At 36.9% G+C, this 144179-nt stretch overlaps 2 protein-coding genes across 2 annotated transcripts; one reads left to right on the forward strand and one right to left on the reverse strand.

Moving 5' to 3' along the window:
• Positions 1-1274: 1274 nt before the first annotated feature.
• On the reverse strand, positions 1275-61896 carry pdzd8 (PDZ domain containing 8). The gene is made up of 5 exons (XM_088917192.1): positions 60891-61896; positions 41584-41709; positions 35294-35396; positions 5765-5927; positions 1275-4934 (listed from the first exon to the last, which is right to left on the reverse strand). The coding sequence occupies exons 1-5, from the start codon at positions 61760-61762 to the stop codon at positions 2788-2790; spliced, it is 3411 nt and encodes a 1136-aa protein (XP_088773318.1). The 5' UTR covers positions 61763-61896; the 3' UTR covers positions 1275-2787.
• A 26608-nt stretch (positions 61897-88504) lies between these two features.
• Positions 88505-94465, forward strand: emx2 (empty spiracles homeobox 2). Its single transcript, XM_088916457.1, has 3 exons — positions 88505-89161; positions 91113-91297; positions 93302-94465. The coding sequence occupies exons 1-3, from the start codon at positions 88771-88773 to the stop codon at positions 93467-93469; spliced, it is 744 nt and encodes a 247-aa protein (XP_088772583.1). The 5' UTR covers positions 88505-88770; the 3' UTR covers positions 93470-94465.
• Positions 94466-144179: the final 49714 nt, after the last annotated feature.

Here is a 144179-nt window from a genome sequence, read left to right on the forward strand (position 1 = left end):
TTTCAAAGGATAAGTGTTAACGATCACTCCTCCGCGCAATTGCCCCTTATTTTCTGGACATCTTCCCCAAACAAAATGAAACTATTTTCCAAGAACCCTGAATAACTGTACACCAGTGACTTAATACACAGATTTATACAATATGCACGTATATATATACAGTATACAGTATATATGCATGTACTGTATACACACATATTGTATATACAGAAATATTCCTAAGTCCCCAGTAAGAGTAGAATGGTCAACATTTTTCCACAGTACATTCATTCTTGTTGTATAAACACTAACCTTCTAGTTGATAATTTCACTGAGATACCGATGTCTTTGTATTTGTTATATTTTTATACCTGACATTTTGAAATGGTGTCATTATCTTTATTGTACAGCTTAATTTCATTTCAATATTGTACCATTTTATGAACAGACTTGTGGCTGCTCCCCATTCCCCAACACCATTGTGCATCATGTCTTAATATGCTTTGCTGAAACAACTGAAGAAAAATAATATTTGTGGAGTTACAAGTAGATTGCTTATACTTATTATTGGCAATTTATTCAAAATAGTTTCAGATTAGTTGTGCCAATGCTTTTGATTGCATATCCTGAATACTCTCTAACCTTTTTTGTGTCTGTTTTTGTCTGTTCAATAGCAATGATCTCCCAGACCAAATTCATGTTGACTGGACTCTTTCTCAAGGGCCTGCCAAGAGTATCCTTCAGTACAACATTTAAATATGGTTAAGGGTCAGGTAAGACCATGGAACAACGCTGTACATCTGCGCTTTTTTTTCTTCTTTTTACTTAATAAAGGGTCCAGTGCCGCTATGTTCTTCAAGTGAAAAATACGCCTCAGTCAAGAACTGCCTTCTGAGCCGTGTCTAAATACACATCTAAAAACAGCTTCTATTTTCACAGCAGCGTATACAGTATTTGCACACCAGCAAAACCCTAAACCTTCACTTCACCGCCTCTACTTTTTACTGTAGGTACAACAAAGTATGTGAGATAAGAGAGGGGGAAGCTTGACACAGAACTAAGAAATCAGCATAAATCTGCTCAGGGAAGTGAGAAGCACTGAACATGTCAAACTAAATGGTGAGATACTATATGTGCAACAACAATGAAAAATATCAAATTTAAATCAAATTTATGCCAAATCTTATCTTAAGTATGTCATCCTTAAACAGTGAATATACAACATGCATGTATATCTACTGTCCTACTTGGGAAAAACAGCAGATACAAGGGTTTTTGCTTTATTTCTTTTAAATGAAAATTAATACTGTCTAGCATTCGTGCTTCCCATCTTAGCCCCAAAAGTTAAAAAAGTATCCTCTTACAACAAAAGCAATCACTAAAGCGAGAACAACAAGATATACATATTTTGACTAAATAATAGTAACTGACAATTATTTAAGCCAGTGTTTCTGCTTCAGTGGTAAAATTTAGACAAAAAAAATAATACAGTCTTTCCAATCCAGGTCTCAAAACAGGTTTTGTTTCTTTCCAGTAATTTTGCTTATGCAGTGCTCTCACAGTACAACATTGGTCATTGCCAAACTACCCAGAAACAGATTTCAGAAAAAAAACCCAACCTAAAACCACCTGATTAGTTAGAGAATTAAATTCAAAAGCATTGCCATAAAAAGACCTCACTGTCATTTACAGATGTAACCGCATGAGTTTAAAATACACTGCTTAAACAAAGAGAATGAATGTACATTGAGAACAATCATTTTATTCTTTTCAAAGGTCTAAGATTTCTGATGTCTGGGACACGAGGCTTGTAACTTACAGTACCAGCTAAATAAATGGGGACTGCAGTAGGGAAAACAATTATCCTGTGACACATTTAAGATTCTGATTTCAGCTTAATGAAGACATTTCAGTGAAAGACAGGATGTGAAAGTCCATCCTTTTTTAAGAGTTCTGGAGAATTAAAACTACTGTCACTGCTGAATACTTGAGCATATTGAGTAAGTGTGGAGTGTATGTTTCCCATAGTGCCTTTTAGATTAGAATCTGCTGTCCCCTGAGATGACATGTTTTTAGCTAAAATCAAAGAGACCCTGTGATACTAAAAGGATAGAATTCCAGCCGTTATGCTCTTGTATAAATAAAGTGCAACAAACCGATTTACTCCGACCATTAAATTGACATTTCCCAGGAATTAAAAAAAACATTTTAAACTAAACACTAAACATAAAAAATTCTCTCTTTGTGCCCCTCTGTTGTTTAAGTGTACAGTCATCACACCTGGAGGAATGTTAAAATCAAAGTCTATTCAGGACAGATGCATTTGGGAATTTCACTGATCAATCCCCAAGAGAACAACGTGAATGACATAATTTCTCTCCTGATGCCAAATACAGGTTGTTCCCGGCTGGCTTTATGCTTCTGTCATATGCCTTGCAGGGCAGAGCATTCTCCATGGGTATGTATGAGGTGTCCATAGGTATGAAAACTAAAGTTATATACTAGATAGGTTTGCTGAGCTGTGCCAGGACTTTTGGAGAGTGCTGAACCTTTCCTTTTTGAATAATAAAGAAAAACTGTCTATTACGGAAATTTTCTTTTTTCTCGTTTTTTTTTGTGTTTAACAAAACCTGAAGATGCTTCTGTATTCCATTAACAAAGGAATGGAGATCTATCCAGCCCCCTAGAAAATGTTCATTGACCAGCTGCACCGAGAAATCTTCAACTTATCTTGTTAGAGGTTGAAACAGGATTAAATTAGAAAGTCAGATGTAAGTTACAAGCCTCTAGTGCTTATTGAAAGGGTCCTCAGGGCATAGCTTCGGCACAGATCTGCTCTTCTGTAATATCATCTAGCATCTGAGCTTCCACAGGGCTGCACATCTCATTTTCAAAGACTTCTGCATTCACCATTGTGTCCTCAGTACCTTTTGTCTTGACCTGCTGCTCAGATGGGGAGGTGCTTTCAATTGACTCCAGATCCTCGATGCCTGCTCTGTAATGAATCATAAGCAGAGTGAGCGCCTGTAGTCTCTCCCCAGACTTAGACAAGGCAGTGGCTATCAACGCCTTTTTTCGAGCATCTGACGTCTCCTTCTCCTCATTCACCAGGGAGTTGTTGTGCTCCAGCTCCTGGTCGATCTCATGCTGGAGCTTATCCAGCATAAATTCCAGCTTCTGGAAGCGTTCATCAGTAGGCAATCCGCGGTATAGGTCCCGGCCGATTTCCTTGACGGCAATGAAAACGCTGTCATCCAGGCCTCCTTCCTTTCGGACCAGCTTATTCCCCGAGGTGACAGGCCGCTTAGAGGGGCTACCTCCCATGTAGGTCTCAGTGTCGCTGCTCTCATTGTCTGAGGTGTTTGGAGTGTGTTTAGGGGAGGGCTCCACCATGTCTCCTCCCTGCTCAGTCAGACGTGCCTTGGGGACCTGTCGTAAATTAAGCAAACGGGAACTGGTGTTGATGATATGTCTAGTTAATCCTGTGGCTCTGTTCATGGTTGATTTCGCCTCCAAGTCCACCCTCCTGTCAGCTGCAATACAGAAAGGATGCTCACTGAGACACTTCTCCTGGCATTTCTTATGGCACACATAGGTACAGATCATACACTGGGAAGCGGCTTTGGTCCATACTTTTTTCTTGCAGTAGTCGCACCATGTGGGGTTTTGGAACTGTGTATCTTGGAAGTTGTGCTTCACCTCTGAATTCTGCATAGCAGAGAGGCCAACGTCCTCCTTAGGAAGCAGGAGCTCCTCCTCCTGAACACCGCATTCCCCTTCCCTTTCCACTAGGCCACTTGAGTGCTCAGATTCTCCTTCACTCAGGTAGCTGAAGTTTAAGGTGATGTCGCCATAGCACAGTTTCTCGTTAAATCCCTTATGGGTGCTGAGATTTCGGAGAGCAGTTCTACTCACATTTGCTTTTGGTTCCGGTGCGTTTAACCTGAAAGTGGTTTGAAATTCCATAGACAATGTGGACAGACATTCCAAAGCAATGTGTTCAAGTTTCAGACTGACATGTCCTAAGCAAAGGAGGCTGCCAATTTTAAAAGGGTCTTTGCACCAAACTGCTATGTTAAGGTACTTATGGTGACTCTCCACCTCAAATACAGAGGAGGCCTTGTTCCATCTTGCTATCTGCTTCCGATATGTGGCTTCTGAGGACTCCCACACTGTGTTGTCTTCCACACTGTCCTTTGTACTGCAGGAGCTCTCGCAGACCTTGTCTTTGGTCAAGTCCTGTTTGTTTGAATTGGACGAACCCAGTTCTTCACTCTGCTCTGCTGGTTTGCCTCCCTGTTTCTCTGCAGGTTTGTCCCCATTGCTTAAAGGTGGTGGTGGCCTCTCTGGCTTCTCCTGGGGGGCATCCCCTGAATCCAGTAGGCACTGTGTTTCTGAAGCTAAGGTTAACTTTATGTGAGGTCTAGGAGGAACTGGGGGTCTGTTTGGGACTGTCTGTGGAGGCTTACTCTGCTGTTGTGGTGCCTCAGACACCTCAGAGCTTTTTGAGAGGGGAGGCTTACTCACCTCCTTTGGCTGTGGTTTCAGAGGAGACTGAAGGCTGGCCAAGTTTAGCTTGCGGTTAAGGATGGGTGATATTGTGCCCAGAGGTTTAGAAGCAAGATTGACCACTGTCCTTTTGGGGCTTTGGTTAACGGTGAGCAGAGATTCTTCCTTAGCCTCAGTGTTTGTGGATTTCATATCCGAAACAAGCTCCTCAAATTCAGAGTCCAAATCTTTGCTATCGGCGGGATCTAGCGTTGTAATAGTGGCCGGGTCCTCTTCATACACAGGCTGGGACAGATAGCTAGGTTCCTCGAACTGGCTGAACCCCTCTTGCAGCACCCCTACTGGTGGCATCTGGTGACGCACAGGCCTCTCGTATAACACGATCACCTTCTCTCCTGCCTGCTTCAGAAGCTTCGACACTTGAACCGAAGAGGTCACTTTAACACCTGTCAGCAAACAGAGAGGGAGTCAGCAAGTGTACACATTGCTCAGTAGAGTATATCTTCAAGAACCTTAATAGAATGTGATATTAGTTGCATTCAATTATTTATAAACATTATTAATACTTAAAAAATAATTTGATCTAAAGGTTTATTTTTTAATTTGTAAAGTGTTTTGGCTTTGTGTAGGTTTAACACCCTTGAAACAAAAAAAACAAAAAAACATTTTTTTTCAGTCTGTGTTGGTTGGGTGTTCCCGTCATTCCCTTTTCCCGTTTTTTCCTGCACTGCATTTACACTTCCCTTTGGCCAAATAGCACAAGATATGGAAATCTGTCATTTTCCATTTCTTCCTCAAAAGCTGACAAGTACATTTTCCCTAATCTATAAAGGTCAGAGAAGAATGTAATGAATTTCTCTTCTATTTGCTTAATAATGGAAGGAAGCTCACACTGTTCCTTCTGTAAATATCGGATGTGATTACTGATAAAAATCACCTATATTTTCCTGTCCAAATTACAGCTGAAAAAATAGATTTTTCCAAGCAGCAGCTGCTTTTGAACAACAATCAATGACTTTAAAGCAACACATTTCAATACTATGTCAAACACACTTTACATTAAAAACTGAAGTGTGTCTTTATATGTATTAATGTATATGGAAAACTTTCTCTGCATCTTTTAGTGTTCATAAGACATTGATTTTGGAACCCTCTATTCTTTTCTCTGGGGAAAAAAAAAAACTCCCACTCCAAACTCATCTCCCTGTCTCAACAAAGCCTAAATGTGATTCGGATACTTGGATGGATTGAACAGCAAATTGTGATGCGCTCTAACCTCCGATACCAATTAGGCGGTCTCCTTTCTGCAGGTCAGCCAGCGCAGCCGGGGAGTTGGGGACCACGGTCTCAATACTGACGTGAACAGCATCGCCCTCGTTGGCCGAAACCTGTCTGAAGGTCAGGCCCACACTCTGAGAGCTGCCCTTGACCAGCTCCGCCTGAAAGACAAACAACACAGACCTCACTGCGGCTGTTCTCCTTTGTCTCCATCCCTTATTCCTGTAGATGGGTGAAACAACCTTTCTTCCACACCTCTTTGACACTTCCTTATATAATAAGAGCGGTGTTAGAAAACAATTGGATGCCATACTGCAGTGTTTCAGAACGTCAACAAGTTTCCCCCGTGCCAAGCCCAGCTCTGCCTCTGCCCGGATCCAATCACAGTCACCCCTCGCTGCTGTCACTGCCAACAATGAGCGTCCATAGATGCTGGACAAGAAGGAAAACGAAGCGGAATATGGAAAACAACAATATGGAAGCACATGGACACAACCTAAGACCTAAGTCCATCACAGGGCAGACAAACACAGATACAGACATGCATTTATGCACTCAAAACAAGGCCAATTAATTAGTACATTATTGGACTGTGGGAGGAAATTGGAGCACGTAAACACGGGGAGAACATACAAACATGCAGATAAGACAGCACCCCAGGAACTGAACCCAGAGCTCCAGCAATGCTAATCAGTGCACCACTGTGCTGCCCCTCTTTACATAAGTCATTCCAAAGCAATGTATAATTTCCAGAAAGACTCCAGGAAATCTTTTCCCACTTAGACAGAGATAGCAACACCAGCTTAACACAGTCAACACAGCAACAGTGTAACGAAATGATACAATAACACAACAATAAAATACAATACAATCAGTACAGTCAGTACTGTTTCTTCTATACTGTTGTTTGCGATCCTGATCATAGAGGCTTGTGCTACTCGTTTACCTTCCATTTCTAGCCTGCAGCCATATCACCCTGCAACTCACAACATGTAACCCACTGAAGCTAAGCAGGTGTGAGCCTGGTTAGTACCTGGATGGGAGACCTCCTGGGGAAAAACTAAGATTGCTGCTGGAAGAGGTGTTAGTGGGGCCAGCAGGGGGTGCTCATCCTGCGGTCCATGTGGGTTCTAATGCCCCAGTATGGTGACGGGGACACTATACTGTAAACAGGCGCCGTCCTTCGGATGAGACGTAAAACCGAGGTCCTGACTCTCTGTGGTCATTAAAAATCCCAGGGCTCGAAAAGAGTAGAGGTGTAACCCCGGTGTCCTGGCCAAATTTCCCCCTGGCCCTTACCAATCATGGCCTCCTTATAATCCCCATCTATAAATTGGCTTCATTACTCTGCTCTCCTCCCCACTAATAGCTGATGTGTGGTGAGCGTTCTGGTGCACTATGGCTGCCGTTGCATCATCCAGGTGGGGCTGCACATTGGTGGTGGAGGGGAGTCCCCATTACCTGTAAAGCGCTTTGAGTCGAGTGTCCAGAAAAGCGCTATTTACTGTAAGTGTAAGCAATCATTATTATTATTTGAAGGTCTCAGTTACATAGATGGACCCTTAATGAACTAAATTATTGGATTAATTTGAAGTCTTTGTTTTGAATTATTAAACATTTTGGATTTAAGTAGCTGAAAACCTTCCATTTGTAAACAAAAATATGTAAATTCTCATGCGGAACAAAAAGCAGCAGGTGTGTGGGCCAGTCGGTATTAGTCTAGCCCTGTGGAAATGGCCGTAGTTACCTGTGGGGATACAGACAGTAACTGAATTTAAACTATTTGAGGGCACTTTTTAACAAAAATGTGATTTTTAGTAATAAAATGAACTCCCATTAGCACCATACCATCCCTTGACCCCTCCAACACTACAGTATCTTCAACGTGCAGATTTTAAAGTTTACTTCCTATTCATTTTCTTGTCCAATGTTAACACTTCTCTTTTATTTTACATAGCAACAGGCCTGAGAGTGAAAATAATTCAAACCCCTCAGCACAAAGATGTTGCCTTTCCTGTGTAATAGGGACATACAGACAAGTATTATAAAAAAAAACCTTCTGAAAAGAGTTGGGAACAAACACTGACTAAACAGCATTAGGAACATTAACATTAAACAACAGTAAATTAATTAATGCTGGTGTAAACCAGCTCTCCTATTCACATCACAGACCTCGATTTCGCATTCTACTAGAAACAGAGAATGAAGCCACTCTTGTCAGAGCAGAGATGGAGTGACCAGCTCCCTTCCAGGGAACCTGGGATTTCTTATAGCAGTTGAACACCTGTGACCAGACAGCGGGATGAAACTGGAGGATCCACAAACCCCACACAGACAGGCGTCCAAGGTAGAAATCAATCTCAGCTCTATGAGAAAGCGGTGCCAACACAACACACCTCCCTTCCATCTTATCTGTAGTAATACTTATAACTAAAATACAAATAAGTAAACAATAATTACCCAACAGCTAAATCACCCTGCAACTCACAACTGGCACTGAAGCTCAGCAGGTGTGAGCCTGGCCAGTACCTGGATGGGAGACCTCCTGGGAAAGCTAAGGTTGCTGCTGGAAGAGGTTTTAGTGGGGCCAGCAGGGGGCGTTCACCTTATGTGGGTCCATGCGGGTCCTAATGCCCCAGTATAGTGACGGGGACACTATACTGTAAACAGGCGCTGTCCTTCGGATGAGACGTAAAACCGAGGTCCTGACTCTCTGTGGTCATTAAAAATCCTAGGACATTTCTTGAAAAGGGTAGGGGTGTAACCCCGGCGTCCTGGCCAAATTTCTGCCTGGCCTTTATCAATTGTGACCTCTTAATAATGCTCATCTATGAATTGGCTTCATCGCTTTGTTCTTCTCTCCACTAATGGCTGATGTGTGGTGAGTGTACTGGTGCACTATGGCCGCCGTTATATCATCCCAGTAGGGGCTACACGTCGGTGGTGAAAGGGAATCCCCATTTCCTATAAAGTGCTTTGAGTGGAGTGTCCAGAAAAGTGCTATATAAGTGTAAGAATTATTTATTTAAATACAAAGCATTCCCAAAAAAATAGCATCATTTTATTTTCCCCAATACATCCATGTACAGTATATGTTTCATTTTGAAATACTGCCTGCATCTGGCTGTGAATCATGCACAAGATAAAGACAAAAACCACAAATGACTCTGTGTGTTTGGTGTTTTATAGCATTTATATTATCTGTCCATCTATGTATCAGTGATGATTTCAGCTGTCAATACAACGGGAAAGAGGTTTGCAGAACTCTTTAGAGGAGAGAAAAATAATGACTTATCCAAGGTCTGGATGACAATGAAATGCATGTTAATTGCTAAGTGAGAAGATGCCTGTAATTAGAGGTAATGATACCATCATGGTGACTGTCACTGTGTTGCCAGCTGTCTTAGTCACGGTTTCAGTCCTGGGTACTGAACTGAAGATTAGGATGACATTTCCAACTGTACACCTGGCCTCAGCTTTGTCACCTCTCTTCTCAACAGCTTATCACAATACAACATCAGTGTCTGCATTGAAGCACTGAAGTTATTAATGACATTTGAGTGTTGGAGACTGTGTGGGACTAATTACTTAACAAGTGTATGAAAATACCTTGGATTGGAAAATAAAAGCCAAGAAGCCATTTTTTCACCTTGTTGTCAGCTATACATTTTCTGTTAAAATACCTAAAATTACAATAGAGATTCCTATGCATGCCGTAATGATGGCAAAGGTAGCTTTCCTATCAATGCTTTCTTCGTGATTATGAGCAACAATGAAGACCGGTATAAAAATAGTTTTCTAACTGCTGAAGAAACAGCTTGAAATTTAGAAGCAAAGTGAATGTTTTATTTAAACAAAGGTTTGTAAACTTTGAGTGAAATTTTTGTCAAATAAAAAATTAAACATCTTTGGGGTGTGACTATTTTGGGAATTTGAAGTAGTTATGGATTGTGGTTTTGTCTATTACCCAAAGATATTCAAAACAAAACAAATGTATTCTGCCATCCATTGTGAAAGTACAATACACTTCAGGAAACTGAAAGTGGGATGACACTTAAACATGGCTCCAGCAGACTCAGACATTCTTACTTCAGTTTTATCTTTCACACAAATGTCTGTGTCAAATGATTACAAGCACAGAGTTGGAGACACTTTCTATTTTCTCCCTTTTTCCTAACATTAAAAAGTACACAACGTTTATGTAGTATATTGTATTCTTTGCTATATTATCAATGGCAAAAAAAACAAAGCAGTACATACGGAGCATCAGAAAAAAATCTGATCTGTTGCAATGAAAGAAGCTTAAAGAACAAAGATTGGACTGACAGCTGTATTTTACAGTTCAAAGGATATAAAACAAAGCGACAAAATGGAAAACAAATACTTCAATATGGAAACCACACACACACACAAAAACAAAATTCCACTAACAGACCTTTTCTGAAAACAAAATGTGAGTAAAACTGATCAATAGGATAATATGATACTGTATGTAGCTAGTTTTTAATGTTGCTTAAGAAATGACACCAAAGCTACAGTATAATTTTAAATGTACTTCAGTGTGATGTTGGTACAGAAGACGCCCAGGGAAAAAAAGGTGAGGCACCAAAGAGATTAATAATTGTAATGATACAGCTAATGTCATTTGTATCTAAAATTCTTGTAGAGGGCAATGTTGTGATTCTATTAAATGGCAAATGAAAAAGTAGCAGAGCTATGCAAAGTGGCAAGCTGTCTCACTTGATTTGTCTGGTGCTGTAGGCAGCACTTAAACTCAGCTGTGCACAAGACTTCCTGGACACTAAGAAGGCCAGATGCAGCACTGGCCTGATACTGTACTGATCATCTACAGATGTATCTGCCCAAAAAGCACAAAGAAAAACGAGAGAGCAAAATATACCCAGGGGACAAACACTGGGAAGTTCGGAAAGTACAATGTATTCCATTTAATGAGCAAGCTGTCATTTTGATTGATAGATATGTGCTGAAAACGCATTTGGATTGTGAATACTGAAAAATATTGAAAAGAGACATGACATTTGTTTCGATACAGACATAATTAATAATAATGATACAGACATAAATAATTTTACAACAGGACTAATTTTTCACACATTTCCAGGTGACAGCATCAAGATTCTAGAAATATTGAATTGGTTCTTATGGGTCCAAGAAAGCAAGGCACCACACTATTTGCAAAACTCAAAAGCAAAAAAAAACATTACAGCTGACTGAAGCAAGGGGCAGAATGGACATCCACCGAAGAATATTCTGAAAATAACATTTTATAAAAACCAGCACAAGATTTTTTAAATAAAATTACCACACTAGCAAAAAAGTCTAGGCTGTCTAAAAACAGCAAAAGAATACCTTCAACATTTAAAAAAAATCTTTCACACTCTTTACTTTTTGGTATATAGCTCTGTGCCATTGGCACATCGGTTTATATTATTCTGGTACTGTTAAGTACCATTCAGATGAAGACAAAGTAACATTTTACAATAGTGACTCATCAGGCCAGAATGTATGCTGGATTAAGCAGTGTTAAGAGTGAGTTCACATAACTCCCCTACTGAATGGGACACTGGTCCATCTCGGGGGTTACAACGGTCCCTAATGGGGGTAAAATACCTTTCTCAAGCGTACAACAGCAGCAGCTGTAGCTGGGACTTGAACCTACGACCAGTCAGTCATGAGTGCAGAAGCTTACGCACTATGCTACATCACCCCAACATTACTCGTAAAATGAGATACATTCGATCAGACCACTATGAAGATACCAGTTCTCAGTTCCCACCCATTTGCAATCAGCTCACTGGTGCAGCCCTGTTGGCAGCACAGGAGGGATGAAATCAATGAGCGAGTGTGCTCCGAAAAGGGCACCATCAGAACCGACTGCTTCTTCCTCACTCTGCAGAAAGACGGAGTGAGGGCAAAGGCAGCTCTCCCCACAATCATTCTGCAGCAAGCAAACCAGCAGAGCGTGGCACATCACAAGCCCCCACTTGAGACCCCCTGCTCACAGCTGGCTAATGATACTGTACAATCCACATTCTTAACTGGATCACCTGAAACATGGGCTAAAATCTGTGCTACTGCCTTTGCCTCTCTCACTGGAGAGAGGAATAAGCTCAGGGTTGCTGAAATCTTTATTAAATAGAAATTCCCCTCCAATGGGGAATTACACTCTGACCTTGTTGTGCCAGTGAGCCTACATATCCATCATGTTAATACCTAGAATTGTCACCACTCAAGAGAACAAGGGTCAGGCCAAACCGAACAAATCTGAGAACATGGACTGCCTGAATTCACATTTTTAAAACGACTGAGCTACATTCTGAAATGAGAAATGGTTGCCCAAGAAGAAAAATAAACTATTTTAGAAAGAGCCTGGCAATAAGCAAAAGAGTTTTAGAAAGATAGTTACATTTCTTTTTTTTAATCTAAACAAAATGATGGAACTGGGAAAGCAAGCCTGAATGTATGTATTGTTATGGAATAGAAGCAGATACAATTTTCATTTCATATGATACCAGGACACCTATCATTTATATGTATAGATCTATTTTTGTTTTGTTTTTTTTGGGGGGGGGGGGGGGGGGAGTTTCATGTTGTACTGCTAAATCTTTTATATAAAATCTCAACTAGCTTGACTGACTAATTGAAGGTTTGCATGAAATGCAATGACAATTTTGATGTATCATCTAGCATTCTAAAAAAGAAAAACAAAAAAAACTTTCACAGTATAATGGATTATGAAGATTAAGACAGAATGGACGTCCTTTCCGGTTTTGCTCAAATGCATGCCTATAATTGGCTTATTCAACTACATTTAGTGGTTTCAGCTTTAGAAAAAAAAATTCAAAAGCGCTGGTTAAAAAAATAATTCAATTCACATTTTAGTCACTTAAAATAAGTGCATTCATTTTTAAAAATCATAAAATATAATTTTTCATGCAATTCTGCAATAATTGAAGTGTCTCTAAATTAATTAAATTTATCCAACAGGATGGATGAGGCAAAATGGGTGCTGGTATCATACCAGACTTTCTTCTATATTCTAAGGAAAATGACAACATCCTTTCTGTTCTACAGGCTAAGGCCATAGATTTACACCGACAGACCAGGGACGCACTAATGTAGTGCCCATCCAGAAGAAGGGTGAGACGACTGAACCAGATAATTATAGATCAATAAGTCTGACTTCTATTACATGCAAGACTATGGAAAAAGTTATTAAAACTAAATTAGAGGATCATAAATGGCAATAAAGGCTTAGGGAACATTCAATATTAGAAGAGGTAGGCCTGGCCCAAAAAACGTATTTGATTTTTTTTAAACAAGCAACAACACTAATGCATATATACAGTATACAAAGGATATATGATACAATGAACTACTTATTATGGTACCTCTGTGTATTGAGAACTGACTAATAGAAAACAATATAGATATGGGGTGAATGCTCTGAATGAGGTGAATTTTTACTGGGATCACCGTTTCTTAATTTATATCAGTGATTAAGATTCTGGTATAGTTTGCAGGTTTAGCAGCTGACTTCTAAACTAACTGAAATCCAAAAAGATTCAGGTAAAATTCAAGACAGGGCAAAGACCAGGCAGACAACGTTTTGGAAAAAAATATAAATACAAAAATGGGTAACACTTAAGAAGAGGCTACTAATGGAAAAGACTGAGTAAGAATTAGTAAGGCCTCATTTAGAATATTATGTACTATTTTGGTCCCCTTGTTAGAAAAGATATTACTGGTCTGGAATCAGTCCAGAGACATTCCAGGGCTTAAGGGAATGTCCTTCCCTGACAGGCTGAAGGAACTAAAACTTTTTCATCTCAAAACAGGAATAATTACGCAGGGAGCCGATAGACGTACAGTATTCAAAATCCTCTAAGGCACTGACAAAGTCATCCCAGCTGATTAATCATGAATGAACAGTGAAACACAAACCAGAGGAAACAAGTGGAAACTACATTGATGTGCTTTTAACACAGAGAACAGGAGGCACTTCTTTACTCCAAGGGATGTGGGAGTATGCAACAAGCTGATGTTGAAGCTGATACTCTGGCTTCCTTCAAGAAATGGCGGCATGTGATCCTTGCATCAATTAAGTACTCACTGCCAAATAAGCTTAATGGGCTGAATAGTCTCTTCTCATTTGTGATATTTCTTATGTGCTTAATTAAGGAGAGCAGTGTTCATCTTTTTAAAGTCCTCCTGTCTTCCAATGTCATGCTAGCTAGGTTAGCTGGGGTCTCCAAATTGCCCCTGTGTGTACATGTGTCTGCCATATGATGGGCTGGCATCCCATCAAGGGTGTACCTTACTTCCAGTGTCTGCTGGTAGACTCTGTGTAAGTTAACATGCTGGACTGCATTTTGCAACTTAACAAATAAACCAGCCTACCAATTGTCAGCAACAGCTTGCTAATGTAAATAGCAGATCCTTTGGTTTTTTAATTTCCCAGTGCACTGGTGCTAACAGATACAGTTTCTTGGCATTTTTTTTAAAAGATCGCACACTGCAGAAGCCAACGAATGCCTTCTTTTGCCAGTTTTAGTTGCTACTGAGGAGTACAGATAATGTACATCTCAGGTTGCAACCAAAAATGTACACAAATATCTCTATATTGCAATGCAGTACATGATTAAACAAGATTTCTTTTTATTTGATCAAAATCCCTTTCAACATATGAACTGAATTTGTTTCACAGAAGTTAAACAGCAGCAATTATTTTAAAACTGCAGTATTTTACCACCTCTTGTATGTAAATTAATTGTAAATCTTTTCATCTGAGGAAAACTCATCAGAAAAGACCTACAACTGAGCCAGTTCGTTGTCACCTGACATTTTGTTTTGGTAAGCAAAGAATTCACAATGAAAATTTTAACAGGAGAACCCGACCTCATAACCTCCTCTTATGAAACAAGCATATACACAGAATAACACCATTTAAGGAGTAGCACAAACATATAGGGATATAACAAGACAATTAAGCAGCAATTATGACCTGTGCTGAAGAACATAGGGCCATTCGAAATGGCCACAATTATATGAAGCAATATCCTCTGTGCCAGGCTGACAAGCAGAAACACCATGATCTAATCATTACTTTCATCTGGGCTTCTGCTTTTAACAAGCATTTTGTAACACAGCTCCTCGCCTGAGCCCTTGATCAGATACCAGGCCTGGGTGGGAATTCAGATGTGGCTATGCTGCCACAAACTTCAATTCCAGGGAGCAATCTCAGTAATGTAGAGAAGTCGCACACACTCTGGGGATCATCCGCATGAGTGACAAAATAAAGTGCAAGGCATTTACAGGTCATGGCGGATATACAATACTGGGAGCAAGCTGATGGCTTGAGCACAAAGGAGGTTGGAAGCGATTATGGCAGAATGGCAGATTTGTGCAATGTTTACACTAGGTGAAAAAGAACCGTTTTCTTTCAACAAATACTTTTTAACATGTAGCTTTACTTATGGAATATCATCAACTGTGATTTTTTTCTCTTCTGTAAAGAGACTAAAGATTGACAAATGTGCAGTTTTCTTAAGTGCCACTGTAACAGTTTTCCACTGTTACACAGAAGAAGAATCCCATTGAACTTTACTTTCACAATACACTAATGCCTAAAATAAAATAATTGCACTGTTAAATCAGACCATCGTGTATACATTTTTTTGTCTTTTCGATATAATTTGTGGAGGTACTGTACATAAGCAATAAAATCATATTTTGCACTATGCACACAGCTAGTATCTGATTTTAGGCATTATAGTCTACACATGGGCAGCACAGTGGCACAGTGGTTAGCACTGTTGCCTCGCAAATCTGGGGCCTTGGGTTCAATTCCAGACTCGGGCTGTTATCTGTGTTGCATGTTCTCCCCACTGCACGTGGGTTTCCTCTGGGTGTTCCAGTTTCCTCCCACCATCCAAACACATACTGGTAGGTTATCTGGCTTCTGGGAGAAGTGGCACTAGGTGTCTGTGTGTCTGCCCTGCAATTGATTGGCATCCCATCCAGGGTGCACCCTGTCTTGCACCTGTTATTTGCTGGGACAGGCTCAGGATCCCCGGATATTCTACTATTATTGTACTTAAATAATGCCCAAGAGTTACCCAGAAAGCTAAGCCACATAACAAAACTTCCCACAGGAAATGGATAAACTGCTGGAGATTGGACTTCCCCTCTCCGTGTTGCAGTGATTTGCTATTCCTGCAGAGCCCCCCAAGAGTCATCAAAAACATCCTGACAGAAAGAAAGTGGCCAGTGACTTACTGGGCAGATCTTGGACCTCTTCTGTTTCCACTCAAGACAGGCTTGCTCCTGCTTCCCCTTTCCCATTAAAAAAAAAACAAGAGGAGGATTTCCTTGGAAAAATAAGTGCAGAGGGAAAGGGTTTAATTTTAGCAAGTCGGTGCAAAAATCTTCCCACTGCCAACCTCATTATAAAGCCCCAGCTGAGTAGAGCAAGAAAACAGCTCCGGAAATCTGCATCTTGCACAAAACTTTAATGGCACCACACGTGTGGCTATTGTCTTTGAGACGCAGGGGAAGACGGATTATCTGTGACATCTGCAAAAAGCAAAATTGAGCGGCAATTATGGCGAATTGCTAAGAGAAAACTGACTAAAGAGCAATTACAGAGACTGAGCAGGGACGCTGAGGACGTGTAGGGTGGCAGGCGCCTTGCATTTATGAGAGCCAATAATGTCAGGGGCAGGTAAACAGACGCTCTTTGTTAGTTCGTGTGGTTCTCCCCAGGACGACAATTTATGATCAGTGTTCATGTCGCTTTCATTCAATAGATCAGTACTGCAGACAGCCTCTCCCTCTCCATTAAAGCGAACTGCGCCTCGGCTCCCCAGAGCTGAGGAGAATATTCAAGGTATTGATTGGATTATCTCCCCTCCACTGTGTTTTTCCAACATTTCCCATCCCTAATTCACAAGCAAAAACACAGCCAAGTTGTCAAAGTGGTGGAATAACAAGTTTGTGTCAGAGCTTTTCAGTTCTAAGTGTCACCAAGAAAGGACACAGAGCATTTCACACGTATTGTACGTATGTATCGTATGTACAGTATGTCGCCTTGTGCCTGTTGTCTGCTGGGTACCACAACACTGTATTGGACCATAAATGTAAACATGAAAATATGTAAATCTACAAATGTCATTGAACATATTAATTAAAATGAACTGTAAAATAAAGTAAAAGTTCTTGCCTGGTGGATTTTGAAATATTCCCATACAATTTGGGCTATAAAATGGATGGTAATAATAAAATAAGACAAAGATGAATAAGGTTCAACTGCTGTTTGAGTAACTAATACTACAAGAAGAATTAAATCATGTATGCCATATTATATGAGATTTCCAGATTCCCATATTGGCCAAATGAAGGTTGACAACCCAGACAAAAACCATAGAAAAACACAGACTGGAAACAATATCCAGCATCAGACAGGCTACACAAGGATTCAGAGACACAATGATTGTATACAGCACTCCTTAAGACAGCATATGCAACATCTGCAACACTCTAAGAAGCTTCTACTACTAATATTATTAATCATTTTCCCCACTTCAAGGTGTGGGAAAGCAAAATGCTTTGCTTAAATCAATATACAGTATGTTTCTGATGTGTGATATTACCAGTAGCAGCCTTATTTTTTTTTATCTTAGGCATACTAATAAATGACAATGACAAAGAAATAGACTGATCCATGAAATTTCAGAATGTCTAAGTGCTATGCACCTCCGACCACAAAACACATCAACCTTTCTTTAGACTTCAATTGGAATACCTCTCTTTGCATGAGATTTTTTCCCCCAAAATTTAATGCGTGGAAGCATAATTATCCAGTAATATGCCTAAACAAATCATACAATAAAGAAAAGAAAAGCACATTGATAATGGTCATTTTCAATTATTCTTAGTTATATCACTTTTATTTGATTATGTTGTTTGGCAGAATTGTTTGTTATAATACATTCAAAAAGCAATGATTGTTACTAATTTATAATATCCACATGCTGAAACAATTAAACACGTTTATTATAGTGAGACAAGGCAGCTGGCCTTTAGTTCAGAGACCTTCATCAAAGAACTGAATTGTCAAACCATCCATTTACACTGCTTGACCCACTATCAGACATGCGTAATTAACCACCGAGACGGAATAATAACTTTCTCAATCCATAAAATCTCAGTGTAGTAACGGCATGATGTTGATTGCTAAAATGGCTGGCTTCTGGGTAATCTTAATCATTTCTACAATTTCTGCTCCTGTGTTAGTGAATCCTTTTAGCATGCAAACAGTTTTGCCTTCAGACAGGTATACTACTCCCCAAGAACAGCATACTGTATCAGATAATATCCTTTACAGCACATGTAATAATGTCTCTAATAGAATAGTCCTGACAGATAACAGATGACAAGAAAGCACTTCTAATTGTTTTGTTGAGTACAATTATCAGATTTATAATTCTCATCAGGTAGAGGACTTGTTTAAAGGTTGACTTTTCTTACCGATTTGCACAAACCAACCCACAGTATTAATGCAAGTTCCAACTATGTTTAAAAATAATTTAAGGAGCATCCTTAAACAACGTGGCTAAGGAGACTACAAGTGGTAAAAGATGCCAACATGCACTGGTTATATTTTTAATTTCTAGACAGCATGCATGTCATACAAAGATACATGTAACACTGCCTGAAACTGTACAAGCTACATTGTCTCTTGATTCAAAATGCATTTAAAAATCCATTTCCTCAGGCAAGCATTTCTTCATTTTTAATAAAGAATTCTTTTGCATTGCCTGACATGAAACTTTAAAAACTTGAAAATTTAAAGATGTGATTCTGGTGTATATGTTGTAATTTTGTAAGAGTTAGCCAAGATTTTAAGTACAAAGCCTTAATCAATCCACAAAAGAGAATATTGCCTTGTTACAAATGTATCCTTCATATGTAAGGCCTTTTTTACGGATTTTCCAAAGTATGGCACAGGCTGTGAATATCAACATCTTAAACTCTGCCTTACAGCGATATGGAACCTCTTATCAGTAATGTAGCTTCTGAGGAAGCCCAGATACCATGTTCAAACACTGACTAGCACATTGCAAATGAAAATGGCTGCCAGTGTTTCTCCCTGACAAAGACATTGTTTTATTGTTTCTTTTTGCCATGTATGCTCTACTAAACTAACATTTTGCCTTTGAAACCAATCCACAAAGAGACATCAAATTGTGCTCTGTAATTGAAAAGACTGCTGCCTGACAAGACTGGCTCTGTGAGAAATAAATTACCCATACTGCAGATGCTAAGAGAGTAAGTAAACATGCCAAGTGACATCAAAGGTTGACACACATGGCTGATTGAGCTTTGAGTTTCCTGCTTCAGGCCCGAGTGTGTTGACTGAACACCTTCAGGCCCATTGTGTGGATGGCAAAGCACCTAATATATATACCTGTTGCTACAGTAACATGGGAATCCTTAGAAACACAACAATTTGCATACCGTAGGCTTTAACACCACCAAAGTTTTAGAAGTGCAAATAGTCCATTGTGCTGCTCCTACTCCCACAAGTTAGTCACACAATCAAGTGGCACTGACTACTGTTGAAAACAGCCACTGCACAGAGCGAACAGCTGCAAGTAGAGTGCAATAATAACCACACGCAGGACAGGTACCAATGCAGAAATATATATTATTTGGCTGATGTTTTTCTCCAGAGTGAGCTACATTTGTATCCATTTTCACAGCTGGGTATTATTACTGCAGCAGTCTGAGGAAAGTGCCTTGCTCAAAGGTAAAAGAGCAGTGCTACCCATAATTTAAAAGCCCCAACCACTTCTCCATATTACTGCCTATAAATAAATACCATAGTGCATGGCTTTGTGATGGGATGACAGCATTAACAAAAGATGTGGCTAGCCTGTACACTTGGACCAGAGGATCCTCTAACCTCAGACAGAACTGCGAGGCAGATGTTCAACAAGTCATCCCCAGTTGCTACTTCAAAAGCACACTGCCATGTGCAAAGGGGTGCAGAACTTTCTCTTTACAAAAATATTCAGCAATTCTGGCCTAAACATGAGCAGAAGATCAGATCTTCAGATTTTTGTTTTCGCTGGTCCCTGGTCCAGCGCTATTAACTCAAGGCTGTCCACGCTGCAGCTGCATGTGCAAACGACAGAGTATTCTAAAGAATTCACAGTAACAATGATCTTGCATCTCACAATGCCAACAGGGAACCCCACTGCACCATTAATACGCATCATACAAATACACACGCTTACATATTTGCAGTACATACAATTTCATAAGAAAATAAACATTGCTTTTTCAAGATGTGTATTAAACATAACTAAAAGGCATGAGTTCATAAGAAAAAAAAGTGATTTAACTATTCTGCTGGAAGATTAGCAGTCTTGTTGATAAAAAGAGGCTCCTGTGGTTTGCCGGATACCCTGCAAGACTCGATTGGATGCTCAGATGTTCACTTCAGAAGAGCTTAGCTCCACTGATCCACACTCTTTCATACAATCTACAATTGCTGGACTGCTGCTCATCAAATAAAAAAAAACATTTGAAACAGTAAATGATTGGAACCCTGCCTGCAATTCTGAAGTCTAGTCTTAGAACATACAGTCTCATTATTACAGCATGAAGTGCGTTGCTATTTAGATACTGTATGTCTTAGCTGGCATTAGCTTAGTACTCCAACGTAGAGAGGCTTGATACGTTTTTCTCATAATGAACAAAATAAAAATAAAGAGTATTATTATTATTAATGGGTTCCCAAGACCTCTGTATAACGAGGGAGACTCCCCAAAACACTGCAGTCATTGCTGATTGACTGCACCCAAGGTGGCTTTCCTGACGTTGCTTATGTTCTTCCTTCGTTGTCTCAAAACACCTGCACGATGGATTGCGCACGCGAGTGGATGTGTCTCCTCCACAGTGAAAAATGTCCTAGCCAATGCCTGCTTGGTAATTTCATCTAATACCAAATGTCAGATCGATTTGTGTATGGTTATAGGGTACAAGTCGCTGGAAGGCAATGAGACAGCAATACACTGCCACGTCCAATTACTGGGAACATGGAGATGGCCAGCTAGAGGCAAAGCTTTCATATTGTTACTGTCCAGGTTGATAAACTCTTGATAAAAGTTGAGATGTCCTGGCCTTTAAGATAATTAGTCAAATTAAAATGGTTTGCCGAGGCATAAAGTCCACAATGATAGCCTTTTAAAAAATTCAATCAATTAACAGGCCATTGGTTTTCATGTAGAGCATAGTTTGGGTGTACAAATATTTTGCTGCAGAAAAGCACATCTTGGTAAAATGCACAGTTACCTTGCAGTAAATCACATATCAGCAACTCCTTTGAAACTGTTACAATTTTACAATTCAAAATAAAAAACACTCTACCCTTTTCCTTTCTGTCACATTGCAAACAGGCTGAACATAATTTCTCATTCATTTTGGTCTGGTTAAAACTGTCTACACACTGACTTTTAGAAATGTGGCAAGTGCAGCTGGCAGCAATTGAAAATATGCTAATGTTATATAAATAAAAAGCTGAAAACATTCCAGCTGTTTAAAATTATTTTAATGATAATTTAACATTCGTTTTGCATGCCACACCATTTTTTAAAAATACATATTTAAAAAAATCATTTAAATTATTATTTTATTTAGACCAATATTTTTCTACTTGGCCAACTGCTGATAGATCATTTTACCTGCTGAAAAAATGGATTTGTAAGGGGGCAAAGACACAGACTAAGGAATTAATTTCTGGTTCCTTACGGCTATCAATCTACCATATACTCTGTCCTGTCACTATGTGAGCAACCTTTTTAATAACAACTGCATGATCCAAATACTAAAATATTTCTAATATAACTATGAATTTAAATTTGTATACACATATTGATGTTAATTTATACAGTAGTATTTCACAAACACTATTCCTAAAAGTGTCCTCTAATTCAAAGACTGCATATAGTATTGTTAATTATGTCATTTGATGGTAAAATGCTCTGTGTTCTACTTTCCCATTCAAACACTTTTCCACAAATTCAACATCTATTTGCTTTCTGATGGCTATGCACCAAGTTGTTTCATATAATGTCTTGTTGGGGATCCCACAACTGTCAGTTAAACACTGGCCCCACCCGCTGTGGGATTCATACTAGGTTATACCAACGCGTCAATTTTTTTATTCTGATCAATGGAGGAAATCTCTAAGAATTCAGATTTAATGAAGGTCGTAGCGAAGAAACGACAGTGCTGAAGCAGTGGACAGCTCCAGCAGGTCACAGTGCATAGTGTGGCTTGATATTAAGATCTCATCTGCATTTCCGTAACAGATACAAATAAAACTAACAAGTTTCAGAGGAAGGTAAAAACATTTGTGGCACTGATTTCTCACTGATGAAACTGAGGTGGCTGTCTGTCCCAGATATCCATCTTCAATTCCCTCCACTTGGAACAACACAAATATCACTATTTAATCATCTTGCAATACATTTCAGTACATAGATTTCAGTATTGATAGAAATGGTACTATTACATACTGTACAAAGAAACAAGGGTTGTTTAAATTTCAATTACTCCATTTCACAATAGCAAAGCCCTAAACCTATTTACTGTACATATTTTCTCGGGGAGGCTTCAGTAAACATATTTTTTTTATAATTTTGTTCAGCGTACAGAGATTCATACTATTCTAAGAGAGAAGACAGAGTAATGATCTGATTGCACCTCAAATGACAGACATATTCTTTGCGCTGCACATGTTTTTCATCTTTAAAATAAATAAAAGAAATCCAATTGAAGTCTAAATTTATGCTTTCAGGCTCCATCTACAGTCATTTAAATTTTGTGCTGGCAATTGCTTGTGACATAGAATGGTACAAAACAGCAGACAAAGATGTTGTTATGGAGACACGGTGAATAAAAAGGTGCTCTCATCCTTTCTAATTCGCACTTGCACACAGAAAGAGTTCTTTATTCCTCCGAAATAACACTCAGCCCTTTATTGCTTTTTCATTGTTATTCATCCTCAAGAATTAGCCCTGATTTGCATCTAAGCCCAGTTTGGTATTGCTTTTTTTAAAGAAAAAAACACCATAAAGGAAAGAAACCATTTCCTATCAACCCTCAAATGCCCATTTTTTTTAACATGGAAGTACTATAAAACAGCATCTTTTCTTATCATGTTGGTATTTAAATTCATAAAAGAGCACACAGCTCAAAGTTTTCCTCTATTTTTCATTCTATGTCCAGTTATCCACCATCTCTTTTTCCTTAACCCAAAACCCCACCTTGTCAATCACACAGTAATTACATTTTTCAAGTCAGGTCTTTTTTTTTTTTTAGAAGTTTTGAGTTTACTTACACCCTAGAAATGGTATGACAATTTTAACCTTGGCTGAACACTGAAATATAAGCCAAACCATGGGATATATTCAGCCGGTGAGCTGGCTTGTAATGAGGACAACTAGTACTAATACAGTAGGCCCTGAAACACATTGACACTTATTAGTAGTCAGCTTAAAAACAGCCTGTGTTAATGGTAATGATTATTTCATGGTAACTCGTTTGGAAAATATACTAAAATGCCAAACTTCTAAAATTGCCCAGAGAGAAACATCTGACATGGAATTCATTATATTTTTGTTTCTTGAAATTTGGTTATATCAAATGTTCTACCCTAGTTCGTCTCCCCTGAAACTGGAACAAAGTGCTAAACTTCGTAACTCACACTTCTACTGCTGTAAAGGCCTAGTGATTTGCAATTTAGCTGTCTCAAAGCAAAAAGATCTAGAGAACCCAACAAATGCAAGTGTGACGCTAATAAAACATGAAATGTCCCAATCGCTTGTGGTAAAGTACAGAAGTAATTATACCTTCTCTAGAAAGCACTTTGTGTCACTGTTCCTCATGTGTGCTAGCACTATGCAAGTGTACAATATAACACTTACATATAAAAAACCATCACAGTTAGCAGAAAGCAATCGTAAACCTTTTGAGTGCAGAGCTGAGTTCTTGTATTTCTTGTGCTCCTTTACCATAGGTGTCATTTTCCCAAAAGGCTTTTCAATATCAATTTTAATAAATGTCAATAAAGGTCTATTTTGTTTCTAATCTATAGTAAATAACATTGAGTTCTCCTTTTTATGTAATAAATGTGTATTTTTTTAATCCTAGCTACTTATAATGTTTATTTGAAACACAGTGCCTTGTACTTTGGTTTTAGTTAAACTATACAGTATGTGCAGTACTTCCAATTTTTACAAATGACACTTTTGCTCTGCAAGGGCACATTTAACCCCCACACACACCGAGCAGTTTTTATTTTCTTTTTTCCTTTTTATTTTCTCCTACTGTTTGAATCAGTCATCATTTTAAATGTAATCCAAACCAGAGACATTTCATCTAGACTCTGCATGAGGCTAATTCCACCTGGAACTGCTGAAAGTCATCCAGTATGATGTAAGGAAGTTTCCTGCTGCAGGCCGGTTTGGGACGCAGGTGCACCCTAGCCTCAACGGACACACCTTTAACCAAGATGAGCTGCATCTCGAAGCAGAAATTAGATCCCCAGCTTTCCTGATAGCCAAGTCCTCAATAAGACTGAGGCAGAAGACTGCCACAGATCTCACCAGGCACATTCCAGATTCTGTATTAGATTTTAATTACCCTGCTCAAACAGATACCAAACACAGTGATGGCTAAACTGGTAGCTCTCTTTTTCACCTTTTTTATCAAACATCTTATTTTCTCTAACAGAATCAACCGTGTGTATAGTCACATCTCAAAGTCGCAAATGCAAAAGACTAACAAGGTTGGTAAGCATATTTATGTTGGTTATGATTCTCATCAGTTTATTTTTAGTGATCAACCTGTGTTATCCACCCCCCTACAAAATTACAAGTGCTAAAGGCGAAATCTATTCACCAAAACATATAAGCACGGAATACAATTGCGACGGCTGAACTCTTTTTGTGATCATTTTTCTATAAAAGACTAACAAATGATGTAAAGGGAGCACAAGGAAGACTTTTTTGTCTTTTTTTGCTCCACTTTTTGAATGTATTAGAGTAAAAACCATCCAACTATATCTTTCCGTAAACACAGACAGCAATGGATAAGGCAGGTTATCTTATCCTGGTAACTTTGTGCCCTGTTACCACAGAGGTTAAGACATTAAGCAGTGCTGTGACATCCCCACTCTGCCCACATCAACATGACTTTAAGAAGGTACAGTATGCACAGCATGGCCTAAGGACCTCTGATTTGCAAGCAGCTGAAGCAAATCACAGTAATCTAGACTGGCTTCCACTGGTGGTTAAAAAAATACCTGTTTCTTTTGCGCGTTTTCTTCCCAAATTAAGTAGAATTACCCAAGTTGCATTTGGCAAGATTTTTTTTTTCCCTGAGCACCTATTGTATAACTCCCAGGCATCATAATCAACACCAAAACCAACACTAAAGACACCGGCGTCATTTTATTTTACAACAAAAACCTTTTAAATGGATTATCAGTACAATTAGCAGGTGTGTTGTACACTCAGAGATATATCAAATATGCAAGGTCCTGCTCAGCAAAACTTTACTATTGAAGCAAGGGAAGTAAATCTTAAGTGTGCAAATTGTTTGTTTTTTTATTGTTTTTAGATTTGGATAAAAACACAAAATGTGGAACCTGTGGAGGATGAAGCCTAATAAGTACAAATAAGCAGGTGGATCCCTGGGGGCATTTTCTGTGATTTCAGTCCTTCCTAGTCACTACTGGTATACGTAATGAACAAAACAATTTGGCCAATAAAATCAAAAAGAAGCTAGTAGCTGAATTTTTATGAGTAATCAGGTGGCAGCATCTTCAAAGTATTTCTATAAAATGGGAGAATGCTGGAATTGTAGCCATCACAGAGTGTCATGCACAGCGAGACTGATCAATGGAATTGTCTATGTGTTCTCACCAAATATTGATTTCAAATTTAAAGATTATAGTCATGAACAGGTCTTTCTATACTTAATGCGTCGACTGCATGTCATTGCTAAACAAAATCTAAGTGCCCCATTATCTGACTGCACCTCAAGCAAAAGCAACAGTTTTGTAAATGATTCATCTGCAAAGAAATTGTTTTGAAATAGGAAATGGCAATCTTTCCCAGCAGTTTTATAGGTAAAGACATCTATCATCCTTCTTGGAGTAATTCAACTTTTAAGGTTGTGTGTGGACTTGGTAACCAACCAGTATTGGTACTCAAAAAAACAAATTGTAATTCATTCATTTTTAAAGGTATATTTGTAATTCATGTGCATCCAGAGGGAATACATGATCTTAGTAATAATGTTCCTTACTTTTCAGTTGTGCAGCTGGTGTAAGAAATAGTGTGTCGATCAAATATTTATTTTCTAGCAGAGAGTTTGGGCTAAACAGAGAATAGAAAAAACAAGAATAGACCTAAATCTTCTAGAATTCTTTTTTTGTGTGTTCAGCCTCCACTTTTTTACATTTCAATTCTACACTCGGGGACATCGTGGACAGCGTCATCTGCAGGCATCTGAACAGAAAAGGTGACGTTTTTACCACGAAGCATCAGCCTAGCCAACAATGTTTCTAGATCCGTGTTTAATACAGCCCTTTGAAAGTACAAAAATGCTGTATTGCTCCACATTATAATTGTAATTAAACAATGTTTCCTTCTTCTCCAACAGAGCCCTTTTCTAGATGCTGTTATACAGCACTTGCTGTTGCAATGATGACTAAGGAGATATAAATATATAAATGATTCCCTGTAAGTGTTTACCTATCTATTTTTAGGGGAGCCCCACTCTGAGTCAATTCGGAGTGAAAGAAACCCTTACATCCTAGTGCCCAGTGACAAAAGACCAACTGAAGGAGGCTGCGTGGTGAAATCGCTGGGCCCGGGAAGAGTGGGAGAAGAGCCTTTCTATTCATGACCTTTCAGCAGCAGCTTGATTACACAGCGCACATGAAATCAAAGGACGGGTACGCAAACACTCATTGGAACACATTCGGAACATCAAACAACTCGCACACCATCCATTCCCTCTGAATTTGTGCGTTTTTTATCCGTTTTGCTAATAAGCTTATTAATGTTGAACTGAAAAGCATAGAGTTCATACTTGTATATTTAACTGTAATAGAGTCCATTTCTGCTTTACAGTCCAGCCTTTGGTTTTTGCCTTCAAGAGGTCATGATGAATAAAAGCACAATAAATGGTTCCTTTTGTTTGGGAGATTCGGCACATACGTTTGAACAAGTTAGAAAAAAAACTTTGTGTTCAACCCAATCATTTCAAGTGACCATAAGTACTGGGGAGCATAAGTACTTAAAGTGCATTTGAAAGTCAATACCAAAGGCAATTAAGGCTATCTAACCATGACTAAATAAAAAAAAGTTTTCCCGGATAACATATTCATCTTATTTTTGGTACACATGTTTGCACTACATAAGAAATTATTAGGCACATTGTTGTAGCCCAGCAAAATAGTATTTCTTTTGTCTAATCTTTTTGTTTTTTGAGTCATCTTTGATGAAGAAATATTTTCTGTAGCCCACATTAAGATTAAGAAAGTGTATATTTGCTTTATTAGCTTTTAAGAGTAACAACATGATTTCAAAAATCAGTTATTTAACAGACTTCTTACTGAATGAAGTCTATTGTGAGATAGTTCAAAAAAGTAAGTCATCTCTAAGCATGGTCCTGATTACGTCTGAAAGGTTTCAGTCTTTGCTGTTTAGGGTGGAAAGTGAGCGGGGAATGCTAACACTGTTTGACACAGCGGAATGGTGGCCTCTTCCTGCTGAATAAAGATGTCTTTCCTGGCAGGTACTGTATAGCTCAGAGCATCTTCCTCATCCACGCAGTGATGCAATGCCAGCTCATGCAGGTTACCTCAAGGAGATACTCAATACACAAGTATGAGCCCATTTAAAAAGACAGTTTTAACCCTTGACATGCTTGACCAAGGAAGCACAGATGGCCTCAAAAGGCAGCAGAAAGCTTACAGGATGGACTAAAGTTTTTTTTTTAATAAAGTAATTGTAATAATTTATCATACTGTATAATGCCTATATATTTTAATATCTAAAATTTAAAGACATTAATTCCTCTGAAACAATTTTCACCAATTAATAAGCAAACCACTACTCCAACAACATTACTGCACCTGGACAGCTAAGACTAGACAGAACCTAAACTCCATTGACATGACAATAATCCTTACACTATATAGCATTCTTCTGAACACTCCAGTCAAAGTGCTTTACAGGTAATGGGGACTCTACCACCACCAATGTGTAGCCCCACCTGGATGATGTGACGGCAGCCAAAGTGCACCAGTGTGCTCATCACCTATCACCTATCAGCAGGGAGGAGAACAGAGTGATGAAGCCAATTCATAGATGTGGATTATTACAAGGCCATGATTGGTAAAGGCCAGGTGGAAATGTAACCCTGAATAGCAGGGTTACATCCCTACTCTTTTTGAGAAACGCTCCAAGATTCTTAAAGACCAAGGAGAGTCAGGACGTAGACTTTACGTTTCATTGGAAGGACGGTGCCTTTTTTTACAGTATAGTGTCCCCACAACTATACTGAGGTGGAAAGACCCACGCAGATCGTGGGGTGAGCACCCCCTACTGGTCCCACTAACATATGCATAGACACTGATATATAATATATAATGCATATGTATATAGTACATATACATATATGTAAGGCAGATGCAATAATAAAATACATAGATGTGTGCATATATGTATTGAGATAACTTTTCAAATTCATGTGGTAAATATTATGACTTATCATTTGAAAACAAGCTTTCACATTTGTTCACATGCAGGAACGTTAAGGTTCACACAATAGATAATCAAATTTCTGAAGTGTTCATTCCATCAGAACAAATCAAAGACACCATTTTATTCTGAAAACAGGAGGATGAGCAAGCCTCTTTTGCAGCAATCGACTTCACTGCCAGAAACCGGTATCTGTCTGGTATGAAACCCTGCTCTGCCTAAATGATTCTGTGTTTTTTTACTCATTTCTGTAGAATTGTTCACTTGGGAAGATAACAGGGAAGAATTGCCACAGTATACTAATCTTATCTCATAAGAAAGGTATAGGCTATCATACAATGTATTATATCAACAAATACTATCCCAAAACTCCATGGAAACTTGACTCAATGCCCTTCCATTGTCAAGAAAAATTACTTCGCCACAAACAGTGGAATCACTCAGGCAGATGTGCAAACACGCCTCACAGAACAAACCAGATGATAGACTAAATATCCGGTAATAAAGAACTCCACTCCACTGCTGTAATGGAAAAGGTCTAAATATATCCCACTGTTTTATTTTCCCCAAAACAAACCTTCCATGCTGTATGTCCAGGGTGGACTTACACATCTAGCTTTTGGTTGGACATCTAGTTTTCCTGAATGACCTTTACAAAAAAAACACAATTCAAATGACACAGTGATGGAGGAGTGAAATTTGTTCAGTGCTATAGGTTTTAGTGAGTGCATGTGTGTGAGTGACAAAAGTGAGACTTTTGTCGCTCAGGGCACCGTGCCTCTATGCTGGGAAATACAGCGCTTTGAAAAGCCTTCTTGTTGACGAGGGAAACAAAAAGCCAACCAAACCGCTTCAGCTCTTACTCTTACAGAAGCTTGGGCTTCTGTTAACACCAATAAGGAAACAAAACCGTGGTGATCTCAATGTACACACAACACATTATTCAGATGGTCCCAGGGGAACTGTAAAAGTATTTTAGAGTTATCCAAAATGCTCTCTGCTCTCTCACTCCATCTACACATCCAACACTGTGATCTCTTCAGGTCAGAACAGCAGTGGGCACATCTGCAGGATATTCTGGGTAGTTTATTATTACTTGCTGAGCAAACTAAATTGTCTTTGCCTAGAAAGCTTGGTGTGGTGGAATCTCATGCAGTATTAGACAGCCAAGAGTATACCCTTAACCTTAGAGCTATCGAATCATTTGATTTCTTCAAACCCAATATCTATAGTACATGGAAATCTGTTGCTTAAATGTATATATCTGGTATAACTGACAAATATTTTTTTAAAATGCACAGCAAGAGCTAAAACTACATGCGTTAAATAAAGACCTGATTTCAGAGAACAAACTGCTTATTGATCCTTTTTCTGTGAGAACAGATCATGCTTTCAGTGTAGCAGAGAAAAAAGCAGAGTGACCTTTTCAAAATGGTATCTGCTTTAATCCTCCTGCTTGACTCCTGCTGGGATTTTAGCTTAAAAAGGCTGCTGATAAAACAGATCCCAAATGCCAGCAGGGACCCATTTGGACGAAAGCTGCATCTGAATACTAATATAAGCAAGACTGTGGAATTTTAACCCTTTATTTTATAGTTCTACTTACAGTAGCTGAAGATGTAGGAAAGCGTCCCAGAATGGATCAAACACCCTACATACTGGCATTTCACTTCCAGGCTTTTTATGTCTAAAATGGCTTGTCTGTCTGTCACTTACTGATACTGTACAATGCTTGTGGTGACCCAGTATACTTCTTACTGTCTGACAGAAAAATACACAACAAGGAAAGACCAGTCAGGGTTTAGCAGTTTGTTTTTTTTTTCTTTACCATCTCAGCATTCTCTTCAGCTAAATACTTTAGAGTTATACTTCTAAAGGGTGAATTATACACCACTTATTTCCAAGGAATCCTACGACAGAAAAATCAGATCATAAATTCCTTGATGCAACATTTTTTGCGTTGTCTATCTCTACAATCTATATCCACAGAATTGAAGAGCAGTGATCACCAGTCAAACAGGCAAATTATGAAATCTATCAGTTACGAGTGTAACAGATGCTCATAAATTATCCTAATGATCTCAACAGAAAGCATACTACATTCTGATCAATCCTATAAAAGGAGAAATGTGTGAAAATTAACCACACAATTTAAAATAAAAATTAACCGGCACTCAAATGGGATAACAAATGGGATAAAATTGGTCTTATCTTAAGCAGTATCTCCAACAACAAATAACCAGATAAGGTTTGATCACAAACAGGTGATAATGTGTAAGAATTGAATTTTCATCCCACCATACAAATATAAAATTGATCCATAGTACAGTAATCCCTCGCTATACTGTACAAGTTTTCTTTTATACGAGACATGCTGTGAGGTAACTCCTACCTGTTTTATATTTAACAAACACATTTTTACCCTCGTAAAACAATGCGAGAAGAGAAGTCTCATAATTTCTCAGATGAAGATTTCATTTTTATTACATTTTAAATTTTTTTTATAATGTTTGCATGTCTTCAGTGCATATAGTACAGGATAGTACCAAATGTTTTTTTTTTGCTAAGGATGTAACTACTGTACTATAAATGAGCAGGAGTGTTATACATTTCCTACATATGGTTTATGCATTGGTTAATGATTTCAAGCATGTTACTTGAATAATTTACATGGAATGTTACTGTTTTCATATTTAGTGTTCTGTGCTGTGTTAAGGTGAAGTTTTGGGTTCCGAGGGAACACTTGAGTTCTAAAACCAATAAGACATTATAATATGAGAAGTAATGGGTATTTAGTTTCCGTTATACAAATTTTCACCTCACAAGCAGTTTTCAAAGAATAATGAAGCTTGTTTCGGATTAAATATGATTTATTTTGTAAGAGGGATTACTGAGTAGAAAAACAATTTAACTTTAAAGAAATGTTTCATACTGGACTGTTCATCTTACGCGTATGTTTTATTTGATTTTATATATGAAGTTGGTGAAAATGCTTTTATAAAACCTTACTGGATGTTAAAAATACCTGGCATCATATTTTTTATATTCTCCTAACCTATGCAAGTTTAGCTTAAACTCAATGAATAAAATGGAGTTTTATACTGTATAAACCTAAAGAATATCACAAGAAGGACCTCTTTTCATGAAAATAACAGTAATATAGAATACAGAAACTAATCTAAAAACTAAAAAAATATAGAAACTATTCAACTGTTTCTATATTTTTAACAGTTCAACCTACTGACAACAAGCAAATGATACACGTAGAGGGAACTTTCCACATCCATCAATGTTGAAGTCTGTTGGCGCCCGGCAAATGCAAGATTTGGGCATTAATTTCTTTAACCAGCAAGCAATGAAGAAAAGACATATGTTCTGGATTTAGAATGCTGCCTAATGTGTGTCTGTGAGCCCTTTATCACTCTCTGATTCATCACAGTTTTTTTTCTATTTAACAAATCACGTTTGCTTCTCATATCTGTAAAATAAATGTACCAGAACCAAATGAGTCCCTCATAAAAAAGTATTTTACCACATAGCTATAAATAGTGTGTTTACTTTTTAGACTTTGGACTTTCGTGGTCTTGTTCAATTTTAAGTTCAAGTACTGTATGACAAAGGTTTACTTAGACACTAGTTCAACTTATAAAAGCCTCAACTAGTTCAATTTTTTGTATTATGCGAACTACCCTTCCTCAGTTTTTAATAAATATCAGAATGGCAGGGCTGGATTTTGGGGTGGCACAAGTACCCATATATTGAAAGTGAAGACAAACAAGTCACCAATATTCTTGGCAAAAGTAGCCCCTGCTTTGTTGGAAAGATTAATGTAATAATCTACACAAGATTAATGTAATAAAAAGCCATGAAAACCATATCTGGGATGCTACAAACGAGAGAGATGCACCATCTCTCACAGTGGTTCCTGCGCTAGTCTGTCAGGAATGGACAGCAGCCCGTTCTCTGGGATGGGCCAGTCAGGCCCGGACAACAACAGACACTGCAGCCAAGAGGCAGCAGGGTAATAAGCTCTCATCAGACAGCTTTCTGCGGAGCTCTGGTGGGACTCCAAGCAGGCAGCACTGCTCACCAAGACTGGAGAATGAATGTCCTAACTTTTTTGAGCACCATTTTCTCAAATACACATACTGCACCTAAATTCAGAAGCAGCAACCAGAAGCACTTCTTCACAGAAAATGTTGTGGTTGTTTGGAAGAAGTGAGTAAGTGTTTATTCATGTTTTGGTTTGGAAGATCTTGATCAAATATCCCCAGAAGCAGAGTCAGTAAGAACATTTAAGAAGGTTTTAACTGGATTCTTATAAAGTTAATCTATAGTCCTGTGCTCCTTGCATCTACTCATAATTTTACAGTATATTTGTCTTTTTTGTATTTGATGATTCGCAGTAAAAAGCTTTTCCTTTTTCCCCCCTTTCTTCTGGTCTAAAATCAGCCCCTTCCCTGTTACCTTTACAGGGAATACTGAAAACTACACAAACTGGATGGTAGTCCTGATTGAGAGAGTCTGGGACAAAACTTGCTTCTCCTCTAAAACCTCAATACACCATTTATTATATTTTAAACTTGCATGTTAAATCTATGCAGCACCATACTGACAGCTCCACATGAAGACTGGTCCTCTCTGTCACAGAGGCACTCAAGGTGCATTTTGGTACCTCTCTATGCACGTTTTTTGGAGTGCCCTGTGGCAGAGAACCTTTAGGCACGTGTGCCTAATGTGCATTCAAATATGACTACTGTCTGTGCCACTGAGCACGTGTGCTCCTTTTCAATCACAGATGTAAAGGTACTATTATCCTACTTTGGGTATGATACCATTCACTAGTGGGTTTAACAGCAGAAAAAAAAATCTTACAAGGATTAGTGCAGGCCTGGATACTCTTAGATAATTTTGACAAAAGAATGCAACCAAATGTACTTATGGAAAGAGGAAAGGCTATGTTAAAAGTGCAGAAAATCTGATAAAATGGTCAAAAGCATTCTTATCTCCTTATAGCTATCATAATTAACCTTTTTGTTTTTGTCTGAGAGCTCTGAGAACCTGTATTCTTATGCTTTCTTGAAAAATAAAAAGGCTGTTGCCATAAATGACCATATTTATAGTAATTTTAAAAATTGGTTAGAGTGGTTAGTGTACGGGACTGATGGGAAACAAGAGTCATAACATGTACAGTATGTTTATTTCTCTTTAAATGTGAGACTTACCACACTTGCTTTCTAACCCCTTCCATACACAAACCCATGGCATTTCCTTCATAACACTGCCACCCTGTGGGCTTAAGAAGCCTAACACTTTTCCTGTAGGTGGTCTTGCCATGGTATTGAATTATCTTTGAAACAATTAGCACTTAATTGCATCTGAAACAATCAAACGTCACTTGCCTGGCTCAAGCTTATGTGGACAGAGAATAGCATTAAGATCTCACAATATCGAAAATCTCAAGCAGAAAGTAATTAAACCTGACATTTTAGTATGTAATAGTTACTAGTCACTAATTCTTCTTAAGGTCATTAAGTCTGATGTAGCAAAGTGACCCTTATCTTACATAAAATCAATAATAGCTGGTAAGCTATTAAATTTATGCTAAAAGTTAAACTCCTGCGTCAACTAAATCCTTTCAAAATCATCATCATTGTATGAATCACCGAATTAAAACGATGGATTTCATTAAACTAATTTTCTGTAAAAATGTACACCTAAAAAGCTGCTATAAAATCTACTACAAAAATAGCGACATATGCAATAGGTTATAAAGCATTTAAAAAAATCAAACAACTCCCCATTCAAAAACTGCACTTAATGTCAAAATTCACTGGCTTTTGAAACTTTGTAGTGATAATGCAAAATACAACTAACTCACTTTAACAGACAAAACCTGGTAAAGGGGGATTTTGTCCACAAATGAAACATGTGGTGTTGAACTGCAATCTGCTGCCAATATACTGGCCTAACACATGAAAGTGAATTTGAAATGCAGTGATGGACAGCTTTAGCTATTTTGTAAACGTCGCAGTCTAGTGAATAAAATAAAACAGTTTTGCGAAGCTTTGAGTGCTTCCACTGAAGAGATAGAACAGTTTTGTAAGAAACCAAACAAATTAATCCAAGATGAAGGCATCACATTATACCCACTGTACAATGCTTACAAGACTGGTCTCTTCTGGCATTGGCTCCCAGGAAGCATACAAGCATGGATGTGAAATCAGCAAGGAAAGGATCTCAGCATTACTGCCTGCACGTGCTGACTGCTTACACCGATCGACACCTGTAGTTTTGGGTCATGGAGAATGAGGGTCCACAAGGACATAATGAACAAAAAACTCACCTAAGCCTCACTCTTCACGATTCTCGGATTCCAGCATCTGTTTTTATATAACCTTTTTATTCTGTGTAAAAATTATTAATTTGGGCCTCAGCATAAAAAATGGTTTTGTCAGCAAAAAGTCCTGACTATCATAAAAAAAGTGTGCGAGCGTGCAGTAGTTGGAAAAATAACCAACAGGGAAGGGATAATCGTAAAAGTCCTCCTGAAGGACAGACTTCTCTATTTCTGCACTGTAAATGAGCTCTGAAACAGCTTCTCAGAACAGGCCCGGCAAAATGAAATCTCTCCAATGCTAGCGCTCTGAATGACTTACTGTCTTGATGGAGCTCCGCGCTTTCTCTTTCCACTCACTGCTGCTCAGCTCCAAAGTACAGTGGACATACGCCTCTCGATCATACGACCCCAAGATGAACAGCCTTCAAGATGAAAAAAAGAGACATCGTTACTGTCTGCCAGGGAAAGCAAGACTGTCCAGAGTGTGCTTCATTCAGACTATGAAAACAAACAGCTTCATTAGTATCGGATCAAATGCACATTCAGTTACAGGCATAGAATGGAAAACAACAAATTAAAATATCACTATTATCAAAGCTACTGGCACGTTCAGACAAGACAACATATCATTCAAAACAGCTGGAAAAAACATATCCTGGAAGCTGGAAGTTTCATATCCTTGAGCATAGATGAGATTCCCAAACCTGAATAATGTTCGACAGCTGAAATATTGTGTTTCTTCTTTATACTTTTTAGCAATTATTCCTAAAGAATACAATAATCAAAATACATTATAAAATAAAATGTTGTTCTGGAAGCAAAACAAGGACAATGCAACAACTGCAGCACATGAGGTGATGGTTTGCAATAGTATTTCATATATTTATGTATTGCATTAACATAAAACACATCTTGGTTATTATATCCAGTACTGCTAAGTAGGCATGAGAAAAAACGTTTTTGAATTTTATATGGAAAAATAATAAAAAATGTTATAAAGACAATGCTACGGTATGAGAAAATTTGTAAGCCCCATCATGCTTTCTAAAACCAGACTGCTCCTGAGAGACCCATTTCTAACAGTAGCACCAAAACAACCATTTCATATTTGCACAAAATCACAATAATAAGGAGCATGTACAAAAATATAACAGTTAAAAATAGACTTAAAACCCATATTAATGATCTAGATGATCTTGTACAATGTACATCAATACATATCGGTGTATAGTTGGCATGCACATTGGAACAAACCTCTACTAAAGAGATAAAAACCACTATAGATCTTGTCTGTTATGGAGTGGAATACCGACCACGGAGGAATTCTAGCTCAGAAGCTGTGGAGGTCAATAGCTGTCGTACTCTCGCTGAAGTGTTGAAAAGACTGACAATTTTGTGCAAGTGATGGTTTTTAAGAGTCCTATCCTGAAATGTAAGTGATATGATGAAAATGTATGAAGCCCCTCATGCGCTTTAGGTTGCTGTAGACATTTGTTTGAATAATGTCTGCTGTAAATGTACTTGTATAAGAGAGTTCAAGTATAAAATATGAAAGTGCATGCACAAGCAGTGTGAGTAGTACATAAATTATTATTTTTTTTATTTTTTATGATCTTAAACATCCTGCACTTGTCATCCACTCCAGCCAGCTCTTTAACACTGCAAATGCCGAGAGTGAATTAGAACGATCGAGGCCAATGACAAGGCACAGTTTAGGGACTAGGAGCAGCAGGGTGGCTTGCATGTTGCAAAGCCTGATCTTATATACAGTATTTGAATTTGGGACTAAACATAAATATGTAATCAAACGAAAGCAAACATTAAGACGACCAAATTTGAAAACATTAAGTCATTTTCCACATTTTAAAAGACACACATGCACAAGTACTGTACTTCTTATAGTACAGTACATAAGATTTTGTAAAGAGCATAACTTGGCTGCCCTAGCTTGGATTCCTGATGATTACACGGAGTGTAACATTTTTAGGATCTTTTCTTTGTAGGCTTAATTTATATTACATCTTGAAAAGCAAACTACAAAACATCCTCATTGATATAAAAGAAGTGCTATTTGACATTCCTTTCTTAAACACTGCAAGCTGTACATATTTCTCAGGCTACATATTAAATATAATGTGCACAAAAAGACCAACATGGAGCTTTTCCACAGTTTTAATGTGTCATTGCTACCCTCTGCTGGAAGATATATGGAAGTAACGAAGAAGCTGTCTTTATTTGGGAACACAAACTAAAATACACAGAAATTAAAATTAAATGAATCAACTTGGATCAAAGGGCAAGTGCAATGCATTTCCTTTATGATTTTAACTTCATTTTCAAATTTTCACTTCGACATACATTTCATTAAACAATGCTTTTGACTGAACATTTGAGTACATATTAAACTATGCAACATAATTTGTCCTGTCCTTCATCTTCAATTTGTGGCAGTGGAGCACACCCAGACATGCTGGCTTTTCTGGTTCCCCTTCCACTTGAGGTCCAGGATACATACAGGAGCTGCTAGCTAAAAGGCATCAATCAGGCAACTGACCTGTGAGATTTAACTATCTAAATCTGAAGCGTTTATTCATTTCAATATGTACAACCAACTCTTTCAGTTTTATTTTTTTATACAGATGACGTTCCCCCTCCATAGGAAATATCTAAAAGCTGTCTCCATGTCGTGTAAAGCAAAGCAGACTTGTATTTCTTATTCACGATCCATACTGTTATATTTTTGAAAGGCAAAGAGTGAAACATATAAGAGTGTCACTGGCTTCTCTTGGATATGTAAACACCACTTTAATCGATACAGGTGGGTCAGGATGAAAAAGTCTGCCCTAACATTGTAACACAATCAAGTGAATTATATAAACCTGCTCCTCTAGTTTGTGCCCGCTCATCTTATCTTTCCTGACAGTGTCAAGACAGTAGCATTATTTCCTCTAGAATGGAAAGAAACGGACTACTTGTGCTTCACAACCCGAAAAGTGCTGCACAACACACAGGCCTTCAAAGCAATGTCTCCATCTAGTGGAGACAGCTATAAATAAAATTAAAAGGTGGAACAGTGGGAAAATTGTTATGACAGAGAACTTAAAATTGTTATAATTGACAAGCTCCTATCCATTATAATTTTATTTTCAGTATTTCTAATAAAATTCTTTCCAATTAAGCATTTTCTGTATTATGCATAAATTCTCAGGTTGATCTTTTTGTAGTGTATCACACCTCCTGTAAATAACTTCTGAGGGAAGAGAGGGCAAGAAGGACAGAAGACCTCTCAGACAGGTGGACTTGCCACAGAGACCTTCAGTTTTGGGCCTCTGAGGTTAAACATATTCATGGTAATGTTGGTATCGTGGCTAGATAAAAATTAGTACTCAGCTCTGCACAGCTTAAGTGGACAATTATTTAATGGGCTTCCACAGCTAGTTTATTTTGTGACGACAATTCAGATCACAGTTCAGTTGGCATGTATGTACAGCTCATTTTTGTAAAAAGACAAAAGTGGTGATTTCGGATCAGAGTGTGTACCTAGCACAAGAGCTTGGGTTCCTTGAAAGGGTAATCTCAGCTCAATGAAGAGGAGCACCAACACAGTTAAAAGTCAAGTGGAGACTTGAACTACAGATTTTCATACATTTCACAAACAAAGAAAACCAAACTAACTGGTTGATGCCCAATACCCTTAATACCTTTTGTTTTATTCCTGTCTAATTCTTTCTTAGCACAGGCTGGGGAATAGGGCAAACAGCCCTGGCTAAACCCAGTGAATGGACAAAGCTGGTTTGATTTAAAAAATATATATTTATCCTCACTCTTTGTGTCCTGTTGGTCAAACAATCTAAGATCCAACATACAATATTGAAGTCTAGATTACAATTTGAGAGTAAACTCTCAGCTAATAAGTGTGGTTGGCTGACTTAATTAGGGATGCTTACAATAAAATGGAGGGAGAGAAACAGAATGTCTCATTACAAAACTGTCACATTAATACAAGGAAGACTGATAAACAGTCTTTACAGATAGAGGCATTGGAATATTGTTTTGAAACATTAGCTGTTTTCCTAAAGTTTTGAGTTGGTTTGTTTCATGTCTTTGAAATTGGGGCCAATTTGTTGCAATGGGTGACTGGACTTCTTCATAAGGCACCATGCAGCTTGGTGTTCCTTGAGGTTCCAACACTGGTGCTCTTAAGGTTTGTCTATATGCTACCTTTAGAGAACATGAATAGAAAACACAAAACATTGCACAAATATCACTAGATTAAAAAGTGCACTTGTCTTAAGGGATGTAAAGATATAGATAGGTGAATTTATAACATCACAACTTGATTTGAGAAAATGTATTGCTTGTTGGCCTTTCCTGTGCTAAAATGAGATGACTTCCAACTTGTAAAATGCAGCTCCATTAAGTCTCAAGCTAGGGATTCTTTATAAGACTAGAAAACTAACACATATAACACTGGTTCACTGACTACCAGTGAGTTATTGAATTGATAGCTCTGAGCTGGCTCTTTCCTCTAGCCAGTATACACCTAGATTCTGCAGTCTCATGTTAAACATTACAGGTGTTCAAAAATGTTTAAAGAATCCAATATAAAACTGGAAGTTAATTATACCTGAAATACCATGTGCAAGAAACTCTTGACAGGTCTTTCAGTCTTTAAAAGCATGCCAACAGATCAATTCTTTACTTTGCCCAATAATTATTACTATAGTATAGTAATAGTTTCCCTACAAATGCTGAATAGTATAGCAATATGAAGTGATCACCTATCCCCTTTCTCAATTCTGATTAAGATATGAGTATCTGTTTGTATGACATGCACTGTACTGCACTAAGAAATAATAGACAAGTGTAATTTATTATTATTATATGGTATTTGCTGAATTTACTAAAGTATAGCCTTTGCCTTAGTGAAAACACGGTGATGCTAAACCCTCAACTGGTCATACAAAGGTAGCTAAGCAATGGCGATGTACAGCTGGGGTCTTTAAAATTTTATAAAACTGAGTGAAGGGCAGAAGAGATACTTAGGGAAAAGGATACTTTGTCTCAGACAAAAGCCACAATGGCCCTTTTCATGAGCTCCTCCTAACCGTGACCTGCATTGTATCAATTAGATTAGGTTACTTGGGATTGTTTTGATAGGAACTGAATGGCTAAATTATGGCCTGTGGCTCCATGTAGGAATCAAGAGAAAGAAAAAGTCGATTGTTTCTAACTCAATTATGGCCTAAGATATGCTCCAATGGAGCGTTTTCTGACAACAAAAGCACAAGGCCTCAGTCTCGTTATTTTAAATGACATCCAACATTAATTCGATCGTTTCTGCTTGAAGAAAAGATGACAAGTTTCACAACAAAGAGGAATGTTCAGGTTCTGCAGATTTTTGAAGTTGATTAAAGTAAACACAAAAAAAATATTTGTTTAATTGGAATTAAGCAAAGTCTGGTATCTGACACAGATCTGGCTAGTACTGTGCAAGCTCTAAGAAGTACCAATCAATACAGTTGCAGCTTCCAGCCTTTTAATTTTATTTGGCTGTCTGAAGACCACAACTAATAAGCCCGGTTTACTACAAAAGAAGGTTTTGCTGGGAGATATAACGGTTTAATGGACAGTAATTCATCAATTAAAAAACACAACAAAAAACAGCAGCCATTAGCTCCTCTGATTAAACTATTTCCCTGAAATGTTGTTTTTTATTGAATAGGAGTTTATTCAGATCTAATTTAAGATTAGATAGAAGTCATTTAGCAGTCCCTCAGTACAGAAGACAGTTCTAAATTCAGGTTTTGAGTTTCGTGAACAATGAATGTACTTGTTTTAGTCAAAGCACTATGCAAGTTTCAATACTGCTGTAGACCACAGCTGAGTAGTGGCCATCTATTCTTCAAGCGCTTCATATTGGACAAATTAGGAAGCAAATCTTGCACAAAAGGAGAAGAACCTTCATCTGTTCAAATGCAGTCACTGACAAGAAATACTGTAGATTTCTTTTACGTATCAAGCACTATATCAGTGCTCTGCTAATGCAGCCTTCATTAAATGGATCTGCTGCTGTGTTGAATGTTCTGCAGTTAATCATATAACCCACACTTTTTGCAGCAAACGGCCACAGCAATGTCATGCAGCCAGTGAATGCTATCGTGTAAGAAAGCACAATGAGGGAATCTTTGGCAAGCACATGCAACATAAAAAGCTTATACCACAAAACACGAACATGGACAGATATTCAGCACAAATTAACACGGGGAGATGAGTGTTAATGTTTACATGAATTATAAGGACTACTGTTTGTGCTATTCTAAACTGAACACCCACATAAAGTGCTTTCTGCTTTGAAACACTTTAGAAGAAACTAACCAAATCATTTCTACCCACATATTATTTGCAATAAACCACTGGAATAATTCTAATTCACTTCACATATAGTTTTGTAAGTTTGAAAGCTTTTTCATACATAGAAAAATTATAACGGTATTAGTCTGTTCTCACAGAGAAACCCCTTCCAGTTCCCTTTTCTACACTACAGGGCCTAGTTGAGTGAACAAACCTGAATCTTTGTCAAATGAAAGCACTTGTCAATTGACCTACCTGCCGCATTCAACCAGCATGACTCTGAGTCTCCCCTCAACCAGCCGTGAGTCCTGAACAGAAATGTCCAGGTCAGAGGTCTGTCCCAGCAACGGCTGCACTTGAAAAGGGAAAAACGGTTTGTATCTGGGAAGAGAAGACCAAAATGATCAATTAATGAGGCTGTCTCCATACCACAAAAAAATGACATTTTTCTTTGCTGTTTTTTTTAACTACACATATTGTTCAGTCTACAGAACCCCTCAACTTCTGTGGGGGTATACAGTAAATGATGTAATCTGTGCTCCTTGTAGAGAGATGCACACAGGAAAGTGGTAAAATTCCTAAGTGCTGAGACTTTAGCTTACTTAAGAAGCCTGACATTGTGTAAAGTGGTTTTATGAAAAGGAAAGCTTCAAATCATCCTGCTTTCAGAGTGTATTATTCTATAGCAGTACAGGTATATTCACAGCTGAATGTATTAGAAATGAAGGTAAGGGCTTCAACCCGATATTGTCCTCTGCTTGTGTCCTTTGTCTGTTAGAGATCATGGCAATTAATCCTGTCCAATATCTCTAATTCTTTAGGTCTTAAAGGATTAAATGCTTTAGTGTGACATAATATTAACAACACCAGTGAACTACAAAACTAAGTAACTTACAGTCTTTGGTTTTATTTAGGAGTGCATAGAACAATAATTTTTCCAGTTTTCATTATTAGGTTTTCAATTAGCATTTAAATTAGCAATCTTCTACAGTGATTACATCGCTGATCAAAACAACTTGTTGGAATGTGGAAGAGCTACCGTATTTACCTTAGAAATACATTTTCAGATGAAGGACGTATTAAAATACAAGAGCACATGAAATGCCATAAATTGCATTTCTTTAGCTCTGTTTAACCATTGGGAAAAAACAACTGGTAAAAACACTGATTTACTTGAGACCTGCAGTGGATAAAGACAACTTTTGCTATGATCGATATAGACATATTTTACCTGTGTGGGTGTGGTTAGAGAACAGTTGCTTTAGGCAAATAAAGTGAAAATGACATTTAAAAACACTTGAATATCTTCTTTAAACCCTAAATAAAGAATTAAATAAATTAATGTTGATAAGAAAAATGGTTAAAACAGATATTTACACATAAAGTTTAAATGCTTTATTCATAAAAAATCAGATCACTCTGAAATTCTACTGGTTGAAGAATATAACGGTAAATAACAATGTTGATTTTCAGTGTCTATTTTTAATCCTTTGACTTGCAAGCTAGACCCAGACATATTAATAATGCAAGTGTCTAAGTGACAGAAGAATGGTGCTGAAAGCTTCATGGCTGGCCACTTCCTTCTCATGTGATTTCCAGCTATAAATGAACCACTGCACTACTGCCTTTCTGTGGCATTTTACTACAAATGTTAAATCAACTGTCTAATGTTATGGATACATCTCTTCAGATCACTGTCTGTAATTATTGTAAGAGAAAAAGGAAACAATCATCCTAAATATTTACTTTAAGTGCAATCTAAAAACAATTTAGTATCTTTTCGTGTCTTTTCACCTCAGTTCAAGTGTAGCTCTGATCATTGGGAAAGAAAGGTTCCTGTTTTTTTTTTCCCCTTACAGGACATTGGTCTGTATCACAAGAGCACAAGTAAGCTGTGAACACACTGGACAGAAAGAGGAAGAGCTTGAAAGACTAATAAAACAGTCTCAAGAGGCCTCTCTACACTGGCTGGGCAATGCAGCCTACATAGCAAAAACCTTTAAAACATGTTCTAAAAAAGTAGTCATCACAGTGAGGGTTTCACTAGCATGATGTTTTACAAGACAACACATAAATTAAAGGAATTACACAAAAAAGATGGCAAGATTACACTTCATTAGAAAAAATACACTGGACTGCATTTTCACTGTAGATGGGAAACTTCAGTATTGCTCAGCTGTTCTTGTGAGGATTAAGAAATTAAGAAATCAGACCTCTGTTACAGCAGGTTGCACCACAGATCTCTCTCTCTCTCTCTTAAGCACTGCAGATCTGTCAGTGAAGGGATGCCTAACACTAGCATTGCTAGGCTATCTTACATCTACATCCCAGGCACCTACGTGTCAGCATTAGTATTGCTGTAACCTGCTGAGTCCTTCAGTACAAACGAGGAGGAGCAGACTTCTATAAATACAACAGAGATGCAATGATGTAAAGCTCTAAAGCTCTTAGAGGAAATTCCAGGCTGTGCTGCATTTTCTGAGCTTTTCCCGCATGACTTCACCCTCCAGAGAGTATGGACTATGGCTTAAAACTTTACAGACCACAAAAAACGTTACATACAGTGCTAGAAAAAGGCATTTCAAGCTCAAGCACCCTATCTCATCCAATTCATGTCAGGATTTTTCCCCCCAATTGAAAGGCATGTTGGAGGTAACCTTCACAGTCACAAATGGCCAGCTGATAAAATAAAGTGTTTAGGCTCTAATAATCATCATCATCATTGTTATTATTAATTCCTTACCACTTATAACCCAATTATACAGTATAACACTTTCTGGACACTCCACTCAAAGCATTTGACAGATAATGTGGACTCCCTTCCACCACCAATGTGCAGCACCTGCCTGGATGATGTGACTGTTGCCAAAGTGTGCCAGAACTGCTATCAGCGGGGAGAAGAACAAAGTGATGACGCCAATTCATAGATAGGGATTATTAGAAGGCAATGATTGGTAAAGGACAGGGGTAAATTTGGTCCGGATGCCAGGGTAACACCCCTACTCTTTTTGAGAAATGTCCTGGGATTTTTAATGACCACAGAGAGTCAGGACCTCGGTTTTACATCTCATCCAAAGAATGGCATCTTTTTACACTATGCTGTCCCCATTACCATAATCAGGCATTAGGAGCCACACAGATCGCAGAATGAGTGCTCCTAGTTGTCCCACAAACACCTCTTCCAGCAGCAACCTTAGCTTTCCCAGGAGGTCTGTCATCCAGGTACTGGTCAGCCTCACACCTGCTGAGCTACAGTAGGTTGCCAGTAGGTTGCTGGCTTAGGCTGTAAGGAAACTACTTCTGCTTATGCATAAAGTTATCTTCTCCCTGTGTAAAACGTCTCAGAAAACTCGGGGACATAAGCATCTTTACGTTTCCCATGAGAATCGAATTCTTCAAGTTTGAATGGAAAATCCTGACTTGTGTCTGATTCACTGGGAATAAATTAGCATTGCATAAATACTGAAATCAATCTTCTGGCAAGCAGGCATCTTTACAGCAATACGGAGGGTTAATTATTAATAGCAAAACACACTACCATGTATTTTTTAAAGAATTAGGGAGCCTTGTATTATTTTTCTGAAACACCCACATATTTAATGAATAGCTTTACCTTCATGGTTCTACTTATTTACTTCTAAACTAGGCATATTTAAATTAGAAATAATCACATGAATAAACTCTTAAAAGAAATTTCTAATTTAATTATTTGAACCCAGAAAATGAAAAGCAACATCTTCCTATTCTGTATACATATCAACTCTCCTTACCCAATCAGAAGAAATGTTATTTGCCTACAAAGCTTGCTCAATGCATCACATACAGTACATCTCATGGAGAGCAAGTTGGGGTATGCGAAAAGACAAATTCCTAATACAAGAAATTGTTTATGGCCAATAAAGTAATAATAATAATAATAATAATAATAATAATAATAATAATAATTAAAGAAACACATGATTTGTAAATTCCTGTATTAAATGTATTTGGTAATACCAAATCTATACAGTCAGAACATCTGCCAGCTGATCTTAGAATCATTCAAATGTTTTTTTAAACAAACAGCAGGCATTATATTTCAGAAATAGGTGCATGATACCATAATTTAGCAATGACATCTGTTGGGTAAAATGGAAATCGCTGAAGACACTGAAGGTAACTCAAAGAGCCAGTTGCTGTAAGCTTTGAAAAGCAATGTACCAGAAGAACTAGCATTAGATCCTTATTAAACCAATTTTTAAAAATCTACACTACACTGTACTTAATACTTAATGTACATACATAATATTATTAATATTATCAATCTATATGGAATGATGCATAATAAAGCAAAATATGTTTAATTTACAAAGCACCTATTCAGAAACAGAATTCCCCAGTCACTTCATGACCAAGCGAAATGATGGATGGAGCTGCAGTACGTAGATGCATTTGACATGTACTTAAATATGAATTCTATCCTGAAGTGCTACTGAAATGGCTATGAAGAAACTAAAACTAAATGTGTTTGAGTAACTGTTGAATTAATGTCCAAGGAATGACAGGGATTTAATAAGTTTCTCATTGAGAAGTAGTTGAATACATTTCAGGTATTACTGGTTCTTAAATGAGCCCATACTAGTTTCTTGACAGTTTAAGGTTTTACTACATTTGCATAAGCAGCCTAAAATCTAAGCACATTTTATATGTTTTTTTTTCCTGAGCATTAGTGTAATTTGTATAAAAGCTTGAAGCTTGAAGCAAATCCCAAAACTGATATTTAGGTTGTCTTGGGTTGGATGAACACCAACAAAAATCCACAAAATGTAGTTTTACCAACAACTAGGGAGAGGAGATATGGAGGGCCACTTTGCATTGTACCGTTACAGTCATGACACCACAGATGGCCATAGATTCTGTTTGAAGCTTGTGTGGTATTCTGCTGAAATTTAAAGGTTAGAAACTGAGTGCTGCCCCACTCAAATTTCAACTAAGCTTCTCTTTGCTAACTCATATGGCATGTACTCGTAATACCTAGTTTAGATGACTAATGTCCTTTAATTCCAGTGGAAGCAAATGAGTGAGACATATCTTCCGCGCTAAGGGTACAGTATCAGTGAGGGACTGGCTTCTCATAGGCTGCTAAACATCACTGAGGCTGATAGTACAGGTCATGTCGCCTGGGTGCTAGAAGATGTGCTGTGGAACTTCTCAATGCCACTGCTGTGCGACAGATGCCCAGGGGCTTCACGTTTTATCTTAGTTGTCCATAACCAGATCCATAGCTTCTAAGTAATTTCAACTACACAGGTTGACATACGACAGAATTATAGCATAAGCTAGAGGCATGATGTTCCATCATCTCAGCACTACTGGACCTCTTGGGGTCTGAAACCATCTGCCTATCCCAGCATACTTCCCCTGACAAAGTGACCACAGTGACCTGGCTTTCAATTAGTTTTGCTTTCCATATGACTTAAAAGCTAACCACTTTGGCTGAAGTCATCAACAGCTCATTGGACATTCAAAGTGCAATCAATGTGATCATTAACAGTGTTTCTTGCCTTTGTCTTCCAAGTCCCAGTCCATGACAGAGCAACTGGTACTGGGCTGGCAAATGGAGCTTTTCGAGTCAAGAGGCTGAATTTGCTGATTGGTGGCTGGGACACCTGCTGACAATGATCTGGCTGTTCTGTGACAACATTCCACTGTGCGGTTTCACAGTATGTTTCATCTTGCTCTGCCGAGGGCAGAGACTTTAACCACTCTATTGCGTCATTTACACATTGGCTTGAGCTCAAGGCATCTCGAGGTGGTACACTACTGCTCAGAACAGTAACAAGCACACAGTTTTCCTCGTTCAATAAAGTCAGAATAATCTTCAATTCTGGGGTGCAGAGAGAGCTTGTGTTGTAAAAGCATAATGTAGTTGACACATTTCTTTGTGTCTTATGCAATATGAGGCGTTTCCTGTTTCCTTCTCTATTTTACAAAAAGCACATTTTTTCTCTCAGTAAAAGCCATCCTGCACAGTTTCTAGACAGGCACTCTCAGAGAGCTTCAAAACTACTGCGAAAAAAGAAAAGCTTGGACTGAAACTGCTCTCTTATAGCACTAGGCAATATTGTGTCTGCACAATTTTTTAAGGTCCTTATCATAGCATTATTTTAGAGAGACTTGACAGTGGTCTGTCCTGTTTCTTCTGACAATTTTATTTAAATCTCACCAAGCCAGTAGGGGTGCACAATCATGAACCAAACGAGCACTGTTTCTTCTGCACACTCTTGAGTACATGGAAATCAACAACCTGTTCAGATACCATCTCCCGAGCTTTTAAAACATAGCCATAGCAATAAAATAATACATAGTTCATGTGGGTAAGTCCTGCCCTTTTACTATTCTAAATGCATTTTCATACAATTCCAAATGCACTCGGAACCTTTTAACATGTACAGGTCGTAGAAGATAACTGTTTCAGTGAAGGCAGCAGACTTCACTTTTACGGTGACCTCTGCCAGGCCAAAGGTTGAAAAAGATTTTTCTTAAAGAAAAACGATCAATTTTTAAGTCTGTATGCCCCAAACACCCAGATGCATTTTCCCCAACACCACCAGTGTCTGGCAATGCAGCGCCTCTTAAACTAAATTGTTGCAGGGCAGCCCTTTCCCCATTTGGTTTTCAGAACACAACAGTTATGAAAGTCTGCTCATCCTAAGACAGTCACATCAAATATGCATTCCCACTATGCCACGGGCTAAATGGGCTACTGTAGCCCATTTTCTCATGGTAGTGTTTTTCGCTGCAGGGCAAAAAATTCTTTGAGGCTTTTCCAGCAAACCAGAGCTAAGATTCAACACTGACTGAAGGAAATGAAAACATCCTTTGAAAGGGATACAGTTGGCTGCTGCTTGTCAGTATGTGCACTTAGGTTCAGGACACCAGACCATGCTGACCTCAAACACAAGCAAAGACGTCATCGAGCCAACAGCTCCTAGATGACACGATATTTAAACGATATTCTAAACATTTCTAGCATTTCTAGAAAAATGAACAAGTTTTTGGATCAGACCTTTCATCTTGGCTCGAAGAAGCTAGGCGAAACTGGGCCTTGTCAGCATTAAGACCAGGAAACTGAGAAAAACAAGGTTATAGCTATAAGGGGTGTTGGTGGACCACTAGGGGGCACTCTTCCCTAAGTACTTCAATTTTCAAACTAATGCCCCATTACAGTGACAGGAGACAATGTTGTGTTGCAGCAACAAAATGTGAAATGTTAAACTGAGATTTCTGCCTTAATTCAGCTGGTGATGTAAAGTTCTCACTTCTCTGCCCAATCTTTTCTGTAGCGGGAATGTGGATGTGAGTAACACAGATGGATGCTGCAATTCAGTGGTGAAGGAACTGGGTCTCTGACTAGCTGCAAAGAACTTTAAGATCTGCTGAATGAAATCCACTGTAAAAATGCAGTTATAATTAGCAATAATTATAATATTATCACATGGGAAGAGCACTTCTCAACTAGTTCTTCATCAGATGAACATCAGAACAACCATGAACAAGAGGCCATTTGCCCCCCTGTTCTCAGTTGATTCTCTTTCTTTATAGTCTCATAGCAAACACTTGTTGTACTAGACACACCATTCCCAAGTGTGAAATCCACCCGAAAGCCCCTCTATCGAGCCAATCCAATGTCAGCAAATATAGGCTGACTGAAACTAACTTTTGCATAATACAACTCACTATAGGCACTAGATAACTAGATCTTTTTGTATAACTATGGCAGTGTTTAAGTATCACATGTAGGAGAATGTGGCTTGCCATACCTGATCTGTGTGTACAAGCAGTCTGAGATAATTATAATCCCCAGGATTATAATTAATATCCCCAGGACTATTAACGACAACTTTTCCATCCTACAGGATGATCCCTCCATTGGGGCCCTCTTTTCTGACCGCCCAGTCATCTCATATTGCCGACCACCTAATCTGCGCAACCTTCTTGTTCACAGCTCCCTTGACCGCCCTCAGCAGCCATCCACACCAGGCACTTTCCCTTGCAACAGAGCTCGCTGTATCACCTGCAAGTACACATCTAACACCGCACTCATTCAAGGCCCCTCAGGACAATTCCAGATCACCCAGATGGCATCTTGTACCTCCAGCAACCTTATTTACTGTATCTCTTGCAGTAAATGCCCAGCCATCTACATTGGAGAAACAGGAAGGAGACTCGGAGATCGCTTCAGAGAACATGTTAGGGCTGTGAAGATTAAAGATCTCTCCAAGCCCACTGTTTCTCATTTCACCTCTGACGGCCACGACCACTCTAATCTCTCCATCTGTGTTCTCAAAGATGGTTTGCTGAACTCATACATCAGAAAGACTACAGAAACCAAAATTATCCTGCATCTAGGATTTCACCTTCCCCCTTCTCTTAACGACAGACTACTTTTCTTCTAAATTCTCTCTGTTCATTGTAGGTTTCATTTCACACCTCCCTTCACCTATCCTGACTTCACACTTCTTGATTGGCTTCTCTTTCTGTCCCCTGCTCCCGCCTCTCGCTCCTCCTCTCTCCCTGCTTTTGTTCTCCCGCTACATTACCTTTGCTTACTGCCCTGTCTTCCTCACACCTGAAGAAGGCTCCATGGCAGAAAGGTTGTGTTTTCTTTCTTCTCTTTTCAGCATGGAATAAGCTTGTTCCTTGAGATAATTATAAGCCTACTACAGCTTCTGTCATCTGGAAAAAATTTTATGAAATCCTTTCACTATAAAGCATAAGTCAACATGATGAGCAAAACACAAAGTTAACTCTAAAGGACTTGTAACTTAAAGAGAAAGGAAGAATAAGAACTAACATGGTCCACTACTATAAAATGCAGGCAATAACAAACTCCTTACTCTTCCATTCCATAAAACAAAGCACAAATGAAGCCTATCGCTTTCAGTAATTCGCTGGCGTCATCCACTGACTCCCATTAAAAATACATTAAGTACAAGCTTCTCCTTGATTGAACTGCGACACACATTTGTTTGTCTTACAATTACAGTCATGTTGCTTGTAAGCCCACATAAATGCACTTCACAAAGGTTCAGTAGTCTTCAAGTGCTGAGGAAAAAAACATTAAAACATGGCCAAAATCCAAATTACTAGTGCACTTTTCTTTCCGACTCTTCCAAATCTTCAAACACCTTTCATCTTGCCTCGAACTACTTCCAGATGTTTAAGACAAAACTGAGATAAATACCAGGCTCCTGAGGAAGTTAGATAAATATGACATGATACATGATTGCATATAGCCCTGCCCCACAGGATCACCAATCTCTTGTGTAAGACTAGATACAATCTAAAGAAACAAGTAATAGGTTAATTCCATGCTGAAAAGAAAAGAAAGTAAACAACGTTTTGGCTGTGGAGCCTTCTTCACACCCGAAGAAGGCTCCATAGCCGAAACGTTGCGTTTACTTTCTTCTCTTTTCAGCATGGAATTAACCTATTACTTGTTCCTTTGCAGCCTACACATGCTGATGCAGCTACCCACCTGAACTACTAGATGCAATCTAGCCTGGTCAGCAAGGCAGGAAAAGAATATTATGTGCTTCGGTCCATTTGTAGTATATCTCAGAGAAACTTAACCAGTAGCATGAGCAAACTCGGAAGGAAAGCGCTTTGCCTGAGTGAGGACAAAAACTAAGCTACAGCATACTAAGAGTTGTTTATTTTTCTTGAGATAGCTTTTCATAATGCGTTCTTTCAGTGGTTTCCAAAGTATATTGCACCAGTATAGACATCATACAGTAAATTACCACAAGCTGCTTGGAAGAAGCAGTTTAGAAGAGTACAGGGCGGAATCTGCAGTTAGTTACATCTGACTACATTACAGAAGATGCCTGGTGTCTGAAAGTATTAAACACCTGCACTAAAGCAAGCAAGTAGGTTTGACTGGTTGGGTGAGGGCAGCACTCCAGGAGGTAAGTTGCATTGCAAAGCACTTCACTATAAAATCCAACATCATCCAGTATCAGTACAGCACTAAAGGTGGAGTGTGACATCAATTTTAGTGACATTTTATGCCTACAGTATAACCTCGAGCCAGAGAAGGAGAGGTGTCTGTGTGAAAGGAAACAGCCCTCGGTTCAGAACTTTCAGCTGCCTGCATTTCAATAACATGTTTTGGAAGGTAGATACAATACTGAATTTAATACAAGCAATCTGCCAGGAAATACAATGTGACTTTTAAATGTTCAAAGAGTGGACAGGATTTTGTTTTAATATCTCACGGAAACATCAGGCCTGTAAGAACAGTTCAGGCCCCTGTGAGGACTGCAGTTCTCCACAGCTCACACTGTGAGCCTGTGCTTTGCAAATGAAGAATCTGTATAATAAAATAAAACACTGCACTCTTCAATAAAACAGCTAATGGTTCCCATAGTAACTCAGCAAAAACATACATTGATCATAGTTTGATTAGGAAAAAAGCAGAAAATGAATGTGTCTAATTTAAATGACATTTTCTAATTTAGTGAGACACTTCCATCTGTGCTACGGTTATATTCATCATTGTCTGAAAATGATTTGGGGTGTGCTGCTTTTATAAAATACCTTCAATTTTTGTTTTTGTCTGAACTTTTAGATGAAATCTAGAAACCCTATATATGGATAATGATTTGCACGCTAATAATTGAAACACATTTTCATCCACTTTAGGATGCAAGGGCCTTAAGAACCAACAGCTGTGGGGATAATTCATCTATGTATTTATGTTCTCAACTACAATTTGTACACCAGAAACAGCTTACTGCAAAAAACATCCAGGATTAAAACCTATTTTAGGAGACAAACAAAATGTAGATTGGTGCTCCTGGCAAACACACTGCATCTAATAATCATTCACTGACCATAATAGCAGGTAAATAACTCTATACAAGGCTTGAGAAATGACAGACGCAGACAATAATAAACCAATTGAGAGGCCAGTTTTTAAGTTTGAATTTTTTTTAGAACAGACAGCGATTTTCTAATTCTGTGAAGGTTAGTAGCCAGTTTATTTCATCCTTCAGAATCAATCAGGTTTCGCTGTTCAGAAACAAAAAAATATCACGCTGTAATGACTGTTACGACCCCAAGTGTCTAGGGGTAAAGGGGTGTAACATTTAGGATAATTCTTTTGGAAGCAGGGGGGTTTTGGTGAGGGACTAGGAAGCGTGATAACAAGGGTAAGGAACTAGAGTGGTGCCAAAGGAAAGAAAATAACAAACAAAATGGAGCTGGCTAGGACAGTGAGGGAAAGCTAATCTGACTACAAAAGAAAACCCGAAACACAACAGAAAAAACACACACAGAACACACACTGGGACGTAACAATGACACTTTAGAATCTACAGGCCTGCAAAAGGTTCAGCTGAAGGCCAGGGAACAACAGTTCACTGCTTTATAAGGCCCAGATCAACAGAGGTTTTGTACAAATAGCACCTGAATACACATAACCCCAATTTGTGGAATGTGATAAGTATTTTTTGCGTGCCATGAGCCCAGTCCGAACATCTCTCCACCGAACCCATGGAAGAATATGACAGACTGCCTAACCAGTGAGTACAGTCCAGCTGTATGGACCATCTCTTTGGATGTAGGAATACTAGTTTATGGGATGCAGCTTTGCATTTTGGATGAAAATTTTCAAGTGCTATGGAGGTGACGATGCCATCTACCCAGCCTTTTTGTGGACTACAAAAAATATTCAAATATTAATTGGCTGCATGTGTTAAACCCATAGTATTCACAAAGAATTATGGAATTTCAGCAGTTTTCAAGCAGGACTTATGGAAGAAATGCAAGATTCAGACGGGCTTCCTGGAAATATTGAAATGTGCTGAGTGAAAATAGAAGCCTGCACTACTGATAACTCAAATCTAAAATATTTACTCTGCTTGGCTTAAGAAAGGTTGTTATCAAGGATAAAACCTATTCCAGTAAATATGACTTTTGACGATAAGCTTTAAGAGTTGACAGGCAATGTGAAAGGAAGTACTGTACTTGTAAAACAACAGTAATGTATTTTTTAATGCTGTGCATAAAGGCTTCACAACTCAAATCAACCACATACAGTATCATGCCCTTAAAGGCAAACATGCAAGATACAACCAAGAGCACCTCATTCTTTTTTTCTACACGTTCTTTAAGGTCAGCGGATCTGAGACCACAAGAACATTCTGTCTGGCCCTGTCTAAACCTTTTTATGACTGTACCAAAGATAATGCTGTTTTGCACAAAGTCCATGCAGAAGGCTTTGTGTTTTACATGTTTTCTACATGTGGCAGTTATGCTCAGCCCAGACAACCTCTGAGCCATACTAAGAGCCATTAACTCTACACCTCAGCCCACATGTACACTTTCAGGACTGCACATTCATCACTGAAACCGCAGTGACTTCAAAAGTAATGATCATCTTGTATTTTAAATAAAAGAATCCTTGTTTCCCTAGTTTCACTGTACAGGTTGTGATGCCACCAAACTACACAGTACAGCACCACTGTACCTGCAATCCTCCTCTTCCATTATTCAAGGCCTGTTTTGCATTATTAACAGGTAACATTTTTTAATAGAGCACTTTTGTTACCTAATGATTTACCTAATAGTTTTTGTACTAATGCTACAGTACCCCTGTAAAAGTGAAACGGAAAACTCCCATTACTATCATATTTTAGGTATCAAACCAGTTAAACATAGCTCCTACTTAAGATTCTGAACAAACTGCAAAATAAACAGTAGCCAACGTAGTGAAATGAAAGTAAAGAATCACTTGTCTATTAATTGTTTAAAAAAATATATATGTAACAGCACTAAAATATACTTATAACAAGAGTGGCAAAATGTGATACCACAAACACCTGAGCTGAAATGGTTACAAACATTCCAGTGGGATCTAAAGCCCAGAGACTCAACCAATCTGAAGGCATTTATAGCCAAAACTAGAAAGCTACCAAAAACATTTTCATCTCATAACAGAATCCAAAGACAACACACTTCACATTAAACACTAGTATTCTATAGAGTTCTATACCATAGTTTTATCTTGAATACTAAATACTACTACAAACCACTTTAGATCATGCCTGCAATCAGTTTCCAGGTGCAGCAAGTTTAAAGTGAATTGTATTTTATTACACTCCCCTACTCGAGTAAGAATGCAGTGTCAGTCGTCACTGCATAAATCCATGCTGAAAAGAGAAGAAAAGAAACACAACATTTCGGCTGTGGAGCCTTCTTCAGATCCAAAGCAATTACAATTCTTGAATTATTGTGTACATAAAACCCTTAATAGAAAAACACACTTCATAGAAACTTTGACAAACTTACAGTAGTTATTAAATTAAAATGAAAATTAGAAATGAATTACCAAGGCATCCACTATGGAATCTAAGATGTACAGTATGTGTGGTAATCATAACAAACACAGTGGTACAAATAATGCATATAGTGCAGCAGGTAACTGCCAGGTCTCTAAATTACAAATCTAGTCTTACCTGTCTGTTTTAAGAACACACATCTTAGGCGTGTAAATACCTATGTGTTCTGTGCTCAATCTCTCAACAATACAGCACCCTTGTCAAGGACATTGCTGACAGCTCACAACATTCCAAACTACCTGACTTCATCTTATCACAATTTCACCTCTGGCAATGAAAAGACATACATTGCATTAATGGCTCCTTGTGATTAACAGCTAGGTTGATACAACAGCCCATTGACACAACACATTAATTACATCTAACCACCATGTATGGAAATGCCATGAATGTGATTCACATAACTAAACCACCTTTTCACTCCAATACATCCCAGCTGCTCTCCCCATGAGCAATGTAATTAAAGTGTCACAGTTTGACAAAGTGAATGTGGAAAAAGTTCTAAGAATTTCATTCATTGCTTATGTGGAATGCAAACTTTTTTTTTTTGCTTATGCCTCCGAGACAAAGTTTGACTGACAACTCGGGAACATTTCCTGCTGAACGTGTCAACAGCACAGGCCAATGGTGCAGTTGAAACACCTGTGCCACTTCTTCTGTACTACATGTAGGGCACAAGAAGTTTTTCTTATGCTTAACTGTACTAGTCAGCATACAAGGAAACCATTCTGCTTTACCTCTTCTGTGAAGTCCTACGCTGCCATAATGTGCTGACTGACTTCAGGGTATTTGATGAACAGCAGGTTTCTAGGAAGTTTAACCGAATTGCTGCTGTACAGCAAATGATGCCACGTGCACCTACTTTACATTTGACAATAAGAGATAGTTACAGTACATTTACAGAGCAGAAGGTAAATATCAAGACACCACGCTAGACGTGTGGAGGAGCACACTTCACCACCATGATCAAATAAAAGACAAGACAGACCAGAAGCTCTAATCATATTCATAAACTACTGTCCATTTGGGGAAAAGAGCTGCTATGCACAGTATGCCAGAATCTAGTTCTAGAATATAGTCTAGTCCCCAGAAGTACCTACAGTTTATCCAATCCTGCTTTTCTTATACAGGTTACACTACAGAAGGCATTCTAAAACAAAGTACTTCATGACAAACATATCACTGGAGAGGGGTAGGAACTCAAAATACAAGACAAAGAGGAGCTAAGTAACTAAAGTGTATATTTTGTTGATCAGTGTGCCCAAGGAATGGAATGGTCTTTGCATTACTGGTATATCCCCTGATCAAATTGATCTGGTCAAGTGACTGGTCTTTCAGTAATATAGTGATAGTTTCTCTTTCTTCATTTAAGCAGTTTGCCTCTAAAAAACTGCTCTGACATAACACTATCTGACAAAAGCAGAAGAGACCTTTACCAGGGACAAAGAAAACTAAACATTAGTTTATTTTATACACACATCATGTCAAAGGACTAGTTTCAATTAACTAAAATATTCAACTACATATGTTTTCATTTTTAATTGATATTCTAAGATAAGCTATTACTAAAACACCATGTTGTGCAAAGTCATGAATTTCCTGTGGTTCTACTTATCAGAAGGATCTAGACATCTCTGAAATGCAACATCTCAAAACTTCCAACAGCTACCAAAAAGGAAAGATGAAAGGCACAATATGAAATGTGTGTCTTAAAATATATTTAAGCTACATACAAATTAAAACATAAGAAAACCTAAAGCCTTTTTCTCAATAACTAAAAGATCACACTCAAGATACTTCACATATTGAACTATTTATCAATATCTTCATACTGCAAAAAGTTTCCAGAGTGTTGCAAAAACTTGTTACATTTGGTATATCTATGCATGTGGGAAAATATGCAGTATATATTACATTCTGCACATTAGAATCTCCACATTACATTATTCACATTAGAAGTTGTATTAGGGTCTGCAACCAGTAAATGGAATAAGCTGTCATTCAACAGAAGCATAATTTTTGTTTCCCCGCTAAGTTACAATCTGCATCAGTTAAGTAAGTGTGAAAAAAAATGTAAAAAAAATCCTAAAATAAGCTACTCTGGTGACAAACGTTCTAAACTCTCTCTTAAACCAGGGGTTTTCCTTCTGGGGCCAACGGACGTCTGGCTAACCTCCAAGACCTTACAGGAGTCCAAAGAAAATAAACGTTTTACTCAAAAACATATTTTGTCCAAGTCACAGTCATATACAAATGATTTACTGACTTTACCATGGATCTCTGTTAGAATATATTCAGTATATACAAATTGCTTATCAACAGGAACATCAATTTACGCATGTATGTTTTTAGAAAAATAAAATGTAAGGTATCTAGATATCAATCATATGCTGTTTGTGTCATTTTGATTAACTGATGATTCATGACAGTGATGCACCCACGTTATTCTTACAGTTGCGTGTAAGCACAAAATCACCTCAGCGGCAACAAGAGTTTATTTGGCACAGGCGATGACACCATTTGAACCTGTTGAATGTCAAACCCGGTGAAAATCTAGAGGAAATAAACAAAAGAGCTACTATATTCCACTTATCAAGGTAACAACACCTTCCTGCATTTGGTATGTTGGAGCAGTACCTCAAGCAGGTTTTGTGCAGACCACCATGATGGCTACAGATGTACACAAAGCCAGCTGATCTGTGTGCTAGTCTTGGCAGGAGGGTTCAGTCACTACAGATAACTGAACTGTATGGTGTTACGTGATCTCACTGGGGCCTCACTCGCTGCCCTTCCTGTGGATTCCCCCAAATGATCAGCAGTCAAACGGTTGAGTCCTGTTGATAAATATTAATCAGCATGAAGAACGCACCCATGTGATTTCTGTTCAAGGAAATATCAGTGCATCTGTTGCAAAACGTCTTGATAAGTGTGAATTTGTTGCAGTTAAAAGTGATACATTTCTTTTTGGTGTTGATTACATATCAATATTCTCAGTACGATTAGAAGACTGCAATGTACTTTAGCTTGACTGCGACTTGGAAGTCCATGCTGAGCCCCCCTGTTGGAATAGGGTCCCCCAAAAACAAGTGCCCGAGAATTCCTGTTTTGACCAGCGCTGCAGTATTTTTGGTATGTTTTTTACACATTATCTTTACTGAACTGCGGATACTTTTATAATCTGGTTTGGCATAAGGCTGCTTGGAAAAAAAAATGTAAACCATGCAGAAATGTATGCTTTACATTTTGCTTTTACAAAGAAAATTGAAACCATTTTTTTTTTTTTACAAGCCCTGCTTCATTTTGATTTCTACAGCAAAAGAACAGTGAAAAAGACATTGTCACTCATTGTCACTCCCTGCCTGATCTGGGATAATCTCTGTGTTTGACCACAATCAATCAGTGTTTGATTGCCTTCAAAATATATAATTGATCATAAACATTTTTAAAAAGTTAAATGCGGTAGTGAATGACTCTTTCGAAATCCAGGACCCCAACATCTTTTGTCTATTATTATACCTAAACTGTATACAGTCTATGACTGTATATGCTTTGGAAACATCCTACGTATATCCTAAGGATGCCTTTCATTTTGATTTGAGTTCTTAACTTAGCTGTGAAACTAAGGAAGAAGCTTCAGTAGTATTGCCTTTCAGTAATATTGCCTTTCTGCAATGCAATGTAATGTTCAAACAGATACTGTACTGTCCTGTGTCAGTCAGACCTGTAATACAAAACATATTTTAGGCAAATTTGGAAAAAAGCATAAGGCTGTAATGTAGGTCTGTTGATACATTTTAAAATTTAACTTTAGTTAACAGCCTCCAGCTCCAGTCCACTCAAGTATTACATGTGCTGCAGGTTTCCTGTGCTAAATGTAAATCTCCATCCTTCTCTGCTACTGCCTTAAAAATACAATATGGACCTATAAAGTGCTTTTCAAGAATGGCACCCCAGAGTGCTACACAATAAAAAACTATTAGAAATGCCATTAGGTCACTGGTCAATCCATCTTATTAATAAGATCACGATAATAAATGTAGTTTAAGATTTGACTTAAAAGGTTCAGCTGTGGGAGTATTTCTCAAGCTGTCAAGAATGTACAGTAGGTCCAAAAGCAAGATGTACTGTATAAGAACCTGAAGCCCACACTCTTCCTGACTGGAGTCCACTCAGTACTTACTGATCTCAATGTGTTGTGAAAGATGGGTCTATCATTCCAAAGGATGCTGCAAATGTTAAGACCTAGAGTGGTGAGCAGCCTTAAACACAGTCAACAAAATATGGAATTCAATCCTGTCTGGCAGCAGGGCAATGCTTATCAAGAGGGGATGATGTGTTATGAGTGCTGTACCTTAGTGGACAGTCCTACTGCCACAATTTCAACCACCTGAAACCTCTATTATTTTAAAGTCGAGACAAAAAGCAAACACAGAGTATTCTTTCTCCTTCCCGTTCTGTGTTTTTTGAGCAAAGACTCAATAATAGCTGCTTGTATACATTACAACACAATCTGTAATTACATATTTGTTTTAAGTGAACTATTCTGTCTTTACTGTTATGTTTTATTCACTGTAATTCAATAGTTAAATGAACAGCTTATTCCCTTCAAACTTAAAAAAATGTAAAATGGTACATATTCTGCATTTCTGAACAGTTATGAAACTGACACTCCAAACATACTGAAAGTATCTAGAACTAGTATCTATATTAATCTTGCCACCACATATGCTGACAACAATCAAAAGACATTAGTCTCCCACGTTTTCTCTCCTGCAACAGTGGTTATATGATTTTCTTGGGACAAGGGGCAGAGTTTAATCTAGCAAATCTCCACAAAACTGACAGAGGAAATGTAAGACTATGGGCAACATTGATAAAATTTTTATTACACCCTGTTTTGAAACAGGAAAACTGGAAATGTCCACAAAAAACTGCTTTGAGTAAATCTAAGTATCCTTAAAAAGCGGTGTCAACTATGTACTTTCCAACTTTGTGTCTCAATAGGAAAAAAACAGATATTAATACAGCACTGGATAGTTTATGTTTATCACACTGAAGAACATCTGCATTAGCCAACAGTACCAAAACTTTAAAATGAACCCTCACCATAATGATAACTGAAGCTATCTTACTTCAGTACAGTAAGGCAAAAACACTAAAGTTGGTTACCTTCCTCTAGAGCAAGATGTAAAGAACAACACTCTTACTGTTCCATGTACCTTTCAAAAAATAAAACTTGAAAACAGGTTTTCTGAAAGATTTCCTGTCCTGGCCTTTCTTTTCTTAAGCCCTGAGAATGTGCAAACCTTCTACTTCGACACTCCTTTGTTTGTAGGAGACTGTAAATAGTAAAAGGCAAGAAGTCACGTTCTGTTCCTCCACTCAGGGGTTTCCACAAAGTAATCACCTGAAATCTTACATGTAAAGACAACAGGTGCTCTGATTCCGACCATTCCTTTAATCCTGCGACAAGAGCCAGTTAAGCACGTTTTTGTGCACTGAACTGACGAAAGAAAGTTCGCACCGCATGCGTGCTTTATTCTTAAATTGAATATTCGGACAACTTCACTGCCTTTTAAACCATGAAAGGCTGGCAGCTTGAGGTTTTGGGGGCTGGACAGGTTTTCCGTTCCAGTTTCAGGCCCTTAAAAGTTTAGATGTGTCTCTGTTCTGTTCCCATATATTTCTTAAAAGGCCGGACGATTATGATGCAGTACAAAAAAAAGAATCGACTTTTTAGCCTAGCTGCATTACAAAGTGACAAATACTACTGAGCTATGAACAGCCGCAGTATGTGTCATCGCCTATGTAGAGATTAAAACATTCTCCATAGCTATATAAAATACTGCACTGTTTATATTAAGAGATTGATAGATACAGGTGTGAATAAAATCATATGCATAAGTAAAAATCTGTTACACTACATTAGAAATTCAGACGTTTTACGATGCTTCTAAAATACAATTAATCGCTCTTTACCGAGCTGTAGACCCAAGTGCAAAATAACCCCACCGTTGACGTGCATTACCGACAGCATCTTTTCTGCAATATCAATTCTTAAAACTGTCGCTGTGCTAGCAAATAAAACACCAAAGAAATCCCAGTAAGGCTAAAGGGACTGACGAAAGAGACAGCTGACAACCCCCCCTACGGTAGGAAGCAAAGGGGCACGTTTACCTGATTTTATAATTTGGTAAAGTGTGCTTCTTTTTGATGACTCGCTTCAGCTGGTTCACAATGATGGAGGTGAGCTGGGGCAGCGGTCTGCCTTCGAACTGCGACTTCACCTCGAAATCGATCAGCGGGTCTTCGAGGAACGAGAACGACCAGTGGGTGAAGGGCAAGCGGGTGAACTGCAGCCTCAGCCGCCCGACCACCCGGGTCATCTTGACGAACAGGTAGGCGGATTTTCCAAAGACAAGGTCTACGTCGATAGCCAGGTGGAACCCGCCGTTATATTCCAGATCCACCTCGAAATTAAGGTCCTCCGGCATGCCATCTTCATTGCAAGACACGGGCTTCATAAGTTTCGCTGTCTTGAAGACGGGCAACGAATTGCCCAAAGAAATGTCCCGAAGACTAAGTCCCTCTAACAGCCGCCCTGCTGTCTTGGTCAGGAGCAGCTCCTCGAACTCTACCTTGATCTTTTTGGTGACCCAGTGTCTAACCAAAGGGGTGTCTCGTAGCTCTCTGAACAGGAACAAAAATATTGCATTGAGAAAATTGCACGTCTCGGGTTTGGAAGTGTGGGCAGAATCGTCCTGCTGCCGCGGCGGCTGTTTAGGACTACTGCTGGGAAGCGCTCCTTCCTGCTGCCTGGAAAGAGCAATGCCGTCTTGTTGTTTGGATGCCGCGTTTTCTGGCTGCTGCTGCCCAGATTCGGCATGTTTGTTATTAAAGTAATCCTTCAATGCGGGATCGGGCACTGTTTTGACATATTGCACTGTCCTAGCTGTGGGTTCGGGGCTTCTCCGGTACAATAACAAGAACTGTAACAGCAAAGTAGCAATGGCCCCCAGAAAAGCCGAAATAAATATTAGGTAAATCATCTTAACCCAGCTCGCCTTGTTGCTGTGTTCATTTTAAAACGCCTCCATGATCCCCGAACTGCCGTGTTTAAAGAAAGCAAGTTCCACCTGGACGCTCACAAAGCTGCCATATCATCTGCTTCTTTCCTGGGAATGCAGGCTCCTTCACTGATTGGGCCGACGTGCCTCGCGTCACCACAAAAGAGCCGTGCGTGGTGACGATGTCTGCTGTAGAGTGCATGACCCCGAGCTGTGGAGCTCAGTCAAGTACGGATTTGCAAAGTCACAATCTGTTCCTCAGCAGTAGGATTTTATTTATCACTGTATTGGGTGACACATCGAGTTATTTACAAGAGGTGTGGGGTTCCAATTGGAGGCTGCTTGTAGTTTCCTGTAAAAACCTGGCAGCAAGGAAACTAAAGTTGTGTTTAATATTTTCAGAACAAAAACGTCTAATGTAGACAGAAGAATATTGGACAGTTATGCTGCTAGCAATGTAAAATGAGCAAGAGAGCCATGGAAGGGGTCTATTAAGTGTGCAGTTTCAAAACCTCATTTTTCTAACATTGGTTGTTGTAGATAATTTAGCATTGTCTGCCATGTGAGTTTGAAATAACATGTTAAGGGAAGATAAAAGTAAGCCTTCCATCTGTGCAAGCAGAGGTTGTTCTTTAATTGTACTGATCTGGTTTTGTTTTAAAGATAATTTGATAAAATGCTTTGGCTTCACAACTAATGTTGTGTTTCCATTGCTGTAGTGTGGCATTCAATTGTGTTTTAATTACCAGTGCTTCCAACTGGAGCAAAAATGTTAATTAGGTTTTCTTATATTTGACTTCATAACTGCTTAGGGTTCACTTACAGTATGTTTCAGCACTCTAAGGGTGTTATCACAAATGTTAACCCCAATCAAAGACACTTCTGGGGTTTATGAAAAAAACAATCACAGCACATCAGTGAAATTAAGAACAGCTTATTTATTCTGACATTCATAATACGGAGGGAATTAGCAGAATTTTTACTAGGTAAAGAACAACACGTTACTAAAAACAATCACATCATTTTAGTCACACAACTGTGTAAACTGAATGGACGTTAATGTGTGGATGAAGAGCCTGCTGTATGCAGTCTTTCAAACTTGGCCATGCTACACCTCTACCATGTCATTGACCAGAAACGAAATGTTACAATGCACTTAAAATGATTCAAAGGGAAATAGTATAAAAGACTATAAAGCAGAAATGCCAAATGTTATTGAAACTGCCATTCCAGTACACTGTCCAGGGAATAGTTATTTTTATTACCCTGCAGAGTCCTTTCACTGTTAATGCAGAAAACAAGCTGTGTCTAGTTTTGGGTCACAGATCTAGAGGGATCTCTTCTAACAGAGTAATATTTTAGCTATACCTATGTTATATAAAATATAAAAAAACTTTAGCTTTCAGGTCTTTGTTCACTGGTGGGTAGAGTCTCATCGAAAACCGGGAGAGTCACTGCACAGCATTCAGCAGTCAGCAATCTGCTGGTCTAACCACCCAGTTATGTTTCAACAGTGATACTCTTTGTAAAGTATAGGCTGAAGGAGGCTTTTAAAAATATTTTGTTTGGACACCCATTCTGGTGGTATCTTTGGATTCTTTTACACAGAACACCACATGACATTCTCATCTTATCCGCTGTTTGTATCTTTAGGCAGATATATCCTTTTAAACAAAACGTTGTTTGTTTGTTGTACTATAACTAAAATATGCACTGTCAAAGATTGTCAACTAGGGCAATGCATATCTCTAGGGGTACTTTAGAGATTTGTTCTTTTATGATGCCTTAACTCTACCGAATCACAAAACCAATTACATAAGGTAAAATCACAAACTTTGTATGAAATAAAAGTAATAACTAAAACATTCATTAGGTTTCCACTTACTGTTTAAATAATAGCTATAATGATCACACAATGATAAATACATGTTGTACAGTTCTGTCTTCAGATACAGAATTTGTCATTAAAGACTTGGGTCCCATTATTAAAGAATTTTGAAGGGGCTCCTAAGTGACTTAAGCAGCAAACATTCTCATTCAGACTGCAGGCTAAGCCTTTATATACCTACAAGATGTCCTCTTCAGCCTTTCATTGTACTTGTCAAGATGTAATTTGTTAATTATTTGGTTAGACAGGAAAAGGCCATACTTCTATTGAAGTGCAATGTGTTTTGGCCAAAAAACATTCCGTGGTGACTTTATACTGAATCAACTGCAACATTTCAAGCATCTGCAGAAGAGAACCTAGAGAAATAGTATTGTCTGGTTGAGAAAACAGTTGAATTATGTTAAATATATTCTACACAGGAATGGTGTTCTGTCCAGGGTGTAGTTTCATTGGGTACCTGATCATGACCTGACCAGGAATAAATTGCTTTAGGGATGGGAAAAATCTAATCATTTAAAAACACTGTAGTGCCCACGCGGGACTCTTTACCTATGCGTGCGCAAGGCGGGCTAGGAACAGCGCCTGGGTGGCGGGACCAGTGGGACCAGACGGTATATAAGGGGGCGGGGGCTGTGACGTGGCCTCTTTCCCCTTTTTCCTCTTGTGTGAGAACGTTGTGTAAGACTGTCCATGCAATGTCCTTGCGTGTAACCCTGTACAAGCATGTGGTCAATAAATGTGTTACCACCGCACTCTAGAGCTGTGTCGGCGTGCTCCATTCAGTACCGAACCCGGTGGTCTCCACACCTTTTAACACTGCTATGATTATTTCTGTCTTTGAGATGATAATGCTGAAAAACAGGCAATTCTTTTCATTCTGTATTTAAAATATCTGAGAGCCCTCTCATACAGTAGGTGTCCACAGAAGCATGTCTACGAATATAAAAACAAACCTCAGGCTTTGTGCAATAGCAGTTATTTCATATCAGAATCTTCAAGTGTACCTCTTTGTAACAATATTACAGCTTGAGGTCTAGAACCAGGATCTCCCCCCTCTCCTGTGCTGTCACATCCATGTAATTAACCGAGCTGATTTCCCTATGGTGCTGTCAAAATAAACTTTCTTAGGCTCCTTGTTCCATTCATGGGGTTTCAGAACTGCTGGTACAGACACAGACCACTGCTGACACCTAGGAATCCTAGAAAGGTTACTCTGAACTGTTAGTTTCACCCTTGTGCACTATACTCCAAAGGTTGTCTCTTACTTTCTCCTGCATTCACTTACATTTAACTTACATTCACCAACATGACTTACATTGATCTCCAGGAAAAAACAAACAAGGCACCAATAATTCTGTCTTTTTATTACTCAAAAGCAAAGTCGTATTTTAAATTTTAATTCTGTTCTTAATCTTAATTCTGTTTAACATTAAGTTCAGGCATCCATGCAAATCCTTTACAAATGTTCTTAAAATCAATTTTGTGATATTCCCTGCTCCGCTGTCACACTGATCTTTTCAGTATAGCAGATGTTAGTAAAAATGCATTATCTTTATACATATATATGTCTTGTTTAATTTAATTGTACAGTACCCTTATTTCCAGCGACTGTGCACTAAGTGGACACCCTACATGCTTAGCACTGTGTACTTGTATTGTTGGGTTTATATTTTGTATTACTTCCTCTTCCAGTTAAGAGTGGAGAGGTGAAAAAAAGAGGCAGTGGGATGTAAAATCAACCAACCATACTGTTTCTGTTCTTGTCTTGTTAAATGAATGTACAGTATACCTCATTCCAGGAATAATGAAAACCTGGTTAACACCTACCCTTATACCAGAATGCACAGCTTGTCTGTGACCTGGAATTACTTGTGCAAAATAACTGTTGGCTGGAAAGGATGAGGAACGACTTGCTTTTTTTAATTCAGAGTTGCCATTTTATATTGTACCCACCCAATTCGGAATAGCCAATTATACGTTTTTCACATCGAGGCTCACGGCTATAGTTCCTGAGATGGCACACGAGGGAAGGAGAAAACATAGTCAGACTCCTCTGACCCCCAACCTTCAAACAGTTCATCTTTTAACATGTCACAGGCACTGCTGTTTACCAATGAAATGTGTGGTCCCTGCTGAAGGTCTGGCTCCCCAAGAGAGAAAAGTATATCAATGTGTTTTCCAAGCCTAAGTGCCCACTTGATTGGAAGTTTGTAAATCTCTCTTTAAATGTGTGCAGATATGACAGTCTACATGTGCCCTTGGAACCACACCATCTCCTGAAAGGAGTCAGGATTGAGTTAGACACTCAAAATTCTCAGGCTGCTGGGAGCAACGGCTATTACCAATGCTGTACCCAATATCAAAGCTCAAGCAAATCCCGGTATGTGAAATTGCATAATGAATAAATGCCATCATGCCTAGAGCAGTGTCTGCTTCAAGGATGGTGGTCCCACATCTGAAGGACATAAGGTTATGAACATTTTTTCTGTTAATCTCAGCGAAAGTGCACAGAAAACAATTATCTGCCTTGAAATACACACAGCGGAGCTTCCAAGGCATTAAAACACTCCATGTGAGGTGGCTGGTGGACCATTCCCACAATACCTGGTGCCTTTCAATCTTGTTTCAAGAACATGGGGACCTACCTCAAAAACAGCATTTAGAAAAGGCCTTTTCCTTCAGAGTCAAATACACTTAGACTTTAGGATCACACAATGGAAAAGTCCAACACTTTAGCAGGCTCCCGTGTTTCAAGAAAGCCATTTGCTTAAGAGCCACATGTGGGGAGGTAATGCTTCCAACCTGGTGAATTGATTCATGGGGAAAGATTGCACATGCCTCATTAATTCATAATTCCCTGAGGAACAGGCACTGATGTGGTGCAACAAAGGTGACTGGATTTCCCATACGATGACACAGACCACGCCGATACCTTATACTGCTAATAGCTAATACCATAATGGATTTGGCTAGCTATTACCATAATGGTATGTAGTGAGGTAGGCAAGCCCACATAATGTCCATCCATTCATAAGCAGAAAATCACTTATTTCTACTGAGGGACACAACAACAGAACAGGCAACAGGGTGTGACACACAAATGTTGATTTGTAAATTTACATATCATAGAACATAAAGATTATACTCACTCAGTCTCACCAGTCTGTTGAAATGAAGTCTATGCAGAAAAGGAAAGGTATGTGCTTGGCATGTATGGAGCATGGGATAAATAGCACTTACTGTATATGAAGGGAACACAAATATTACAAACATCTATTATATTCTTTTTAGTTGTATATGTAGCTTGGAGTGGAAAGACTATCAGAAATTATTATTCAGCTCCTGGAGACCCTTTCATTTCCAGTGTTGTATCATACAAAACTGCCTCGTTGTACTGATGCCAATATGCTATTTTATTAACACAGCTTGGAGGAAATTGTGCATGCTCCAGCTGAGGCTCTAAAATATACATCCTTCCTACAGTGAAGACACAAAGTAGTGGTTTGATTTTCTGACCTCTTTATATAAGTTATATGCCACTGTATGATATGTTAATGAATGATTAGTAAAGTAATAACAATGAATCAAATGAAATTTGAAAATTGAGTTCCCAGGTGGTTATATCAAGGACCCATTTGAAATATCTTTTTTTTTCAGTACAACATAGGTTAGCTGGGCTTGCATTTGACAGTTACTCACGTAACAGGGAATCCTTTGGCTTGCCAGGTATGCAAAGTCATGTGAAAGATTTTTATGTCTTACCTGCAATGCTCCAGTTTTCATGCAAGTGCTTTGGGCCTGGAAAGCAAGTAAGAACCAGATTGGCTGACAAACACATAATTCTGAGGATATCCTCATCCTCGTATACTAGTTACTAAGAATATAATAATGATAATGAACAAGCAGAGAGCATTTGGCCCATCTGAATCATGTTTTTAGTTAGTCACTACAGTTATTGATCCAAGGATCTCAGCCCTTTGTTTCTGAAGGAAGCCAGGGTATCGGCTTCAACAACATGGCTGGATAGCTTAACCTGTACTCCCCCAAAATTGTGTGTAAGGTGTAATATTTGTGTGCGTCAGCAGTGAAACTGCATGTTGATTGGTGGAGGGCTGAGCGGGGAATAACGTTTACTCAGGGTCACAGGTTATAGTGAATATAGGAGCTAACGGGTTCGGAGTTACAGGTGAAATAAAGAGTTTGTTCGAGTGTCACATCGTCGTCCTGGGTTGTTAATTTCTACACTATACGTGTACGAGAAACAAGACATAAGGATATCCCCCATGTTCTCAGTTATAGGTGCACTGCCACATAGTTTCCATCTGTCCTCTGGTTCATGTTTCACTGGTCGTTTTGAAGAAGTCTGCTGGGATGACTTTGTCAAATCCCTTAAAATGTTGAGTACTTGTATCAGGTCACCTCATACTCTTTACTGTTAAAGACTAAAAAGGTTCAGCTGTTTCAACCTGTCTGGTTCCTGTTCTTGGGACTGAATCCAAAGCAATAATATCATAGAATACACAATATTCTGAATGGAGCCTTACTGGTGTATTATACAATTTTAATGCAGCATACTTTGATTTAGATTCTATGTTTTTTTACCATATAACTTAACATTTTATTTTCTTTTTTTATTTCTTCCCCAACATTGTCTAGAAGATGTAAATAATGTTTCAGCATAAGTATTTTCATAAGTATTTCAATAGGTAGCCTCTTCTACCTCAGTGTTTCCCATTTTTATATTTATATTTCACATTTTTACTACCTGCTTGCAAAACCCTGCACTTGTCTACATTAAACATTGTCTGCTGGGTGTTTTCCTAGTCTCAACTTTTATCTAAATCTTTTAGAATTTCATGAGCTGCATCTAGAGTGTTAACTTATTAGAATTATTACAGAATTAATCTTTTATGAGTGATTTTATCAAAAGCTTTCCGAAAATCTAAACACATCATATCATATGCTCTGTGTGTATCCATTACTATTCTTGCTTGTTCAAAGAACTGTAACAGGTCGGTCAGGCAAGACATACCTTTTCTAAGTTCAAGTTGGCTATTCTCTCAGATCTTATTTCCATATATGTGATCCTCTAGTTTAGTTCAAATAATTATTACCATAACCTTAAACATATTGTAGGTCCCACATTGGCAAGATTCCAGCCCATGGGTACCTAATATGTCTTGAGCTACCGTTAGGAGAGTTGTGTCAATGGCTTTTGAATAGCATCTCATTTCTGGTTAATGAATGTGAACATAAAACTTACTATATAATGGATTGACGCTCCAACTGAGAAGATGTAATTAGTATGACAGGAATCTATATTAGAACCACCATTCTTCTTCATTTCTAACATGGATCTCCACTTAACAAGACTTAGGTGGTTATGTTGACACTTAATTTTCATCGTACCAACAATGTAGGCAATTGATAAACAGACACACACAATGTTAGGTTATGTAATTAAGAAAAGAATATAATCCAGGGGAATTTTGTTAAAATGGCGCAGTGTACTGTTATGACACCATTTAGAATACTGTAAATTTGTATCACTATTTTACAAAAAGCGTTGCTGCTCTGGATTCAGTCCAGGAACACTTTTTAATTCATAAATGTTTTTAAAAATGATGTATACCTGCTTTTTCTTTGTTAAAAGTACTTTTAGTTACAGTTCATCAAGTGTATGAAGAAATGTAGAGGCTATGGTGCACAAAAGCTTGCAGCCCACAAGATAATATATAAAAGGGAGGAAAAGTATTTTCACAGGCTGTGTTAAGGTGATTTATTGTCCATGATCTGTGCCTTCTAGTGCTGAAAGGTGTTATCTCAAATTTTATTAAATTGCACTTTCATATCAGCAAATTGAGCTTGAGTTTCAGAATCTCTCACCATTTCCTGACAAATGTCAGCTGTTTTACAAAGAACATGGCTTGAAATGAACTCCTCTGTAGTTATTATGTTGGCAGAGGCGCAGCACTTGAATAAAGTTCAAATCAGAATGAGAATGTTATACTCAGGGGAGCTGAATTATGAATTAATGAAACATTAAAATATAATTATTAAAGTTATTAACTAGAAGTATCACTTGTCTATTGAAAAGGACACTGATTGTCTAAAATACACAATAATTTAAAACTGATTTATACAAATTAAACACCACCAAAACCCAGACACCAAAAGCAGATTATTTAAGATTGAAAGTATTTGTACCCACCTTGGATGGTGAGCTGTGCTTGGAACCCTGTCTCATTGATATCACATTGTCCAGATCTTAACAACTTACTACAGACCCTACAGGGTTGGTTGTCATTTGCAGTGACACTTTTTCTTGTAAGCCCGATAGGTTTACAAGGTTTTCTGCTTTTCTAGTTTGTGCTGTCTATACAGCATTCATCATCACCATCAGATCATATTTTGGATAAGAATTGTTTGGATAATAATGCAGTTCCATTCCATAGGATGCACATATCTTGTCATAACAGAACCACATATATATTTTTGGAATTTTGCAGTTACTAGCAAACAAAAAGTTTTCTTTGAATGAACTCAGCTCCAAAAGGTCTAAAGTGAGTTTTAATGGAGCACAGTTTTCTTGGACTTGGATGTATCATTCCAAGTCGATTATGTGTATACATTTATTGTGATGCATAACTAATTATAATATATTAATATATGGCATAATTAGTATAATACATTTAAACACAATGGTAAAAGTGTAATAAGGTTATGGGTTTAGACATCATTTGCAGAGTTTTAGGAATATTTTGGGGATACTTGTAGTCAGATCTCCATCAAAGTAAACATTTAGGCTTTAACAGAGATAACTTTTCATCTTACGCTGTAAGTATTTTGAGGGCTTGATTTTTAGAATAAATTTAGTATCATATCTAATAACAGCAAGAACCTCAAGTGGGGTCTAAGGCAAACTTTCAAGCAAGCTACAAACATCACTCAATCTTAATTTAAGCATCTGAAACACAAATTTAATACTGGTTAAACTTTATGTTTTATGGTTTTCCTAACCTTAACGCTAGCTCAATCCAAACACCATCTCAACAGAAAATACCTCCTAAAGAAATATTACTTAACAACCTGGAAAATTTAATCCGAAATCGAAAGGTTCACAAAACATTTGAACTATACAATATTAACATTTTGATTACTTCAGCTCAATTTTAGACTCATTTCATTAAAGTATTATTCTTGTTTTAACAATGATTCATTTCGGTTTCACATCAACTTTTGAGGACTTTTTATTTAGAGTAGATTTAATATCGCGCGTAAAAGCAGGAAACTCACATTAGGTCCAAATCTGATAATTTAAATATTTATAACACAATTGTGACACTAGCTGAACTCAAAGATTTATTTTTCATAACTCTAACCCAAACTCAGCTGAAACCCTATTTTACAGTTTAGCACTGTCTAAAAACTAGTTTGAGTTTCAATACAGACAACACTTTTTAGACAAGAAATAACATTAAACGTCAATTCAATCAGTCCTCATGGTGGTAAAGTGGCATTTGATTGTGGAATATTAACAATTTGATAATGATGTATTCATATATTCACAGCCATCTTAGTACACTGGTTTTACAAAACTATAGCTCGGTAAATTGGGGCTGGCTTCGACTATAGTATACTTAACAGAGAAGGTACAATAGTAATCTCTTGGACAGTGTAATATGAGGATCTGTCCAAGAGATTACTATTGTACCTTCTCTGTTAAGTGTATTTCAACAAGTGCCCACAAGATGGAGATATACACCATGTTATGTTTGGGGCAGAATTCCAATTTCTACTACAAATTTGAATTAAAAATAAAAGAGAGATAAATGAGAGATGCTACTAGCTAAAAGAGGTAAGCATAAAAGGAATAGCTTGTTTACAAAGAAGTACAAAGCGATGTCAATATTGTAGATTTCCTGGAATGCTGCTGTATTTACGACTTCGAGCTCCGTTTAAAAAACACAGAATATTAAAACAGAAACAGAAATTTGGTTACTTTTGTATATTGTATTTTATGGTTTCATGTTCTGCTAAAAGCAATTTCTTGAAAACAAATTATTACATATTTCCATATAGCACCAAAAAGCCCTTCATTATTTATAAGCCTATTAATACTGCAAGGAGCTCCCGGGTGCTTATCTTTTCGGCGCCTTTCTGCATCTCCCAAGTGCTCAGGTAACCTGATTAAGGTAACTTACTTAGATATTCACAGGGGACCCATTATATAACAGATCTGCAAAAACAGACTTATGTTTCAAAAGATATCAGCCCGAGAATTTTTACACAATATTTTTTCCCGTATAATTGATCTGTCATTTTCGATGTAATGTTTTTATTAACAATGTTAAATTAAAGACTTACTGAATTTACAATTGAAAAAAAAAACTTGGATTGCTGACTTGCTTTTAACTTCGATACTCACAGTTTTGACTGTGGTTCGGATTTATATATTTTCTATTTCATTGTGCATAGAAGTTACACTAAACTTTTATGATTCCGAACTATCTTATCGCAAGCCGATACCGAGTTACCTTCTCTTTTCAACAGACTTTAGTGTTGTAAGTCGGTTTTTTGGAGCTGGATATCGTGTCGTGTCGCCACTTTTACGAAACCAAAGCATGTTATTTAAAGGGACGACAGAGACTTAAAGAGACGCGAGTCTTATTCAACGAATATATTTACTGCTACATTCAGGTAACTAGAAAGTTTACATAATATGCGTAGTTGGAAGACTTCATTTAAAGCTTAAATATTGTACGACTAATAGTTTTTTTCCCACTTCAATTAATACTTTATGGAGGTATATAAATCATGCAATATTTGCTTTATTCTATGGGCTATTAGAAGGTCGGGGCATTTCCTAGCGCTTAGCTCTTAGGGGTCATGATTTATCCATCCTCTCTGGTCCTAAAGTCAACACTCCACATCATGCCATCTTCTGTAGCAACAACGGCAGGACTATTTTAAAATAAACTGAGATGCTGACTAGAAGTTTCAATTGTCAAGTTTTGCTGGGCAAATTGAAGTGTTGTTTTCGACCCAGTTTCTAGAAAGTCTTCACTGAACCTTTGATTTTCTTGGAACCAAGGTGATTCTCTTAAAATAAGAGTGTTTAATAGCAGATTAACAACAATATTAGAACAAACATGCTAAAGTCTTCCTCATCTTGCATACAACCGTCTGCTTCAAATCACTATACTCTTAGAGCTGCAAATACCCCAAAATAGTGATATACTTCGGTAGGATTACTTTTCTTTTCAATAGAAAAAAACGGAACAGAAGTCTTGTCCAGGTTTGCAGTTCAGATTATGTTACAGATAAATGCCTAATCTCTTTAAAAAAGCATCTTGTCTGTCAAAATAAGGCTTGGTAACACTTCATATACCTACACTTACTTAGTCCTCAAAGTGATAATTATGTTAAGATAAGCCTCAAGTTTTTGTCACTTCAAATCCATTTCTGATACGCATTAAAAGTAAATTTAAATAACGGTCTCTCGGCAGCTTCCTACAGTCTAATTCACTTGAGCCTTTTGGAATGCCCTTGCTATTGTCGACCGTGTTTAAAAGGGAAAATCCACTTAGTTTACTGGTTAAAGGTTTTTTGAATAGCCTGAGGTAGGGCTCCCATGAAGTCAGATAGTTTGCTTTCTCAATTCCCACGCTGAAGGTTATGAACTCTTAAACTGGATTAGTCCCATCGATCTGAATACGTTTCGCTTTGTAAAGTCTATCTCTTACATCTTAGGTCATCAAATGTAAACTTTGTTTGACCTTTTCAAAAGACAAATGGAATTTCTGCGAGCACTTGCTTCTACTGCAAAGGTGTTTCGTCGCATATGAAAGCCAATTAATAGTTACAGCCATTGATGGTCTGTGCGCAATTAACTGTGTAACACAGCACTAAGATCATCAGAATTCTGGATTTTGAAGTTCAAAGTAGACCATTGGTTTTTTACTTCATAATTCCCATCAGTTCCCCATGTATTGGCCAGAATGAGGTAGGTCCCACTCAATGCTAATATTATTATAATGGAAAGTATGCAGATATCCGTCTTACCATGAATAGGGTTGGTGGCTGGAAGTTATCAGTTATTTGTTCTTTCAAATAAGAAAAAATATCAAAACACTTCAAAAGTATTTACCTAATTTGTTATGTAATTTACAAATTGTATCTTTACATAATTAAGTTCAATACTTGCAATTAAAGTACAATTTCTACGCACTGTGGATCGATTTGCTATATTTAATCGATTCTTAAGAATTTATAAACACAGGGCAATGACTCGGATCAGTTTGATTAGTTTTTGCGCACCTCTTCGGTACGACTAAATAATATGTTGTTAATCACAGGTGACTTGGCGTAAGATTTATGACATTTTGAATTGTGGATATTAAAAATAATATTTCTGGAACTGTGTAAACAAAATATATGCAAATACTACAAATTAAATCAAATTATCTTGTAATATTATCTCGTCATATCGTTGTAACAGTGGAAAACTCAAGTACAAACCATACATATAGGAAACAACATATAATCAATTGTAGTTCTTTATAAGAAAGGTCTTAAACTGTGCTTAAAACGTTTGATCGTCAGAGAGTGACACAGCTAAGGGTAATGTTGAAGGCGCCGCAATATGATAATCTTACTGGGGGAGGCGCGGAAGATGAGTTTTTCCGAATTAACCTACTGTAACAGTTCCTTGCAAAACTTAACGGGCTTACTTGAAAATGTCACAGAGAATGTCCCAATATAAACGTTGAAATTAATAAAAGTACATCATGAAACTTATTCTCATTTGTCTTATATGATAGATGGTGGACGTAATGATTAAAACTCATCAGGACGTCTTTGATTACCGAGTTTAATCTATGGCTGTTTAGGAGAAACTTTGTTATTCCGAAATATTTCATCACATTCTGTTTATAAATACACGCAATATAAAGGACATAATTCAAGAAACGTTTATCCTTTTGATAATCTGCAAGCGGTTTAAAATCATGTTCACTAATAAACACGTGATAGAAAACACCAAATAACATAAATAACATACGTATTCAGTCATTATATAAGTTTATATATAACATTAACACGTATCTGATTTACTTTGCCAGGTGCTTCTACTAAGAAATACTAAGAACTTCGTCGAATACTGTGTGGATGAGACGGGGCAGATCTAACATCTTAAATCCAGGCTACAATTAACGGCAGGTTATATTTTATACAAATCATTATAGAACTACACTTACGACTGCAGTTATAGTTAATAGGGTATTCAAATATTCTTGCGATCACCGAAGAAGTGTTTTTAACTGGAACTTTGTATGGCTGTGGCCCAACACAGCCCTAAATTGGACACAGGAGAGAAGATAAAATACGCAGCGCAGGAAGTGCTTGCTCAGGGCGAAATTAAACAGCTGGCCCCATTGTGCTGCTTGGGCTGCGGGCTGAACGACTTTTTGGGAGAAAAAGGAAAAGAAAAAAACTCGAAGCAGTGGGACAGAAAACAGATGTTAATAATTACTATACATGAAAGAAGCACAGAGGCAAGTGACGAAAAAGAAATTGTTCCGAAACATCTATGATTGTGTAAAACACAGATATCAGGAATATTAATGAACCTCAGCATCTGCATCCAAGAGTTTGAGGGACGCAATATCAACTCACCAAAGTATGGAGACTTTTAAATTGTAGAAGAGAGCCAAACAGGCGCCATCGATCTTACTAAAATGTTAATATCTGAAGCTGAACAGAAAAAAAAACTGTTAAAAAGAAAGAGGGTTTAAAATAAATGCAACTGTTTCAGAAGCATGTGGTTTCGCTGCAGTTGTCATTGGGCAGCTTCTCCACATTGGAAATCAAGAGGCGGCTTGGCACATTATGTAGTTTAGCAAGATGCGTAGCTATGAATATCAGCTATCAGCAAAAGAAACCGGTTAAAATAGAACCCGTATTGGCTTATCATACATATTAAACATTTTTAATATAAAGAAGTGTTTTTCTTCTGGTTTATCTTCCTTGAATTCTTGACAACGTGTCGGAAACTACTCCTGTAAAGATTTCCTTAAAGCAGAATGAGAAAACGTGCAGGATAAATGTATGTTGAGCCATAACGTTGTACTAACAGGCTCAGAAAGCACAGACCAAGCCACCTCTTCTCCATTTCATTTTGCTAGCAGTAACGAAAACTAATTTACTTGCGCGGATAGATCATTCGAAATATCAATGACTTAACAGAAAAGGAAAATTAAACAGAACATGAAGTTCTCAGTGAGGTGCAATCAACACGACAAGCGTCTCTCCCAGTGTATGGGTGAGGGCAGGTGTAAGCGCCTTTAACCGGCGCTATACTCTCATGAAGCAGTGCGCCACTGTACAGTAAGTACTTAACTGAAGACTTAACTGAAGGGGCACTGTGAGCACTTCACTGAAGCGCACCGCTCAGTATTGCCGGAAAGCTTTTGGGCGAGTGACGTGTTCGCTGCTTTCAAAGGAGAGAAATAAGACGAGGCGCAATTCGACTTATTGATCCAACTACCCTGCAGCCCCAAAACATTCTGCACCGCATTCTAAAAAGCACGAATATTTCAACACTGAAGCTCACGCCGGAGTTCAATAGAAGTTTCGATACAATAGACAATAGCGACAATAGAGTGAGGTTCGAGTTATTGTATGATGAAAGTTTTGAGAAATAGACTTACAGGAAAGCTAATATTGCAATTTGATTCCGATTGTAAAAGGCAAACAAAAAACTTTTTTTTTGCTATAAAATAACCTCATATATAGGAGTTATAAGCCTTCAAAACATTCAAAACTGAATGCCGCTCTGGTGGCACAATAAGTATTTACTCTCGACTCCATGCAATCAACCTACTATATACTGTACATCCAGCCAGTGGAAATAACTAGGCTATAAACTAATAATACGTGTTCTCTGTTGTGATTACGTTTATCATATTGATCGATATTATCTGGAAATCGTTTAGGTCTATAAGCTCGTTGTCTAAGCTACTGTATGTACAATATAGTTTAATCTGCCACCGTATATTTTCGTAATAATTTGCTGTTGTAAATGGGTGATGTGTTGCTCTAAGAAGGCTAAGTCTTTAGTACTTAAGGGAAGAGTGAAAGTTCAACAAATTTACCATTTTCTATTAACATGGAACGATAAACAACTGCATCTGTATCGGTTTGGGTCCAAATGAGAAAGTCACACGAGCACAAGTCCAGTTTGCAGCCGACAAGGAAATAAAGCAGGTGTAGTGATGGCCGCTGTACAATAAGAATAGATTTTTGTATTGAATCATTTTTGGAGAAACAAAATAGTCATACCCAACCGTTCATTGAAAGTTAACCTTAAAAACAATTCTAAATCCAAAATCTAATTTACGCATTGTAGAACTGATATTCAAGTCTAGGTTTGGAATAGGCTTGCAGAAGCACTCTAACATTTCTTCGCCAACTAGATAAGACTTTATTGATTGGAACTATTGGAAATTCTGTAATAATACTGTGTGGCGGGGTTTTATAAAGAATTTGAGATAAACGATCCATATTCTTCTTTACTACCATAACCAAAGAGTAACATCTTTATTCTGCCACGCGCCTTCAATTGAATTAAGAAGTAAAGCGAGCTATACTCCGGCGGCTCCGCCAGGGTTCCAATGTTTAGAGATCTCAGATGGATATAATTCAAAATGTGTTACTAAAATTGTCACACGTACTCCATTTTACTGTAAAACAGACTAGTAGTACACCGCTTCGTGAACCCCAAAGCTCCGACGTTTCATTGATTTCCATTTTCTATGACGGTAATAAATTCCTAGTCGACCCAAACATTCTTTGAAAGAAATGAGCAAGACAAGCGAGGTCACCGAAAAGGTAACACGTGCTTGCCATAACCCTTTCGTTATTGAGACCACATGTTTCTTTTAGGGGTGCAAACATTCATGTGTGTTTAAATATATTATTACACAGTCATGCCTTTTAACTGCTGTAATATCACCAGGTGGAAGGCGAAGCTGCTAATTGTAACAAATGGCAGACTTGCGCCGCATGTTGTATAAGGATATCTGTGTGCTTGTATTGCTTAATGAATGATTGTATTTATTTGTGGATCTTAGTATCACGACGCAATAAAGGTCAAACAGGCAAGATAAGACAGTACCTTAAATTCTGAAATTAACTCGGAAATTAGAAAGTATTTTTCGAGACAGCAGAGACCAAAACTTAGTCACAAAGTTAGAAAATGTGTCTTTGTGGAATCAAAAAGAATAAGACTATATAAAAGAGTTAGGGATTTGAGCTGAACTCCAATGGCATTTAAGATAGACAGATGTAGAATGTATTCCTAGACTTTCTTTCCTTTCTTTCTTAAGTAACATTAGGAATTATACTAACTGCTAATCTTTCAAACCAGTTCAGAGAGGAACGATTCGTGTGTTGCGAGTGTCCGAAAAGTAGAGCTGAATAAAATACAATCCTCCTGTTTTCCATACGATTATAGGCAATATATAATTTTAAAGATCAGTTAACATCTACCTAGATTTTATAGACTGCATTTATCATAAACATGGAATGATCAATCAACACAAAACTTTGATTCCACTTAGTGGTACAGTAGGCATATTTCTTTGCCGTTTCAACGGGAATCCGTACGTACTTTTAAAGATGAATTTATCTAGCAAACTTTAGTGCTTCACTTCAATTCCTCATTAAACCCTCAGTTGTGGCTAATAAGTGTCGCGAGCACCTTACTTATTAAAACAAACTTTAAACTGTTTAAGAACTTTATTTTATAATGCAATTATTTTATATAACACAGTAAAGGATGATTTGAGATAACCTATTAAAAAATACTCGACAATTACAAAGAAAAAATATGTTCAAACCTTTGAAAAGTAACAGATATCATGCCTGCGGTAACATAAGACTTTCAATCAGAAATCTATTATTTTGTTGAAATTAGTATTAACAATCACAGTAATACTGTATCCCTTAGTTCTATTTGTGCTGTATGGATTATTCATAAAATTATATCGTAAAGCAACAAGATTTCGGAATTTGTGAAGGAAGTGACAAAGGATATAGATTTATCAAAAAAGAAAACATAATTGAGATAGAAATGTTAAAATTAAAAGACTGTTACTAGGCTACTGATACTGCGCTGTTATCGTTAATGTCAATATCACCATTGTTTTCTGTCGTGCTAATGTAGAAGCGGATTAACTGGCAAATTATTTTTCAGGAACTGAACACAATATAGCATAATATAGTATAATATATAACATAATATTTTAGATTAAAAGTCTAGTAAATAGTCGGATCATTATTCTTTTCAAAATGTCTACCTGTGCCTTCAATTGGCGCTGTATTCCAGTTATAGGGCTGACCCCATCATTGGGACTGCAATGGTCGTTTCTACGTAAACGTTAGGTAGATCTAAACGATAGATCTAACATCTTTTAGAATGAATGAAAGTTATCAGACACAAAAGAGCGCATAACAATTGATAAATAAGCAATATTATATAGTTAAAAAAATGCGTTTTAATGGAAATAAATAGTCTAATAAAAGGAGACTTCTTATTCTTCTGCTATATTATGTGTCGTTATCAGTGGAATGCTTTAAAACCATGTGTGGTATATGAAAACGTCCGATCTTTCTTCAGAACTCCAAAGAAACACAACGGACATACAATAGCATCATCATGGATGCATTCGCTTTGCTATTGAATGAATGCATTAGTTTAGCATTTTTAAGTAAGTGTTTAGCATTGCAATAGCAAAAGTATTGTATAATAATTTGCACTACCTTTTCATACAAATGGCCATATTAAAAATTGAGAAAATCAATCTTTTAATGTATTTTATAGTTGAAATATTGTTATTTTTGTGATACCCTTCAGTGCTCAACTGTTACAGCACTATAACACAACATGAACATGAGCAATATACTATGAGTCTCAGATAATGACCTATACTCCTGAGAAGTTCAAGGTAAAATAATTAGTTTTTTAAGAGAAATACATAAATGAAAGTTAAAATGCACTGGGCTACAGTTCATAGACCTGTTATTTACTGATGCTGTGCGTGTTAAAGTCGTTCTTCACATCTGATTTGAAAGTTATACCGTTCAGAAATTAGCAAACTGGCACCTATTTGTCATAAAACACTTCAGGAAAAAAAACATTTTATGTTTTTCATACGACCTAATCCTCCAGAGGATCGCTACGAAACTGGATCTTCCTGGTCCTTTCACATGAGTCCCGTTCTTAAGTTTCGGAGAACAATTATAAAGTATGTTTCGCACAACGAAAACATGAGAGAGTTTATCGTGCCTCTCCTCCTTCATTGAAATAATTAAAATACCACGAGTGACTGTTGTGAATTAATCCCGTGTTATAGGGCTATTCTTTACACAACTTATTAAAATTATTAGTATTAGTATTAGTATATTGTTCAGTTATTTTCCTCATGGTGGAGATAAATTGTCTCAGCAGGGGTTTCTTTTAACAGGTGCTCACCGAGCTTTGCACAGCTTCAGCCGACATATGCGTGCAAAACGTGAAAATTAAACTTGGCATGTTTAATACACAGACACCTTTTGTTCTTATTCGAAATGTTATCACATTTGACCTCCTTGCATGTGAAATGGGCTGTCTTTTTATTTCTAAGTATTCAATATTGTTTTCGGACCATTCAAGGTTGATCCCTGACTTGGTATAGCGGACAGAAACTTGAAAGCCCAGTACTTTAGTACACACACCCTCGCTAGATAATTCTGAACTGTCTGAATTCCTATAGGACAGAAGGCACTTGGTACATTGCTTTTATAATGCAACAGACAACAAAGAACTGAATTAGAGACTAAATCAAATGCATCTTCAGTGCTGATGGTGTTTTTTTGCTTACAAGATGTGTCTTACCTCTTCTAGTTCGGAAGTGTCCAAAGGGAGAGAGAGAGGAAGGGAGTAAAAATGTGTCTAGTCTGAACCAGGCAGATGCTACAAAGTCTATTAACTACTTGTTACTACAAGGTCTTCTGCTCTTATTACAATTGGGTGTTATGAATGAGCACTGTATACTATCAATATCGCTCCAAACTGAAGAAACTACTTTGAGTCTCCCTGTGCTCCTGTTAACATTTGTAAGTTTCCTTTTTAGATTTAAATAACGATATTATCAGACACTTTTCTGTAGAACAATTAAAAATTCTCCTGTGGTTTTTTTTAAAAGAAACATGCACAATCTTCTCAAAAAGAAGTGCTGTAGTATACCAGAGGCAGTCAAAAAAAAGTAGGGCACATGAATCACTTTTAACAAAAGTGTATATGATTTCCATTTCTGTTATTGTGCTTTGAGTACATGATAACAGGCCTTATGACAATAACATTTTTTTATCATTCTCTAAAATATGTATGTCCTCAATAAACAATATATCCCTTAAATTACTAGCATATTGAAAGATGACATGGACCTACAAAACGTCAGCCCTAAAAATCAGAGTTGATAAAACCAGTTGAGGGACACGAAATTAAGCAAGATCATCCACTCTAACATGTTGGAAGTTACTCTTAAAACAAATGTGTACCAATTGTTAAGTTCAATCGATCAGCTCACAGCAGAAAGGAAAGCTGGTGTTCTCACTCAAAGGCAACTCTTGAGCAAAAGGAACTAGAGTGGTCCAAGTACTGTTCCGAGTTTTATGGCTGTGACTGTACATCACTCATGTGTTGTGTTTGAAATACAGTACTAAAGAAGATGGGTTTTTACAAATCATTCCACAATGATATGGTACAGTAGCTGGTAAGAACTGTGACAGAATCTGTAACTGGTGTTACATAACTATGCTAAACTGATTAGAAAAAATAGACAAGGATCAAGAGACGGGACAAACAATATATTTATATTACACATTTTATCGCATATTAATATTGTTTATTTGTTCTATTTATAGACCAATACCGCAGTGGTTTGGCCACAAAGCATCTTCCTAAAATGTGTGACAATTATTTATTATACATAATATTGTAACATGATTTACACCTTGATGCATTTTATCGTTACAATTTAGCAAATTTAGTCGTATTTGCAGGAGATATTTTGTGTGCTACCGACTGTTTTGAAAGTGTGATAAAATACAGATTTGTTGGTTGTTCTAGGGTATCTACTGGACGTGATTCAGTTGAGGCTTAGTCTGCTAGGATTCTTAGTAGGATTCTTACAACTTTAAACTGAAAGCATTTTGCGATTTTGCTTTGGTGTATAATATAACCGAAATGTATTTTTCTCATAAACGTTTTTTTTATCATGTACAGTTATCTGGGAACACTTTCGCGTGATAAGGCACTATATAAAACTAAACTGTACCATTGTGTAAAATTGTACTGTCTTCGTTTTAAAAAGGCGAAACAGTACATTTTCGTATTACGTATTACGCAATATATTAACAAAACGCCAAGTTCATTTTAGCAGTTCAAGATTTATTTTAGCTGTTACGTATCCTGCGCTATAAAAGTAAATCATCCTTAACAGCCATAGAGGTAATTTTCCATTTGTCAAAATGAATTCGAAGGCATGCGTATCTGTTGGAAAACCCTTACTGCTTGTTATATTTCTCTCATATATATGAGGCATATAAAATTATAGCAACATCTGCGAACAGCGCCGCGTCTGTCTGCAGTTCGCCTTCTGTTTACATTTAGATATAATAGATCTATAAAGATCCTTAAGACACTTACTGTATGTTGTAGTAATGGAGATAACGATATACATTTGATAACTTTATCTATTGAAGTAATGTCGATCATTTACATCAGATCGATGTAATCACAGAAGACCAAACGGGTAACGCTGTGCTTAGCTTTTAGCGTTTTCATGTTTATACTGTACAGTGTTTCTTTGGTAATAATAAAAATCTACAGTCTTGACATAATTTTATTGCCTCCATCTTTGTTCTTATATTTTCAAAAGAAAGTCTTAAGTTATTTATATAATTCCATACAAATGTAGAATATCCTCTCGCTTAAAATATTAAACCTGAAGTTTTTATAAGACATTGAATTTGCTTTAACTCTATACAAAATTATCGCAGCAAGGAGTTTAAAGTAGCCTGAAAAGTACATTTAGAATAATGAATATGTTTAAAAAATGTTCTCAAGATTATATGAGCCAAAAAGATTTTGTTAGCTTTGTTAGCATCTCTTCTCAACTCTTGCATCCTAAGACTGAACTGTCCGGGGCGTCTTCTTCATGGTGTTTGCATGTTCTCTCAGTGGTCTTTTCGGGTTTTTTTGTGCCCAGCGGTGGACTGGTATCCTATTCAAACTGTAATCCCGTTTTGTGCTTTACGATAGGCTCCGGATTACTAGATTACACTCTCATCAGGAGTAAGTAGCTGTCCGATAACGGAAAAAAGTCGCCTATTTTAAAACAAGAACAAGTATGTTAACAACCCGATGACTGTTAAGATAAAAGAGTTTTAGCAGCTGAGCTATCAGGTGTGAAACAGTGCGTTTTTTACTTTTCATAGTGGAACTGAATTCTACTTATTTCTTTGCAATTTGTAATCTTATGCAGCTCCCGAATCTAATACCTACTGTAAAGAAATAACTCCTGCAAAACGCATACTGGCCTAAGTAGTACAGACTTGTGTTCCAAGGCCGTACAGTAGAACACTACGGTTTCGCAAACAACAGTTTAAGATCTTCATCTTTTTTATGTATTCAATTTTGGCTATCTCATCTGCTCACTCAAACAGGGTAAACTTCTCAAACCAACTTGTCTATCTCCATCTATGTCAAACGACGTGAAAAACGAAAACCCGAAGCTATAGTAACATCCATATACATACAAACAGTACACACACCAAAACGCAGTTTTTATACTAAAAAATGAAGAACTTACACTTGTACGATACTCAGTGTCATAGCGCGTAGATTTCCAAGAAGTACACCAAACTGTACTTTATGCCGAGAACGCTGTTTTACCCCAGGATATGTAAAACCAATAAACAGTTAAACATGGCTCTTGTAAATTTCGTAATTGACTAATTATAAGGCTGCATATAAATTATACATGACCTTACATATCTTTCATTCCCACTGGTCATCTATGTTTGTTGAAACAAACGCCACTCTTCTTGAAGGACAGCTGAAAAGTTTTGTTCTGGGTTATGTTGTTTTATGTTTATTGCTGTAAATTAACAGCCTACGAAGTAGCAGCTAAGGCAGCAGACCAGAGAGACTGAATGAGTTGCGTTCCATCAGTTTGGAAACATAATAATCTCTCCAATACCGAAATTATTAAATTAATTTATAGAACCTACACAGAAAGGTTAAGGACAATTACATGCAGATATATATGCTAAATTCTAAATGCTGCCCTATAGAAGATTTGCTGTGTTAAAGTATAGGATCTGCTGAGCATCGGTTGTCTTACAGTACAGTCAGAAAAAAGAAATCTAAGATTTGTTATTATTAGATTAAATTATTATGCAATACAAAATGTACTCGGGTATATATTTGCAACATCTGTTAATTTTTGTGGCACTTTATTTTTAAGTGGTACACAACTTCCTTACATTTTTAAAACATTAGATTATCTCTGTTATACTCCAGACATAAGGGTTCCTTGCGAATCCCAAGTTTCATTGCGCTCATCACCTCATAGAGTTATGAACCACGTGCAACATCCTCACAAAACTTTATACTGGTATAATTTTCATAACTGCTTTTAAAAATCTAACTATAGACTATATAGGGACTACTGTATATATAGGCTGTATATAGATTGTAGATTATAGATAGACACCGATGAGTTTTATCGATTATAAGTGATATGTTGTTAAAACAGAAATTTAAATATGTAACCACATTTTACAGATGATTGAGATTCAACAAGAACATTGCTACTGAATTACATTCAAAGGAGGACAGCACTTTATTTTTCAAAAGCATCACCTGTGGGTTTAACGTTGTTTAACCCAGAATTATGTCAACATTTCCTACGTGCATTTAACTCAAAACGTGTTTTTTTCCAGTGTTATATGCATTTTAGCGTAAGCGACGTATTTTAGGCCTATATTTCTTGTTTGGCGGTTTTGAGTCAAGTTAAATCGATTCACGTACAGTATACAAAGATTAAAAACACACAACTATTTTAAATTGAGTTATACATCAGTGGAATATAAAACGCAAGTATTTTGACATGATAAATTCTACAAGAGCTGTCTCCGATCTTCAGTGCACTATTATTTTGCAAAGAGCATAATTGTGGTCACTTGTCTTAATAATAATAAACACAATCTGTCACTTTAGTTAGGTGTCCACATGAGGGCGCTAGTATACTGTAGTTGTCAAAATTTAATTCGGCCCAAATAGCAAGTACTTCTTACTGTTTCACTCCTTCAGGCCTGTGCTCGTTTTACATATTAATATTATTTTCATGATACTTCAGATATGTTATTTTTAAATACACTGATTCATTAATCATATTTCAATAAACCATATGCGGTGTTATTTCCCGTTTAAGAGAAAAGATAGCACGACGCACAGTCAATAAGCAATACAGAAAAAGACTGGTCTGTACCTTTTGCAACAGTCTATATATCTTCTACTATCTACTGCTATCACTACAATTCTGTAGATATACAGTATTAGCCAATATAATCTATGTTAAATAAGGGGTCATGATTATTCTAATAAGTCTGTCTTAAAAGCATCAAAGATGTAGTTTTATAAAACAAGATGTTTTGGTAGCTAAAATATATCGAAACATTTTCAGCAACCAAACACGAGTAACATGAGTAACAAAATGACAAACCCGATTCTTTTTACTTTGTTTAAAATGCACAGTTTCATAATTTTCATCATGATCATCATCATCAACTACAAATTTTACAACGGTCCTAATTTTACAAATATTTCTTTCTTCTCGTTGTCAATTAATTACCTAGAAATACTCGTTAAATGAAACAAGCAGACAAAAGTAAATAAAAAGTGAGGTTTATGTACCATTCCGTAAAAGCTAGGTTCGTGTAGGGGTAGTAACTCCCAGAACTCCAAAAAGCGAAGTTCTTTTAAATTAATTTCATTTTGGCGACTAGGCTTATTTCTCCATAACCCGTTCAAAGTTTTAGTGTGTAAAGACTGATGCTTTCATGTTTTATTTTTTCCCGTCTTAGAATATAAAAATGTTTAGTTTCTGTGTAATCATCTATATGCATTAAAATAGTCTAAAATGAAATATGCAAAGCAAACCCTAGTTTTCTGATAAAGTTATATAAAATGTTTAAATAAAGTGTATGCGGGCGAGTTGTTTCAGGTAACATCTTAGTACGTTTACGCAAAAGCGTGATTTAGTTTAAGCAGTGGTTAAACTTTAGTCACGTATGTTCTCGCTTTATAAATAGTTAACCGGTTTTCATTATTCAAGAACACGCCACCTGCTCAGTAAACTGTGACAGTTTTTGCACTTTAGCAAAGGTTACAACAGGACGCATGAATTACCATTTTTTCACAACACACTGAAATCTATTTATGATAATTTAAAGCTAATATAATGCAATGAATTGTGTATTTAAGTGACTAATTGTTCTCCAATAACTGCTAATTCCTGTCCTTTGCAGACCTCTAATTTTAATTAGTTTTCATGGTCTCGATCCTGTTTGTACAGTATTCCGAGACTGTGTCGTTTCCAGGGTAAATTGGTATTGGAAACAGTACCGGATTCGCATATTTACCACACAGCTCAGTTTCCACGTGAGTTTAGACAAGCCTTTCCCAGTGTGTTAACCGTGTTAAATATTATATTGGAGTTTGCTGTTGTTAGTAGTAGTAGTAGTAGTAGTATTTGTGGTGGTGATAGATTAACAAATATCAACATACACGCATTTACTGTATTGTATCAAAAATACGTTTGCTTCTACAGCTACCATTTAAAAACTGAATACATGCAAATCAGAAAAATAATATTTGAATCTTTGATTTTTTTTAGGGCTAATAGTAACCCGTTGCTTTTGGTATGAAAATAGTTTTCGAACAAGCGTTTTCCGCAACCTATCTAAAGCAAATGTTTTTTTTCTAATCACGGTTATTGTCCGAAGTGACTGTACTAAAGTTAAGAATTTTAAATGACATATTTGCTGAAAATGACTTGTTTTATTTTTTATTCCAAAACAATGTTTGAAATGTAAAGTTACTGGTATAGTTGCACGAGGGTTAGTGTCCAAACGACTTACTATGTAGGTGTATCCGGGTAATGTGTTGTGTGGACGGCTCAGCAGAGACCGTTTTTGAATTAAACATTATAATTGGAGTCACAGGCCCAATAATTTAAAAACTGAATCTGAATTCTAAGCATTGCACCAGACCTTCATTACGCAGTGACGTTCAGTCGAGAATATCTAATGCCCAATGACCACATATTGAATTTAACATGTCGCTAACTTTTTCTCTCTTCAAAACACATGGTATTAACTGGGCATTTTAGCACGTCTCACAATATCCCAAGGTTTATGTAGCAACTCAATTCTGGTGGATTTGCTTTTAAAAAGAACTGCTTCATTGCTCTAATGTCTCAACTATAGGTACTGAAAACGTATCCGTGTCCATTACCTTTCATTTCCTAAACTAATTTTACACAAAATAGTGTTCAAAATTACAAAATTAAATTGCGTTCATGTCTCTTGCCTTATGGGCGACATTACGTATATGATTCAATATGATTTCGTGTTGCTTTTAATATGGGAGATTTTGAACAATAAGTCCTTTTTAGAAAATTCCGAACTGTGATACTCTGTCCCTGAGTGGACAGTTATGTCGTGAAACACAATAACTTAAAAGCTAACATAATCTTAAAGGGTGTGATAATGTGCATTTCATTATTCACGTCTCTACGTAAACATCTTATACATGTGTGTACATACCCACACAACGACACCTCCTGTGAATTATGTACAGTTATATACAGTTTCTCTGCCAATAGGCAAACTTTATTTTAGAATTATAAAGGCAGAAAATACCTTCAAGTGCTACACGTATAAGCAATGTAATTTAGCAAAATTGAATGACTGATGAATGGATAATAGATTCTTAACTACCAACAAACAAACAGCAGCAAACGCTGTGTGGATCTAATCAGCCTCTTCCCAGCGCTCCGGCCAATAGAAACACAGGAGTCTTCACCCCCAAATTAATCCCAAAATGGTCGGAGAACTAGAAAACGCGGAGAGAGAGAAAGAAAAAATTGGAAACAAAGTGGTATTAAAACATCAGAATAAGCGGTACCGGGGTTTGTCTCAAAATAAAAATAAAAATTAAAAAGGCTGAAACAAGTTAGACAACGCGCCAAAACAACTGTAAAAATGATAACACGCTGTGCTATGTAATATACAAACCCCAAGAAATGCCAAGCATAACAAGTTCCTTAAGTAAATATAAATCTACCTTCCTTTTCTTTTGACCAGCTGTTTTCATAAGACATAAAATACCTTTTGGAGCACCATGTAAAATTTTAAATCCATATAAGCATCCTCTTCTTAAATGATCGCTCATTAAAACCTTTACCTTTAAAAGATTAAAAATAGAAACTGGATCATAGCATACCCTCATTAATGTATATGCACTTAAACTTGATGAAATCGCTCCTGGTTTTCTACTGGCTCTGCCGTGTATGTAAATTGTTGTAGGTCTGGTTCTGAACGAATCCATTCCGTTTTCCTTGAATCCGCCTCTCCGTGCTCAGCGTTCCTTTTGACGCACTTAGTCAAGAGTCTTCCCTCAACCTTAAGGCGAGTAATAGCGACCAATCATCAAGCCATTACAGGCTTCAGAGGAAGCTGTTTATGTGATTCCAGCACTAATTAGGCTCATGAACTAACAAATCGTTTGCACAACTGGAGAAGAACTGATCACATCCATGGATTGTCTGTGGACTAGTCGACCACCTTTCTGAAGACTTTTACCCTTCTACCTGCTTTCTGTTGCTTTCCTTACTTAATCACAGCAGAAACTTTCATCTTGCGTGGAGTATTTTTAACGAGATTGCCTGTTTTTGAGACTTGCGCTGGGGGATCTTTAGACTGGTAAACCATGTTTCAACCAACACCGAAGAGGTGTTTTACGATAGAATCGTTGGTAGCGAAGGATAATCCACTGCCGGCTTCGAGATCCGAGGAGCCCATCAGACCAGCAGCCCTCAGCTATGCAAATTCAACCCAGATGAACCCGTTTTTGAACGGCTTCCATTCCAGCGGCAGGGGCGTCTACTCTAATCCGGACTTGGTGTTCGCTGAGGCGGTTTCACATCCTCCAAACTCCGCAGTCCCGGTTCATCCCGTGCCCCCTCCGCACGCTTTGGCTGCTCACCCCCTTTCTTCCTCTCACAGCCCTCACCCACTTTTTGCCAGTCAGCAAAGGGACCCCTCAACTTTCTATCCGTGGCTAATACATAGATATAGATATCTGGGACATAGATTTCAAGGTAGGACTGTGTTTATTCTGTTCTCTTTTCAATATAGCTTTAACGTATCAAGTATATGTGGACAAGAATGTGCTATGATTGTGTTTGAACGCGTGCCATGAAAGATTTAAACTTCAAACATTAAAAGAAATCATATTTTAGGCCAAAAGAAGTCTTAATTTAAGTTGTACATATATAATTAACATTTAATGAAAACATTTTCACCAGGCCTTTTTTGAAAGTCGAGAAAAAGTACTAAAAACGATTGTGTTATTTCTGGTTATTTTAAGTGCTAAATATATTTTTAAGAAAGGACAAGGAATGTGATCTGGGGAAAATTGTATTGAAGGCAGTCCTAAACTTTAGATTCCAAGTTCATTTTAACTTATTAAGTTCATTAGTGTGGGGAAGTATAAGGTTCTGCGTCTTTATTGCGAAACACATCTTGTGGCATGTTACTGTTAGTAGGGCCGCATACATTAAGTAGTGGGTTTAACTTCCATTTTCATCTGGACTCTATTTTAGGATTTTAATTTATTTGAAGTCGGTTTTATTAAATATGAAAGAACGTCGAACAGAAAGGCCGCAGATATTCTCAAATATTTAAAAGAAAATATCCCTTTGAATTGCCTGTAATCGTATTGATGTGTATACTATGTTTTTGGTTTGTAAAGTAGAAACATTATTCGTTTGAAGATCATCTACAAGACGACAATGGTAACAGAAAATCTATTAAACGAAAGTTTACATTTCTGTTCCATTTAAAAGAAATTCGATTTACTTTTAATTAAAAGCTCAGAATGATCCATGCAAATGTTATTAATATAAGTAGCGTTTTTAACTAGATGTTAATATTCTAAAATAAAAACAAAAATAAAATAAAAATAAGTGTTTTTTGGGGTAGTGTTTTTTTCCCTTCCGACTGAAATTGTAGTCTTTATTGTAATTCAAAAGTAGTAATAATTACTTTAACTGTAATAATGAAACGTAAGATCTGCACAGTTTAAACATTCTTTGCACTTTTGCTTTTTTGAAGTTCATGCGTTCAGGCTAATCGGATGTCAAATATTATTCTATGAAATACATCAATTTAACACTTTGAAGTAAAGTATAACAAAACTATTTAAGTTAACACTGACACTTGAATTGTAAAGCACCTGAGCTTAAGTCTAAAATATTTCAGAACCTACTCATCTACACCAGTACCATCACTGTCATAATAGCATCAATAATAATGCAAACCTTGTATAAATTTACTATGGCCCTTGCAGACATCTTTAAAATGTTCTAATATTTTTATAAACGGGTATGCGTGTTCAAAACGAGACCAGCCCTTCGTTTTACTTCTATACGTATTTGTAGCAAACTCCCTTGGTGAAAGTAAAAGGTACAGACCAACCTTGTAAATTCGTTGTGCGCTTTTGAGTTCAGTTTGGCACCGTTAATGAAGGTAAGCGCACCTCAGCTGTCACTCCAAAGATATATATAAGCCATATTATGTATGAACACAAGTCGCTGGCACGTTGAGTGGCTAAATATATATTTAGACTAACAACTTTAAAAAAATGAACAAATGTATACAGATCATTTTAATTTTAAATTATCTAAATCCAATTATTAAAATTCATATTTTCCAAATGCAGGGTTCTACCGATGAAAAACAACATTTCATCGATTGGATACGAAATACCACCTTTGACTAGCGGAAAATAATATATATATATTAACTGCGGCGGTGGTGCAGTTTACCAAGGGGAAAAAGCTGGTTATTTTTAATTAACCTTTTGTGTGCATACGTGTGCGCGCATTTCTTAATGCAGTCGATTTTAGTCTTTGTTTTGTGAATCGGGAAATAAAAGAGGCTGTAAGTCAAAGACAGTGTAATCACAGGCTATCACTTAAAAGTGGAATTGAATGTTGTCAGTCTGAAAGAAAAGGAAACCTAATTGCTATCTTTCTTGTTGCTATACAGGGAACGAAACAAGCCCGGAAAGCTTCCTTTTACATAATGCACTGGCCAGAAAACCCAAACGGATTCGGACAGCGTTCTCTCCTTCTCAGCTACTGCGGCTGGAGCACGCTTTTGAAAAAAATCACTATGTTGTCGGTGCAGAAAGAAAACAACTTGCACACAGCCTTAGTCTCACAGAAACTCAGGTAAGAAAATATTTCGCGGAGCGCAAAACGAAACGTGTATATACAGGTATACCCTCCCTAACGATATACTAAAATGTTTTTGATATACTAATGTTGATTAAGTCGAAAGAGAAAATTGTCTCGCGGCTTTTACAGAATACCTTAAAGAAGACCTGATTCACAATATTAGAATAGTAGATATTGCAAGTGTACACAACCAATTTCTTGATGTTTTTTTGGTTCGTTTTCTTTGTATGATGCACTCTACAGATTTAGGCTGTTGAAAGATTACTTCATTGAAAAGCTGTGGACAGGCCGCGGAATTGCCGCAAAGAGACCTCGTCTCTTCTGCGCAGTCGAGTTAAAACTCGAAATTTCAATGCCGATCTAGAATGCACAAAATATATTTTTTTTAATTTTAATTTAAAAGCTAATGTTAAGATTCGATTTAAAGGAAAAATAAAAAAATATATATTTTGTGTAACTAAAACATAAAATCTAGATTTTAGAAAACAAAACTTTAATACACAACCTATTAAATATTTCATTGATCACGTTATTATTATTATTATTATTGTTATTGTTATTAGTATTATTAAATATTTCGTTATTCGTTGAGTGAAATTGTCAGTCCCTAATTAGACAAAGATAGATCCGGGTCAGTTGATCCATATTTGTATGAGTTTTTACATGTCAGAGACAGAAGTTTCTAATGATGAATGACCCGTCTGTAATCTTCTCTCTCGTATGATCTTTCTGTTGTTTTTTATTTTATTTTGCACGGGATTATGTTGTAACCCCCTTTTTTGGGGCAAACTTGGTTTTGATGTCATTGTTTTTGAAAGGGTCTTTGAGGCAAAAAAAGGTTGTGTCGGTTTTCTAGGAGATATTTTAAAGCAGGGAGCGGTCAGAATTAATTTCCCCCCGGCGAGCTGTATTTAAGGTGGTCTTTGTGCTGGTTGGTTGTAGACCGGTCGGGGTCTTTTGTCCCAGTGTCAGCCCTAGCTCTTTTACAAACGAGGTCCTTTTGGAAATCAGTCTAGAGAAATGAACTGGCATCCCCTTCAATTAGGAGTGTGAAAGCAAATTAAACGTATCTTTATTCTAGACCAGCCTCTCAGATCACAGACTTTTGTATAATATGAATAATGTTTTAAAATTAGATAAGTGAATTCCAATAAGAAATATGCCAAACCCTTTTAATTTTGTACTTTCTTTGGACAACCTATAAGATTTTAACATCCTTTAAAGTATTCTTACTTGTGGTACAAAATATAAAATATTGCCGATTTTAATTGCCCTGGCGTGTGCGTTTCTATTTACATTTGATATATAACGTGGAACGTAATGGGTTTTAATCATCAAAAGGATACAACCTTAATTTGGAATTCAACCTGCTAAAGGTAGATCAGGTGAGCCCACTACCTGACACAGAAGTAGGGTTATGTATTTAATGCACTCGCCGAGTACATTACAAAGGACAGATTATACGTGGTGGTCTCTGTGGATTTAGTACAGGTGAACCAGAAACAAACGTTTCGTTTGAGCTGTTTGTGTTTCTGTTTATTGCTTTCGTATTCTAGATGTTTTAACTCCAGTGTTTTTTTCTGAAAACTAATCCACCATTTTGTGATAAGTATCATTGACTTCTCAAATGGGAAAACGGTCTCTTAGAGAGAGGAAGCAATGGTGAACAATAGTTTTAAAGCTCAGAAGCGAATGTGCTAATGTCAGTAAAAGAGACCAAATCGATCACGCAGTTTCACAACCAGCGCCCTCTCCAACACACGTGTCTGTGTTTTTGTATGTTAGGGGAGGGAAGCTAAGTAATAAATATCCTGCTATTAAACACAAATACAACACATTCGCAGTGCTTTTCACGGTACGATAATAGCATTCTCAATCTGCAGTCGTGGACAAGCGTTGCACCCGAACACTTTTTAGAGTAATTTAACCTTTTTCAATGTCCTTAACACCGATACAGTTCACACTGAAATGTCAATGTGTTTTTTTTTCTCTCATCAGGTAAAAGTGTGGTTTCAGAACAGAAGAACGAAATTTAAACGACAGAAATTGGAAGAGGAAGGCTCAGATTCCCAACAGAAAAAGAAGGGGACCCATCACATCAATCGGTGGAGGCTTGCGACCAAGCAGTCGAGCCCCGAGGAAATTGACGTCACTTCGGACGATTAAAGACTGGTTATCAGAACCTGGGGACAGCGGCGTGAAGGATAACACGAGCAAGAGTGCTGTGTTGCAGAATTAAAGGGTAAAGACTACCATCAAAAATACTATTCTTTGGGAAACGGCAGCTGAGGGTGAGAGAGGTCCAAACTGTGGCACTGCTGGCAGAACCCTGGCATGGAACTGTCAATCAAATTCAAAGCACCAAGGCGAGATGATTGACAGGTATTACATTTTACGCAGTCCACTTAAACACCAAGCCCCCCATACCCCCCACACCACCACCAAACACCACCTACAAAACTCCAGTTCACATCGGACATTTGCACTTCTGAGATTTTTTTTATTCTAAACTAAAGATGAACGCTTCACACAGAAACCAAAACTCACACCTGTTTTTGTAAACTAAACTTGAATTGCATGGTAGCAGAACGATTTTTTAATTTTTTTTAAAGGAGGTTGTTTTAAAATTTAATTTTATGTTCAAAAGAGACGTTATGTGTGCTTCTTCCTTTTTTTACCACAGTGTGCAGTCTATGAATTACTTCTCGTGTCAAAGTGATTGTGAAAGCAATATGAAGTAGCAGTGCTGCGTTATAGTGTTTTTTAAAATAAAACTTTTTGAAAGTTTACTATAATACACCACAAATCGAGTCCTATAAATTAAAGTATTCAGGACGTTCCCCTTTAACCTAAAGCTTTACCATGTCTCCGTAACCTTGGTGCGACATTGTTATTGGCAGGACTTGCCCCTCTATAAGTTGCCACGAAGGACTAAATGTAATTTTTGACGGCCATACGGGCAGCAAGATCTCAAGCACTGAGCGTATTCCATGTATAGAGGTACTAAAAGTTAACGATGTTTCTGTTAAGTCCTCTTTTACCAGAATGTAAATATTTTTGTGTTTTGTGTTAAGTTTGCTACAATTTTAACACAAAGTATACTTCCAAGAAGTATGTCATTGTCAATATTTTGTCAATAAAGTTTTATCAATATGCTGCTCAGAGTAAGATTATGGATTTTTTATTCCAGATTAGAGGTTTATTTTTTTAGAATAAAGTTGATCGAGAGACAAGGCTTTACGTTTAACACTTCTTTTAGAAAAGCAAATATTACATGCAATTCGGAGTAATTCCTGTGGGCATTTGAGGAAAACTACAGAAATGAACAGATATCCACTGATTCTTTCTCTTTTTTGAATCTACTATTTAGGTAGCGCAGACACGACTGCATTTATTTCCCTTTATCCTCCATGTTATTTGATAATAGCCATTAGTGCAGTTAATTATAAGTAAATGTGGATTAAAGTAGCTTTCTCGCGGCAATGGAGTTTATTATCAGATTATTTTGAGATATTTGTATGCTTTTTTCAACGCAGGGATTATACATCAGAGTGAAAATAAATGGCGATTAAACAGAAATGGTAAAAAATGTAACGTTTAAAGAATGCTGTTACCAGTTCTCGGGTATAAAAAGCTCGGTTTTCTGGGGCAAGTGGTTGTTTTTTCATGCTTCATTTGCTTCTTATCCTGATAGACGGCATTAATCAGTTTTATTTCCATTGATAGAGGAGCAACGTCTGCTCTGTTCAAGCTACAAAGAGTCCTGCGAGCTTTTGTGAAAGTGCAAATCAGTTTAGGCAATTATCATACGAGTAATATGAGGGGGAAAGGGGATGCATTGCCCAGTGGTTCGCTTTAATCTCTTAATCCATGGATCCAGGGGGGCTTGGTTGGACATAATTTAGGACAATCTGACTACCCCTTACGATGTGATAAGGGAAGGTTACAATGTGCAGCAAAAATAGAAGCTTTGTTTGAAGTCGTGTATTTGACTGCCTTGATTGGGATATGCATGCAAGCGCTGGTTCTTCAATTTAACATTTTAACATTATTTGTAAATAGATTTTTAAAAAATGTAATCGCGAATCAGTTAGATTCATAGAACAGAATGACTTCGCCATCATACTTGTATTTCACTGTCAACTGCAAAGTGTTGCGTTATAAGCAAAACATCCATTCTTCCCTCAGTTAACAATTTAACTATTTAAAATGTATTAAAGCAGCCTACACATAGCGCAGGAGGAGGTCTCTGACAAGTTGAAAACACAATACGCAATCTCAGACACACACACACTAGCAACATGGTGCACTGGTTCAAAAAGTACTAATCTTATTAAAAATAGGGAGGACATTCCCTATTTTGGGGAAGTTGCGGTAATACTTACAATCCACGTTGACTACACTGAGCCAAGCCACGAACTTCACAACGATTTCGTTTCTTATAAAGTATGTAACTTCTATCTTGCACGTATACCTTAAAAGATACTAGGGAATAAATCACGCACCACGTAATAACAATTATACCCCAGACGCAAAAGAACACTGAAACAAAGGAAACCTAACAACTGGTATTTACAGCAGCCTATTATCTAACGTCGAAATTCGATGAAACTACAATTTCTGTTTTTTGACGTGTTTCCTGCAAAAGACAAAGCATGCAAAGGAGCAAAGTGCTCTAGAACATTTGCGTTTAGAACACAGTCAACAGTACAACAGCTATCAAGCATGTGGCAGTCTATGTGCATACTATACATGCGAATTGTACACGTGCGTATACATAAAGACATATTTACATTATTGTAAAAAAAAAATAAGTGCCATGGTTATAATATTCCCTCAGTTGAACGTTACCTAAAGATACCAAATCAAATCCAATTTAAATATTTTTTCAGTAGCAAAGTATTTTTCTCAATTGTTTTTCAGTTTTATTAAGATGCTTTTTTCTTTGCTTTTGGATTTTCTTTCGTACATGAGCTAAACATACAACCATGGGGGAAATTTTAAAGCGGTCTGTGCGCTATAACGGCAATAAAAATCTTCAGAGAATACCATTAGCTTTGAAAAACCCCTAAAAGCTTTATTACAAACCCAGCTTTGAAATAGGGGGATTAGGAGGCTGAAAGGGTCCCACAATAGTTAGAAGAAAAGGTTTCATGCTAATGAGGTTAATGCCCTTTGTATCTCAGGACTCCACAACTTCATTACTCCTATCTCGGGCTACACCAAGCAGCTCAGAGCGCTGCAATCCACTCTAGCTTTTCCCTTCCCTGCCTAAAGAAGGATTTGATAGCGGCTCTGTTCAAACTAGATAATTATATCTTTTCAAGTTGGAATTAAGATAAAGAAAGTGCAGCAAAGGCGGCGAGCCTTGATCCACTGCAAACAAATTTGGCGCACTTTCTCCCCTCTCTCTTCCTCAATAGACGGGACAGCCCCCTCATTAGCGTTTCGTTTAGTTTATTAATTTTTTTCTTCTTCATTTGGATGCGTCTATATCCTGTTTTGCATCTTATGTATTTAATTGGCTACAACAATAAAAGGCATATTTTTCTTTGTCTTCAACTGAAATATTCTAGTGTGATGTTCTGTGTGACTGTACACCACACCCTCGATTGAACAGTTTTTATTTTATTTGCCTACCTAAATTCTCCCTGGGTACTTTGAAACCAAAACATTTAGTAGCATATTTCTGGGCTGATTTATTGCTTTCGATCTATTTTGCATTTGATATGACTATTTTACACGTACCAGTAACAAAAAATCTGTATTTTAATTCCTTTGATACAGTATTTCAATGCTAAAAGTAACACAACGCGACGTACAGCTCGCTGCGCAGTGTACAGTGCGTGAGTCCTGCCTGCTACACATGTGCTAGAGTACTCCGGTACTTCCAAAAATTAAATGATAAACTATGAAACTATATTTCAGATAAACTGACACATTAATTTTGGCATGTGTTATCTCTGCTATAAGGCAATGTAGTAGCAAAGATTCACAATCCGTTTACCCATATCGCACCCCCCCCCCCCCCCAAAAAAAAAAATCGAACAAGAATCGTGTGTATAGTTGCACTTTTATTGCGGGGTTCCTTAGACGCTTATACGTTGTAGAAACCTAGGCAACGTTTTTCAAAACCTCTACTCTTCTGTAAAACTGTTGTTGCTGCATTCGTGCAGTATTCAAAAAGCAACAGTGCACTTTGTTGTTTAAATGACGCAATATACTGCCAAACAAGAACAATTGTTTGAACAACAATGAACAACAATATGATACAACATATTTGTAATACTTCTGTCCCCAAATAGACATTTGTTAACAAAAACACATTGTTGTGATATTTGTTGATTCCACTGTTCCCAGTTCGAACACAAATTTTTATGAGTGAGCAAATAAAAGAAATGATCTATGAGGGTGGTTGCTGTTTGAAACTAGGTTTTAGTTATAGAGAACGGATTCGTTGCGATCTGTTTGACATACGTGATGATGTACCTGAATATGAAATCGTATTTATAATCCACAGAAAGCAGCTGGAATGAATTTACGGTTCAGCAAGTTGACGCGAAGTCTTCGGGATTTTGTCGCACAAACGTGGACCAGGGAGTTAGAAGAAAACCTGTACCGTGTAAAGCGTCTCTGTCAGATCGTTTTCATAGATCGATTTTCTGTAGATAGGTAAGCTGAATGTACCAGTGCCCTCTCATTTCCTATACCCTTTACTTACTTTATCAGAGTTTAGTAATGACTTAGACCTCATCTATCAATTGATTTACTTCTCCAAACAATCCCGCTGCGCGTTGGAAATGGGCGTATTGAGAACCCAGTGACCCGAGATCTAACCCTGCTCTGCGCGATACCTTGTCCTGGCGGGACATTCTTAATAGCTAAAACGGTTTAACTCTGTCACGCTTACAGACTGGGAAACTATTAATCGTCTAGCCTCTCCGTTAATTGTTCTCTTTGAAATAACCACAAAAGTGAGGCGTGTCGTTCTGAACACTACAAACAAAAGCTAATTTGAACATTTCGAATTTGACCAGGTGGGAGAAATCTCTCGTATCTTTATTGAGAAGGATAAATAAATATCTGGGATTTCAATGTTTAAACCCTTCAAGTATTCACTAAGACGACCCGAACTTTTACAAAGTTGAAAGTAAAACATTAGTGCTGATTTAAAAAATCAGCAACATGGTATTTGAAAGCGCATAACAAGACGTTTCCCCGTTCATAATTTCTCAATCTTTTTGTCTTCTGTTAAATACCCCTTCATATCATATATATAATCTTATATTAAGATTATATCTAAGAAGATTAATTTATCCTGCGATTTAAATATTCTGTAATGAAAGCCATGTAATATTTCGGGTGTAGACCTCTTACGGATAGAGAAATATACTGTACATACCCCTGACAACAATATCCTTGTTTATTAGATAACCATTACAGAATGTTATTAGGGTCAGTAACCTAAGCGAGAACAAAACATCATTTTCTCCTAGTTCTCCTCTTCCTGAAAGTTTTCTTTCTTGTCTTTCACGACTGCTTCCTTAAGTCTTTGATCTTAGAGCGTGCCCAAACGTTTCCCTTTCTCTAATACACAGCGCTCACGGCATCCTCTACATCACCCCCACAGCACGTAGACTACCGGCTCCCACCCAGTCCACGCTTTTTGAGCTAATATTTATAGCTTAGATCTCCGGTCCTGCTGGCGGAACCTGACGTCAAGAAAAGAACTTGATCTAGCCCGTTTCACCAATTGCTTCTGAAACTGATCCTTGAAATGAGAGAACAAACTCTACACAATTCCCATGGCCTTGACATAAGGTACAGCGATAAATATACACCGCTAATGAGCAATTACCATATAATCACCCTCCAATTAGCTCGCATAATGATGAATTAAACATTCTAGTATCTTGGATTGAGTTTCTCACTTTGTGTATTATTTACGAAGGGGAAGCCTTTTTGAAACCTCCCAAAATATTCAATGCGACAGTTTTTCTCCAGAAGACCTTATTAATGTGTTCGTTTTTCTAATCAATTAGATCATAACGGGTAGCTGACCAATAAAATGAAGATATATTTAATGGTAGTATTTTCTATACAGTATAACAAATTAGTATTAAATGTAGCAAATTGCTGATGCTTTTCTTTGCAACCTTTACCTTAGAAAGGGACTACAAAGTCTATCATTGTTTTACCAGATTAAAAAAAAATACTTAAAAAGCATGACTTTGAAATTTGCTTTGGTAATTATCTAACTATAGTGTTATGTGCAGTTCCAAACAGGACAGCTTATTCACACCAAATAGCCACAGACACTACACTACAGTTAATTTGGTACATTCTTTGCCCGGGCAGAGGTAAGAATTGCTCTGATAATGATAGGCATGTCTGAAGTAAAATGGCAACTTTTATTATTAACGTACTCAGACCCGCAGCTTAGTAATGTATATAATATAATGTTCAATATTTTAAAAGAAACTCTTGATTAAAGCATATCAGTGTTGGTGAATTTATTGAAGTAAACGATACGCGCGATTCAAAGATGTGAAATGCGAAACAGGGAGACTACTGGTCTAGACTGTAGGGGGTTATAAGCGCATATAGTTGAATAATTAAAGACCATAACCTTTTTTACTAATTAATGCAGAAATCCCCCCCTCCCCTTTCGTTTTATGATTGGACCCTTGCACTCAAAGTAGTTGAGAGCTTTTTTTTTTATAAGTCATCCTTTGTATTTTGCTCTGACATTGGTTTGGCTGCTTTTAAACCGTCATTTACCAAATACCATATCATTTGAACTGCGTAAAGTAATAAACCTGCGGTGATAATAGATACATCATCATGATAATAATAATAATAATAATAATAATAATAATAATAATAATAATGCGGATAAATTAGTTATTTATGAGATTTTGCATTAGCAAGCAGACATTTTTCAAGCGAATGCCGTTATGCCCTCTGCTTTACAGGCTTCGGCACTATGAATTACGCTGGAATTCTGGGCAAAACAGGCTCCGTCTTTCATATTAAACAGTCCGGAGAACGGAACTGTATCTAATCACCTACCCGTTCCCTTCACATTTATCACATGTAGCATTGATAAAGACAATGAATAAGAAAAAAACAACAACCTACTTTTAGGATTACTGTTCTTTTTAATGGCTAAAATGTGTTTTGTATGTTTTTCACAGCTTGGTAATAATACAGTCTACCGTTAACTATATTCATTGTCTAATGTTAAACAATATTCCATATGTTGTTTCATTTATGTTACATGCTGAATGTGCTTCTTTTATTTTTCACTGTCATGCAACAGAAAATATTGATTTTATTGCATGCATTCTTACTGTAGTTGTTATCTCAGCACAAGCTTGAACGAGGACACGAGGCCATAAAACTTCAGAGATACAAGGCAATGCCTTCTAGTAGTTCTATCTGGAAAAAAAAACTTATTAGGAAAAAACTTCATTCACTCTTTCTTAAGAAAGCAATAAATCCACATTTTATGTGTACGTAATCAAAGAAATATGTTAGTTTAAAAAAAAATAAACGATCAATCTAAAGTCCAAACTGCCTAAATTGAATGTCTGCTTCTACGTCTTGAAGAAATCCTAAAATTCAAGATAATTAGGTTTGATACATTATATCATTTGGTAATTGCGATTCGCACTTAATCCGCTGTCCAATCCAAAAATCCTGCGCTCAAAGCGGCCTTGAAACACTAGGCCGAATCTGGAGGTTAGTTACCGGGCGGCTACAGGCAAAGCGTCGTGGAAATCGTGGTTCTTAATTTTATATGCCTTGGTGAGATCGATACATAAACACATGACTAATAGTTTAATCTAATTTCTATTAGTTTAAGACATATTTTGGCATACTGAATAGCGCTAATAGACATAAGTTGGAAGTGCTTGAATCTTTATCAACATCATCATCATCGTCGTCATAATTCGAAATTATTTCGTATTATAATGAATTATGAAACATTCATATCATTTTCCCACTAATTATAAACTCCGAATCCCTAACCTAATATCTAGGATCAAAGCTTTACGGATGAAATACTATACACAGGGCTGAAATTGCTTTGTTCAACTCAGCGCCTTGCGACTCCTTTAAGCGGAGAAAAGGCGAACGCTCATTAAATGACACCGCGATGAATTTTGTGGAAGTTATAATAATAACTCTGAATTCAAGTTTATACTGATAGGTCTATAGAAATAGATTGTACTTATTTAATATGAAATAGTTTTTTTCCCTCTATTGAATCGACTACTTCCTTCTTCCCTATGTAACATCAATGACGGCTCGCCAAAGATACATACAGCATGTAGAGAGTGCCTAAGAAGGGTTAGAGGTCTTATGGTTTTGCCCGTGTGTAAATTATGGATCGGATGACGGAACTGCATGAGGACACTCGACGGAGTTTTCTGACAAGCAGTGACGTACTTCTCTGTGACCAGCCTTAACTGATAATCTTACATTCAGAATAAGTTGCAATCTTGATTGAAGTCGAACCTTAAGGTCAGCACTCTCAGTGGAACACATTTGTTATTAATAATGATGATACATCAGGTAAAAATATCATCACTTAAAGCATAAAAGCATCCCGTGTTTAAATAGAAGATTTAATTTAAGGATATTTTCACCTCTGTACAGTTCATGTTTTTTAATTAAGATATAACAAAAGATGTTTGTTTGATAGTGGACGACATTTACACCTTTTCACAACGTTGCTTTATGAAAAATGCCCAGTAGATTTTACAGTTCGCTTGTAAGTTTATATTTTAGTTATTGGGAAAAGTTATAGTCACGTATTATGTTTTTTTTCATGACGTGCTTTGCGAAACATCAAAAAAACAAATCTCACAAAATCAGAACAATTGTGAGCAACCTACAAATAATAAAGACATCTGATGACGACACCTGATAAAGGTCAGTAGGCAGGAAACATTATACGGTCAGAGGTCTAATGCAGCCAATTTTCTGTTGTATATTCGTGTTAAACCGTCCCGCATGTCTAAGGTTTATAAAAAAAGATGTAAGTGTCAGTGTAAGATTAAGGTGTCTCTCAGAAAAGAGATGGACAGTAGGCCGCCAGACTAACTTCGCTGTTTTTGACATATGAAGTACAGTATTTTACATAGCAAGACAATTATGTTTATGAAGTAAGATAACTAGCGTCAAGTAATGTAAAACAGATCAAATGGTGAAAGGTGTGATTTTGAAACCTTGCAATCTTATGATTGATGGTGTCTGTTAGGAAATGAAAACGAAATGGAAAACAGTCGTAAATCAGCCTTATGACGAGAATAGAACTAATTAAAATAAGCATTTGAAAAGCCTAATTAAGAAAGAAAGCGTTTAGAAGTCAGTCTCTGCGAAAAAGAGGAAACTCAAAAATACCTAAATCACGGGCAGAAAGAAACACAGGTAGTTTTAGTATCATTCGGGTATGAAACGTGAACATGAGGCTGCCTAACCTTAAACAGGCCTTTGCGCCCCCGCAGTTTTCCTTAATAGGATGACATACAAACAAACACGTCACAAACCGATTGGCAACCCTGCATTTAAATTCAGTTTGTAATTTACTGCAACTGCTTCGGCTAATAACAGCAACAATTGTCATACTAGGACATACTTTGGCTAAAGGGCGGCCAGGTTACTGCGTCAATGCAAACTCAAGGACGGAACACTGATACCTTTCTAGAATACTTTTGCTTAATGATTTTATGACAGAAGCTTCTTAAAATGGAACAGCGCAATTTGATGGATTTCAAGAGAAATAAAAGGGGATATACATGAAACTACATATTTGCTTAATATGTGTGACGTGGCATGTTAAAACAACACACGTGACCTAGTTAATTACTGTATTAAAATGAATCCATTCAAATCAGTAGTTTATAGTAGCGGGGGCAGTTTTGTTCGCAATAAAATCTTTCTTCTAGCATATGTTTAATTACTGTACTTCAAATACCCTTGCATAAGCTTGGCTTACTAAATACTGTCTTCTTTTAAAGTACTTCTACAAAGTGGTTATATGAAACAGCAGCAGCCATAAAGCGAGGAAACAATATAACTATACAAGTAGACCTTAGTGTTTTGTGTAATTTCTGGTCTTAGACTCACATGCAGATCTTCACATCTTGAGAACTAGATTTATATGGGATGGCAACAACAATTCAGTATCCTTTTTAAACTGTTACCTTTCAAAATGTATCAAAATGTAATGTAGAAATTCACGTTAGCAGGGAATATCATTGTGTATGGCCCGCGCATAATTCTTTGGTAGCACATTTAAAATCACTACCATAAATAAGTGCGGCGTATTCCAATTATGGAGACAGAAGCGCTAGTGTGCTACTGACGTTGGGATCGCTCACGCCTACTCCAGGCACAGGTAAAAGACAAACGCTTTTAGCACCTGCAAATTGACACGTCTATTGACCTCTGCCTGTTTTGACTACAACAGGAAGCGCTGTACTCAGGCGAGTGCGCCTGCAGCTCAATAGGAGATACAACAATAAAACAATGAAATGATTTGTTGCAGATTATGATGATGTTTGAAGGCACAGAAGTCTAACAACGTTAATGTACGTCTAGTTTCAGCAAGTCCTGTATGTGCACTTCAATTCATATTCACGTTACCTCATTCAAAGAACGCATTACAATAACAATTATGGTTTATTTAACAATTTGAAACATTTCGCAACTACACTAAATTTCACGAAAGGTATATTATTAATAGTATTTATGTTTTTGTTCGTAGGTTATAGTTCATATTAGGTACAGCTGAATAGCAAGTATCTGCTTCTGAGCAGGGTACATTCTACAGGGATTGTATCTGCTTAACATGCTGTCTGTAATGAAGTTCTTGTATGGCACAGAGTTACGATCAAAATATACAGCGTCAGGAATGTTTAGCAGATTACCGAGTACCTGTTATTGGTTTTACTCATATATATGTAAATAACGTTTTTAATAGGCTGTAAATTATTAACTGAAATTACATTTATCCCTTCCCAAACCATTCAATGACTGAATGTATTGCAACTCTGTCATAGTTCGACATAAGATATACGATATAATGGTTTGTAGAGATGTTTTTAGAGATTACAAAGAATACATTTTCATAATTTAATTGTAGCAACACTTAAATGTAACGAAATCCTGACTAAGGTGATTTCAGAAAGATTAACGATGTTTTGCTTGTGTAATTTCAATCTTTATTTGTTTTTAAATAAGTAATCTTTTGAAGTTGTTCAATTGGACAGTTGCCAAGACTTTAATAACTTCTGGAGGTTCTCTAACAGTCTTTCACATAAAGCGTTCAAATTGTGTTTAACCCGGATAGCAGATCCAAATTTTAAAAGACCTCATGGAATATAAGGCTATGAACTAAAATTTTAAAAATAAATGTATTATGTCACTCTTGTGTTAGAACTGAAGCATGAACTCAAGACTATAATCACGTCTACATTTTATTTAATGACTCTTAAAGGCTAAAACTCAAAACTCTTTGTGTTAATCTTCCCTATTACAAAGAATGGATATGCAGTATACTCAGAAAAGGGAAATGGTTACATGTTTTGTACCATGTGTAAACTCCAAGTTGAGATTTCCTCCATTGAAAAAATATTTAATAATATTGTTCTTTAACAAGACACGGTTAAATGTCATTATATTTTAATGAATAATCAAGAGACAGGTCAAGACAGCACTTTAATGACCTTTACAGAATCAGTTATATGTATTCATTATTCAGTGTACACAGACATGTGTCTGCGTTCTCATAAAATAACAACCGAGCAAAGAGTGCTGTATTTCGCCCATTCAGCCGATGTTATTTTTTTCTAGGATTGCAATAGGGACATTACACCGCATCTGTATTAAATTAGTCGGCTTTGTTGCCTCGGTAAATGCTTTACATATTAATAACTGTGCCAAAATCCGAATACATCTCTGAAACGTTGAGTGCTTAGTTCGCTGCCCAGTGATGTGGGCCACATGCCTAAATATTTTATATGAAGGAATGTCATAGCACATTTCCCCGGAGGTCGGACTGCAAAGGTGTTTATTACAGGAAATCACGATGTAAACACACATATTTAATGAGAGCTGTGAATGTGAAAAGTGACTTACTTTTACCAGCCTCAGTGGCCTGTGGTTTGTAGCAACATTCTTTCACTTCAGAAATGATGAACCAAAAAGTAATGTTGCACAACCACAGTTATGTACTCTGTTTAACAGAGTGCTATTCAGCCTGTTATAACGAAAAGATACCAATGAACACTATTATAAGATATAGACTTTATGTATTTCAGCTGTACAACTCAAATTATGTAAAAGTAGCAGAAGAAAACAACACACAAATATCTGTGTATAGGAACATGTCGACATTGTCACAATTCGTATATGCATTTGCCTGCTTTTTCTGTAAAGCGCTCATCTCCAACTTAAAACATTATTTGACGTACTACATTATATATGTTCGCACGCTTGCTCAGATCCTTAACCTTAATGTTGAAGTAGAAAACAAGGTATATCCAACTAATTTATCTTACATACTAATCTGAGTTATCTGAGTTAGACTGTAATAAAGCAGTCTGGACAAAGTACAGTATATACCTACTGTATAGTACGCATCCAAAACGGTCACAATATCATAATGAGACAGCATATTTATTGGCAAATTACAACTTTAAAATTCCTTTAGTTTAATAAATAATAACTTTATTAGAAAATATTTCATTTAATTTTAATGCGGCTCCTAATTTGGGCTGAATATTCCTCAACAAGATTTGGAATGAAATATGAATCTGTATTGAAGCAGGTCTACCGTTCACTGTGGGAGTTACTTTTACCAGGGAAACAGAAGTATATACAGTATACAGGTTACGCCGTTTTTCCATAAAGGAAGCGTAGCTTATTTGTATTGGCAGAGTTACAGTAGTGTTGGGATTGTCTTTCCAGAAAGAATAATGCATCTTTTTATTATCAATATTCAAATTAAGATACGTCACGTAAGTATCAGTTTTGTTAGTAGTTATCGGATCAATACCTGCACAGTACAAATGACAAAAAAAATATTTTTTAAAGATTTCCAGTTTTGCATAGTTCACTGCGATATCGTACTCCAGATATTCCACTATAAAAACCATGTTGGTGATAAGCAGCTTCTATTAAAAACGAATACAAAATCATTTCAGACATTCATTACATTACACAATAGGGGACATTTCTGTTATTATTGGTTTGTTTTTATGATACCAAATCCAGCTAGAGCGACCATAGTTGTGAATTAAGGGGCGAATGGCAGTATGTCAAGAAATGGAAAGGCACCAAAAGTGCACAGATTTCTGTGCGAAAGTGAAGTGGAAGACCTTTGTACAGCTGTTCAATCCGTTCTTTCAGAGAAGACTTTCCTTCAAACCTTTCTTCAAAGTACTGTATGTCAACTTGTTTTAGTTTTGGAGACGCATCTGAATTCAAAGTATGTATTAGTATTTACTGCAAGTTAAAGCACAAAATACAAAAAAGTAACATGACATTTATAACTAAAATGTTGTTATGGAAGGTTTATTTTAAAAAAGACAATGTCAGTATTTCACAACCTGGTTACTTAAGAATAGTGAAAATTTGTATAAGGAATAATATACTGCCTGGATGCTTATTTGTTTTCATAAGTTTCTTCAGTGATCAGAAACCAAACAACCTAAAGCCTGCTTAATTTTGTAATTTAAGTTGCAAATATAATTTGGTCTGTGTGTGAATGGCAAACTAGAATTAGTAAAACAAATCAGCAACTATTTAATAAAACCAAAACTTTAGCTTAGGGCTTAAAATGTTAACATACAATTTTAATGTACTAATATTCTAATATTCTAAATATAGAAGCAATATATTATAAATGGACTAATACATGTAGACTAATTTAATATCTGTGTGTGCATTCTTGAAAGTGTGTTTTCAGCATACTGTGAAAATAAATTAAGGTTGACAACTATCACAAGTTTAGAAAAATAAAAATAACCATTTTATTCCTCAAATGGTTTCTGCGACAAAATGTATTTATTAACCACTTAAGGAAAATTACATAAAGCATGTACGTCTTTGTATTTGTAGGATTGTGTATTTATGTTTTATTTCCTAGCTGACTTGCTGAATTATTTTTTTTTCCTCCACAACTGTTCACTTTCAGATCACAATTAAAAATTAATTGCATTCCAAATATTTGTAGCTACCATTTGAATTCAGTGTGAGGCACTGAGAACATTTAAGCTTTGAAGCGTTTAAGGAGCATTTGCTGTGTTTAAGGAGCGTTCGCTGTGTTTATTTCAGATGCAGAGAGTTCTTTATTCACACGATCGGCAAAGGACAAGGGTGGGGATTTCATTTTCACACAGTTATCTAACAAATGTCAATTGAAGATGAAGAATGCAAAATAGGAAGACTAGAAAAACTCAAGAAAAAACTGCAGTTTTACCGTTAAAGATTCATATTGCATTTGTTTTTAGTGCAATATGTTTGTTTCACAAAACCACTTTTCTGGTTTACTGCATCTTTAACATCTTGGCAGCAAAGTATGAAAGAGTACTTTTCAGCTAAATGTAATCTGGTTGATTATAGTACCTATTAAAACACTGAATCTATCTTGGCTTTCCAAGGGCATGAAAACATTAAATACATCAATCCATTTTCAGTAACAGCTTTATCTTTAAAGAGTCATAGTGATCTGGTGCCTAACCTGGTAGGCACAGTTGCAAGGCAGGACTACATTCTGTACAAGACATCAGGCCACTGCAGGGCATACACACACTCACACATGGAGGCACCACATCAATTCTAATATTGTTTTTCATATAATGCACAGCTCCACCTGGTGCCCTCTACCTCCACAAAACAAATGGCCTTCCCTTCATTTAAACAATACTAAATAGAGAAACACTTCATACAAAGTACGTCTTCACTGACATTCCTTTCAAAGCACTAATGTGCAACAGATGGCTGAGCTGTACACCTGATAAAATACCACAGAGGCAAGACTGTTTTAAAAATCCTTAATTCATTCCCCAAATTAAATAAACAACCTCTGTACTAAATATATCCCATTCAATAAGATTGTTATAGTTTCCACTTCTTGTAGTATTTAGTTTTGGCTAGCATCATTACAAGTATGTTATGGAAAAGTTAATGTATCATTTACAAATACTAAGTGTTGTATTGCATGCGTATGCAGTAGCTTATGATAGGAACATTATGATACAATTTCAACAGATGATCCACTAATGTCAGATTTGGGGATTCTTTGAGAATGGCACCATTTTAAAATTTCCAGACTAGAAGAACTTAAAGAAAAATACATGTTAAAAAATTTTAAAAAAGGAAATCAATCCACAAAGTTATTAATCGGGATCTTTTTTTAGCAAGCATACTTATATATTATTGAACAAGCATGCAATAGGTCAATTAAATACCCTACGTAACATTTGTCATCCACAGGGGATCTACTGTGAAAGGCACAGGACAGTAATGTGTGTGGACACTACGTGAATTAATACAAGCCGCAATATGCGATACATGCTTTACATCAGGGTGCAGGTGGTCTCATAGGATTTTGTCCTATTCCTCTCCTTGAGATGGAACAAGAATGTTTCTGTTTACTGGTATCTGAGCCCTAGATGTTATACATAGTCCCAGTTCATCCCAGAAATGTTCAATAGGGCATATGTCTGTTGAGTAGGAAAGTCACAGCATCACTATCACCTTTTTGCAAGGAAGTAACTACTGTACATGAGAAACGTGAGGATGTACCTTGTCCTGCTGGAATGTTGTCACGTTAGGATAACCCTGTAGGAACGGCAGCAGGCAGGGCCACAGGACTTGATCAACGTAGTGTCCTGCAGTTAGGTTGCTATCAACCACCACAAGAGGGTGGGCAGAGCGGTGCTCTGTGGCTAAGGATCTGTGTCTGTGGCTGGAAGGTTGCCGGTTCAAATCCTGCAGCCGGCAGAGGAATCCTACTCCGTTGGGCTCCTGAGCAAGGCCCTTAACCCCAACTGCTCCAGGGGTGCTGTACAATGGCAGACCCTGTGCTCTGACCCCAGGCTCTCTCCCTGTCTGTGTGTCTGTGCCTCTCATGGAGAGCAAGCTGGGGTGTGTGAAAAGATAATTCCTAATGCAAGAAATTGTAAAGGGTTAATAAAGTGATGTTATTATTATTATTATTATTATTATTATTAAGAGGAGTGGAGTTCTAGACACTACTGGAGAGAACTATGCGTACTGACCTTTGATCAATCATACTGACGTGTTGTGACTTATGGTGTGCCACATCACAGCCTACCATCCATTAACAGACTATGTTTGGCTGTAACATCATACCAGGTAAGAAATTACTAAGTCCAGCCTCAACAACAATGAAGGTATGTTGGCATTGTTGCCTTGATGACTCTTTTTAACCTGGTTTGATATTCAATGGGTTATACACCTCATCTCCTGTGCCCAATCACCTCTCTCATTGACAAGATTATCTGGTGGTCATGCAACAGTCAAGGTCACAAGAGGTGTATCATGTGGGCGCTGCACATTGGTGGTGGAGGAGGAGAGTCCCCATTACCTGTAAAGTGCTTTGAGTGGAGTTTCCAGAAAAGCACTATATAAGTGTAAGTTATTATTATTATTATTATTATTATTATTATCACGGTTGGAGCAGACAGCAACGACAAATTAATCACAATGACACCAAAAACATCTAAATCTTACATTCACAGTGACATTGATTTGATGCTCAGTACATTAAAATACTGTCAAACAGTCAATGAAAACATTCACTTAACTCTAAGATGGAAGTACATATTATCATAACCTCAAAAAAAACCCCAACAAATGTAGTTATGACACAAAAAAGGGACTTTTTATTATTAAACATTTTTTTTAAGTGTAACTGTGGCATACAATCAAACATAGCATGACCTTTTTGTTCCAGTACACAGCACTCAAAAGTAGGTATTTTTCTCTTACAAAAGAATTTTTGCTAAAGGTACTTGTGCAGAGAGCTAGCTCAGAGATAAATGAAAACACACTGCCATTGAGCTTGTGTAAAGCTTCAACATGTCATGGCACCGAAAATGTGCTCATGATAATTTAAGAGGTACTCACTGCTGGGTTTAGCATCCGTGGTAACTGGGGTCTCACATGAGTAAAAATCTGTTATGCTGTGGTAAGCACAATCCACAAACTTTAAAATTTACAGGAATAAATACAATTTTGAGTATGAGTGAAAAGCTATACAGCACTATGGAGCATTGTTAGGTGAAGAGCATTTCAATTAAAAGAAATAGCACTTTTTTAGGTGCTATTAAAGTTTCTTACTTCCAGTACAATGTGAAAAAAAATACTTCTCATACCCTCAACACAGGTACTATCACTCTGACTGGAAAATTGCTGATACCAATTCCAAAAAAGGTGTATAAAACAAACTAAAAGTAGACCAGTGACACTGACTGTGTCCAGGAGATCTCCAGAGACACCAGAAATAATAGGCTTCAGTTTGGTTTAATATTTAAATTTGGTGTCCCTATTGTGAGAGATTCCATGCAAAAGGCTGAAAACCCCCCAATCTAGACATTGAAGTGGTTCCAATTCAATTACCAATCTCTCTACCAGTACAATATAAGTACTGAAATATGCACATTGCACATGGGGTTGCTGAAACCACACTGCTGGCTTTTTTTGTTGATTCATAGTTATTCTTGCTAATGAAAATATCAAGCAAATATTAATTAAGTGTAATAAAACATAATTTTTATTTATGAAACATGAAACCATGTCAAAATGATTACATAACAAAATGTAAGCAAAATGATTACAAAACATGTTAGCAAGTCTAATTGGGCAACATCCTGAATTATTAAAAGAAGAACATGAGATAAAAATCTTTTGAGAAATCAGTGAAACTCAACTGATTGTTGTGGGCCATAGTAAACCTAAGATGGCAGCAAAAAGAGTAGTGAAGTGATACTTTCAATGGTTAATGCCATTTTGCCATTTATAGACCTAACAGAAAACAGATGAGAAGATTTTGTGGCCAATGCTATGCTTATTGTTGCATTGTTATAGTGAACCAGTGGGACAATGGAAATGTCTCCTTTAACCCAAGAATCCCTCTGGTGAAAAGTGAGGCCAGCCTTGTTTCTCTGCAATACACTGACAATGCTCTTGAGCCCACAGTTATACTGTTTCTGCAAGACAATCTGAGCTGTTCATTTTCCTGCAGTAAAATGAAGAATGACAGAGTGCTAGGATTATAATAGCAAGAAGACAATGTCAAGGTCTTGCTGTGTTCAGCATTTTTCCTGACCAAAGTTCAACAGAGTATCTTGGGATCAACTCGCCAATGCCTTTAAGAAAAGACCACCATGGCCATTCAACCATCTCCACTGGGCTGCAGCTGCACAGGAAGACTGTGGAACATCAGTTTCCAGAGTCTGATCAGGACTCTACCAGGACTGTGTTAATACTCGGGTACAGTAACTCATTTCTGATGCTAACTTTGTAGGTTTTTCATTCGAAGATATTCACAATTCTAACTCATCTATCACAATTCTATGATCTGTACCCTTGTTCATATTTTGAGTGATTTTAGTTGATGTGTGGTATATGTAAAAGTGCTGTTTCTTTTGCACATCAGTATAGGAAAATATTACAGTACTAGTTCATTGTGGCCACAGTGGCTTTATTTAACAATATTGAGTCTAATAAGACAATAAATCAATTTGTAAACACATGGTAAAGACAGGCATGCAGTTCCTGCAGGCTGCTTTGGTTTAGGGAATTCTAAAAAGGAAACAGTCACTGATAGGCAGGGTGTGAATTATCTTCAACCTTGATTGCTTTTTAAATGGGCATTTAGTATCAAATTCAAGTATTGAATATCTATGACTTTTCAAGTACACAAAATATTCAGATCACCTATGTAATAAAATAATTCAATAAAATAATAAAATAATAAATCACCATGTGAAAATTCCACATATTTATATATTATCTAGTTTTTAATAAAGTCCACTACAGTAGATCAACCATGACACATTTTATCAGTAGCGATTTTCATTTCAGATTGATCTTCTGTGCTTGAGTTAAAAAAAAAACATCCTGTATTCATAAATAATCTGTTGGTTCTTCCACCTACTGACTGTGACTCTGTGATTTTCAATTTTCTGAAAACATTTTCATTTTAACTACCAATATCAGTGGTTCCAAACTAAAAATATCACTGTACAGTCTTACAATATTTGAATATTTAAAAAGAACCCAAACATAACACTGAAATGAACGCAAAGCTTTTAGCTTAATGCTCTTAAGACCTTGGAAAGATATTATTGAGGTATTCAAAACAGTGACAGGAATTAAATATGTTAATCCAAACCATTACACTATGCTCCGCTCAGAAATTAGGACCATGGGATACAAATAAAATTAAGTGGCAGCAGAATTATTTTCGAACATCTTTCACATAGTGGAGGTGTGGAACAAACTACCAAGCCGTTTACTGAATCCAATTCATTGAGCTCTTTCAAGGAATGTTTTTGATCTACCCAGAAAAACCCACTGAAGACTGAATTACTGCAGCAAGATGGACCACATTTCTTCTGCTTCATACATTGCGTATGTAAAGAAGCTTATCACATGTCAATTGTGGATAAAATTTAAATATTTTTGTCATATTGGTGATTAACTGGTCATTCATGATTCATACCAAGATGTGAACTAGACTTGGACAAGGAGTGTCTCGTCGCTACAGAATTCCACTTGCAGTGACTTGATGGCAAACGGTGTTGTACTGTTCAAGTCTTGGGGCCTCACTTCAGCACTTGTTGCCCTTCTTCTGCGGACTCAGTACATCGAGAAAACACACCCTCAGTGTTGTAAGGACATAGATTGTGAATGCTCCTTCTGTAAAAAATCTATAATTTTTCTGATAACACATTTCTGAATACAGTATGTTGCAGGTATAAGCAAAACATTTTTTTCGATGATCAGGTTTTGTAGACATACTGTAAACAGTCTACAACAGTACAAACTACTAACAGTGTATTTTAAATTAAAAAAATCTTCCACTTTTTATATCCTTTTATGCAAAAATAAAATTCGGAAAAACTATGAAGTATGTTTTGAGAAAGCCAAAAACAGAAAGTACATTCACGACACGGACTCATGTCAAGCCTGGTTGCACAGCTGTTGACAGAAAGGGTAGTTTCAGTGTGGAGGCTAATTTATACTATCCTTTCATTCTTTTTTTAGTAAAAGACTACCTACAAAAGAATGCCAACCCCATTGGTTAAAAATGCATGCGTATAAACTGACTTACAGTTAATCTGTTACAAACCTGAACTATCTGAAATAATGCTCTTATTTCTGAATTTAATTCCCAATGAGCCAAATCATTGTCAGTGGGGGTAATATAATTGTAAGAGACCATAACACTCAAAACAATGAAGCCCCATGTTCCACGAGAAATGATTCAATCCAAATCCCTCTATAGCCAAGTGAGGAGACGATATGTCTCTTACAGTCATTTCTTATTTATTACAGCTATTCATACATTCATTCAACATTTCAAAGTATTCTTGACGTTTTCTATATTAACTCAAGGAATGCAGTGGCACGCCTACTCTTTGGAACACTTTTCTGGGTTCCGAGCCTTTTAAGTTGAATTTTCCAAGATATTTAAAACATGTGTCTCCAAAACAAAGTATAAGAAATGTGGAAAGGAAAAAAGATCTTACAACATTAGTATTGAAAAACATAGGGGTTCTTCCAATGTAGTTTAGTAATTACATTGAAGTAATCAAGTCTTAGGGTTGATTATAAAAAATATTTTTTCCTTAGTAAAAACCTTTACCTTAAAAAAATGCCTGAATTCCAGGAAATGGGTTTGTAGAGACACATCATCTTCATCATGAATTCATCAGTGCTGGATGAAGGCCTTACCAGAGCCTAGAGTTAGTGAGCCTAGAGCTCTTTACATCTTATGGCTCCTGCCAATGTCTTTCTCATGTTCCCATCTTTTAAAGACCTTGCTGTTGGTCTTCTCATTCTTCGTAGGATCTGTTTCATTATCGCCTCGGTGATCCATCCTTCTACCTATGTAACCAAATTATTTCCATTTTCCGTTCTCTTTATCACATTTATTATTAACATCTTCCTTTAACATCTTATTTTTTCCAAGCCTACTCTATCTGTTGACTTTTGCAGTCTGTTGCGAGTGTTTGTGTTGTGAAGTGAGTAGAGAGCACTCTGACAGAGTGATTCCTCTTTGATAGATCTGGATTTTTTCATTTTTCCAATTCCCTTTTTGCTGCTGGTGTTGAAGGGTGAAACTGTATAAGTCTTAGGGAAGTTCAAGCTGACTTTTATTTGCATGGGTATAACCATTAAGGCTGAGAAACATCTGCTTGACTCTGGCTTCAGTAGGCATTTTTTTTCCTTAGAACTAGGCAATTTCCATGAGATACGTCTCCATATAGACAGATATTATCTAGTACTTAAGCCAGTGATGACTTTTGACTTGTGTCTCACCTTTAAATCTGTCAATTTAACCACACAATGTTCAGCAATTGTAATCCAAATAATATATTCCCTTTTGCATGCCACCATATAATGTCCTTTTCTTTTTCTTGAAAAGAGCAGAGATATAAGAGAACAACTACTGCTGACAACGTTGTGAAAGTGATAGGTGACCTTTCAATGCTTGTGTGTGATAATAGTGTCTCTTTTAGCAAAGGTTTGAAACTTTAACACTTCAATCTTCTGGGGAAAAAAAAATAAGAATAAGATGTGTGACATGATCTTATCACAGGGATAAATGTGAATCCAGACCCTTGTGTTTGTTTGCAACAAGTATTTTCCTTAATCAGTGTAAAAAAATAGTCAATTTTACTTTCAGGAAGGATATTTTGAAAACGAAAAAATTACACGAAGCAAAGAAAATATATACCTTCAGTTCTCAGAATAAAAGAAGTTTCTTTTTAATGGATGCTTGACTCATTAACCTAAAATAAAAACAATCATGTTGGGTTAAAATGTCTCGGTACACTTCTTATTTATGGAGTGTGACAGTGGACTTTGAGTGCTCTAGATTGTTGCAGGGCTCCTGCTGTATGAAACTGGTTATGCTGTGCCTGTTCTGAACTTAACTACTTCAACAATGAACAACTGAAAGCCAGAAATCTTGTTAAATTATAAAGGACATAATAATTTATGAAACTGTTCTAATGTTTCACATTTTGAACATGCAAACATACCTTGGAAAAACTCTCTTGTGCCAATTCCATCTCTATAAAAATATGCTTTCATATTTGAAAAGTCATATTAACAACCCCTACCCCTTAGCAGAAAAAAAAAAAAAAACACCCTCTCATTTTTAGGTTCTATGTCACCTGTATATTTTTTGACAGTCATACTCGGGAATTTGATCTAAACATTTTGCCTTGTTACTTTCTGCTAATGCAGACACAGCACAGTATGTTCCTTCTGGATAGGCAAGTGAAATTATCTGAAGTTTATGCACCCAGTGTCTAGACAACAGTATGCATTTCAGAAAAGGATGTGAGAAAGTAAGCAAATGACTTGATCTGAAAACAAGAAAATGAGACATTTTTATTATGAATGTGAGGGGTATTAGCCATAAGAACTGTAACTGCAAGTAAGAAGTCATTATGTGGTTTTTATTAACTGATTATATGCAGCAAGTAGTTAGGGAATCATTAACAGAATCCAAGTCCCATCATTTCCTTTGGAGGTGTTAAATTTTAAATTCTGTTTATACAAGACATGCCAATATACTGTACAACCATATGTGACTTGGCAAATGATAACCAAAATAAGTTTAGTAAGAAATGCCAATGAAGTTAAAAAATAATTACATTTTGAATAAAAATCTGCTATTTCTAAGAACTGTCTCAACCCACTCCCATAAAAACAATAGCAGCCTATATACATTGCCTGTATAAAGGCACCAACTATAGAATGAAGAGACCAAAAGACTTTGTGAAACATATATAAAGCATTCAAATTAATACAGCAGCATTTCCAGTTGTCCATCATATCAACAGTGTTAAACACACAACAATGGAATTATTGGTTAATTATAGGATAACCTTTGTTGGCAATGAACTGTATTAGACTACATGGAGTGAGCACAATTTTCCTTCATACCAATAAAGAACATCCTCCAGCCAACTGTTTAAAAGATACCTGAATCCAGCCAAGTGTTTAATGCGATTGCAGACTGTAGCCTAAAATAATTTGTCAGAAGTGGAAAAAGGTTCTAAAACAGTGACCAATTTTCCCATGTTGAGCTCCTAGTCCCATAAAGAAGAGACAAAAGCTAATTAAACATAATTAAGGTGATACTGTCAGACTGATGGGCAATTAGTAGAGAGCACCTCTCATGCTGAAAGGGCTTCAAACCAGAGAGGTTAGAGGTCATGTATGCCAGCAGAGATCATGCCCTTTCTAATTGACTGCAGCAAAGCAAAGGAAAGGTAAAGAAGGAAGTGGACAAGCTGGTGGAGGGGAACCTTAATCCCACTGTCAGTTGCTCCACGGTCTGTTTGATATAAATGGTGCTATTTGTATCATTGATGATGCTTCTCCAGCATTCCAGCCTCCCCTTGATTATGTTTAGATTGTTTATTATCTCTCAATATATTTTGAGGGATCATTCTTTCTACAGTTCCTGCACTGTACTTGGATGTTTGAGATGCATTTGAACAGTGCAAAAGTTTATTGATGTACAACACATATTTAACAGGTCGTTAAAAACAAAGAGGAAATTCAAAATCGGGTTCATGTACACCCTACAGTCGTTTAATGTACATGGTTTTAATCCCTGGATATTGTCACTTCTTAGGAGATTTTTTTATGAGCAAGAGTTAGAAACAACCAATAACTACAAATACCTCAGGCTTGCCATTATCATCAAACAGATCAGTACACAATGCTTTTTATTGGTTTAATTATTATTATTGTCACTGTATAATTCAAAGGGAAAGCATTACTAATGCAATAATAATTGCTATTATAAACATCTACCTCTAAAGGTGATTGTATATGATGATCAATATACTGTATTTCTTGGTTCTCAACCATTATTCAATTCAATTCAAAGTACTTAATTTACCCGCAGAGAGGCACTTTAAGGCTCTCTCAACCTGTATGTCTTTAATGGGAGAGATGAGGAGATACTTCACTTTATATATTTTGGTGACATGCTCAGCACATTCTTTCACTGAAAGATTAATGTTTTCTATGATTCCTAGAGATGTTCATCCACTTTTGGTTAATAGACTAATGACCACAGTCCTGAACAAATGACATTGATTATACATGTAGGCCTACATAAAAAGCCAGATAACCACACAGAACATTATTTACCAAAAGAGGCTCGACATATTGTGTTCATGTGTCCATTTAGGACTTTAATTGCTATTTCCATGAGGAGGTAAAGTTAATTTATAAGCCATCCATTCACTTTCTAATCTGATTATCGAGTACAGGGTTGTAGGGGAAGCCAGAGCCACCAGATGCGCCCTGGATGTGATGCCAGTCGTTCACAGGGCACACACAAACACACCCTCACCAGAGCCAATTTTTTAACACGTCAAATAACTTACCAGCATGCCTTTGGACTATGGAAAGAAACCAGAGCAGCTGGATGAAACCTAAGTGAACATGAGGAGAATATACAAGCTCCACGCAGATAGCACCCCAGGAATCAACCCAGGGCCCCAGCGTTGCAACAATGCTAACCACTGTGCCACAGAAGGAGACATTAATGAATGAGAAATGAAGGCTACGGTAATATATCAATCTCTTGATACATGTATGAGATAAGTACTCTTAAATGCCAATACATTATTTTACAGAATACCTTTTTCCTAGCACAAAAGGTGTCCTGGAACCTTAAAGTTGAATTAAATAATAAACTTTAAACTTTTTGGCTCTTTAAAGCCCATCTTTCACTGTCTAGGCTGGCTCTTAAGAACAACAAAATAAAAAACACAAAACTAATAAATTAACTAAATGGTAGGTCAAGGTTGAAGTATTAACCTTAAAAATTCTCATGACAATTATAAAAAATTCACACGGCATCCCAGTATTGACTGTGGAGGAGATCACTAAGATGTTCAAGGCAAGAGGCTAACACACATTCATGTGCAGCAATTGAGAAATTCTGGCATCATCTGGATATAACGCTTCTAATACTCCTATATAATGTTAACCTCAAGAACCTGGTGTCTAGTGTCAAAGTTCAATGGCATCATAAAAACTAATTTAATCTGTTAAACAGCAACTCACAGACTACCAACTCAAGAGAGACCACATGAAGTGGTTGGATGAACCATTATTAAGTTTTTAGTGCTACGGTTAGCTTAGGAGGGTGGGGCTGGACAGGTTGCACATGGGGGAGGGGTTGAATATCCCTTGTGAAGAAATTAAGAACCTTTTAAAAGGCTACAGGAAGTGCCTCTTCAAGGTTATGAAAGCCAAAATGATGTTCAGAAAATCATGATTGCTGGTGTATGCGTAAATATGAAAATCATGCACATAGAAATATAACTAGTTTTGACAGATGCTCAATTTATACATATAATATTAAAAGTCATAGCTTATTTGTATCAGAAAATAGTGAGAATACTGAAGCACACCTTGATTTATGAACGTAATCAACTTTTAGTTACAGTTCACAACTGACATGATAACTGTGAAGGCTGGACTTTGACATACTGTATATGATAAATATGAAATACTGAAGAGATGCATGTAAAATGTAAATTATTAAACACAGTCCAGACTAGTATAATGTTGATACTGCGTTCATGCAAGAGAGGGTAGCCTATTATTATTTCTGCACTTGGTATAATGAACTGAGGCACGGATATTGTGCAATTCAGGGTTAATAATGAAGGTTTCTTCATCCTAATTATCACATTTTACCTAAGATTCCTTCCTTTTACAACAGATAAGGGAAGTTCAGTTGCCCTCAATTAAACATATTTATCTCAAATTATCCCTCACTAATATTACTCTGAAAGCCCAATTTTTTTTAAAGATGGTCATGTGTATGAGGAACAAAGTGTCCAAATAAATCACATCAGAAAAATACATTATAAATACAGGGATTTTTATCTTGTGAGTTTCAGGCCACAATTTGTGAACAATGTTTTGAATGGACATAACTAGATGTCCCAAATTCAACACATTCTTCTTTTATTAAACAGTTATATGTTAGTCTCACAAGGGCCTCTTCCCATATTTCAGAAGTACACACTGTTACAGAACAGTCTCTTCATAGTACTGCAGGTCTCCCTCATAACTGAACTGGAAATGCATGAAGTCCTGTAAGAGACAAAGTTTCATGAGAATACAAACAAAGTCATGCAGTGTTTCAAAGAACATAAGAATGTTTACCAATGAAGATATTCTGAAGAATTGAATTTAAGAATTTAAATTAATTTTGTCAATGCTTTTGAGGATTTTAAACACTTGAATAAAGAGATCAATTCAATTTAATTCATTTTTATGAGGAACGTCTTTCACTCCATTACTGCTGTTGCTTGTTCAAATCAATTTGACCGAGTTATTAAAGCAAGACCTACTGCTCCTTTCCTAAATCTAAGATGACTACCTCCTAGAATCTTAATACAGATTATCCAGTATTTTAGTTCTAATTACAATTTCCATATCTGTGTGAGTAAGTGAAGTAAGACTCATCTGTAATTATTTGATGAGGTTTTGTGCCTTTTTTTACACATGAAAGCATTGAACATCAGCTATTTTCCAGACAGTGGGTACTATCCCTATCTTGAGGGACTGTTAGAAGAGTTTAGTTAGTGGCTTCTGGATATTAAAATCTCTTCCTTATGTTCATTTGGTACAATACCATCAGTCCCTGTCAAAATTATCTTCAGTGTTTCTAGTACCTGTAACAGTTCTGCCTCTTCTATGCTAATATTATTAAAAATACTGCAGATATTTGTTTTTCCTCACTCTGTGGCATGTTATTAATTTCTTCCTTGGTATACATTTGAGTGAAATATTAATTTAAAAACCATTTTCTTTAATTTCTAATAAATAATAATGTCCCATTATCATCATTAACCCTGAGACACTTTACTCTACCCTACCCTTTGCAATACCAAGACTTGTTGAGCAGTTTGTATTAGTCTTATAATGCTATATGGATCACTTTTTTTATCTGCCATAACTCCAAAATACTCTCCCTGTTTATAAACTGCTACACATGTGCATGGCAAACAGTACTTTGGGTGATAACTTTTAGCTTTCAGTCGTGGGTTAACATTGTAACAGGCTTAAAATGAGAATAGCTAAACATGAATTACTTGCAGTCAGCTCACTTCTAATAGGAAGCATGTAAAATGCAACAGCTGACATCTACAGAACCCTCTTTCCTTAATGTCCACAATGACCACTTGGTTTGCTCTATTGCTGCAGGCGGGGTTGAAAATAATGAGGCTGAAGAGCAGCTCATGGAATCCTAAATATTAGTGGTTGTAAATCAGTCCTTTGTGGCCTACGGGTAGCAATTATCTTTTTCTCACTAATAAATCCCTTCAGTCACAGATAAGGAGGCTTCCATTCCCAGCCCTCACGTAAAACTTCAGAAGTGGGCTTGGGGATAAGGTGGTAAGGGGGTGGAGGGCTGGGCTATATGATCATTAGATACAACACTGTAACTTTTCAGAATAAATTGCAGCTTTTCTCAATAGCCCTCATTAAACCCTTCTTTTGTGAAAAAAAAAAAGTCAGAGCTCAGGTAACATTTATGTGTTTTATAAAATGTTGCTCTCTCATTTCTCTCTCCTATTATATTATAGTAGCACAACTATTTCAGTTGTAATGCTGAAGCACAATACATCCTACATAAATGTCTAAAATCAAATACACTGGCATTATAGTGGAAATAGACTAACACAGTGCCAAGCATGCACTCCTTTACCTGCTGTTCTGGTAATAAATGGTTTTAAAAATATTGTAGTTACACAGTGACTGCATATTTATTTGGAACAGACTGAACACCACAAGATAAACACCTACCTTTGAGCTGAGACAGTATAGTAGAGCTGGGTCTCAAAAGCAGCAGATCTCTGAGGAAGGGCATTTATGTGATATTTCTGGTATATGTGTAATGATGAGTGAGGAATGATACATTCTTAAAGTATGTGAAAATTCACCAAGGATCTGTGATCATTATTTTATAATGGTCCAACCTTCTGTTATCATAATTAATGAAAATAATATTCAAGATAAAAAATATATTACATAGGAAATTTAATAAAAAGAAGTGACACCTTTTGTTATCATGATGCATAACTACACAAAGCAGTGTGCCATAAACCGTACACATTTTGAAGCCCTTCAGTAGAGCTGTTAAAGTTACTTTATTTAGGAAATTTAGTCTAAAATTCTGCTATAGGCAACAGGCCTAACATGGGGACTACAAGTGTGGCATTAAGATGTGTAGACAAGGATTCAAATATTCTTGAACAAAATGAATTTATGGTACTCTGTAAACACTAATATTTAGTACCACGTAAAAATACTGTATCTTATATTTATGCAAGACTTCACACATAAAAATAAAACTGTTTTCCTTTCTAGTAAACAGTTATTACTTCTAAAATTATGGGAATATAAGGATTCATGTTTTTTTGTTTGTAACAGAGATGTATAATATGAAAAGAAAAAAAACACTTGCTCTACCTCAGGGTATTTCGTAAGTGCTAAGCTGAAGTATACCTCAGGTGGACACCTTTTTTAACAACCAAGTGAACCAAGACTCCATTATTATGTGTAAAGACTAAGTTTAACCTCATTAAGCGTACATACACAAGATACATAATTATCCCTGAGAGAATAGTCTGCGCTAATACATATTAGAGAGATAATTAAGCAATTGAGAATGGTCATTGTGGCTCCAAGCTCCTCACTGAAAATGAACGGTTATCCAACATTAGTGTCTTTGTTTACAGCATCCACAAAACCTTTTAATAACAGGCAGGATGGTCTTGTTTAAAATGAGCATGCTCTGTGCAATAATTCAGTACTAGACTGACCCTGTGGAATTTTAAAACCTACGGCTTTAAGCCCAAGGATCATATCTGAAGCAAAAGAATGCCTATGGGCACTAATAAAAGTTCAATCTACATGACAATTCACCTGTGCAATTCAAAATGCATCTGGTTTTCATGTAACAAGGCAATTTAAGCCATTAAGTGCTGATTGGAATTACTGTGTAAACAAAGCTTCTTCAAAGATGACGGTATTTTATAAATTACTCCTCCAGGAAAGGAAGTCTTTTTTATGTCACAACAAACAAATGCGTACAATAAACCTTTGTTATTTTTATATTCATCTTTATAGAAGTTAAAGTTAATGAATTGTAATTATCCTCTAACAGACGATATACAGTATATGCAGAAATGCTGTCTGCTGGTAAATAAAGTTACAGATATATTACTGTAGGTAAAATGTATCTTTACAGAAAAAAGGGAAGCCATCCCTATTTCAGCAGTTTGTTTTTCCATAGGACCACCATTTTGCATCACCACATAAGTCATTGAAATGATTATTTGGAAAACTTCCCTGTGAAGCAAACTACTTGTATCTCTCCTTGTGGTGCACTTTCCAGAAATTGGAAATAGTTATTTTTCCAACTTTGATTGCCAGAAGCACAAAGCCACAATGTAGGGAATTTGGATAGTGAACAGAATGACCAATAGAAAACTACAGCAGTTAAATTATACAAATGATTGCATTGAAATATGAAAAGGTCTTAGGATTTTAAGATATTGTCAAATATAGATATAAATATATATCATGAGACAATTAAACTAAAAACATATATAAAGAATAGGCCTTACACTGTAAAATGTTGAGGATTCAGATAGAGCTTACCTGGTATACCTAACCCACACCAATTTTGTACAGACTTCTTTAACTTGAAGACTCGTTAAAAAAAAGCAGAAATGTGACTACTGTCTAAGTCATCTGCAAGTCCATCTTTTAGGAAAGGGTTACAACATATAATTATTCCAATTCATTTAGCAATGGCTTATAAGGATTACATGAATAATCATTTTACAAACACAAGACAACAAAGAGCAGTTCTCACTCTGGAAAGAGCTTTGGGCAAAACTCTCTCATATTGGAAGAAATGCCTTTCAGAAAACAATATAACCACCACATTTCCTTCTTAGTACTAAGTTTCTCACTTACATGAAATCAATGACTGTTAATACAGTCCATTAACACAAATTCAACAAGCAATCACTGGAATGTTTTTTCTAACTTGTTAGGAGAGTTTCCTATCTTGGCCAGAGGCACAGAGAGGAGAAAGGACAATGGCCACACATACTGATCTGTCATCCTGCTCAGTGATGTTTAGTAGTGACTTAAGATCTTCTAACCTGCCCTGATTTTCTTTGCTTTTGTAGATCAGTGAGATGGGGTGGAAAGTGTGAGTGTGTTGGGATAAGGAGGGGTTAGGGGACGCCTTTGGTCTGTCAAATGGGAGTTAATCTCAACCTGAGGCTGAACATTCAAGCTTGATCAAACTCCGAGATAGCAGTGAAAGGCACTGGAGAGGAATGAAAGATCACTCACACCTGTGTGTTGGTGATGAAAGTTAAAACTTTCTTAAGAGTGAGTATCCTCTCGAGCCCATCTCTCATTGATAAGAGGGACAACATGGTATACTCAGCCAAATGAGATATTTGTTTTTACATTCAGTATCCTGACTAACCATTTCACAATATAAGCTGGTAAGTGTAATAAACTGAGAACACAATAAACTTATTATTGCAATGTTATTGAGATATTAAATTATAAATAGAAAGGTTTGTTGGTTGTGTGCATAGTATTCTTCCATGGGACAAGAAAATATTAAGACCACATCATATGGTATAATTTCATAATTTTAAAGTTATATAGTATTTCAGTGTTGTTAAAACTGCAACAATGAAAAAAAGAAAAAAAAGGGAAAAGATCTTTCATTCCAATAAAAAACACATTTTTAATTGACAAATAAACAGTGAAAGATACCACCATGTACAGGGTCACTCCAGGTGACTTGCCTGTGAGAGAAGCTGGCTGAGAATGAGACATCCTGGTTTAACAATCAGCAGGCTTGTCCACAGAAACCAGCAAAGAAGATTGGTCTGGTCTGGAAGAAGATCTAGTAGGCAGGGGTTCACCACACTAGTCCAGGTCCATCACATCCATCAGAATCATTGTATATATTTCTCAGAATGCAGTGGCTACAGCATGAGAAATTCCAGAAATGACAAGAAATAACTGGTGCGTGTGTACAATGACTGCAACGTTCAACTACCATTTTCTGTGGGCCAGAGGCCATCTAAGGTAACTGCAGAGAGAGTGGCTTTACTCACAAATATATACAGTAGTGCCCTTGACAGACTCGACATAAGACTAGGTATCTGGAGACATCAGATATGCTGACTCTTGCATTGTTCACGCTAATCGTGTTTGATCTTCTAGAAGGACTATGCAACTGCTAGAATCACACTACTCCGACATGTGCAGGAACATCATGCCAAGATTCTGCTGTTCTCTGGTTTTTCTACTGATCAAACTCCAATAAAATAGTTGTGTGACAAATTTGCTACTGTGATCAAGAGGAGACAACCTCTATCAGCTGTCTATTGCTTCACAGGAACATGACACCACAGTTGAATCAGAGGTCTGTGCCTCAATGCTTCCTGGACTGTGTTAATGCTCAGAGAAGTCAAACGCATAACTAATAATATTTTCATTTCGACAGTGTGTTATCCTTCAAACTGAAAACTGCTGTCTGATTTTTTGCATTTTTGTTATGATTCTGTTTGACATACTTCTTTCAAACATCAGAAAATCCATCCAACAGGTCACAATACAACAAGCTTTTTAAAATGAATATTACTTGCTTGACCGGTAATCCCTTTTGGAGTAAAAAGTTCCAAAAAAGAAATTGCACATAGGAAAAGAGGCAGCATGTTTCAGCTCTACAGGGTCCTTATTAGGCTACAAATGAGGAGATTAATATTATGTACAAACTATTTAATGAAATCCATTATATCCAAGTGCTGCAATTCTTTGTGCATCAGTACAGTATATACTGTAGATATTATGTGAACCTCCTTTCTAAATGCATTTCTATTTATTTCTTATTTAAAGTTATGAGAGTTGAAAATCTTGTACAAATTCTATATGCCTAAATTATTCCCAGTTTAATGTCTTACTTAGTTCCTACTTATTATCTTATTGATATCATATTTCCAACCATCCATTTCCTCACTGCTTCTTTCTTTACAGGGCTGTGGGGGAGCCGGAGCCTTTCCCAGCAAGCAACGGGCACAAGGACAGCGATGCACAACTAGAATGGACGCCAGTGCTTTGCAGCGCAATGGACACAAACACAGATACACACACACTCGCACTAGGGCTAATTTTTCCAGAAGCCAATAACCTACCAGTATGTTTTTGGACTGTAGGAGGAAACTCACACAAACATGAGGAGAACATACAAACTGAACACAGAAAGCACCCCAGGTCTGGAATTGAACTCAGAGAGCCAGCGCTGAGAGGCAGCAATACTAACCACTGTGCCTCTGTGCTGCCTTGATACCCTATTCGATATATAAATCCAGCATTATATTGTATGTGTCACAAGAGAGTTCAAGCACATTTTTGAAAGCACTCTGTGGATGAGTTCAAACCAGTAATGCTTTATTTGATTGTGGTCTTATGCAGCCAGCATATTAGGTTACATGCAGTATGACACCACAATAAGATTCAGAATCCTTAACAATTATTTCCCTCAAAAGACATAAAAGCCATAAAAATATTCATATGATGTTAACCTAAACTCTAATCATAACCCATAATCTAACCCTAATCCAAAATGTCACGCTAGCCATAACTCTAAACTTACATTATGTACATCAAGGTCTACTTTTATGAACATCTATGTACCTGCTTTGTCTTTTGGAATAATACTTGGAGACATATATGAATTTTATAATGCTGTTTGCAGCTTCTACTAAGATGTTATGCTAGCCACAAAAGACTGCAATTAAATAAAGATTCACAAACCTCAGTCATTTATAGAGCCTGCATATGATTTTTTCTTTAGATGTTGATGACAAGAGTGTTGTCAAAGCAGTGCAAAGTAATATGATTTTCTAGGAATGTTGTAAAATTGGAAAATGTCACATTTTAATTTTTTGCATCTGCAATCTCTGTATTGCTTGAATTGATCTTTCAATGTTTAACCATGAACAGTTATTAGCCAAGATAGTAAATAAATTTCATATGTGGGCTATTTGTAAACATCTCTTTGGTCATTACAAAGTAAATCTTTTAACCAGAGCATCCCTGATGAAGACTCACAGGAAAAAACAATTTTAACTTTAAAGAGAACTGATCAAGAAAAGCTCAAGCAGAGTGTCAGGTACACATTTCCTGATCCCTGAAAGTTTGCAAGGTGTAAACCTTGACACCTCAAAACTGACCTTGAAACTAAAAGGTGTCAGTAACAGCAGCCAAAGCGCTGCACAGCATGTGACTTGAAAAGAGCAGTGAAATAAAGAAGAAACCCCTTTCTAACTACACAAAGGAAAATATATAAAAAAGTATCACGTGAAGGTATGTCAGAGTGTAAAATGAGCAGAAAAGCATTTCATACAAATTAAGTGTATTCTAGTCACATGCTGAAATGTAGTACACAGAGGAACATAAATCAGTGCATGCCTGAAAAAACAAATATGAATTCATCTAGTTTTAAAACTACTATTTTCTAATCTACATCTTCAAATGTATTTCAAATTTTTGTAACAATTTTTAATGCTGCAATCTGAACCTAACATTAAATGTTTATTTGATATGCTTTTTTACATTCTACCCCCAAACAAGGAGAAAAATAAATACAAATAAAATAAGCAAAAAATGTCGGCTTTTACAGCTAAATCCACGCACCCATCTATCTTCGGTCTGTTTATCTAAGCGAGGGTCACTGCCTTATGGCTAAGAAAATGTATTTTTACTTACAAAAAAGTTTTATATGTTATCTGTCCTGAAACAGCCTAAGAGACAGAGAGAGTAGTTGACTCTCTAGGCCAGCAAAGGCAGTGCCTTAATACAGCTCTAAATATCGATGAAGATTTAGTCCACTGGGGACAGCAATGCATTTTTATTTTTATAGATCAAACCCCAGAAAAGCATTCCTAAGAACCTTACAAAGACAATGTGCACACTTGCTCTAATAACAGAGAGAGGGGGAACAATTGTTTAACAGCTTAATGCTGTCAAAGGTCACCCTTCACAGACAGATGATGAAGAGCTTCCATAGCTGACTTCAGTCTAAGCTTGCAAATTCCCAATAAAGATGTCAGGGTGAACAGGATCTGTCTGTTTTTTGCTTTCATCTCACCCCAGCTACACTGGTTTGTGCGCAAATCCTGCTGCAGCTGGCAGTATAGACCACTCCTGAAACACAGCACATCTGTTTCTGGGTCTTGGAGAGAGGGATTAAAAACTTGGGTTGAAAGAAACTTGTGGATGGCACGAATTAGCTACTAATGAAAACTTCATTACATTTCACTCCTTTTTGGTTCATGGTGTCTGATGTGTTACCTCCCAATATGCATGCAATATTTAAGTGCCTGCTGTCATGAAAACAAAAAAGAAGTGTTATTATGAGGTTTTTTTATTTTAAAAGGGCAGCAGATAAAAATTCTGCATTAAATTAACTTGTCCCCACAGCTTGCAGATCTCTAATTCAGAAAGTATATAGTCAGGTGATACAACACTTCTTTCTAAAGCACACGTCATTTATATATGACACTGCCTATCTCCTGAGCACAGTAGTGCAGGAGAAGCTGTATCAGACTGATTGGCAGCGTAGGCTTCATGATACAGTACAAAGTTTTTCCCCCCAGGTCTGCAAATGAGTACAATTTTCCATGCTATCCAGTAGGGATAAAATCCAGCCGAATTCTGTGTTCAAATTTAGCCCATATTACATTGGATTATTTAAGTGACTTATTCATCAGTTACCTCTAAGATCATAATAATAGGGCATTGTAATGGTTGTTGGGTTTACGAAAAAAAAACAACAAAACATTAGTGTTCATATTAAACATATGCTGACTGAATTATTTTAACAACCTGAAAATAGAAACGTTTGTGTTTACTGGTCCCAAGAAATAGATTTTGTCCATTTTAAACACTGACAGATCTGCTCAGAAAAAATTGGAACATTTTGCTCTGCATTTGTTTTTAAATGCAATATGAACACACTGCCTTTGGTAAGAAGACCTTATCACAAATACTAGTTTCTACATTTTACAACTCTAGCAAGAATGCATGACATGATTCTTTTTTGATACAGGTTTTTAACATAGGAAAATGTAGTACTGTACAGCAAGAAAGAGTTATCATGAGCTATTTTTTTATTTAAAGGTAGGTATTGTGTCCACAGTGACATACTGCCTTAAAGCGTCTGGGTATTGGGTTTGATTCTAGACTTTGATTCTCATTTGCACGGTTTTAGCTGAGTGCTAGAATTTCCTCCCACCCCTCAAAGACATTCTAACTAGGTTAACTCGCATCCCAGAAATTATAGGGGAAGTACAGAAAACTAATTTTCATTTAATCTGAATAGATATTCCATTTTTATCATTTGATCATTTAAAATACAAAAGAAAATTAAGAAATTTCATAATTGTAAACTATATAAAGAGACAGCACTGCATTTCATTAATGTTACTAATTTTCCCATCCACAGTTCTTCTCAATTGTAAGAAAAACATCCAGTAAGGTAAATATTCGGAGTATGTTAAGTGGACTGCCTGAGATGTGATGACATTCTACTGGGTTCAACGAAATCAAACCATGGAACATTTTGTGGAGAGTGGTTAAGATTCACATGCCTACATTTATTTCTGTTTCAAAATCCTTTTCCATATGTGTGCTACAAAACCAGGAAATCCTAATTTAGTAAGTAATCTTAAAGGATATTAAAAATGTTTCTAGTAGTTTACTCTAGTAGTTACAGCAGCTATGTAAATATTACCAACAAAATATAAGACGCGTGACTTGTTAAACACAGGGATTCAGCTTGATAATATTGTACACTTCAAACCTCATATACTGTTTTATTTAACTTTGTGTCTTCAAGATGGCACGAAATGAGGTTAATATACAGCAGTGCCATGAAAAGTAGAGTTATAACAGTTATGGAGTGCAGTGAAATTGGTTTTGACATATGTTTTATAGCTGTGAAGCTGCTGAAAGTCATAAGAGATGTGTCATGGCTTGGTAGGTAAGAAACACCATTTTCCTTTTGGCATTCCAGCTCATAAGGTCTACTGAACACACAGGTCTCTAAATTCAAAGAACTATCTAAACTGCTATAGGATACAACAGAGATTTAGGAACCTAGGTGTGAGGTATAAAATATAGAGGTGAGATTTGGCCAGTGAATAAGAGCAAAAACCATGCAGCTGAACTCAGACAACAATGAATGGAGGATAAGAAGGTTACATCACTAAACACAGACTCAAAACAAATGAAAAAGAAACAAGAAGGAAGCAACTGTTTTAAGTGTTAAGTGGATGGGATTGTTAGGATGAAGACTAGGGCTACACAGAGGAATAAAGGGTAGACTAAGTGCATTAAATAACACAATGGAGGTAGTGAATGAACAAAAAGAAGCAGGATGGGAAATAAGGATTAAGACAAGACATCAACAAGCATCTTTATCCTGGCAGATTTAAACAATTATAGTTCAAACTGGGAGACTGAACACAATATTATATTAAACGAGCATGCTGGCCGACAAGCAAAAAAGGGTGTGGGTAAAGTATTTCGGTGATCTGCTAGGGGTAAGATCAAGACGTGAATCAGTTCATGGTCTATACTCTGCATTTTAGGTGTAGCAGAGAAGAACAGGACTGAAATTGTTGAACCAATAAATGCATTGTGAAAGATAGGTGCTCCTGTTAGAATTGTTCAATGCATTATTACAATTGTATTATTACAGAGGTGATTTCAGCAGTGAAAGTAAGATTGAAACTCTGGGCAGATGAAACTGTGATCGTGACATATCAAGATCTCCTTGTTAAATTAGCTCTCTGGCTGAACCTTATATTTTAACCACAGCAGACCTGTTATTGAAAAACTGAATAATTAAACCTTCAGTTTGTCTTCATCCAGAAATTGGATTATTTCAGTTTCAGATCATCCTGTAGAGTCCAAGTACGGTCTGGACGAACTGGCATGAGAGGCAGCTCTAGTTAACAAGAGGTGTTTCCAGGATATTTCACCACACTCTGTAAGTACGTGCAAATTGCTTCAACAGTGCTGTCGCTGTAGGGATTAGCAGCATCATTAGGCAACTGAAAATCGCCATTACAACGTGTGTCATAGAGAATCACCATCACCTCATTAAAAACCTGAAGCCAGCATGCCTTTTTCACAGCTATAGCTCATTAAAATCCAATTGGTTAATGGGCACACACTAAGATCACAACCTCATGCTGACATGCCCTGTCAACCATGATTAGGTTGCCTCATTCCTCCTGTAAGATCGCAGTGACGTCCCTAAAAACGAACGGATGAGTTATGATAGGTGTGCACAAAACCCAGTCAATTCAAAAAGCTCTCTAATGAAACTGAGAAACCCTTACCCCTCTCTCCATGTAACTTTCACATAAAACATTTATAATTCATCAACTAAGTTAGCGACAATTTTCTTTCAATTTATCTCAGCCCTCATTTGTTTACTTTGATAATAGAAATTAAACAATTTGTGTGAGTCTCAGAGGCAGACTAATCACAGGAAGGATTGCTTCTTTATGTTTATTTTAAAATTGCTTAAAAGTTTTCCAGCTAAACTCTTAAGAAATTGTCTTAGGATATTTGATACTGAGCTTAATGCCTTAAACACAAGGCACTGGCCTGCTTCCCCAATGTAAGTTAATTTACTGAAACTAAAAGCAATAACAACACATTTATGCTATGCTAGTAAAGACAAATATCTTGTTCAATCTGAATATAATTTGTTGAAAAAGAATTTATTTAAGAATACCAATAACATATTTTTACTAATTATGCTTTCCAAAGAACATGAAGCAAAGTTGAGATTATTTTAATTGTTCTGTTTATAACCATATAATAAGCGTTTTTGTATTCACAGGTACATCATTTTTAAAGTTAAATCTCAGCAGGCTGCTCATTAAGGGTAACAGGCACAATTCAGAGAAGGCTGTAACTTACTCTCCTCTCCTGGAATAATGTAAGGATAAATACTCTTCTACAGTATGCAATGCTGTAGAAAATGCAACAACACAGAACACAAAAACTCATATCACATTTATAGGTAATGGTATAGATTTATTTAGTATAGATACTATATACTAAGCATTATAAATACATTATGGTTAGAAAATGTTAAGTGACTCAGATCTGTAATACATAATACATGACTGTAGTCAATCAAAATATATAGAGTTAACAGTTCTTTCTAAAAATGTCTTATATCTTATATCAGAAGATGAGATAATTGAGATTGATAAATTTATTTCATACAACAGTTCAATGTGCCTATAGTTTTAGGCTCTATTATTTTACACTCTAATACCCATTCTGTAGTTTACAGTCAGTCAATAGCCAGCCATAATCTGATGAACAATGCACTCTACCTATGATCCGTCACAGAAAGTCCCTTTCACAAAAACTCTTACCAATAACAACATTGCAGTTATGTTCTAGAGATTACATATTGAAGTACACTAACATATTCCACATTAACCTGAAGATGAGATCATAAAATGTATAGTATGAGAGTGTTTGTCAAGCAGTTTTGAAGCTCCTAATATTCAATCTAAGTGCAGTTTGATTTTTGTTATTTTATCAAATATAATACAGTAATACAAAGGCAGAAACACACACAAGGGGGAAATCACTAGAAGTCAAAAGGTGACAGCAATTTGTTCTGAATTGCCCCAGTCAGTTTCCTCTTACCTCTGGGCGAGGAGGTGGTGGGGAGCGGGTCAATAAAAGTCCCGCCACTTGTATTTTAGAACTTATCTTCTATCTGTATCACTCTTTGTATGAGCAGAAGAGAGAGAATCTGATAGGTGTACACAAACACACATGGCCTGACTCTGGGCAAGTCCTGCAGGCAGCGGGAGTGGGCAGGGGAGATGACCCTGGCGAAGAGGGGTCGCAGGAGATACTGTGGTGTCCCTTTGACACTTGGGAAAGTCCTGCCAGAGAAACCCGGTCTGCACTCCGTCCTCTCTCACTTGATCAGCTAGGAGACATGGCAAGTTTAAAAGCAATGGCAATCCTATGGCACATGATGAGCACTTTTGTATCTCTCTCTCATATTTCACTTTATGCCCCCCACACTTGATGTAGCAATTGTACTTGCTGGAAGTCACAGTGAACAGTTGGCTTTGAATTCAGCCCCCAAAATAAGAAACCATGCATACCTTCTCCAAATGACTGCATCTGGCACAGTGCATTAATAGGAACTGTTTTTTGCTGCCTATAATAAAAATTACAAAGAGCAGCACTAGAACTACCCAAGTTCTAGAACACAGATAAATAGTATGGTATACAAAATGAAAAATGTGACATACTTCTGATTGAGGGAACCTGGAAATCCAGGTATATTTAAGTATTTACATGTGTTAAATATCCTGTCTGGTTTTGAGTATTGTGGACTTGAGGCTATGTACTTATATGGGAGGAGAGGTAAAACACAAACAGTATGCGCTCATAAAGACTGGAATCTTTGAGGTGTATTCTCAGTCACAAAGGAAGCTTATCCCTACCACAAGGTCTTTACAAAAAGGAATAATAAACCTTTGATTTTTTACAAAGCTTAGGTAACACATGTTTCCGCTATTAAGCAACAACTGCTGTAACTACAATATGTTAGGGTTCAGTCATTTTGTGGGCTGGTAGTAGGAGTTGCATTTAACTATTGGGACCAAAGTAAGTTTACCGTTTAAAGTCAAGCTAAAATATTTTTTAGCCTTTTTTCTACAAAGGGTTGCAGGTTTTTCGCATAATGTCAAGATTTTATTTTAATCTCAAAGAGCAAAATGATGCACACCCATAACCCCACAGCATTAAACCAAAACTACCCTAGCACATTTTATAAAATAGACCTTAGCTCTTTCAGCCTGTACCTTTTACAACTTCTCTCAAACACACTACAGTACATTGGCTTGTCTCTCCTGATTGATCAGCAGTATGTGTACTGAGCTCCGGTCATATGATGGTCATTCTTCACATTGTTTCTGCACTTCTTTCCTATGACTCATCATGCAATTTCTACAAAGAAACTCAACGGCACATAAGTATGGATGACATTTTTGGCTTCATCAGTTTATTTTTCTCACAGAAACAAATACTGCCAGTTTACTTTAAAAAAAAAAGATTAAGTGCATTAAGAAAACTCTCTCTGCTATTAAGACCTGAAAAAAATCATAGATTGAATTATTCCTTCTTTTCCTCTTTAATGGCCCCAAAATAGTGAGCAGTTTAAGAATATTCCTTGCCAACCAAGACTCTTATTTTCATTAACAAAATTCAAATGATAGTTTTAAGCACTTACTTCTGTAATCTCCAGGCCAAAGTTTTTCACTGTCCTTTCTTAAAAAAAAATGCAATTGCCATTTAATCTTCCAAGACCTTCAAAAAGTTTCTTTTTAACAGGATTTACCCACAATTCTCTTTGCCTATCCCCCCCACACGCTGTATAATTTATAACACTAAGCTCTTTCAATACTCCAAAATGCCAGATAAACTTTTCTCATTTGCCCCTAATTTGGTCACGCAAGATAATGCCAACATCTGAAGGCTCTTTAAACTGCTTTTAAAATGCATTCCTGAAAGAGCCACCAATGCCACCTCTGCTCCTTGTCAGCTTCCATAATTATTTCCAATCCAAAGCTGCCCTTAATGTGCTTATTAATCCGCCCTTCTCCTCAGTGTGAAGCACATTCAGCTCTATTAATTTTTTAAAACCCCCTTTTTGTGGGGCTGCAGATGCTTGGCTATTGCAGAGAAAGCTATTAGAAGTTAACACCTCTTTCTCCCCAGGGATTGGCATCATCTCCTTTCTCCCTAATGCCAGCCTCTTTCAGGAGTGCCAGCTGCTGAGCCTGGCGTTCACAGAAGCTCCCTTTCTTTCTCAGCTGCCAGCTTCAGTTTTTAAATACACACAGATATACATTTAATTTAAGAAAGCACGATCACCCAAAACACAAATGTATTTCTGCTAGGCACTTGGCACTGATTGGCCTTAGACTTTCATTAAAACACTTCATTCGGCTTATCAGCATCATTACCATACAGTATATGATAAACATATGCTGAGCTATTTAAAATAAGTAGTATTTGTTTATGGACCCTAAACAGAAATGCTGCTCCTTTATTCAGTTACATTTTCAGTTACAAGTTTATTCTTTTATTTCACTAAACGCCCTCTTTCTCATGTGTGCTTGCAACAACAATATCATTTGAAAATGTTTATCTGAGATCTAGTCTTTTAAAGGTGAGCTGGGAAACGTGGGCTTTTGGAGTTAAGGAGCAGGGTCTCTCCATGTCAGACTCAGCACACAGAATGGGAGGGTCTCATGCCCTTTGTACACATTCACCTTGCCTTGTGGTGGAAAAGAAAAAAAAGGGCTGTCTCACTCTTTTCAGAGAAAAATCTCCATTTAAAAGGAGAAAAAAACAGGATACAACACATATTAAGTGTTTGTCTCCCTCTTTGGAGGGAGAAAGGAATATTTAGCATAACAATCTTTATGGTCTGTTAAAGGGCAGGAGAACACGTAACGAGCTAAAATGCATATATTGCAGCAATAAGACAATTTAATACTGCTCTGAGTTGTGATACAGTTTTTCTTAATGTGCTTGTCTACAGAAATGTCCATTTTGTATAAGGGCTGGCACAGTTTGAATGTTCTTTAAAGGAACTGGCCTTGCTTTTCTTCTAGTTTTGGATTAATTTGTATGAGTGTGTGTTTATGTAAAGTATGTGAAGAACCCCATTCTCACAATAAGCACATATAACTATCCCAATCATAACACCTAAAGACAGCACTACAACCTGCTATGACTAAATTATCAAAGGCACCTTAACAGAGGTATGGACCTCAGAAGTATACAATACTCTATATTGCATTTATGTTAAAGTGTGCTTAAAACTTATTTTCATGAAAAAGACTACATAAATCTACAACAGCATTTCTATTATGTAAACCAAGTATTCACAAAATATTACACAGATTGTTTAAATCCATAACTACGCTGTTAACTTAATGGTCTATTCCTCAGTGCGATCACACATATTGATTTAATACAGAACATACTGCGTTATTTTCTCAAAGGGGTCTGATCTCAAATTCTATTATTAATAATCTGACATGGGGAATGGAGAGAAAATAGTTAGTGAACAAAACTAATCAAACATGGGGACTAGTGTAAAAAAGGACAAAGTGAGTAAAGCAATATCAAGAGTATGGCTTTCATACAATCATCTTGACCCTTAGTAAAAAAGATCCAAATTAGTGTTGAAAAAACCAAACCCCTATGGCTTGAGTTCAGAGAGGGGGCATTCTGGGATACCACAGAATGAGTTTGAGTAGTGGACTGGTATTGCAAGAATTTTTTAATTTCCTGTTACTCAATAATTCTGTTCTCGTTAGGTCTTGGACAACATCCTGCTTGGTGTGTTTTTGTGATTACTTAAATCCAACATAGAGATACAGACAAGATTTGTTAAAAGCTTCAAAATAACCTTTTCTTTAAAGCTTTTACTTTAAAAACCTTTTAAAGAGGAGTATGTCATCACAGAGGCAGAGGGGAGTGTATAATTTTGGCCTCTTTGGGCTATTATAAAAATGAGATCTTGGATAATTATTCTAGGACACCTTGGTTCTAGTTCAGTACCTCACAACAAGCTGGGTGTCATTCAACTTTGGTGTCAGTTTGCGGCCTTGCTGCTGACATCTCACCAAAACAACAAAGATCAAAGAAGGACTGAAAGCAGTTTTTTGGAATTACATTATTATATGTGATATTTTATAAACAGCAATGTGGCAACACAATACCTCAATGAAAGAATAAAGTGTAATATGCAATGATAAACTGTGAAATCAACAATGACCACTTCTAAAACTCTAGAAATTGCAAAAGTATTACTATCATCCAATACAACTAGCTGAACCAGAAAAAACCCAATACTTCACATAGCATCTTGAAAATAGGACATACTACAGCACAAAGAGGCAAATAAACACCAGGAGATCTTTCAGTGCTATTTTCAAGAGAGGTGGTCCCGTGTAAAGCTCCAATTCAGTGCTCATAATACCGTTTCATAAGCATAATTCAACGCATGTATGGTTGACCAATACAAAATGCTTTAGCAAGATGGACCACTGGGGACCCTTGCCAAAATACTTTTTAGATGTCTTCCAAAAATTCCTATAATTATTCCCAAAAGAAGTATGGTCTAAATCACCTAAAACAAATAAACAGTAATCTGCCAGGTCTCACTAAACATAAGTGTATAACTGGGTAGAATGACAGCAGAGCTTATTTTGTTGCTTCTATGAAATGAATTACACTATTTTCTAGGTACCTTTTACTTCCTCCAGTGAAGTATGGAGGCAATAAGTTGGAATCAAGTTAGAAACAGCTCTTTGTGCAAGACTTGGAATGCTGAAAGCAAAGGCCTTAGAGTTATAGATGCACAATTTAACAATGACAAGCACACTTTTCTAAAGGTAAGTCAACCTTAGAATTGTTTAATTAAAATAATGACTGTCTAAACATTTATACACTGCGTGTTTCTGTGTACACATGCTTTGTCTAGACAGAGTTTTTTGGACAGGCAGCAAAACATTAGCTTGCAAAACTGCTCAAAATACCAGTATCAAATGATGTCATCTTCCCATGTAAAGCAAAGCTGAGATTGAGTGTGATCAATTAGGATTTGCACTGAGGCAGAAAATAGCTTATGACAGTGGTGAGGTACAGAAATGTAAGAGCAAAAATAAACTTTACTGAGTTGCTAGAGAGACTTTGTGCTCAATTTGGGAGGCTTACCCCAAGGATAGAACCTCAGTGCATTTATATGGGCTCAACAGGAAGAAGCAGCAGTGGGAGCCAGTGAAGAACGAAGATCTGTTGATAGTTTTGACAGTTGACATACCAAGTAGCATTACCTATAATTGCTATTGCTTAAAGTAAAAACCAATAACCTACAAAACCATTAAAATTAAACTGGAAATGTTGTTTGCAGTTTCAAAAATAAAAGCCAATAACAGCAGTTAATTTGGTTCAAGTTATCTTGTTAGAGACACTGATGTACTGAACCAGTGTTTTCTAGGTTAACATTTAACCTTGAGGCCTACCACAGAGTCACTTAGTGCCCTGTGCTTTGTGGTGCCAATTTCAATAGTACAGTACAGTATGTGCTGCTGTAAGTTAATTACAATGGTTATGGTCAAAAGACAAGTTCTTCTCAAGAATATGCACCCTCACAATTGTATTGTTTTTCCAAGTGGCCAGTATCACAGATTCTAATACACATCAACTGTTATTCATTTAAACCTTCCTTTAATTTATTAATACAAAGAACGATGCTTCTTCTTAACCCAGTTCAAAAACATACTTCTGAGATTTCAAAACATACTTTTGACATTTCAAGATTATCAGTCCCTATAGTATGTATTCATATTTTGCAATATTGTCTTAACTGCAAAGAATATCCTGTCGAATTCACAACAACAATCACAAATTGTATAAATGTACTATATTTGCAATTAGGCATCCTGGAAGGTAAGAAAAATAGCTGGGCAATTCAATAACCCATTGATATAGTTTTTGAAAGGCCTACCTAAAAAGTACTGTACACTTTTCAGTACTTACCTCACTAACAGTTTAATTACCATTTAATTACCATTAACTGTGTCTACTTTCTATTAATAAATGTGATAAAAAAGAACTCTGAGAAAAACTCACTTTTTAAAAATTATAAAAAACACTGCTTCAAGCCTTGGGAGACTGCTTAATTACTGAAAAAATAACTCCCTTACTATACCCATCACCTAGGCTTGCTGCAAGCTACAGATTACAGACACGCTCATGGTGGTGACACCCATATACCATGGAACAAGGAAATCTATTGATAGCATCTGAGAATAGCCTGATCTAATTCTGATGGCACCTCAATACTTTTTATAGATCTACAGAGGTAACCGTTGCCTAAAAACATTTAATACATTATATTAAACATAGAATGCTAAAAGCATAGGCAATAAGTATACATTTCCAAACTCTGACATTTCTGATTTCCAATCTGCATTTTGATGTGAGGCATGGTACCTTTTTAAAAAGGCCTGTTGGAGGTCCTACAGAGACTTGGGTTATAATGAGTTTGCAGCTTCTCTGCATGGCATGGCCCAAACTTGTTAACGATTTATCAATGGACGATGAACAACTGATGTTTGATCTGAAAACAGCAGGATGGCGGCTCCCAACAAGTGAGTAACCTAACAGGAGCTAAATATTTCCAAAATGGCTACATTTGTAATGTGGAAAACAAGCCCAACAAAGCCCTCACAAACTCCAGTATCTGCACTTAATTTGGCTTCTGATCTGATAGTAACAGAAAGCAATCTTCTAATGAGCTTAGTGGGTGGGGAGGAAGCACTGGAACAGAACTAAAGTAAGGCCAGACTCTTCTGCCGACATTCACGTGGCTCATCTTAATGAGAAGCGAATGTCTTTTTCCGAAAGTCCAGCGGTAAAAATGCAAGGGCAAAAACAAATTTAGATTTTTTTTAATTTGAAAAAATGAGAAAAGTTTGAATTTTTGAATTGGCATTTATTGTGATAGAAAGGTTCCAAAAGCCAATAAATGCTTTATTTTTATGTATGGTGTGAGGGGGAAATGATTTGTTAATAAAAATGCATTTTAAACTAACACTCCCAACGCTTTTGAAATGTTGGCCCCTACGGTCCCTATGATGTAAGTACAGAGGTTGAAGGCTCCCCTGATATAATGCCATCTCTCAAACCTTGATGGAGATGGACAGTGTGAGAACTCCCTGTGTGAGACTGCTCTCAGCCTTATACTAGCAAACTGGCTACCGTGAACTGTACGTATAGCAATATTACCTCTGAAACATTTAACAAAGAAGATATTTAATTTTGTTGAATCCCTCTCACATTCTTATTACTTTGTTTTGACCTGTGCCAGACCATGAAACATTTTTTTATCAAGATCTTTAAAGTGTGGGATTTTTGTGGCTATATTTGCCTTCAATGCAAAATATTTTATGCACAAGTAAAATACATCTTGTAGCCAAAACAACATCATAAAACTTTATATTTATGAAAAACATTTCATGTTTTGCACTACAAAAAAACAATGAAAAATGTAAGCAAACCTATGGCATATACACACAAATACTAATTCAAACTATGCAGGAAACATGGCTAAATATTCAATACTATATAGGCCGAAAACCATTGAATGAAACATCATTTTCTGAAACACCCCCAAAACGTGCAGCTGCAGACACATTAACAGCTTGTAAAGAGGACTGATCATTTTTGCTGATGGACAGAAAAAAGGCAGCAGTGTAGATAATATATGCTTCCTTGTCCTCTTCATTCATAACTGCAGTTGAAAAACTGAAGCAGTTCAACCCATAATTTACCCAGGTTTCAAAAACGTCTTTCACGTAGTGATTATGAACCACATTCATAGTGTTGCACACACAGCCATTCTACAGCATGTACAGTATAATACAACTATAAATATACCAATCCTTAACATGCAATAAAGTGACAAAGCATAATGGTAGACCTTTTCTGTGAATATATTTGTAAGAAGCAGTGCAAATGTTTACTTGACTAAGTAGCCAACAAAATACCAGTGTATGGGAGTATCTGTTTGCACTTTACCTGGGACTGTACAGTATGTGTACGCAGCCACTGACGCATTCCAAAATCCCACCCTACACTCCCACACCTTTCATCCTCCACAATCAATCTGAGCACAATATCAGTGTTTGGTTTAATTGCCCCCTGCTGTGCTTGTTTTCCCACTGCAGTGACCTGAAGGCAAGAACGCTGAGCATTTCCTGCAGTACCTTGACTGAGGAAACATGTTGTGGAGCAGAACTGCAAAATATGACCACTGGTAAACAGCAAGCCTTGGAAAGAATCTCACAAATTTTGCCAATATCCTATTTCAAGAGGATCCCGTCATTTGGAATATCCATGGAGCTTGGCTAGGCTACAAGAAAAATTGTTGTTGTTGAAACCACTATCTTGGGAAGCAGGCCAGAAACCACCAGCAGGTCATCATGGCCATGTTATGACAAGCACCGAACCATTAAGGTTATAGAACTGTACAATCATATCAGGTTCTGGCAACATGACGGATAACATATTAAACATGAAAAACTGAAGAAATGAACAATCTTTCTTTTAGAACAATTAGCTTAATCCACTAAATAAGTGAGCCTGGAAGGAAACCTAGGCACTAATGTGTAATGCTGGAAATGGAATTACCATGACTGTCCAATTTTAGATTAGTGAATATATTACAAATGAACGCATATTATATTTTGAAGAAAAAGTGTCCTCTCTTACCTTTTCCTCAGAAAAAAAAATCTATTGAGAGACCTGTAAAGATAAGATTTTAAAAGAAAAGCCATAGTGTAAATTGCATTATTTAAACAAACCAGCTACTATGTCAGCTGGTTTCACAGTGCAGGATTAGTGCTTACTCCTAGACTAAAATAGAATTAGTTAGCCCAAGATTTGTGCTAACTGGAATTTGTTTATATAAACAGTGCAATCAAAGAGCATTATCCTTGCTGCTTAAATTAAAAGTGATATGCAGTGTATCAAAGATCAAAATCCCATTTATCTCTAAAACCTTATTAAAATAATTTGAGAGAAATACAAGTGAAATTTGTTTACTAAAGAATGCATTGCAAAAACTAATATCATGGTTGGGCAGATATTCATGTAATATAGCATGGAAATGTTTTTTTTGGAGCACTGGATTTGCTGCCCCCCTGAAAGAAAATATCTTTCCATTATTCCATGCAGAAGACTCAGTGTACCCATTTCCTGACCATCTTCTTTGAAATGCAAGGTTAATTTTTAATAGCATTCAGATCTAGTGCCTGAGCACGTTCACGTTTTTTCAGTCACACATTTATTTTGCAATATCCTATTCCCAAAGAGTTAAAACAGTTCAAAACATTACTTTCAATTTTGAACAGGATTGCACTGAATCACTTTCTGCCAGCTCTATAGATAGGATACTTGAGCTAGCAACCAATGCACTGTTTTAAAGCCATTATTCTAATGGACACTGCTGTGAATGCTCAGATGTTTTTTTTTCTCCTAGGTGATGCAACAGAAGGGCTAAAACGTTCCCCTTAAAACCGTATGTAATCTCACACTGATGTCCATTTATCTGAGGACAGAGATGCTGAACAGGAAGCTCATATTTGCTTAGCAAGTCCATGGAGCTCATAATCAAATGGGTAATGAATAGCAAAAAATGGTTTCTAACAGGGGGTCACAGTGTCAACGGCCATACGCTTCTAAAGCTTTTCCTGACTCCTCCAGACTTTTGAAGCAACACTACTGACTTGACTTGATGAGCTTTCCCACATTTGTTGCAAGCTACCCACACACGTGATTGATTTTCAGAAACATTTCAAAGGCTAAGCAGTTGATTATGCTGCAGTTCTGTTCATGTCATGGGAGGGTTAGCCAGGGTAGTAGATGCACAACTACTGCAATGCCTTAAAACAGAATGGATAGCCTTGTTTCTCTCTCTTTTTTATGCATTCAGACACGTATAAAAGTGTTAAGTCTCACAATGCTGTCCAAACACGACAGCTTGTAAGTGACAAGGTTGTTAATCAAAGATGTGTTTTGTTCAATGGAAAGAAGAGCTCAGAGACATGATGAGCAGGTTTAATAATGCTATAAGGTGAAATGTCACCCGCAGGCAGCATTTTGAGTGAACAGGCTTTTTTGTGCAATGAAATTGCTTTGTAATGCTATTATGTTTGTCTTTGTCAAATGGCACTCTAAGGGGAGGAATAAGTACAGGCATGAAGTTTTCTTATAAAGAAATAAAAGCTGAAAATCTAATTTAACAGAGACAAAACAAATAATGAATATCACTGAATTTACTGTATAAGATATAATTTTAATCACAATTATAATCACCCTTTGTGCCTTACAGAGCTAATCTTACCGAGTTCTTATTGAGCTCTTCAGCTGTAACTCTAAATGCCACCAACTTAAGTTCAATTAATAAGAAACTGCTGTTTGATATGATTATAGAAAGAATTGGTGGCTATGGTGTGCTATACTGCCAGGAAAAACAATATCCAGGGTTTAGGGATCTTCACAAATAAGTAATTGACAATTAAAATGGGGGAATCTAATCAGAATAAACATTCTTTAAAGAAATCTTAATTTACTTATCTATTATTTTTAACATCTGACACTAATTTCCACACTGAAAAGTAGTTATTTTATACGCACCGTAGGTCTATTCTGTGAGATGTATTCTAAGGTTGAAGAAAAGTCTTTTTCACAATAATTACATACAAAACAAGCTTTAAAATAGAAATACAAAGAAAGCTACATGCAATCACAAAAGATATTTTTGAGGGATGTGCCACACCTTGAATTCTGCTTTGATTCAACCCACTTGTCCATTTCCTTCTTCTTTATAGTATTGTTCCACAGTTTCTCTTTTATAAATATGTAATTTTCAAGTCTTTCTGTGGAGCTGATCACTACAGAATTTCAGAATACCTGTGTGTGAATGAATCCTGCACTCAAAGACATAGCAGGAAAGCATGATGAATTATCATGCTGGAATTTTTGCCCAGCACAGTTTTACTTTTATCAAACCAGACAGGGTTGGATTTCTAAAGCACAGATTGTTATAAGTGCATGAATTATATGTCTAAAAAGAATATTTTAATAAGCCTAATGACTGAAGTGGCATAGATAAACCCTTAAGGCTCTCTAACATATATATAATATAGAAACACAATGACTGTATGGTGTTTCAGTGCTCAAGGACTGAGTAATTGTGCATGCACAATTACAATTCTAATGTAATCAATTAATTGAGGTATTTAGTAAAATGACCTCTCATAAATATATTAAATTTAGTTCACCATACCTTACATTTTGAAAAAGAAACTATTATTAAATACTATTACTATACTAGAACTGCACTCTTGACAATTCCTCCTCAAGGTGAAGGCAAACATATTCTCTAGCAACACTGGGCCAGTATGACATACTCTCTGAAATAGTGTTAATCCTGACCTCAAGGCACAGAATGGTAATGTGCAACTAATTACGTGAAGGACACTGAAAAATGTATTTCGGAAACAAACTTTTACTGATGCTCAACTTTTTCCAATGTTGCAGTTCAGTGACTGCAAGTTACTGATCTTTAAGAAAGATAAGAATTCATGCAATGGCAACAGTTCATCTAATCTTGGACTGTGTGAGTACAGCAGGATATCCGCAGCTAAAATTGAGATGCTTAATTCTTCAGAGCAGTAAAAATGCATGCATGTTGTTAATTGAAATCATTTTAATGGAGTGCTATTTTTTTAAATGCATGTTAATTATCTGTACTCCTTAGTATTCTCTGTCAGCCTAAACTGTTATTACGTTG

Source organism: Atractosteus spatula, chromosome 5 (assembly GCF_055471065.1).
Source record: "Atractosteus spatula isolate fAtrSpa1 chromosome 5, fAtrSpa1.hap1, whole genome shotgun sequence".
NCBI lineage: Eukaryota > Metazoa > Chordata > Actinopteri > Semionotiformes > Lepisosteidae > Atractosteus > Atractosteus spatula.

What these genes read in the sequence shown, in the direction of transcription:
- pdzd8 (XM_088917192.1), bottom strand. Translation starts at nt 61,762, where the DNA reads ATGATTTACCTAATATTTATTTCGGCTTTTCTGGGGGCCATTGCTACT. An exon ending in ATGCTGGTTGAATGCGGCAG is followed by an intron (nt 35,397 to 41,583) that starts GTAGGTCAATTG and finishes TTCATCTTGAAG; the next exon opens with GCTGTTCATCTTGGGGTCGT. An exon ending in CCGCCTAATTGGTATCGGAG is followed by an intron (nt 4,935 to 5,764) that starts GTTAGAGCGCAT and finishes GTTTGCTGACAG; the next exon opens with GTGTTAAAGTGACCTCTTCG.
- emx2 (XM_088916457.1), top strand. Translation starts at nt 88,771, where the DNA reads ATGTTTCAACCAACACCGAAGAGGTGTTTTACGATAGAATCGTTGGTA. An exon ending in TCTGGGACATAGATTTCAAG is followed by an intron (nt 89,162 to 91,112) that starts GTAGGACTGTGT and finishes GTTGCTATACAG; the next exon opens with GGAACGAAACAAGCCCGGAA. An exon ending in TTAGTCTCACAGAAACTCAG is followed by an intron (nt 91,298 to 93,301) that starts GTAAGAAAATAT and finishes TTCTCTCATCAG; the next exon opens with GTAAAAGTGTGGTTTCAGAA.